At 40.5% G+C, this 144,179-nt stretch overlaps 1 protein-coding gene, 1 non-coding gene and 1 pseudogene across 2 annotated transcripts; 2 read left to right on the forward strand and 1 right to left on the reverse strand.

Annotated features, from left to right (window-relative positions):
• The first annotated feature begins 19,201 nt into the window (after positions 1 to 19,201).
• PIK3R1 (phosphoinositide-3-kinase regulatory subunit 1) lies at positions 19,202 to 98,225 on the forward strand. Its single transcript, XM_049768837.1, is given in 17 exon segments — positions 19,202 to 19,906; positions 71,398 to 71,417; positions 71,419 to 71,461; positions 71,464 to 71,490; positions 71,890 to 71,964; positions 76,352 to 76,483; positions 77,498 to 77,699; positions 77,908 to 77,987; positions 89,378 to 89,483; positions 90,152 to 90,250; positions 90,363 to 90,543; positions 90,930 to 91,055; positions 91,642 to 91,784; positions 91,988 to 92,164; positions 92,262 to 92,330; positions 92,952 to 93,122; positions 93,979 to 98,225. Coding segments are annotated over 17 exon segments (2,175 nt in total). The 5' UTR covers positions 19,202 to 19,572; the 3' UTR covers positions 94,169 to 98,225.
• LOC126002558 (small nucleolar RNA SNORA51) lies at positions 40,375 to 40,507 on the reverse strand. Its single transcript, XR_007493245.1, has one exon. It is a non-coding gene; the product is annotated as a small nucleolar RNA SNORA51 (small nucleolar RNA).
• A 6,692-nt stretch (positions 98,226 to 104,917) lies between the features above and the next one.
• On the forward strand, positions 104,918 to 105,603 carry LOC126001533 (ferritin heavy chain-like; annotated as a pseudogene).
• Positions 105,604 to 144,179: the final 38,576 nt, after the last annotated feature.

Below are 144,179 nucleotides of genomic sequence, written 5' to 3' on the forward strand. Positions count from 1 at the left end.
TACTAGAGATGGGAACTCATAGTTGTTTACAATACAGGGGTATCTCCTACCTTGAAAATATGTCATGTGGAATCACTTAGACCTCAGATGATTAGATGCCATTCATCCAGCCTTGAACCCTGGATCCCAGACATAGAATCGGCACAGCTCTTCACAACAGCTACAGGAAACAAACTCCATCCGGAACAGCCTTAATACTGCGGGGTCAACAACAAGGACCAGCTCTAACATGATATCCTGACAAAGAGGAAAATGTGAACAACTTGACCTTAGAGCAGATTAGCCTACCTTACCAGCTAACGACAAGACAAAACCAGAAGACTCGGCACCCTTTGGTAGGTCCAAAAGCCAAGATCGTGACTTACAGATGACTGGCTACTAGAACCACGACCAGACAGTATACATCTTGGGACCAATAAAAAAGCCCTAGTTTAGGGTTTGAACTATGACTTGCACAATAAGCATGACCCCCAGTCCCAAAGGTCTGACAGAGACAACTGCAACAGAATGGGCCTTCTGGAAGCACAAAGAAAGACGCTAACCTAGGTGCCATCCTAGGTTCAGTGCAAAGACCAAGGTCACCAACCACAGAAGATGGACTAAAACGACACTGAGGTAACAGAACCTCTAGAACCACAAAGACTGACCTCACCATAAGTTCTACCTCAGGATCTGTGCAGATACTGAGACCTCTAAACACAGAGCTCTGAGTGTATCACCCTGGACAGAACAGAAGTCTTCCACACGCCAAAAAACACCACCAGGAGAATAAATGATCCTGAGCAAAGTCTGGAGCTGATCCCATGACAGTATACTCCAAGGACGGAGAAACCCCATATTTCTTAGGCCATGTGAATTCCTTTTCGAATGACCCCAATATTTACTGTGCCAGGGCAGGAGGGGAAAAAACAAAAATACAAAAAGCACAAAAACTTAGTATTTTATATATATGTATATATATGTGTGTGTGTGTATATATATATACATATATATCTTTTACCTTCATTTATTATTGTTATTATTATTTTTATTTACCTATCTATTTTGGTCGATTTCTCTGTTTGGGTGTGATTATTGAAATCGTCGTCCCCAATTATACTTATTTTTTTCTATTCTTTTCTTTTCCCTCGTTATGTGCTATGCCATGTTTCTTATTTCAAGACCATGGCGTGTTTTTGGTTTGTTTGTTTTTGTTCTGTTTTTTGTTTGTTTGTTTGTCTGTCTGTTTTGCTTTGTTTTTCGGCTGTTTTTTTGTGGTGCTTATCGATATAGCTGGAGTCCTCACTGGATAATTGACACTTTTTTTGGTACTGGTGGAGTGTTTCACCTTCTTTCTCTCCTTCATCTCCCAAATCGATGATGAGAGCCTCTAGAAGGATTCCACCCATTTTGGGAGTATTAGACTCTTACCCCAGTTTATTTATCTTCTCCTTCTCAGGCAAAACCACGCAACTTGAACTAGCTAGTCCTGCCTACAGTTAGAGGGGGAGATAAGGGAGGCATCAAGACCAAACAGGTGCAAGACTACTAAGTAGTGGGTTGGATACAGAGGGGACCACATATTCTAGCCGCCCTGGGGATGAGGGAAGAGGAAATGGGAGGTAGGACAACAACGGAGGGGTAGGGAGGACAATTTGGGGATGGGAATCCCCCCTGATTTTATGTAAATATGTACCTAAAATGTTATTGTCAACAATATGTAAGACACTATGATCAAAATAAAAATTATATTAAAAAAAAATCTTTGTGTAGGGGTTGGAGTGATAGTGTAACAGGTAGGGCATTTGCCTTGCATTTGCCAAACCCTGTTTGATCCCAGGAATCTCATTAGGTTCCTTTTTCTACCCAGGAAAAGCAGAGGCAGGAATTATCCCTGATCATTTGCTGGGTGTGACCCAAAAACTGGGGAAAAAAAAATTTCTTGTGTAACTTTTTTTGTTTGTTTTGTTTTGTTTTGTTTTGTTTTAGGTCACACCCGGCAGCGCTCAGGGGTTACTCCTGGGCTCCACGCTCAGAAATCACTCCTGGCAGGTTCAGGGGACCATATGGGATGCCCGGGATTCAAACCAATGACCTTCTGCATGAAAGGCAAATGCCTTACCTTCATGCTATCTCTCGGCCCCCTTGTGTAACTTTTGCCTCTTTTTAATCTTAACTCTGAATTGCTGCAATTGACTTGAAGCCTTATTGATAACATAAGCAGTGATTCACATATATTTTGTTTTGTGTATTATATACTGACCCTTGAGTCATCTTGAAAATGTTAATATATCCTAAGAAAGAGAAACAAGAAAATCTACATCTACATAGACATCAGCAATTCAAATCGTTCTCAAGAGCCAATTGTATTTACAAACATTTTGTCCTGAGATAGGACTTATTTTTATAGCATTGTCTTCTGAGAGCAAAGCTTTTAAAATTGTGACAAAATCCAATGTCTTGACTTATTTTTCCCCCCTTTTAATAGCCCATTCCTTCTTGTGTCATTTTATTTAATAATTCTTTTCCAAATCAATATTTTCTAACTTTTATAGTTTTGGCCTGTGACTCTTAAGTCTGTGGTTCGTTGCCAGTCAAATTTATTCCATGGTGGGGTGGTCACAGCGAGCTGCCTTTTTCCTTGCAGACTTCCCATTGCTTCATTTCTGTGGGTGTTTAGCAGCACTTGTAGCTGTGTGGCACGTGTAGCTCAGACCCGCAGCAGGTTTATTATTACTCTGACTTGTTCAGATACCCTGTGGCTTTGTCTGCACAGCACTGGCATTTTCTTGCTTGAATGGTCACAAATGTCCAAACTTAGAGTTGGAGTTTCTATTAAGCCTCCAGATTTTTCTTCCCTCATGAGGGTCTATTCTATACCCGAGAGTCTATTAGCTGTTGGAGTTAGTAAAAACTCAAAAATAGGACTGCATTCAAGAAAATAACTACACAAAAATTTGTTTCTGTTTCATATTTTATCAATTCAACTGCTATTAATGTATTGTAACTTGTTAAAAGTCCAGCTCCTAATTTTTATTTTATTGTTTTTGGCCTTTTTTTTTTCTTCCTTTGGAGAGGGGCATCACACCTGCCAACATTGAGATCTATTTTCAGTTCTGTGCTGTGGACAACTCTTGGTGGTGTTGAGAGACAATGTGGTGCCGGAGATCAAACAGGGGTCAGCTTCACGTTGGCAGGCTCCTTAACTCCGGTACTGTCTGCCCCATCTTATTATAGATGAATTTGAGAGCAGATATTGAGTAAAATTTAACCCAAACTATCAATAAGCTGACTCATTTCCTTGTATCTCCTTCTGGTTGATTTATTTAGTCTTATTCCCAAATTATGAGAAGTGAAGAACTAACAAAAGACAAGGATTTCAGAACACAGATTTTGACCAGAGATCTTTGAGCAGAGGGGATTATGTTCTGACTTGTTCTTTGGGCTTCAGTCAAGAAATAATACTTCAAGATAGTTAACAGCTTGTACAAGTTCCAAAACAAAATGAGAATTATAGTACTGTTGGCCTTCTAAGTTCTGATTCTTCTAGGAAGAATTCCAGCTAATAAATATATTGTTTCTCTTAATAAGAGTTTAATTTTGTTAACTTACAAAGGTGGAAGACTTTAAGCTAAGTAATACAACAATTTATCCCCCCCACCATAATCTTGTAAAAAAAAATCCCATTATCAAAGTAGGAAAGATATAAAATAAAAGTGTTAGGCAGCATTCCAGTGTTTTGCCCTGGGGTTGCTAACTCTGGTCACTGCCAAAATCTCCATCCTTGAACTTGAGCACTGTTTTGCAGAGAAGATTTAAATTGCACTCTCCTTTTAGAGCAGCAGTTCTCATCGGCAGTTTAACAACCATTTCTCTACTTGGGTGTCTCCTCACCCACTGCTAAGTTCACCCAATTTTATGATGTACAGAATCATAAAACCATAGGCCAGGTTTTAAAAAATGTTGAATTAATCAGCAGCATTTAATGATTGGGAAATTGCCCGTAGAAGTCTGGATTTCCAGCTACTCTAAAATTGGAAGGTCTGGCAAATCTGGGTTTATATTCCTGTGTGGCAATAATCAGCTAAACTCTAGTAGTACCAGCTGCTCTGTTTCAGATTGGCCATTTGTCCAGTCTCTCTTTCCATCTGACTTTCCTGAGGGTCCTCTCCTATCTGAGACCTCCAGAGCATTTAAATGTTCTTAAAAGAATACATTGGAATTATGTAACTTTATTTTTAATTACTATATTTCGCTGCTGGGGCAGCTGGTACACATGGTGTACAGTGCTAGGGATGGATCCAGGGCCACCTGCATGCAAGGCATGTACCTTTACCCTATACTCTGAAACACGTAACTTTAAAGGCTTCTAATGCTTATACTCCCTCTCAACAGGTTGTAATCCACTCTGTCTGGGACTTAGACCAGGCATTGTGATTTTTGGGGCCATATTCAGTGTGCTTAGGGGTTACTCCTGGCTCTGCAATCAGGAATCATTCCTGGTGGGCTTAGGGAACCATATGGGATTCTGGGGATTTAACCTGGGTCAACTGTGTGGAAGGTAAACCTCTTAACTGCTCTGCCCTCACCATTGTGATTTTTTATAAACTTTCCAGGAAATTACAAGGAGCAAAACTTGAGGACCCTAAGACAGCATCTTCTACTTTAACTTGCATAAGACATCTGGAGATCTTGTTAAGTGACCAACTGTGATACAGCAGGCCTGGGAAGTGGGCTAGAATCTGCACATCTAACAAGCTTTAAGGAATTGTTTCAGGGAACTTTTTTGGAGAAGGCTGTAACAAATTTGTATTTGTTTGGTTGCTTTTTAAAACCCTGATCTAGGTATCCAATCTAGTGCTAACATGTTCTGTTATTTAGGTTATTGAAATAGCAGGAGTGATGTAGAAAATAAGTTTCCTGGAACCCAATTTTTTTCAGATTTCCAGAGTCACTGAAAGCCTTTCAATGTATTGGGAGGATCCTTATTTCCTTAGGTCTGGCTTTCAAACCATATTTACTATGATCAAGTGTACATGATACTGTTTCCCTTTAAAAATGGTTTATCCGCTCCCATTTTGAGCAATTTGGTGGTGACAGTATTTGTCAGTCAACAATTTGACCTTAATTTAAGCATTTCTGTATAATAGTTATCAACTCTACCCTAGAGCAAGGGTTCTTAAACCCTCACATGCATGAGACCATTTGTGTTGCTTATTTAAACAGATTGCTGGACTTCAGCTCCAATCTGCCTGATTCAGTGGGGACAGAGATTTGGCATCTCCAACATGATTATCTGCTTATTCCAGGAGATAATGGTATGGCTGATCCATGGACATAGAGGTTCCTCTCAGCCTCTCCACATGGTTTCTATAAGCATTCCATTTTGAGAAACCAGCTAAGATTTTATTTAAAAGGTTATTTAGACATTTGGATTGTGTTTGTTGATTTTCTGTCTTCTTACTTATATAAATTAATGGGGTGACCCCAAATAGTGGTATGGAGGAAAAGATTCAATTAAATGCAGAGTAAACAAATTGTAATGATTTCAGTATGGAAAAAAAAAAAGAATATGTGTCCTTCTATGGGACATTCTTGGACTTATGCTAGGTTTTAATTAGGATGGAAAAATGAAAGAAAATGTAATCTATATCACTAATAAATGGCTGAGGACTAGAAAAGAATCTTAATGGATTTCATGTTAGTTTTAGGTCTGGGGAGAATAGAACTTCATTGTAGCAGTACAGAAGTCTCTTTCCAGTTACTCATCAGTACAAAAACAAAAACAAAAAACAACCCAGTGCTCATTTTCATTTCCATTTTCTTCTAATCCTGACCCCCTACCCCCACAAAGAAATACTCTAAACATCACAGCAATTATGTCACAGCTTATTAGGTGGGTCACAGGGTGAATGAAACACCTTCCACTTAGAAAGCTCAGACCTTAAAGGCCTATCTTGCTAGCTGCACCTGCTAGGTGAGAAGTGTGTAGTTTGCTAACCTGTACAACTTTCCCTCTACAATGAGTCACCTTCAAAACAGTAATATTTTTGTAAGGACAATCAGTTCATTTCAGCGTGTTATTTCTCTACTTCCAATACTCAAAGGAAAAATAGCACCAAAATCAAAAGTCTGACCAAAGCCTTAAGTGTTTTTATTTGTCCTTTCAAATAATATTCTTGCAAAGAAATATGGAAACTGCAGTAAAAGAGGATTTCAGATCAGCAGGCGGGGCCGGGTGCATGTAGAAAGAGACGGAGAGGTTTTTTTCTTTTATTTTTTTAAAAGCCCTTTCCGTCTCAAATTTAATGGGCAAAAAGTGGTATGCAAGATGCCTGTATTAACAACTAACATGACAATGTTAATGAGTGAGAGAAGTAGAATGCCTGTCTCAAATACAGGCAGGGGTGGAGGAGAAGGAAGATTGGGGGGGGGGCATTGGTGGTGAGAATGTTACACTGGTGAAGAGGGGGGGTTCTGTTTATGACTGAAACCCAAGTACAAGCATGGTTGTAATCATGGTCCTTAAATAAAGATTTTTATTAAAAAAAATAAAAACTAAAAAAAATAAAATGGAAGAAAAAAGATAAAAGGAAAAGTTTCAGTAGCAAGTGTGTGAAAATTATTATCTCCAATAAATTCATTAATACAATAGGAAAAAAAAAGATGCCTGTATCCCAATTTGCCCCTGAACGTAAGGTTTTTGGGGGTCACCGTCGGATTTTCCTCAAGCTAATTTAAGTAAACGATTAGAAAGTTGAAAAAAAAAATCTGCTTTATCGACAAATCGAAAGCAGGATCGATCCTTCCAGGGAGCTAGATCCTACCTAGCTCGGGCAACCGGGGGCCAAGCCGAGCAGTCAGTGACTAGGACCGTCCTCTGCTCGCCGCCCGGGGATCCGCAGGCGCGCGCGGAACTCCCGCTTCCCTCCGGGCCGCCCCGCCCTGCCCTGTCCTGCTCGCTCTGAGCGGCCGCCGCGGTGCCGGCGCGGGCCGGGCTTCCACTTCACCGCTCCTTCACCCCTGGGCGCCGCCGTGCCGAGTGGCGTGGTTTTCCAAACCGCCCACTCGGAGAGGCCGCGAATGGCAGGACCTCCCCGCTCGGGAGAGCCCTGGAAGCCGAGTCCTGGGTGGGGAAGCTGCGAAGGAAGGGGTTGCTTTCAGGACAATCCCCGGGAGACGTTCCAAGTCCGAACGAGTCCTGCACCTTCTTCCCCTAGCGCCGCCGCCTCAAGTCCTGCAGCTGCCCAGCGGCAAGTCAGCTCTGCCTAGAACCGGCAGTAGCCAGGCCGGCCCCCCACCCCAGACCTCTCGAGAGCTGAGCACCCCGCTTCCCGCTGGCTAAGGGGGTGAGGGGCGGAAGGCTCGAGAGCCCCGCGGCAGGAAGACACAGCCAGTCCGCTGGCCCCGAGCTCCGCCTCCTGGCCGTCGGGCTCAGGCGGCCGGCGCCGTGAGTGACAGCGGCGGGAGGGCGGAGCACCGGCGGAAAGGGGGCGGGGTCGGCGTGCTGATTGGTGCACAACCGGGGGGCGGGGAGCTTGGGGGCGGAGCCAGCCGGGGGAGGGAAGGAGGGAGGAGCTGGAGCTGGAGCCGCGGCCGCTCGGAGAGGAGGAGTCGCCCGCTCGCCGGCAGCTGGAGCGGAGTTGGAGGGAAGGAAGCCGGGCTGGCTGCGAGGGTTGGTTGCTGCGCTGGGGATCGGCCGGCAACGCTGCAGCCCCGGAGCTAGCGGAGGAAGGAAGAAAGGAAGGAGGGAAGAAGGGAAGGAAGGAAGCCGCTTCGGCTGGCGGGGGAGGTAGGCTGAGGTGAGTGGGAGAGCTCCCGAGGGGGTGCGGGGAGCGGGGCGTGCGCGCCCGGCTGCTGCGGCTCTCTCTCTCGCTCTCTCTTCCTGTCACCCGCTTGCTGCTGCTCCCGCAGCTCCTCGGAGGCGGCTCCCACGGGCCCCGCTCGCCGGGATCGCGCGCTGTCGGGGTCAAACCCACGCGCCCCGCGGCTGCCCTCGTGGCCGACTCTCGCAGGAGCAAGTTTGCCTGGCCCGGGCGGGCGTTCGAGTCCCGGCGTGGCCCCCACGACGATCTCGGGCTCCTTCAGCCGCAGGTCCGGGGGGGAATGGACCCGGGTCACGCGTGGGGGGGCTCTCACTTCTCAGGATCGCTTTGCACCGGGTTGCAATTTCCTTTTCCTTTTTTCTCGTCTTCCAGGGCCTTGACTTGAGCAGGCTCCAATCAGGCTGCCTGCCTTAGGTAGGCTTTAGCGGGAAGCGGTTCTGCGCCCCCCGCCCACTTCATCGAGGCTCCCCGCGCCCCGCCAGCTGCACAGCCCTAAGTCGGGGTCGATGCTCGGGCACTTACTTCTTCCCCCGGGCGGGCGGGCGGGCTCGCTGGCGGTGGGATCCCCAGCCCCCGCCCTTGCAAGTTTTGCCTTCCCTCCTCTTCCGGGGTGGGGGGAAGTGTGCCTCGGGTTCCCCCCCTGCTCCCCAAGGCTCTCCATAGGCGTCTAGTGCTGGTTTGCAACCCCCCACCCGGCAGGTTGTTGCAAGCTGATTTTTTTTTTAAATTGGATTTGGAACCGCCGGAAATCCAGGGTTTTTTTTTTTTTTTTTTTTTTTTTTGCGGGGGGTTGTTATGTGTATTTTGTATTTTGTTTGTAACGCGGGACAAGAGATTGGCCCGGCAACATGGAGCCGGCTTCGGGATGCAAGAAAGCTTTGCAAAAAAAAAAAATCGAGCTTTAATTTGGGGGGCGGGAGGTGATCTGGAAACCGCCGCAGCTTTCACACTCACTTCCCAAGGCTTGCCCCACCGATGAGAAGACAAAAGAGGCCCCCCCCCAAAAAAAAAGCCGAGGCCGAGCGACCCAGATCAGAAATGGACTTTGAATATCAGCCAGGATTGGAACCTGAAATGCAACGCAAGGCTGTGTGAGCTGAATGGCTGTTGCATGTTTGAATGCACAATGTGTGTGAACTGGATTTGGGCATGTTCTTTTTTTTTTTTTTCTTCTTTTTTTCTCGGGGCGCTGTTACTATGGAAAGATCTCACCTCCGCCGCTAATTCCAGGTGGAGTAGCGGCGCTGTTGGAATCTGAGGTTAACTCTATTTAAAAAAAAAAAAAAAGAATTTAGAAGCGGGAGGGGTGTATGTGTGTGTGTGTGTTGGTGTGTAGTGTTGGGGGTCTCTTCCTCTTTGTCACTCGGTGCTAAGTACGAATGGGTAATACAGTTCCGGGTTTTGAATTGCAGCATGAGATTGTCAATGCTGTGAGTTCAGGTTCAAATTTTAGTTTCTAGGCAGAACGTTCTCCTAATAATGCATTGATCCTGTTTTGTGTGTGTGTGTGCATTGATCCTGTTGTGTGTGTGTGTGTGTGTGTGTGTGTAAAATTATACTTTTCATAATCTCCATATGGCTTTTTGACAACTTTCCTGAAGGTGAACTCTACTGGCTATGGTAAACTGAGTAATACAGCTTTTCAGAGAGTAAATCATTGGGAATGTGGTGAGTTCTGTGTAGGGAGAAGGCTCCAAACATCCTTTGCGGTGGGAAAGGGGAGGGAGGAAAACACCCTACTAACTCATGTTTTGGTATGTTACCCTATTCTCAACAGTAAAAGGGGCTGATCAGCAGTTTCCTAGGGATGTAAGTCATTACAGAAAATTTTTTGAAATTTTTTTTTTCCCTCTAGTCCTTAGTGTGTTCTTGGCTCAGAATGACAAACTGGTCAGGCCAGTTGAGATATCTGTGGCCTTGTAGGGTGATATGTCATTTGCAGGTAGCCACAAGAGTGTCATATGCTCTTTTGTATAGAATATAGAGCTTTATGACTGGGAGAAAGTTTTGTATCTGGTGGTGGCTTTCAGAGTGTCTATTCGTCTATGCTTGCTTTTTAACTTTCATCTAGAGTTGGTCCTTGTTCCTGTCAGGTGCATAACAGAACCCTGCATTAGACACACAATCAGCAAGCAGTATTAACCTGCTTTTTTAAAATGATAATTGTTTGTCATTTTACATCCAGATTGCCAGTGGGACTAGGGGTTTATTACTCTTTCCTCTGAATAGTTTTGTAGACTTCGGCTATATATTTAATATTCTAGCATAAAATGGCCTTTAAGCAGTAAGTTATAGGTAATAGTTATTTTGCTTATTGACAGTGGTGACTGGTAATCTCTGTGCATTTATCTTCGGGAAGTGTCAGGTGTACTTAACATGATCTTTGAAGAAAGACTTCATTCATATCTTAAGTGTAAATGTATTCCACACACAATTTTTGCATTGTGTTTTCATAGCTTTAATACATTACTTCACCCTGAAATGGTGTCCACATGTTCTTGGAAACGATTGGAGTTTTATTGTGCTTATAATTTGTGATTTGTAAAATGTGATGGTTGAATGTGATAGTTAGATTTTATGGTCAGAATATAGAAAAGACTGAGATTATGTTTGGCTCTAAGTTCTCACGATTAAGATATGCTCAGTGCAGAAGAAATTAGGAAATATTTTCTCAGTATTTGCACATTTTAGAAGAACTGCTCTTGGAGGTATTTGTTTCTAAAATCAACAGAACTTGATTTGGCAATTTGAAATTGGCAGAAGGGCTTATTAATTCAGTTTTTATCTTAGAGTATGCAATATATTTTTCAAAGTTCTAAATAAAATGCTTAGATTGTGATTCATTTAAAATATTCATGTATTTATCATATTTTCCCCTGCCTTGATCAAAACCCAGTGTGATTACTTGTCTTGATTCTGCCAATGCATTTTTGGAATTATTGTCTTAAATGGTATACTTAAAAGCCATTTCATGTGCATTATGCCAAATGAACTGAAAAATAGACTCTAATTGCACCAAAACTTGTCTGCTTGGCCTGGTGAGGGTTTTTTTTTTTTTTTTTTTTTTTTGATTTCTCATTTTATTTTGTTTTGTTCTGGGGCCACTTCCAGTGGTGTAGCGCTTAAGGTTTACTACTGGCTATGCTCAGGGATCACTGGCTCACTTTTGGTAGATCTAAGGGGACTATATATATATATAGAATGTCTGGGATGAGCCCAGGGTCAACCTATGCAAGACAAGTGCCTGTCCCACTGCTATACCATTTCTGCACCCCTCACCTTTGGTTAGAAAGAGTGCTAGTTAGCTTATATTTTATAAACAATAACAAGAAGCCAACAATTTATATCTTTCTGTGGAGAGATTTGCCTGTCCAGCTTTGTTTTCTTAAAGTAAATGAAATATATACCTACAGACACCTGTAACCACAATAGAATGATTTTTAAGCTAGGGATCACTTGGAGTGTTGAACTCACTGGAATCTTGCCTAAGAGTGAGATAAGTAAGGTCTCAGAGAGGTGCCTGCAAGCTTGGCTTCTGTCTATTTCTGCCTACTTTGTGGACCTACAAGGTCCTCAGATCCTCTGGCCCTTGGGCATGGCTCTAGGAATTGGGACTGTGACTTGAGGGCACATCTCTCTTTGTCTCCGGTGGATTGTATTAAGGGCTGTCATCTCTTGGGGGGCAGTTGAACTAGGGACCACCAAGCTCATTTGCAGTTTTGTCCCCTCTCACACACTTCCTAACTTCTGCCCTTCTCTGTGACCAGCTCTCTCCCTCTGCTGGGAGAGAACTTGATGGATCAAGTCTCCAGGCAGCCTTTATCTGTCTATCAATTTACCTTTAAAAGGAATGGAGACAGCAGAGCATTTTATTCTGGTTAGCTTCAGGATTCTGGAGAACTGTTTGTAGATTTAGAGGCGGTGTGAAAGAAAATCTCCAGCACTTTATCTTTTCTGTTTTATTTTATTTTAATTTGTTCCTGTTTTAAATCTTACTGTATTAAAAGACATGAAGTAGTAATTCAAAACTAACAGTAATCATAGTTCAGAGCCAGATCAACAACAAGAAGTCAGTGCTGTTGTTTACTAACTAGCTTTGTAACTGAGCAGATTATTTGCCTTTTTTTTTTAACCTGTAAAATGGAGATAATAATTGTATCTGGAGTAGGGAGAGATTTGGTGAGTCCATATATGCCAAGTTTCAAACTGCGTCTACTCCTAAGTAAACTTAGTAAATACCAAGTCAGTGTTAATTGTACTAAACTGTAAATATCAGGCATGGAGTTTAGGGTTTTGTATATGATTAATTCTACTTAATCCTCATCATAATTCTAGGAAGTGTAGGTTTTTATTTTTTAAATATCTATTTTGCAGATGACGTAGTAGTGCCTCAGAGATGTTTCAGTTTGATGCCCAAGGTTTCTTTCTTAGCTGGACACTGATGGGGCCAGTAAAGCACAGTGTCATTAAGATTTGGATTTTGTTTGGGGGCCACACCTGGCAGTGCTCAGGGCTTATTCTGGCTCTGTACTCTAGGATCACTCCTGCAGGACTTAAGGGATGTTATGGGATGCTTTACAAGCTTTTGCAAGGCAAGCTCCTTATCCACTATATTCGTCTTTCCATTTCTTTTCCACAAGAAAGGCATTTGTGATCATATGCTTCCATCTTCCCTCTCTCCAGACCTCTACCCAGTGATTAAGCAATGAAGCCACTGGAAGAGTTAGTTCCTGGGCCTTGTAGGGGTGCTGGTCTGTGTTTCTAAGCTTCCTCTACAGTTTAGATGCTCCAGAGTGAGGGTCTTTCTCCCAGGATGACCATCAGAAGGGCTCGTAGGCTGTCTTCCTGAAGAACCCCAGCTTTCTCTGTTGGGAACCTGGAGTGTTTGAAAATGCATTGTCTGTGACTCTGGGCACTGTGTGAGCCTCTCCTTTTGTTTTAATTCAAACAAAGCTCACCTTAGCATAAAATGAACCCTGAGGCCATTGTATGAAAATGAGAAGCAGTTATTGTGTTGCTGAGGAGGAGAATTTAGCTGATTTTTAACAGTAATTTTAATTCGTTTTTATGAATTGCATGACCCCAGATTTGAAAGTGGAAAGGTTTTTAAAATAATATGTTGAAAGACTTACAGAAATTCAGATTGGGTCTTACCCCAGGTTTAGTGTACCGAGGATAGAATGGACAGGAATGAAGTCAACACAGGACCCCCAAGCCCTGCTCTCATCTGAACTAAAGACCCATTTTTTTTCTCATTTTATTGTGGGATAAAATCACATTAGCTGATACATTATGGTTATTCTAGAAATTCATAGAATTTTAAGTTCCCCTTTATTCCTTTCTTGGCAGCAGGTTTATTGCATCTTTATGAAAGTGGAATGATCACTTGTCAAGATACTTTGCCCAGTTACTTGCCAAGATACATACTGGTGCTTTGGGGATTAATTTCCAACTTTAGGGGGTTGTACATTAAGTCAAAGATTGTTTTTTTTTTTCTTTTTGGGTTCACACTCAGCACCGCTCAGGGGTTACTCCTGGCTCTAGGCTCAGAAGTCGCTCCTGGCAGGCTTGGGGACCTTATGGGATGCTGGGATTCGAACCACCATTCTTTTGCATGCAAGGCAAATGCCCTACCTCCATACTATCTCTGGTACCCCCCCTTTTAATTTTTGTGTCACACCTGGCGGCGCTTGGGGGTTGGTTACTCCTGACTCTGCGATTAGAAATCGCTCCTGGCAGGTTCGGGGGACCATATGGGATGTTCAGAATTGAACCAGGGTCCATCCAGGGTTGGCCTCTTGCAAAGCAAACACCCTACCGCTGTGCTATTGCTCCGGCCCTGGATTGTTGCTTTTTGAGCATCAGAAATGACTCCCCCACTCTTCACTCCACCCTGGTTCTGGTGATAGAATTCAGACTGAAGCTTGGCTCCCCCGGGAACAGATTTAAAGAAGAGAAAAAGAATTTCTGTCTTAATGAACAGAGAAAATAGGTGTGACTCCCTGTCCTTGCAAGTCCTCTTAAAAACAGTGAGTGCCAAGGTGGGCTGCTTCTCCCTAGGGATGGGAATGCAAGGGGAAGAGGAGTTATGTAGTAGCTTTAGCTGCAACTGGGGCACTTGTTGGCTTATAGAAGCAGATTTTCAGAGGGGCACTGAGTAGATTCTTTCCTGAAAAGGGCCAAATAAACTTTAGTTGTTTCAGAAAGACTGAAAGGGGTACATGGAGATAAGAGCACTGTTTTACCTCTGGCAGATCCAGATTGACCCTTTGAACACAATGCTGCCAGGTATGCCCTTCTCTAACACTCTCCCCCCTCAAAAAAAGGTAGAAAGGCTGGAGCCAAATAGGACGTTTTGAACTGTTGCCTGTGATAATAAGAACTTAGTATGTTATTTGTTGATAGAATTCCTTAATATCTTTCGTTACAGTTACTGGTGTGTAGAATAGCTTGGATCCTATATCAAAGATCTGCCTTGGCTCTTTGAAAATACTGAATTTTGAATGGTGAATATTCTTCGCCTATAAAAACCTTTATGGTGTAATTATGCTGGAACTGGATAGACATCATTCAAGGGGCAGTTGTATATAGCCAGGCGGTTTGGGGATATATTTTTGTGAATGTGGATACCAGTAGCCTCCTGATCCACATAGTTAGGGCACCAGATTGATCTGGGTAGTTAAAGGCTCTGGCTGGTTGCTGTGGAGTCCCTTGTCCCAGGAGTAGCAGGCCAGAGAATGGGAACTGTCAGTTTCCACCCCAGGACTATAGTTCCCTTTCACAGAGCCCCCTAGGTGGAGCTGTTGGAAGCGGTGCCATGAGGCCTTAGATACTGATGCAGGGAGGACTCCAGGTGGTAGAAGCTGTAGCTCCCAGAGCAGAAATGGGCTGGATTCCAGAAGAAATGGGCAGCTTTCCAGCAGGGATATGCCCAGGGTTCTTTTATGCGCTAGTTGATGGACTTCTTTGGCAAGGGTGTCTTTTCATGAAATCTCTCTGGAAGGGAATCGACCATGTCCTGTGGTGTCCTATGGGATCTTGACTATGTTCGAATCTCTTCTTTCTCAGCAGGAGCACGTGAAAGAGTTGGATGCTCTAGGGAAGGCTGCGGGCACAGAGTGTGAACCTGAGACATTCCAGGCAAGCCAGAGCAGTCAGGGTGCAAGCAGAGTGGCCATGTCCTTGAGCTGCAGATCTGCCAGACTGCATTCAGGGAGGACAGAGAGTTGATTTTGGGCAGAAGGCCTTGTGGTGTTAAAAGTGGAACTCTTGAGAGTAGGGATATAGCTTCAGGGCCGAATGCAAAGTTCTTCCCTGTAGAGCTCCTAAATTTGATCTCTGATATCACAGGCATAATTCCCAAGCCTATATAGCCCTGATGACCCTCTCTTCTACCCTCAAAACACTGACTCCTCAGACCTGCACTGTCAGGAGTAGCCTCCAGGATCTGAGAATACCTCCTAGGTTGCTGAGTGTGTTTCTGTGGCCCCAGATTCTTTTTTTTTTTTTTTTTTTTTTTGGCCCCAGATTCTAACCTCCTGTAGCTCACTCAGTTCCTTCTGTGTAAAGTGAAAGCTTGAGTGGAACCTCTTGAATTGACCATACTCAAAATGGCATCTTGAGTTTCCATTCTTAAACTGTGGATTGTGACCCCTGAGGGTCGCATAACTGAATCTGAAGGGTTGTAAAATGACAGCAATAATAACAAAAAAACTAGTACACATTTCTGAACACCCAGTCATCAAATCAGCCACTTACTAAGCTTGGTGCTTATTATACTTCCCTGGGAGGCAGGTGTTGGAATTGCTGAAAAAGCTCTGTCTTTGTGGACAGAATGTGTGAAAACTCAAATCTGGTGGTCTCTTCAAGATGCTGCTTGAATGGGTTAAAGCACATAGATGACAGTGCATGTTAGGTGATGAGGACAGCCATGACTATCATTAAAATGGGCCTGGCGGTAGGAGAAATGTGTGGATTTGTGTGGCGTAGGGTACTCCGCCCTTTCTAACCCAAGTCCTTTTAGTACATTCATCATGTGACGCAGTTGGCACCCAAATAAATGACTAGTCCCACTCTTCCTCTTCTGCTGCCACATTGGTTGTCAGCAACTAATGACCCTGAGTCACAGCTGACCATGAATTGTTCCAAGTTGGTCTTCCTGGCTCTGATCGAGTCTCAGAAGATTGGAATGGTGTGTGCAAATTAAAATCCTAGATATGAAGAGCTGAAATACTGTGTGTATGTGGGACGGGTGGGGTGTGTGTGGGTGGTGTGTCCCAAGTAGTGCTCAGGGGGCCCAGGGCCCCTCCTGAAGATTCTCAGCCAGCTGGGCCATAGTGGGTGGATTAAGATTTCAACAGTGTGTCTGCTGATGCTTAGGATCACATGGTTTAAAAGGGCCGAACTGCAAAGCTTATGCTTAACCCCTGTACTGTCTCCTCAGAGCTGTGGATTATTTTTTATCAGACCAGAGTCCAGATTTCCTGCTTATTTCTTGTCTCAAAACTAAGGTTTGTCCTGTAAGTGACAAGCATGAGAGAATTAGTAGACACTAAAAGATAATGCCTTCTTCACTTTTTTGGGGGTGGTGGTTGTGGGAGGTACTAGTTTTTTTTTTTTTTGGTTTTTGGGCCACACCCAGCAGTGCTCAGAGATTACTCCTGGCTCTGCACCCAGAAATCACTCCTGGCTCAGGGATTTTATGGGATGCCAGGGATTGAACCCATGTCTTTCCTGGGTCAGCTACATGCAAGGCAAACACCTTACTACTGTGCTACCACATCAACCCCTGAGATACTACTCCTAAAGGCACCTCAAGGTTTGGTTCTTTATCTTGTTGCACAGATTGAGCTTTAGCCATAGCACAGTATTCAGTGTTTCTTTCTTTTTTTTTTTTTTTTTTTTTTTTGGTTTTGGTGTCACACCCGGCAGTGCTCAGGGGTTGCTCCTGGCTCTGCTCTCAGAAATTGCCCCTGGCAGGCTTGGTGGACCACGTGGAATGCCAGGATTCAAACCGCTGTGTCCTGTGTGTTGGTCACATGCAAGGCAAATGCCTTACCGCTGTGCCATCGCTCTGGTTCCACGATATTCAGTTTTGTGTAAACTTGCTCAGCTAGACATGGATTCATTTCTTATTACAGAGTTTCCTGGTAAGGAATATGTGTCTGTACCTGGATATACTTTGAACAGGGTCTTGGTAAGAGAGATCATTATCTATTCCAATCTGCTAGGGATCCAGCCAAACTGGGCCACTGTATTGTTGAAATAGAAGAAGGCAGTAGGCAGCAGCTGGTATAAAAATCTCTCAGCCTTACTGGTTGAAGATATCTTCTAAAAAGACATGCATTGCCAGGAAAAGCTAACAAAAATTTCAAGGCAGATTTAGAGGAATTAAATTATTCCTAGGCATTTTGCCTGGTTCCCAGCCATTTAGGGGTATGTAAATTTCCATGTTCTTTAGAGTTCTGTGTCTCATTTATACAGATTACATTAGTGCTAAAAATGAGATTGGCTAGTTTTACATTTTTTGTGTGAATTTATGCAGCGAATATTTAATTTGATTTTGTATCAAAAGAAGAGGCTGTCTTCAAACATCATATAGTTTATTTTTTCTCTTATGCTCTGCTGGTTGCTTTAATCTTCTTCTCTGATGACTGAAATACAAAGTGGAATACAATCCCAAATTAATATTCTTGCTGCATGAAGATTTCTAGTGTTTGTTTTTGCTGCTTGTAACTTTCCTGAGAGTGATATTGTATTGCAGCTAAGAGCTTTTAACCATGTAACACTGAACACTTTACGCTTCTGAATGCCAGCTTAACAGTCTGTGAGTAGAATTTATTCCCTCTGATGTCTACATTGAAGAATACCTTCACTGAACCTCTAGAGGTTTCTGCTCTTTGCAAATAGTAAAATGCTATCATTGGTATAATACCCAGAAATTGTGTGTGTGGCTCTTTTTATTTTATTTTGTTTTTTGTTCAGCTAAGTCGAAAGCTTTAGGCTGCATCAGGTTGAGACATGAATGGAGCACACAGTGTATGGGAGACATTTCTCCCAGCCACCCGCTCTGATTTACCAATATGTGGTTTTAGCTGAGAGTCATTGACTCAATTTTTGGCCTACCCAACCACCTTAATTCTCTTCCTGCCTCTAAACTGGGTTCACTTGCCATAACTGTCTTATTTCCCTTTCTGTTCTTTAATGCCTTAAGTTTTTGTTATAGAGGATCTAGACCAGAATCTACTTTTTTTTACAGAGTGTGATGATTCCCAGATGATCAGAGCCCTAAGATCTAGCCTGACCCCTGTCACCTCTTGAATCACAGCCCTGGTTCTCAGGCATCCACATTAGCATCTGCCATTGGGTGGTGCCCAGTTGTGCTTTCAGCCCCTCAGGCCTTCTGGTCCTGGGAGGTCATTTTTATTAATGCAAGATCAGGCACCCTTTGCTCCTTTCTCTGTCTTTTCTGACTAAGACGTAAGTAATGGTTGATGCTTTTAGCAGTGTCTCTTTTCTTTGGGGGGTGGAAGGGTGATGGGAGACACCTAGCCATATTCAGGGCTTTTTCCCACTTCTGTACTAAGGGATCACTTCTAGTGGTGCTCAGGAGTCTATATGGGGTGGCCAGGAATTGAATCCAGATGGACTATGTACCAGGTCAATACTTTCTATGCTGTACTCTCTCTCAGGTCAAGTCCTTCCCTTTCTATACCTTCTACCCTGCCCTAATTTACAGCCTCATGGCTGCTTGCCCAGATGCCTTTCAAGGCTTTCTTTACCTTTTCCATTCCTGTGCCAACCCCACCTACACATACCTTGAGGTGCATCTGTCGTCTGCCCTGGCTCACCTCCCTATAAGCCTTCTCAGAGGCTCTTTGAGTCTGGCCTAGCTGCGAGGGGATAGAATCCCTAGATCACTTTCCATTGCTGATTTAATACTCCTCCCCCTTTGACTTCAGATACATTGGACTGTCCGTTCTAGCTCTTCCCAGAATGAGACCTTGGCTTCGTGACATTGTCAGGCCGCACCCATCATTTGTCTCCAGTTTCCACAGCTTATGTGCTCTCACTGATGTTCAAACCTTGGAGAGCTTTGCCTCTCCCTCTCTTACATCACTCACCTGGCATTCCGCCTCCTTCTGTACCTTCTTATCTCTGAGACTTTGCCACATGCCAACACTCCTCCCACCCCTGCAGAGTGTTCTTAGAAGGCAGGGACTGTCCTACTCATCTTTTGTTAGTGTCTATCCTGGCACTGCAAGCAATAGCATGCTGGCCTGGATACATCAAGTGGATTAAGGACTTGCTGAATGAAAGTCAAAATCCACAACTACTCAGGTGGCAAACCAAGATGGATCATTTATAAACCATGTTTCTTCCCTCCTCTAGGTGAAGGCCATTTGTGGTGTGCCACAGTGACTCCAGCTGACAGATGGACACTGTGACAGGAGTGTCAGAAAGAATTGGGCCTCGCCTTGAATGCCAGTGGGGAATCTGCATGCTGACAGGTCGCTGAGGAGGTCGCAGGGAGGAGACAGGACTTGCTGAGAAAGCGGAGTCTGGACTTCGGCCACACCATTGATGGAGGACAGATGGACAGCCGGCTGGCCAGTCACCTCTCCTCCTAAGCCTTTGGAGAGTGGTCCTTTGTCCCCTGCTGGACACATACCCAGGATTCTAATACACTTTCTGAGCTCACTTTGCATTGAAACGTGAAGTCAGCAGCCCACTGCTGGACACATCTGCATGTGACAGGTCTGCAGCCATGAGCGCTGAGGGCTACCAGTACCGGGCGCTCTATGAGTACAAAAAGGAGCGGGAGGAAGACATTGACTTGCACTTGGGAGACATCCTGACTGTGAATAAAGGGTCCTTACTGGCTCTTGGATTCAGTGAAGGACAGGAAAGCCGGCCCGAAGATATCGGCTGGTTAAATGGCTATAATGAAACCACAGGAGAGCGAGGGGACTTCCCAGGAACTTATGTAGAATATATTGGGAGGAAAAGAATCTCACCACCAACACCAAAGCCCCGGCCACCTCGACCCCTTCCTGTTGCTCCAGGTTCTTCGAAAACTGAAGCAGACAGTGAGCAGCAAGGTCAGTATTGAGTGTTTGCTTGATGGCATGTTCTCTCGTACTCTGTCTCTCTTTTTCTGTCTTCGTCGCTCTTTTCTGTCTTTCTTTCTCTCTCTTACTCTCTCTTTCTCTGTCTCCCTCAGTTTGGGCTTGGGTTCTGGTGCTTAGGCAGAAGTTGTTTTGGTGACAAATTTATAAGTGATTAATTCTGCATGGCTAGAAGTTGTGGGATGGATTATTAATAATGATAAAAAGTAAGGAGATGGTCTCTGAAAACCTATTCAGTGAGTGTTTTTAAACTCGTACTATTATAGATATTATATATATGCTATAGATATTATAGATATACTAAAATTAAAGTCTGGTGTACCTATTGTTTTGTAATAAGTCTAATGTAAGAATATTTAGGTAGGGATGTGTGTTGGAGGACACATACTTCATGGTGTTCAAGTGCTTCTGACCTTGTGCTCAGGACTGAACCTTGGCAGTGCTTGGGGGACATAGCAGTGCTGGGGAATGAGCTGGGGTCAGCTGCATTAACTGCAAGCAAGCACTTTTACCCTTCTGCTATGTGACTGGTGAAGTGAGCAGAGAGAAACCATGGTTTTTATGCTATTACTCTTCAAGAGTGATATGTAGAGAAGTGGCAGCCTGTAGTACAGAGAGATAGGGCGCTGTTTCTCTTGGATAAAGATATTGTTATGTTAATGTTCATGGGAAGCTCATCCTCCACAGAGAAGAAGAAATCATTGGGCATTTTCCTTCACTGGAAGCCACTTTGATTCAGAACTCATGTCCCTCGGAGCAGGTCTCCACTCCTGCCTTGTGTTATGTTGTTCACTTACGATTTTATTTTGATGGTGCTTCACTCAAGAGATTGGCCTTTGTTACTACCCGCCTTATCAAATGATCATTTCCTCACTTGAAAAATCTCAAACCTTTTGTGCCTTGGATAGCCTTTATTTCTCAGAGATTAAGACAAAATGTTTGGAACAGGTGGGGCCATGTGGAGTCAGGCTGTGTTGGAGAAACCCACTGCCGTGGATGGCTGGGAAGAATCTGATAGTTATGTCCCTTTGTGCTGACTTTATTCTGGCACAGTGAATGACAGATGAGAATAGAGCAGAGTGAGAGAATGAACACCACCTTTTAACATTGAGTGACTGTTGGACTGGGAATATTTGGTGAAATTCAAAGAAATTTCTAACAGTGCCATAAGGGAGGTGCTGTACTTTCCTTGACCCACCTCAAAAGGAATTTTTCATACTTTATGTGTAAATTTTTTAAAATAATAACTGTCCCCAGCACTACTGAGTGTAGCAAAATATACGTGTGTTTATATGTGTGTGCATGAGTGCTAAGAAATCAGAATTTTAAAAAAATTTATAAACAGTCTGGTGCAGACTAATTCTAAAGGGAAAATTACTTAAATTGTCCCAGAATATAAAATGTTACACATAAACATATCTGAGTTAAATCAGAGATTATTTCAGTTAGAAAAAAAGGGGCATCTGCTCAAAATTAGTCACAAAAGATTTTATAAAAAATAATTTTTAGGAGGTTGGAGAGAGTGGAGTGCTAAAGTACCATATTTTTGTAGCATTACACACACACACACACTCAGTGCAAGGGAGGAGAGCATCTAAAATTTATGTGCATCTTACGGTTATGCCTGCCTGGCTTGATCTCCAGCATCACATGTAGTGATGAGGGATCAAGCATTTCTAGGGTAATCATTTAGCATGAAGTCAGGAGTATGCCCTGAGCACTGCTGGGTGTGGTTCGTAATTTTCTGGCCGTACTTGGCAGTGCTCAAGGACTATTCTGGACTCAGTGTTCAGTGCTTATTACTCCTGGCAGTGTTACCAAATGCTCAGATTAACATGCAGTGCGGGGCATTAAACCCACGCCTTCTATAGGCAAAGCACTGAGCTATTTTTCTGACCCTCCCCAACTGAGATTTTAACCTATTTTTCAGTAAACCAAGTTTTTGAGCAGAATTCATGAAAAAGCCCCATGATAATAATGCCCACTAAAGTATTAGAGTGTTTGAATATAAATGAGAAATTATGAATAACTGAAAGGTTGAAAAGGCAGTCTGGGTAGGTCATGTGGAGTGTAGTTCTGAACATTTCGATTTTCTAGAAATGTCGTATTCTTCTAAAAATGTGATTTGTGTAAAATAAGAATTAACTTGCTCTTATTAGTTGCATGTCAGATTGATGTAGAAAGTAGCAGTGAGCACATTTTGTATTTTGGAACCTAAGGGACTCTACTTCTTTTGCTTGATCACATATTCATTAGAGAAGAGTTGGCAGTGATGGCTTGTTTGGAGGCAAGAAAGTGTCGTTCTTTCTTTGGGGCTCAATGCATGGGGCCTGCACTGTGCTGTTATTCTGGCCCAGCTGCTCTAAGGCTACCAGGGCTAAATCCAGCTTTGCTCTGGGAACCATGTGGTAGCAAGGCTTGAACTTGGGAAACCACCACCACCCCCATGAAAGGCCACGGATACTCAGGACCCCAGACTGAGTATTTTGTGTGACAAAGTGGGTGAAAGACTAGAGAAAGGGTGTTTTCTCTCTAATCTGGGTAGCACATTGTCCCTCCAGCTCTGCCCCAGACATCTACTTGGTTGACCCATCCTTGCCTCCTTGCTCAAAGTCTCTTTTCTTTTTGCAGGCTGGCTCTCTTTGTCTTGTTTCATGTGGCAACCTGCCCCTACTTTTATAAATCTAATAGAGGACTTCTTAAACATTTTCTATCTGAAACCCTGTCCCCTGAGAATTTTTTACATCACCTAGAATACATAGGAATAGAAAAATAGATGATAATCAGTCAGAAAATTATTTTAAAAGAACTTCATAAATGTTTCCATGACCCTTATCTTTAGTTACAATAAAGATACCAGACCCACAGTTTGGGAACTGGAGCTTGATCTGCCATCCACTTCACTCACACACTGGTGGTTGTTTGTTTCTGCAATTGAGTATAGAGGGCAGAGGCCTTTGTTGCCCTCCATGATGCAATAAGCTAAAATAGTGGTCCAGGACTCGCTGTTGAAGCTCATCCTCTTGCTATTTCATGCTTCCTGTGATTATTTTTTTTTAAATTTTCAGTGGGTTTGGTGGGTTTTGTGCTGCAGGCACATGGGGCTTTTCAAAATCCTAACTTGTTCATCTGCATTCATCATATCGAAGGACACCTGCAGTCATGGCTTAGACCATTGCTAGGATATCTCCAAAATTCCTTTCTTCCACCCCAGTGCTTAGGGTGGACAAATCTGTTGGTGGGAAAGTGCATTACATTTACATTTTGTCAGACATGTAGGCGAAGTGAGTGGGACATGTTAAGGTTAGCTAGTGGCATCCAAGTTTTTATGCCTTGCCCACTCTCCCCCTTACCTCTTGTGTAGAGCTCAAATTTCCCCGTGAATGTGAATTTTATATTTTAATTTCTAACACTTAGTAATACTCCATTTTACCCTTTGTTGGTGGGGTAGGCACAGAGGGGAGCAACGCTTTAATGTTTTGTACAAGTGAAATATGTGATGACCGCACAAAATGGGTGCTAGTTGTACGCTCTTTTAGAAGCTTGACTGGGGGATAGTTAACAGCAGGGCAGTTGCCTTGCACACAGGCGATGCAGGTTTGATCCCTGGCACCCCATATGATCCTGTGAGCTGAGCCAGCAGTAATTTCTGAGTAAAAAGTCAAGAATAAGCCCTGAGCACCCTCTGTGTGTGGTCCCAAAACCAAAAATAAAAATAAATTAGAAGCCTACTGCTGGAAGGCAGTGATCTTGCTCAATCTGCACAAGGCCATTCAAGTGCTGGCCTGTTTCTGTACATACATCCCCGTTTGACTATTGTTACATATTTCCTCTTGGGTGCAAGAAAACAAAGTTGATTAGACGTAAGGATTTTGGGGTAGGGAAATGAAAATGTATTTTTTCCTTCTTAAGTAAGCTGTCCAGGGGCCCAGACATTGTTTTGAGGTCCTTTAAAGTCCTGCCAATGCAGAATATTTCAATGAGTAAGACTGTTGGCATACTAGTTTGTAACTTGAGCTTATCTCTGAATCTGAATTCATAACCCACCTCTGTCTCCCCTCCACACACACCTCCTTATAGTTTTTATAATGGAAACCAGTTTTTCAAGAGAGCACCTAAGGCTTGCATTTGGTGGCTTTTGTTTTATTTTTATTTTGGGGTTGAGGGACTGAGCATACTCACATGGGTGTTTGGGGCTTAATCCTGGTTCTATGCTCAGGGGTGCTCAGTGGACCATCTGTGGTACAGGAACCAAACCAGGGTCATAGGTAAAGAGGCAGCAGTCAAGACAATCACTCCTGCACTGCCTCTCCAGCCCATTGTTTTTTATTTTGAATGTTAATCAGGATTTTTCTAAACAGAATAAGAAAAGGCCTGCAGTCTGTTTGCATTCATGATAGTTCTATTCATGCTATTTTTACATCTCTTACACTCAGCATTTGAGTGTCCCTCCAAAGCTCTCACATCCCATCTAGAAAACAAGGTTGTAATAAATCATGTCAATGGACTAAACACACCTTTACTGAGTCATAAGGGATCACTGGTAACCACAGGTGTGTACTTCTGAAAGTTACTTGCTTTGAGCTACAAATTCTTGCCTTTGTTGAATTTTATTTCAGAATGTGTCTTGTCTGAAGAACTTTCTTCACCTTTCTCCCACTTAAGTGGGATTTTGCCGTGGAAGTTGGAGGCTCATCTTAGAGCCCTTCTGGACCTTCTGATCCCTGGGGAAAACTGTTTTAAGTATTTGTCCTCTGTACTCCGTTTAGCTTGGATAGTAGATTTGTTTTTAGATGATGACTCTATTTATTTTGTTGAAACATAGCTTTGGGTTTTTTTTTTTTTCTTTCTGGGACATAACATGGCAATACAGTGGCCAGTTTACTCCTGGCTCTACACTCAGGAATCCCTCCTCATGAGTTGTGGGTCTATATACAATACCAGGGATTAAACTCAGGCCAGTCATGTGCAAGGCAGATGCCCTATCTGTTGTATATTCTTTGGACTGAAATATATTTCTGGGAGATGTCTTTGATATATTAGAAAGAATGTGGAAGTACTTTTTCCTAATGTATTTGGCAGTATATAATAATAATAGTTTTCTCTTTCATGAGTACCAGTGCTTCTGTCTTTACTAAACTCGTAATTTCAAGGAAACCTTTTCTGTTAATTTGATATTATTATGAAGGTGGGTATTGGAACACACCTAGTGATGCTCAGAACTTCCTCCTTACTGTGAAAGCCCAGGGATCGATCACTCTGGTGGTGTTTGGGGGACCATGTGAGGTGCTATGAATTGAACTCAGGTTTGCCATGTAAGAGTCAAACACCTTACTGGCTGTACTATCTCTCCTGACTCTTTCAATTAAATTTGACTTTATTTTGTTTCTCCTAAAAATTTAAAACAGAAGGGAAAGCAGCCTTCCTTAATAATCTGTTTGTCCAAGGTTATTTAAAAGAAAATGGACCTTAAGAGAAAGAATGGCAGGACCTTTGCTGCTCTCTAACAGGAAGTCTGTCATGATCAGCTCCAATCATGTGAATAATTGATCTAAAGTGGGGTAAATAGGGAGCACCCCTGAGGACTGCCAAAGAGATGTTTCTCTCTCCACCTTCCAGTGTCCTATGGTCACAAGGAGTCCATTTCATCCCCTGCAACTGTGGTGACTTAAGTTAGAGATTACAGATAAGACTACTTGAAGAAGGGTCTGGAGAGACAGTACTTAAGGGTAAGTGCTATCCTTGCACTTTCTTGATGTGCAAGGTGATGATTGGGCTTGACCTTCAATACCCCATACATCGCTCAAAGAGAGCACAAATGACCTCTGTGCTTAAGTGATCCCTGAGCACCGAGCCAGAAAGTCCTACCACTATGATGCCCAGAAATTAAAACAAAAGACTGTATTTGAGGAAAATATTTCTGCTCATTGCCTAGCCTTGTTACTTAGGAATCATTGGCTAGCTAGCAGTGGGATACAAATTTTTTTTTATTCCAGTGAGACATACATTCAAATACTCTCACAAAAGTGTCTTGCTTGAGACATTCTATTTTATTATTGTTCTTTGATGAGTGAAGGGTTCACTGTGCATATCTGTACAGTCTAAATAAAGCCCTCACACCTGATTCAAACAAATTATGTAAGAGGGTGAGCCCATTTTGTTTATAGCAACCAAGCTAATGTTGATGTTCTAATCAATTTTATCATAAAAGTATAAATGCTAGATGCTGAGTTTTTGTTTCTCTTTTTTAGCTTTGTTGCAAAAGATTCTTTGATAACTTTGATGTCAGTCCTTTCTGGTTTCTTAGTGAATGCATCTTTGACTCAGATAGGCAAGATATGATTAATAAGCACTTCTCCAGTAAGTCTGCATTTGTCAAAGTAAACATTTGAAATTTTGAAATTCAGAAATGAATGATGCCATTTCTCTATTCAGTGGCACCAAAAAGTGGAGAACTTTGTACTTCTGGCAAATACAAATACCAAGTATATGATGCCATTTATGTACATATCCATGTTTTTTTAGTAAAAGAAAACAGATGTTAACTATACAGCTGGCAGTTGCGAGCATGCGTGTCATTGTTGCTGACAGATTTCCCTGAGGAAGGATATAAAACTGCTGGTGTGAAGGCTGAAAAGGGAAAAGTAAGTAGGTGCGATAGTTAGAAGTGAGAAGCCGTTCATTATACGGTGAATTATGTCTTAATGTTTTGAGTTCTTGATTAAGCTGATTGTATTCCATATCTAGACAGATCTGAGGATTTCAATTAAAACTAATACAAGTAGAAGAGGTCAAAGTGAACTAGATAATGGCTTTTTTTTTTTAATGTTTTAAAACTTGGGTACACTTTCCTTAAATTGTCAAGCATAACAAATTACTGTCAGAATTCTTGATAAATGTGATTCCTTCTTGCTAATTTGTGAAAAGAACTGTGATATTTTGTTTTAATATGCTAATTTCATGTACCGTGCATTGTTAAAATGTTCTGATAAATATGATTTGAAAAATTAAAAAAAAAGTAAGCATATTTTTATTATTTATTTATTTATTTATTTATTTATTTATTTATTTATTGTGGATGCAGAACTTTGTTCCACTGGCTTCTTGCTCCTATAATCTGAGAATCAATTTAGAGCTACCTTCTCTGTGCTATATCTGTTTTCAGTTGGTAACATGTATTTTTCAGTGCCATACATTTCTGTTCTCATGGTTTGATACAGATTGAAGTTCTGACTGAATTGATTGCTGGTGTATTGTCAGAAACTACTTGTAAATTGATGTCTAAATCTGATGCCCAGGATAGTAAAGATGTAGGTAGGCATCAGATAAATAAAAATTTCTGTGATATGACTTGAGTCAGAAATTCCTTTCTTTGGTTCCTTCACATTGTATGATCCTTCTAATCCCAGTATTCCTTAACTGAAAAATAAGAAGCAGATAATTTCTGCTTTGCCTAGCTAAACTTTTGATTTAACCTCTTTTTGGGGGGGGGGCTTATACCTGGCAGCGCTCAGGGGCTACTCCTGGCTCTATGCTCAGAAATCACCGTTGGCAGGCTGGGGGAACCATATGGGATGCTGGGATTCGAACCACCAACCTTCTGCATGCAAGGCAAATGCCCTGCCTCCATGCTGCCTCTCTGGCCCCTGATTTAACCTCTTGTTGACACAGTCGGACAGTGTTTCTCAGTTGCTACTCCTAAAAATTGATAGGGAATTGTACACTACTATTGATACCGGGTTTTTGTAAATCTGCCAACTTTGTGATGTTAAAATATTGACACCAGTGAGAATTTATTTTCTTTACCTTTTGGTGGGGACTTGGCACTTACTGTCATTTAAATTGGTTTGAGATGCTTTCATTCTAACAAACTGCACTTCATGAGTGAACTAAAAGATCAGTGGAATAGCAATGGAATATAGAGACACTTTGCGTCCGTGTGGCAGAGTAAAATTTGTTGACATGTGCGCAGACTTCCTGGAAATTTGTCTAGTGAGTTTTTTGATTAAAATTTCCAAGCTACTTAGAGAGTGATGGTTATGATATTTACCTATTCAGATGATAAGGGTCTGTTTATTCAGACCTCTTCAAATTTGTATGAAGTATAACTATATGTACCTAAGAGATACATGACTCATAGGCATGAGTCAAGGCTGCGCTGAAAAGCCAGCAGGGCTGTGTGTGAATATCATTTTCTAAACTTATCTTCAGGAACAAAAATGCCACAGAGCCTTCAAATTGAAACATGTTACCCTTACTACAGCAAGATAAAAGCCCCATTCATTCCAGCTAGAAAATGCAAAATTTTAAGAATTATATAGAATTGTTAATAATATCATCTATTGTGCATGGCCAGTTCTCTATGTAATTTAGAGGGTGGAGGTATTTTGGGACATACCAGTGGTTCTAAGGGGCTCTTCCTGGCTCTGTGTTCAAGACGTGACCCCCTTCCCACGGAGGTATAGGGGGACGGGTCAGCAGCATGCAAGGCATGCTCTTTGCTGCTCAAGTTTTTATAATATAAATGTTAACATTTTTAAGAAGGCTGCTTCTTTATTGGTAACTTGTGTTTTTGAGATATTTGAGTATGTGTGTCATTTTAGTACCAAAGCATTTTACATTGGTAACTTGATCAGACTTATGATTATTCAGATAGCAGAAACTTAATTTTCCTTTGTGAAGGCACTTAAAGATTAGAGCCAGATGACTGTATTGCTAACTAATGTTGTATATCTACTGATCAAGGGAATTTGGATAAGGATATATTAAAGTATATATGAAAATGACCCATGCTTCCCTTTATGTCCATGCTTCCGTTTCTGTCCCTTTTTTGTTGAGAATGCCTTTCTGAGAATGGTTTTCCCAAAATGTGCAGCCTTCTGTCTACCAAGCCTTCCTTGCTAGACCCTCTATAACATTCCTCATTTTATCCTCATGGCCGCCATTGTTACAGCCTTTTCTCTGCTTAAGAAATTAAAACTTCAATGATTCTGTAAATACTTAAAAAGGAAGAGGCCTCACAGACCCTTCCCATGTTCAGGAACCTCCTGCAGATACGAAGTTGACCTTGTTCCACAGTTTTTTGGAGGAGGGCATCGATAACTGATAACGGAAGAAACATTCTGCCCTTGCGGTGGTCTTTATGCATGTTATCTGTTAAGTTTCTTTGACTGAAGGGGCTGAACATTTGAGATGGTTTAGAGCTTAGGAATGTGGACTTGGTATGTGGGGTCCCCAGTTTCATCCCAGACACTATATAATCCCAGTGAATAAGTCTGAGCACTGCTGGACATGTACCCTTTACTCCTCTGCTCCCCAAACACCCATTTTTCTCATTGGGTGATTCATTGGAATCATCATACAACAAATAGTCTTTGTTTTACTAAATATTCTTAGTTAATTTACAAAGATACTGATAAGACCATGGAAACTTAGTAAAGCTGATTGTGGAGCTCATACTTGATCTGATACTTAAAGTTAGGCACCGTGGATTAAATTTTTTTCCGCTGTGTTACTTTTGAAGTCATATGTCTTTTATTTCAAACGTTTCTATCAGATTTTTACATTTTAGACTCATAATTATATCATCTTTTGAAATGGTAAAGTGATTTAAATAGAGCACAGACTGGTTCTTACCTGCCTAAAAACCAAAAAGTCAAGTATTTTTAGCATAAGAATGATGTGTTTTGGCAAGTGGGTAGTGGTTGCTTATAATCCCTCAGTACAAGTAATCTTGAGTTTCCATAAATGAATCTCAGGTCTTGTGCCTGAGTTCTGTCAAAGTTAGCAGGAAGTGCCATTATAAGAGTGACTACATGACGAAGTTCCTTTGCATGTCAAACTTTATTCCTCAAGAAAGTTGGCCACTGCCAAGTTTGTAACATAACCATTGTATCTTGTTACCTGAGTTTCAAGGACAGGAAGGGTAATGGAGGCAAGTGAAGACACCATTAATTTCGTTTCTATCAGTTTAAATGAATTCAAGAGATGTATCACTGAAGGAAGCACTCAAAGTAGCAGAATCTCTTAGGTGCTTTATTTTCCTGCTCCTCCTTTTGGTTGTTGAAAAATAAACATTTAATTTTTTCTTGATTTCTCCCCCCCCCCCCTCAATGATTTGGAGACTTTTAAGAATATTTAAGAACATTTAAGAATAAGACTTTTGGGGCCAGAGCATTGGCTCAGGGAGTAAGCGTCTGCCTTGCATGTGTTAGCCTAGGATGGACCATGGTTTGATCCTTCAGCATCCCATATGGTTCCCCAAACCAGGAATGATTTCTGAGAGCATAGCCAGGAATAACCCCTGAGCATCACCAGGGTGCCCCCCCCCCCCCGCCCCAGAAAAAGAATAAGACTTCTTTATGACTCTGGATTTTCTTTCTTGGCATCACCTATGAGCACCCCCCCCCCAAAAAAAAAAGAATAAGGTTTCTATATGACTGGATTTTCTTTCTTGGCATCACCTACTCCCAGAACACAAAAATAGTAATCCAAAAGGACATTTGCACACCTTTTTCATCACTGCATTATTTCCAGTAACTGACATCTGGAAATAACCCAAGTGCACAACAGCAGATAGATGAATGCTTAAAGAAGTTGAAGTGTATATTTATAATAGATTACCCACTCAGCTATGAGAAAAGATAAAATCTTGCTAGTTTGCTTCAACTTGTATGGAATTGGAGGAAGTCATGCTAAGAGAAGTGAGTCAAAAAGAAAGACAAAGGCCAGATGATCTCATGTTGTTAGGAATATAAAGAGACAAAGTAAGGGTTAAACAGTCTCTAATGGAAGTAATACTGAATAGTCAATAGAACTAAACAGGGGGCCAGTTCACTGTTCCTCAGACCATTGGAGGGTCTGACTATAGTAAAAACAAAACTTATAACGAATTCTTATGCACACTGCATATATCTTACTTTGCAATGAAGAAACAAAACAGATACAAATACAATATGTGGCCCGCGGGCCGTAGTTTGAGGACCACTGTCCTAGAGTGTTGAGGGGAGATAGGAGAGAGAGGAATCCTTGGGGTAATGATAGAGGGATCCTAAGAATGGTGGTGGGCATTTTGTGGTAGCACTGCATGTATAAAACAATATAGGTACTGTTGTGAACATATGTATACACATATACAAATGTGCATAAATACATATAAGGATACCCCCCACCCTATTTTTAAGTCACTGGTGGAAGGTCTTGAGCATTTTGGTAGTGGGAAAGATGCAGTGACTATACATCAAAAACCATAAGCAATAACAAGATTGGAATCATGCTACCTCAGCTCCAATAAGAACAAATTTAAAATAAATTTTCATGATTTTTAAAGAGCCAGTGTTTGGTAATCCTGGCATAACCTCATTTAGGGGGCAAAAGGATCCCAAGCTGTGCTCAGGGATCCTGGGTCAGTTCTAGTGATCCCAGTTTGGTACTGTTAGGGGTTACTGCTCCAGGGAATATTGCAAGATGAATGGGAGTTGGAGCCCCCAGCATGAATCTGAGCCGTTAGTTTCATCTCCCTGTCCTGTTTACATAGACTTTTTTTTTTTCATAGACTTTTAAGACTTCTCACTTGAGTTCTTAGGAAGGTAGAGAAGAGCTTTCACTCTAAATGATAATAAAACTGGGACTAGCAAGAGCAGCACGCATTGTAAATTCAGCTACACTGGGTTTAAGATAAAATAAGAATAGGTTGGACCACCCAAAATAATGCAGGCAGAATCTTGTCCTTTTTAGTTCTTTGCCAATAGTTAACAGAGTCCTGGCAGTTGCCTCAAAAATGGCCTCCCTTTCCTGTTTCTTCCCTCCCAGATGGTGGAAGTATTAAAACTAATATCAAAGCGGTGTCCCTGTTAGCACAGACATTAGTCCAGGCTGCCTTTTAAAGCCAGCAGGATCATCCCTCAAGCTTGTACTGTTAACATCCTGAGAATCATACTTTGCAAAAGTCAATTGGGTGGATCGGGAGATGACTGAAGTGGTAAAGCACATGCCTAGCATGCCCTGAGGTGTAGCTCTGACATTGATCCCCCTGTTCTTCACCATGTTGACCCTGGAGGCTCCCAACACTGTATTACCTAAGCATCACTGAGAGTGGCTTTGGGCTCCCTAGCTCCCCTGAGTGTGATTCCTGCTTAAACAAAAGTAGTGAGGTGTAGAGGTTGAAAGGTTTGGATTTACTCAGGGCTCAAGTATTGTCTGTCATTAGCTTGTGCTTCAGAAAAGACAGACAATTTCTTCTCTTGGAAGAATTATGATGGAAATCTACATTAGAATTGCCCTGGGAACTTGTCTCACTTGCGAACCAGCATTGTCTTAAACGAGCACTCCCATGACTCTGGGCTTAGAGCAAATACTGGGTCTGATGTTGAACAGTGATCATGAAACAGGGAATGGAGTGAAACAAATGGGAAACAAAGGAGCCATACATATTGAAGGTTTAGAGGAGCTTCAGACCTGACCATGGTTTCTTACTACTTTAAGATGACTATGTTCATTTCTGGCATCCCATATCCCTTGAGCACAGCTGGGTCTAACCCAACACCCAACTTCCTCCTAAAAAAAAAAAAAAACCAAAACTACCCTGCTGTAATGGAAGAGGCAGAATACACATCATAGTGAGATAAAAACCCAACAGAATGGAGCAATATTATAATGTGAATGATTATAATAAAGTAGTCAGCGGTGTTCATTGAAATCCATGTGACAGGCAGTAAAGAGTAGAACTCACTGAACTGAAAATAAGTGTCGTGAAGGTAGAAACTGGCTAAAGATCTTCCAGAATTGAGGCAGATAAAAACAGAGGTGATTATAGATACATGTCAGAAAATCTTAACAGGATATTTACGTTGATATACAGGAAATCATATCCAGTGAAAAAGACCAGTATGATCAAATGCTCAAATAGATTTGTTGCATGTGTGTAGGTTGGAAGTGTTCTCCATATTCATATGACATCAGTCAGAGGTCACTTCTAGATATGTTCTAGGTATGATTTTTAATGGAATGTTCAACATTTCCACCAAATATTTATAGGAAAGTTAAACCATTTAGTTGGAATATCTGGATAACTCACACAAAACAAAATTTAGACTTTTCCAGCGTAAGTGTACTTGCTCAGAAATAAAGAATTCAGGGACCAGAACAATAGCATTTTGGGTAGAGCGTTTGCCTTATACCTGACCCAGGTTCTATCCCCAGCATCCCATGAGCACTTCCAGGTGTGGCCACCCGCACACCCCTCAAAAAGAAAAGAAAAGTAGAATTCTCTCACTAGATTTTTTTTGAGGAGAAAAGGTTTGTGACTCAAGAACTTGCAGTGTTTCTTCCTTTTAATTCCTGTGAAGAGACCAGTGAGAGTGTGTCTGATAAGAGTGTGTATGATAACAAAAGACTCAGGAAGATCTACTGACTTGTGTCATTTTTTTTTTTAAACATTTTGTTTTGGAGCCACATTCAGCAGTGTTTGGGGGATACTTCGTGGCTCTCTTGAAATGGGGGCATGTTACCCTTGGCAGTGCTGGGAATGGAACCATGTGGTGCTGGGAATCTGATCTGTTCTAGCCACATGCAGGCAATTGACTTAACCCCCTGTCCTACTTCTTGGCCTTTCTCTTTTAAATTATTTTTTGGAGGTGAGGCATAACTCAGCTATGCTCAGGAGTTTACTCTTGGTTCTACACTCAGGAATTTCTCCTGATGGTGCTTAGAGGACCAGTCATATGAGATGCTGGCGATTAAGTCCTGATCAGCTGTGTGCAAGGACAGTGTCCTACATAGTGTACCGTCATGCTGGTCCCCCTTTTGTTCACAAGTTTCCTAATTATGAAGGAATATGTTAAAGCCTAGTTCAGGTAGCTTAAAGAATAATTTATTAGAAAACTAAGGTACATGTTAGACAAGGTGTTAAAATACCAATGATGTTGGGGAAAACTTGCTCACATTGAAGAAATGTATGTGTAAACAGGAAATGGACCCCTATCCCCAGTCCCCAATCACATAGATTGTAGCAGATGTTTGTTTACTTTTACTGCCAGCAAACAAACCAGAAAACAACAGGCTGCAAGGAAACAATTCATTTATAGGGGTATTTTCTTTTCTCAGCATGCTGGAACGAGCTAATCCTTTTAGTTATTACTTCTCAGGTATATGTGTATACTACTGACATATTTATGTGTAACAATATTTAAATATATTGTTCCGTATATTCTCAAGCATCTGAGGGTAGGGTAGAATGGCAGTATAAAAAAGTCTTTGTAGGGTTGATTTTGTAAATAAATGCATCTTAGTCATAGAATTTGCTCTTTCACTAAAATCAGCCAGAGAAGCTTTTAAGTTTTTTTTTTTTTTTAAGTTGTTGCTTTACCAGCCATCCTTGTTTGTAGTGACATGTACAGTTATATTATAACTGTCATTTGTGGTCTGATCTTCCCCTGAAGGGAAACTTGAGAAACCTACTGGCTTTACCATTGAGAGGAAGTTTAAACATATTGGAGTATAAGATCCACAGTTGTTTAGGTTGAAACTCTGTTTCTTGTCAGGCCACATCGCTCTAGTGTTTCAGTGACTCAAATCTGCTAACTTTGTCCCACTTTTAGGACCAGTTTCATAAGAGACCAGAATGTTTACTTTGGTTTTCTTGGCCCGTTTCCGGAGTCCATGCGGCAGGCTCAGAGACCTCTCCCTATCTCGTGGCAGTGTGGTCAGATAAGTGAGTTGTTGGCAGTTAACTCTTGTTACTCCCTCTTGGTAAAGTCCAGTCTACTTGTGACACCCCCCTGTAAAATATTGGAGTCAGGAATATTCTTTCACACAAAGAATGAAAATAATTTTCTTTTGGAAGTACAGGAGAATTAAAAGAGAAGGAACTGCTTCAAGGTCTTTTCTAAAAGGGTCTTTTCCAAAATATATGCACTGTTTTTCTCTCCTCTCAAAGAACACCCTCCAGCTAATGCATTTTAAAAAATACATTGGTAATATAAAGGCCAGGAGATAGTATATTGATTAGGGCACATGCCTATTGTGCGACTGGCGTGGTTTGTTTTCCAGCACCTCATGCTCCCCAGAACATCAGCTGGGCACAGTGTTAGAGGCCCACATAGACCTTAGCACCATAAATCTTGAGCAGCATTGCATTGTTCTTTCATTGAACCACGGTTCAGTTGGCCAAGAATTGCCTCTGTCGCTCCTTCTTTGCAAATAAAATTGTATTATATATATAATCTTAATTTTATATATATATTATTATATATATCCCAGACTCTTGGCTGAATATTCATTTGATAAGGAAACCCTTCTTGACATTGTCAGATTTTATATTTAGTTTGCATTTTGAAATGTTTAAAATTTTATATCTTAACAAGTATATTTGTAATCTTCAGTTTATGCTCGCTTACATTTAACGAATGATTTCCTAAGAGGTGAGGCTAGAGTAAAGTTTGGTAGATTTTTTTTTTACAAATTAGCAATTTCCAGAAGCCCTTTATTTGTGAAAGTTAAAGAAAATATTGTTGCTTGCCTTATCCCAGGAATTCATCTCACAGAATTTGGTTATTAATATTTTGGGCAAAGGCAGTTTAGGTTCTGATCACTTAAAATTTTTGTATTTTTTGTATTTTTGGGTCTCCTAAGTGTAGCTCAAAATTACAGGGGGCCTCGCTGATAAGGCCAGCAGTTGAATACAAGACCTGAGGATGAGTACTTCTTGGGCCTGTGATGCTAGGGATACCTGGATTACCATAGCTACCCTAAAGGCACCTCCTTATGGACTGTATGATGCTGGGGATAAAAATAGGGTTGATTGTATGCTAGGCAGGTCCCTCTTCCCTCACACCCTATATACTATTTGTCTCCAAATTATAGACTCATTTTTTTTTTTTTGCCACACCTGTTGGTGCTCAGGGTTTACTGCTAGCTCTGCACTATAGGATGGTCATTTATTTATTTATTTATTTATTTTTGTTTTTTGGGTCACACCCAGCAGTGCTAAGGGGTGTCTCCTGGTTCTGCACTCAGGAGTCGCTCCTGGCAGGCATGGGGATCATATGGGATGCCGGGATTCAAACTGTTTGAATCAGCTGCTTGCAAGGCAAATGCCCTACTGCTGTGCTATCTCTTCGGCCCCCAAGGGATGGTCATTTCTGGCAGACTGGGGCCTTATGGGATGCTGAGGATCAAATTCCAGGTTGGCCATGTGCAAATCAAGTGCCTTAACTGTTTTACTATCATTCTAAACATGTAAAGTTAAAAAAAGATTATTTTATTAAAGCTGGGTTGTTCAGTAGACATGCAAGGCCTAGGATCACACTCCATCTTGAACTCTAGGCATGTGCTCTAATTGAGCAATCACTTTGGCGCCTGATACTGTTAACTTCTTAAAGCTTTTTTTTTAATAATAGAATATGAAATAGCTTAAGTGCAAGTAATGACTGCATTTCTTTCAGGCAGAAATACTGTACTTTCAGAATATTGTAAGTGTTTGAAGCTAGCAAGGAGAGTGTTTCATTGAATTCATTGTGTAGTCAGGTACAAGTTTGATTTCAAATGAAAAAAGCTCTGAGAACAGTGGAAAATAGAGCATGGATCAGGCATCTGGAATTTCCCCGGTGGCTTCAGATTGTGATGTGTTTTTGTTTTTGTGTTTTTCTTTGACCACACCTGCCATTTGGGGGTCCATATATGGTGCTGGAGATCATTTATAGGTAGACATTGTGTAAGACAGCACCTTACCTGCTGTACTATTACTCTGTCCCTCATATTGGTATGAGAGTTCATATTGCAGCTATGATATATGGACTCCCCCCAGAAAAGCCTAAAGTATTGGGGTGATTCTGCATTTTTGGATAGTCTTTGACATGTTGATGATGGCACTGCAGTCTGTTAAGTCACATTCCACTATAAGCACCTGTGGTACACATGTTAATACAGTTTCCAGTGAGTCAAGATTAGTTGGGGGTAGGGTGAGGTTCCTTCAGACAGAGGTCTTCATTGGATATATCTAGGCCTGGCCTTGGCGATAGTGCCAACTGCTGTGATATTGCTTAACCTTAAGACAGATGATTCTATTGTGCCTCCTGTAGCTGAAATTGGGGAAATTTGCTGTGGTGAAATAGGAGATGTGTTGGGTAGACTTGGCTGTCCAAGGATTTCTCCATTGCATGACTTCCTTCATGAACTTGCCTCTTTGCAAATAGCCCAATGTTTCTGGATAAGCTGCAGTCATCTGCAGGGAAAAGTTGGGGTTTAGTCAAATTTGCCAGAGAAAACTGGATCTAAGCGGGAATAAAATTTGCTGACCCCTGTCTCGAGGCTAACATTTTCATTTATGCTTTACGTGACTCATTTTAAATTACAGTGCTCTACAGATATAGAAAGGAACCTTCCTCTTCCCACCCTCCCCCAGACACCACATAATGGAAAAAGCAAGAATTTTCTGCATAAGCAAGGCTTTTTTCCCCTCTCCAAACAAAAAGCCAGTCTCTGAGGGGACTTTTTTTTTCCTGCCAGAATTCCCACTGGTCTGCTGTCACAATTTTTTTTTTTTTTTTAACAAAAGGCCACGATGAAAGAGGAAGGACCATATGGAGACCTTTGTTTCTGTTATGTGGAGCTCAGTTTGTATTTCTGTCCTTGATATCAGAGTGGCTCTATTTGGACCGCTCTTATAGGGTATAGCCCCCTCTAGTTATTAAAATATAATTCTGATTAAGAAAAGATTCATTCTGCTGCCATGACTGTGACGCAGAAAACTTTGAAGGGGTGAAGGGGGGGGGGTCTCCTAATGTTCTGTTTCCTATTTAAAAAAAAAGTGTCCTTTCTTAGGAACTTTGGCTAGATGAGATTTTCCTCAGAGTTTATCCCTAGGAAGAACCATTGGAGGTCATCACGTAGAACTTGTTTGAAGAGAAACTGGTGAAATAAGAGGAGGTGGGGTTAGGAAGCCAAAACATCTCTTTAGTCACAGCTGTTGCTGAATAAGCCATTTTGTGCCAGAGCCAGCCTGGGCGACCAAAGATGTGGGCAGAAAGGCAGCGGTGGCAGTTTCCAGAAAAGGAGACTATAGGGCCCTAGTGGAATACTTTCTGTGTTGTTGCTACAGACACAGACACACATGCCCTCCCGAATATTCACAAGAGAAAATACATGTAAATCAATTGTGGTCAACATCTCCCATTTCCACTTGCCTTTTTATTGTAGGGGAAGCAGGGTTCCAGGGATTGTTCTCGGGGATCACTCTTGGTGGGGCTTGGGGACCACATGGGGTGCTGGGGATCAAGCCCAGGTGGAGCATTTGCAAGGCATGCTGTACTATTTCTCGGGCCTCACAACCTGCATTTTTCTTGATGGTGCAGTTGAAGTTGGCTGATCCAAAAATGTAGCTCCTTTGAAGATTAAATCCCAGCACAGGCCTTTGAGAAGAAGCAAGTGCTCAGCTAATTTTTTGGGTTCAGGGGCAGATACAAGTTGAACAATCATATGGAACAGAGTGACTGGAGATTGTTTTATGTAGTAATTAAACAGTTCCTTAGGCTTCACGGACAATTGGGTAACTCCAGTTTCCTCTTTTTTCTCTTATTTACTTCCTGCTCCTCCAGAATCTAACATTAGGCATTCTGATCTCTCACAATGAGAAGATTAAGCAGCTGTAGTTTAAATTAAAGCATTAATTGGGAGTGTTTTGTGGCTGAATTAATTATAACTGTAGTAAGATTACATTCTTGTGGATTAGACAGAGGCATACAAACTGCAATATGGCCTACTCTGGGCAAGCTAGCATTGTGTTAGCTGCTGATCCTCAGTGATCTTTTATTCAGACATGAAACTTTATAAATTGAAGTAATAGGATTTGACTTTCCTTTCTAGTTAGAAAAGGGAAAAGCAGAAGAATCTGAGCCTGAAGCACATTTATGAGAATGTATTTGCATGGGTACAGGACTATGGGATAGGAATTCTGTTACATTCACACAAACTTAGCATGCATTGAAATTTGCTTGCCTAAATGCCATCAAGAATTATTTTTGGTTTTAATTTTTTATTAGGACATTAAGCTCATTCAGTGTTCCTACTAACTGTTATTTTATATTGAACAATAAGTTAAATTTCTGTGGAATGGAGGCAAATTTTTGTGTGTGGCCGTACTCATAATTGAAGTTCATACTGAACATTATAATGCTACTCTTTGTTGAAGACTTGATGGGTCAGATTCACTGTTATTTTTCTGGGGGAGGGGGGGATCATACCCAGCAGCGCTCAGGAGTTACTCCTGGCTCTATGCTCAGAAATCGCTCCTTGCAGGCTCAGGGGACCATATGGGATGCCAGGATTCAAACCACCGACCTTCTGCATGCAAGGCAAACACCTTACCTTCATGCTGTCTCTCTGGCCCCATCAGATTCTTTTTGTTATTCTTAAGTTTTTCCTTCATTGACTAATACATGCCAATATGTTTTAGAAAAATGCACATTTTCAAACTGTTCAGATCTAATGTATAAGTGGGACTAGAGGTAAGACATAATAGCTTTAACTGAACATCATATAAAAATTCTGTGTCATATTACATAGTATGCATGTCCCATAGGTTTATAGACAGTTCTAAGAAATCCAAAGTGGGGTAAAATTTTTTTTATCAACTTGTTTGTATTCCTGTGGCACAAGGACTTATTTTTTTTTTTTTTTGCCCCAACCTGGAATTATTTTTCTTATTGAAGGACAAAACAAGGGTTGAAATGACAGCTAATTGCCAGATTGAATCAGACATAGATGTGACTCTGCTTTGGGTAGAGTTTCTGCCATGAGCTGCCCTCGGTGAATGGAAGAAGTACATTTCAGCATGTGAGGAGAACATATAACTCTTTTGTTTTCTAGTCAAAAGAGCCACCTGGTTAGAGAGAAATAATTACCCCCATACAGTGGCAAATCCTTAGGATAGTACATAATTGCAGTGTAAATGAATTATTTTGAAGTGGTTGAATCTTTTAGAAGCTTAGAAATCCTAATAATCAAGCTTTTTTTTTCTTTTAAAAAATCTGATTTCTTTTGGTGGTGGTAATGGGGAGGAGGAGAGGGTAGGCCACACCTGTAGATGAACAGGGCTTTCTTCTGGCTCTGGGATTATTTCTGGTAAGCTCCAGGGACCACATGGAATGCCATGGGTTGAACCTGGGTCAACCACATGCAAGGCAAACTCCCTTCCTACTGTACTATCACTCCAGCCCCTGAACTGGTTTAGTTTTGACTAAAGTTTGGGTCCTTGTGGGCAGGTTTTAGGGGAATGAGTTTAAAGAGCATATTGTAAGTGCTCGTAAGCAATCATTGCACTTTTTGTTTAATGTACCTTTTTATTTGTTCTTGTTTATGTGGAACATTGAAGAAAAGGCTGGACATCTCTGGGCTTTGAACAATGGCCCTCCAACTGTCAATCCTAATGTCTGTGACTTTTTTTTTTTGGTCCCCTAATTCACAATACAGACCAGGCAAAGGGCCTATGTTGAGGTGTATATGGGGTGCATTTACTGTACCTCCTCTTTCTATACAGTCAGTGTAAAGAACACAGCCTGTGGTAAGAATTGGGAGGCCTTATATTTTCTTTTCTTTTTTGATTTTTTAAATACATATATACATAATCCTTCACCAGTGCAACATTCCCATGACCAATATATCCCAAGTGTCCTTCCTCCCCATCCCACACCGGCCTGTACTGTAGACAGGTTTTCTACTTCCCTTATTGAGTCACATTTTGTTATGATAGTTCTCAAGTGTAATTATTTCTGTGACTGCACTAAACGATCCCTGTGGTGAGCTTCATGTTGGGAGCTGGACCCTCCAGTCCTCCTCTATTTTGTCTCTGAGAATCTGTGACTAATCTACAATGTGACCCAATGATGGTGACATAGTTAACATTGGTTTTCTGATCTGTAAAATAGAATTAGGAACCCTTCACCATGCTAAAGATTTCAGAGCTCAGAAATCAAAATATTACAAATTAAATATTTGGTGAAAATAATACTTATTGATACCATTCAAAAAGTAAACACTACACACCTGTGCTTTAAACACTACACACTTGGGCATGTGCATGAGAGCACGCATACACGTTAGACATTGTTTCTTAGATGTAAATGATGTGTTTAGACCTAAAGGAAATGAAAGGAATTGAAATTGTTTAGCTACAGGAAGTAAGACCCAGGGCCGATTCAAACAGTTGAAAATTACATAAAGCACTGTTTTATGGGCAGGACTAATGAACTCATTTTAGCGTCTTTGAGGCTATCAAAGAAGAAATTAGGTTAAACTTATAGCAGAAATAAGTCAGGCTGCAGCTGGCCACATTCTTTCTGAGACACATTCTCTTCAGTGGGAATCAAAGGACCAGTGAATTTACTAAACAGTCCTGTATGTGTTGCTACAAACACAAAGAGCATTGGAATTGTGCTTTGTTCTTTGTACGGAGGAGTTTGCATTTGCATGTATAAGTCCCATCTCCTAGAAGATTATACTCCCTTCGACTCCTGTCTTCTTTTGTGCTGTATGTCTTCATAAGCGGAATCATTTGCTGGAGAACCAGCCCAGAGTCTGGAAGGTACCATATGGCTCTCTTCTGTAGTCACTCTGCTTCTTTGCAGGTGGTAACACTGACAAAAACCATGCTGGGTGGCAGAAAAAGTCTTAATTTTGCTTTGTCTCTGTGGTGTGTGCTTCTTTTCTAGGAGACTTCTGGGTCCTTCTTTTTCCCCCTACAAAGCCAAAATTACAGTTGCTTAATAAATTACCATGCTTTTGCTCTTTTGATTACTAATCATTTATCAAAGAGCTCTTTTCATAAAAGGAAAAAAAAATTCTGAGACCTGACAAGAGGAAAGATAAAATAGTTTTTTCTAAATGGAATCTTTTATCTCATTTTAGCAATGAAGATTGCCACCTATTGGCTTAAAAAACAAAAACAAAACTAAAGCTAAATGATGTTGGCCAGTTTTCAGATAGTATGATTGAAATAGAATTATCATAATCCTTACCATCATCATTATTGTTACTATTACTATCTTAGATTTAGAACCATTTTATTTTTTTTGGCAGTGCTCAGGCTTACTCCTGACTCTTTTCTCAGGGATCACTCTTAGTAGTGTACAGGGAACCACATATAGTGCTGGGGATCAAACCATGATTGGCCATGTACAAGCAAGTGCCTTCTTAACTCCTATACTGTCTCTCTGATCCCCAAACAATTATTTTGGTTATTATCTTGACTGAGGTATGTGAAATGGATGATGAGGAGCCTTAATGCTCCTTAGGAATTGAGTATAGCCCTCTTTATGGAAAGGGCAGGTGGTGGTTGTTCTGGTCCTTGAACAAGCCTATTTCTGAAACTGTCTGGATTCTCTTTAAGTGAAATATTATGTAGACGAATGCATTGGACACATGCCAGAGGCTTGGTTTTTGAATTCATTTTTCTAGCTCTGTTGTTAGATGGGGCTTTCCTTCTGTCCAGGCTCTGAAACCCAGCACTTCCTGTTCAATGAAACAGGACAGGCTCTGCAGCAGAGAGCCTTTTTGTGCCTCGGTGCTGGGATCTGTGGTTTCTAGCTCTTGAACAAACTACTGAGAACACTGCTCTGAGTTACACCATTGTTCCAGACTCTTGAGTCTCCTCCAGGTACAACTGATAAGGTTTCAAGTGGTCACAAATTGGAGAAAAAGTCTTTTAATGAGCTTTTCCCACTTTGTTTGTTTCCTTGTTGTTTTGTTTTCTCCTGCTCTCCCTTCATGGTTCTTCCTTCATGGGTTTCTGTGAAGGAGTTGAGGGAATCACACACTCTTCCTTACAGTCCTTGCATGCTTGGTTGTGGTTCTGGTTGAGGCCACACACTGTGTCTGGGCTTCTAAACAGAACTCCAGGGACTACACTTAGTTGGGATTTTGTCAGGAGTAGAACTCTTGGTTTCAAAGTCTGCCAGATAAGTGCTCTACCCAGCTATTCCAAATTCGTGTGGCCCTCTATTTTGGGCTAAATAGATAAATTGAGCTATTAAGGGCATTTATATTTCAGTATAATATACCAGAACATTTTAATTTTTATCTTCTTAAGTTTACTTTCCTCTTATGTTTCCAACATCTAAACACTTTCACATCTTGAAAAAGTAAAACTTTAATTTCAGAATCTGGTGTTGGGTCTGTATGGGGAGATACAGTAACAAGAACAAATAAAAGTCGCCTTCGTTCCCATATTGTGCCCTTTTTGCCCAAGTCTGTTCAGAATTGGAATTTTGGGGTTTTGCTCTTGTTTTGTTGTTGTTTTTAATATTAAGTATTACTCAGTCATTCACTACACATGTCAACATTATATATAGCCAGTAAAAATATTTGGCATAACTTAACTGTTTTCTCCTCCAGTTAGTCTCTATGGCAAATTAAAAAGAGGTGGCACAAGGGAAATTGGGGGCCATATGTTATTTGCTTGGATTTTTATATAGTACACCTATATATCTGTGGAAAATAACACAAACTGTTATAAAGTAACATATTGATGCATTTAAATGAGTAGAACACAATTCAAGCAACAACCAAACAGAAGTGTGGTTGAAGTGAGGCCATAATAAATCAAGGAATGTTGTCTGATGGAAATAAATCTATATTTTCTAAAGCCTGCTCCTCTGGGTGTCATCAGGAGCAAAGCCCGGTATTGCTGTCTAAATTGGAACCCTGGGATGGGAGAGAAGGGAGCTTGGTGCACATTGTCTGGCCCTTCAGGACGAGTGCTTTATGTAGGAGAGTTGAAATGCATTGTTATAATCTGTCTGTGTAATTTCCTTCTGTAAAGACCTGCCCATTTACCAGTAATGATACCTTCTTTCTCTTCTATTTTTGTCCCTTCCTTTAGGAAAAGGAATATATGCTTACTCATTATTTAAAATTCTAAGTCTTTTTCCTGTTCTAGCTGGTTTTGTTTCTCTAATTAAAAATTAGAATTCACTTTACGTGAAATTTTCATCCTTTTATCCTTTCTGCTTTTTCTGACTAGCAAACTTTTATCCTCTTTTAAATGCTTCTCTTCTAGCTGCCAAATCTGTGGAGTGGTTTCTTTGCAAGGTCTCTTTGTGGAATCTTTTTTTTTGCAAGAGCAGGTGTACTGACTTTAAAATGTTGCCCAGACAAACGATCTACCCTGGCACTGAATGCATCTGTTGCAAAATCCAGCACTTAAAACACACATGATTAAAGTTGCTTAAACTTAGCATTGAATTGGAACAGTTGGACTGGGTTGCTAAGAACTTCGTTTTTCCAGATTACATTGGTTAGTCCAGCAAACTGTTCTAGAAGCCATGTTACCCAGTAGCTTCTGTTACTTTTCTCCATTGCGATTTAACTTCTCTTCTCATAAAGCAACAGTTTAATAGGTGTTTATAGGCATTACTTACCAAGCAATTTGGGTACTCTGTAAATGAAAACTATGTGGGGAAGAAAAGTTAGCACAGATGTATTCTCAGTACTGCCAACCATCGACCATTCCACAGAGAGATTACTAGGTCAATAAATGAATATATGTTTGAATACCCTTCATAGGCCAGTTGTTCTTCCAGAAATTAGGAAATGATTTCTGGGCACCCTTATTGGCAGTCACTGAGTGCTTGCTCTGCATTATGGACAAAGCTTGGTGCATGAGACCATACCTGTATGAGGCAACTTCCTTTCCTGCAGCAAGCTTAAAACTTGACACAGGCATCTGTGGCTTTGTGCGCCGTAAGCCTGGGGAAGAATGGAGTTGGCACTAGTTCCTTGCCAGCCTTCCTACCTGCTTGGCTGGCTCGGGTGTAAGTGCCTACAGCTGCTGTGTCCCTCCTCAGATTGTTGGAATGAGAGGAACTGGCAGGGACTTTAACCAGGGCCTGGGAATCTTGCTCGAAAGGGAGGACACTGGACATCCATGAGTTGTTCTAACACCACCCATCTCCTCAGTCCCCAGCCCTACACTGAATTGAACCCCCAAATCTCTCACTGTCCTTGTTGCCACCATTATTTTGGTAAAGGATGGGACTGTTCTCAAAAAAGTTAGAGAATAAATAGTGTTGTAATTAAGCCAGCCAACTTGCAGCCATCACCAGCGTTGTACAGCTAACATAGTAACAGTTGATTCTGGTGGTATGGTGTGGGGACCTAAACCACACATACAGATTTTTTTTTGGTTATGCCATACCTGGTGGTGCTCGGGGATCAATCTTGGTGGGTGCTCCAGGGGACCATATGGAGTCCAGGGATTGAATTTGAATGGGCCACCTGTGAGACAAGCAGCCTACCTTCTATATTATTGCTCTGGCCCCCTCACCAATTAGAGTATTCCCGGGATAGAAGTGAGTATAGAGTTCTGTACAACCAGCTTTGAAACACAAAATCCATATGTAAGTGGAAGACTTCTGGACTGAAGTTCCTAGTATAGTAAGCATATTAGTGTGTCTCTAGCCTTGTGGTGCCCAGGATCTGTTTTTTTGGGGGTTGGTGCCAAGGATCTGTATCTTTGGGGTTACAGGAGTGGGGCTATCAGGCAGTGCTAGGACTCAAAGAATATAAGGCCTGGAGATGTGGTGCTGTTTAGACTCAGTACCGGGGACTATGTGGTGCCAGGGAATCACCAACGGGGTGGTTGCCCTAAACTCTACTGGTATCCCTCCACCCTCCCCAGGATTTTTAAATTGACTTTCTCATGATTCATGAGGTTAGTTACCAGTTTCCTCAACACCTGCTCTCCAGGGCAACTGCACTAAGGAAAAACAAATTCCTGCCCTGAAAGGTCTTTTTATTTCTTTATTTTTTATTGGGGTGTGTGTGTGGAGGACCAGATTTAGGGCCCGCACCCTGTCATGCACAGGACTGGCAGCTGGTGGTGCTTAAGAATTGACCAGAAGTAGTTCAAGGAATTGAATCAGGGCCGGTTGCATGCAAGGCCAGCTCCTTACTTCATGTGTTGTTTTTTTAGTCCCTAAAAGGCCTGTTTGGATCTGTGTGTATGTGTGTGTGTTCATGTTCGTGTTCGGATCAGGTGTGTTGTGTGTGTATGTGTGTGTATGAATAATGATCACATAATGACGTAATGATCGTACTCTTGTGTGTTGAAGACTTACCTTCAAAATGGATCAGCATATAGAGGACTATTCTTCTTGCTCTCTGATTAGGATCCATTTAAACTACACTTGGATTTTATTGGGGCGGGGAGATATGAAGATAGAGATTCTTTTAATGAAAGCAAGAGAGTGATTTTGTTGCTTCACATTGCCTTGGCCATTAAGGAAATTACAATTCCTGGATACTAAAATGGATTTTAAAGTCATTTATTAGGAACGTGTGGTGGAACTGCTCTGATGAGGTTGCTTTCTCGATCCTTCCCCAAGGAGTCTTGCAGTGCACAAGATACTGCCCAGCCGCTTGGCTGAGCATATGAAAGGAGCGGGCAGTGTTCCTAAGTCAGTTTTTCAAATGTGCCCTGTTACAGTTAAACAGAAAAAAAGTCACAATTTTTTGTAATGACTCTGCTTTATGAGTCCTAACGGTCTTTGAAATTTCTCCTTGTTTGACAGAACTCGGCAGGGCTGGACAAGCTGTTGGCCAACACAGGAAATGCATCTGCATTTGCTTCAGTTAGTCTCCTGTTAGGGATTGGAGTACACGGAAAGGGGGATTCCTATGGCTTTGAATTAACCAGTCGCAGAGTTATATGTTGCTTGGTTTGGGATCATGCAGTGGTGTTCAGGGCTTATTCCTGACTCAGGGATCATATAATGTATTAGGGAATTGAACCAGGTTTGGTTTCATGTAAACAAATTCTCTATCCTCTGTACTTTCTGGTACTCAGCCTCTGCTTTCTGCTGATGGACCCAGCTTTAAGAAAATGAACAGCCTTAGTGAGTCCAGCAGGGAACTGTAGTTCCTTTCTTACATGTGATATGCTTCACCATTGGACCTTTAGATTTGGCAAGGCTTCGATAGGGTTGTTCGGTCTATGGGGGAGAGCTGGTCCAGTGGACTAGGAAAGAAGTAACTAGGAGTGTCTCTTAGTACAGGGCAGGAGGTCTCATGGACTCCTGAGAGTTGAGAGTTGAGGGTTGGCAAGACCTTGGCTCAGCAGAAGAAATGGAGTTCTGGATTGAGTCATGAGTTTGGGCTCTGAGCACCCTGCCTCTGTGAAGCAGGAATGAGACAGACACCATCTCAGGGTGTTGAAAAGATTACCAAATATTGGAGTACTTTTTTCTTTTTCCTTTTGGGTCACACCCAGTGGTGCTCAGGAATTACTAATGGCTCTGCTCAAGGATCACTTCTGGTAGGGGTTAAGGGATGCCAGGGATTGAACTCGGTTATGCTGCATGCAAGGTAAGTACCTATCCATGGCTATACTATCGCTCCAGCCTTGGAGCCAATTCTTAGTTTTCTATTGAAGTGCTGAGGTGCCTCTCAGAAAGTTCATAGAGATGAAGAATCTCCTCACAACTTGCTCTGCTCCCCCTGCCCAGCTGTGGCCTGAGATTTGGCCCACACCCCTCCTGGCACACTGTACCAATCCCAGATCAGCAGAATTACAGGCCCAATTTCAGCCCATTGCAGGAGTTTGTATTTGATGATGGGCAAGTACCTACATGTGTCTTTTATTACCCCGTTGCCTTAGGAGATAGTGTTTAAGTTGGCACATAGACTTATCGAAAGCAAAGCCTGTCGCTTGTGAGATTACAGATTTCACTAAAGAAAAAAAAAAAGAATCAAATGCCAGGGGAGAGGGAGGGGAGCATGTAGCATTTTCAAGTATGGTGAAGCCATCAAGTTAACAAGAAAAAATTGAATAAAATGTGGTTTTCAATTTGTTGTACTGGGGCTCAGGATGATAATGTTTCAGTGGTAAACTGCAGGAATGTGTGCGTGCGTGTGTACTGAGTCTCAGAATCCTAGAAGTTATTTAGAAGTTTTAATTTGTTTCAGTCCCTAGTTTCATACCCAGAGTGCACCCCCTCTCCCCCCAAGGGATTTGCTGATGACTGGAACAAATATTTACAATCTTAGATCAGAGGTCCCCAAGCTTTCTAAATGTGGGAGGCCCTTGGCCTTTACTTCCCTAGGCAGGGCTGTGGAGGATGGTGCAGAGACCCTCTTTATCAACCCCAGCCCCCAAAATCTGGCTACTTACCTGTGTAACCCTGCGCTGCCATCCAGTGGCCATTGCATGTACAGTACAATGTAGGAGGAGCAACTCCTTGAGCCTTCTCTCTACAGCTGCTGGGTTCCCCTGATAACATCTGACATGACAGTTCATGGGAAATATTAACTACGTGTCTGGCTTAAGGAGCTCAAGGCAAATGTGAGTTCCTTAAGCCATCCATAGAGTCTTTTCTTTCCAGGAGTACTAAATGCTGGGTCTTGTCCTGTTGTTCTTCCCCTTGCACATCTCCAAGTAAGTCAGAGTACACATATATTTTCCATTAATGGTTTGATAACCTCGATTAAAGAATGAATGACCGATGTTATTTATGCTGATCTCGTTTAAATGGAGAGGGGCCTTCACATACAGCTTTGGGTTCCTGCTTTTGAACTGAGACTTCCCGGTTTTCCAGTCTATTTCTTGACACTTATTCTACATTTCAGACAAGGATTTACTGGTCCCCCAGGAGTCAAGCTGGACTTGGGGAAGGCACCAACTAGCAAATGGAATTTCTCTGTCTGAAAGCTTCCAGCCCTCTTAAGCTGGACCTGGAGAACTAGAAAACAAATATTCTTGGGAAGAATCTAGGTTTTGTTAGGACTTGGCTGGCAATTTTTAGGAAAGGAAAGCACATTTCCTATGGCCTCAGGAGCACATTCAATGTGAAATATGACTGTTTTTAGAAGAGCTAAACTTAAATTTATCGCTGGGTCATTTATTTGACTTGAAAATAAATGGATGATTTTATTTTAAAAAGCGTTCAGCATTCTATTTTAATGTGGTTTCGTGTGTTAGGCAAGATCCTCCCGTATCAGCGATTAACTGAAAACAGCTGGGCCCACTGAGGTGTTTGCAAATATCTACCATGAACAGAGGGATTGGCGAAATACGGTCTCAGTTAGTTCCAGCTGCACACATTGCCTTATTAGAGGCTTTTATGGTAAATGAGATGCATGCCTCCTACATACTTTAGGGTTACTCATAGTCTCTCAGCACTTGATTTAAGCAGGTGGAAAAGTTTATTGAGTCAAAAGAATGACTGAAAACAAATGAACTATAAACCCGCTCTGTCCATTCCAGGAAAGAGCTATTAAATGTCTTCTTTTTTGTTTTTTCCCATGGATCCCATTCTTTGTGTGTGTGCTTTCTTTTTTTTTTTTAACTATCCCCAAATCTCCAGAACGTTAGAAATGATTGCCATTTGGTTATAAATGTGGTGAGTAAACACAGGCTTCACACAAGTGGTATATTAATCAGCAGCCTGCTCCATGTGGGAGCACATTTCCAATGCTGCTTTGGTGATCTTCTTTCTGGGGTCCTATCAATTCAACAAGACAGCTCAGCTCAGAGATTGGGGTTCCTGGACCTAATTCAGGATCTTGGCTTATAAATGTAAAAGGTTTCAGAGGTTTCTGTCTTCTATGTTCCATTCTCTTCTCTTTAGCTTTGTCTCCTCTTCAATCAGATCAAATATTACAATTTACTGAGAAGCTCAAGTGGGATATAAACTGGGATTAGGACCATGGGGATTATCCAATTTGCGGGGGGTGGTTGTGGGGGGTATATCCCAAAGAGGGATGACTTTGTATTTGGGAGTTATTAAGACTTTTCAGAAAACAGAAGTCATCAGAAGCATTTTTTTCTTAGCTCTTTTCCCAAACACTGACTTAGTAAAGGATTCGAGTAAATGATCTAGTGTCAGGAACTTGGTGGCGTTGTTCCTATCACATTGGCCTAAATTTCTTGAAGTCATCCTTACCTTGGTGTTGCTGAAGTTCAGTGCTGAGTGTTTGAGTTTGTTGGGGCCATCTGGAGTTTTAATTCTTGAACAATTTTAAATTTAAGGACAAAATTTTTTGAAAACCGGGGCCCTTTGAAGTCTTAAGCTCCACTTTTTTACCCCCATAATCATAGTTCTTTTAGGCTCTTAAACTTCATATAAGACAGGGAAGTGGATTAACTAAGCTTTTATTTATTTATTTAGTTTTCCTCAGTGAGGTAAAATGAGGCAGTATCCTAAATTAAATTTGGATTTCCTGCGAGTTCCAGAATCTTACTCCTAAATTTTCCGCTGGGTAACCTCCAAGGCCTTCTTTTTCTTTGCCCTTGTCCCTAGTTTGACACGAGTCAGGCCATGATTGTGTACAAGGAATGGACATGAGGCTGCATTTCCGGGCAGAGAAATCGTTAAGGGGAAGTAAATTGGAATTGCCTGGTATGCTCATCACTGGGTTGCTCCAAGAAGCTTTTCAGAGCTTGACTTCTGAGCTTTCCAAAAGGGTAATGGCGTTGAAGCACCACAGGCATCTTCATTTTCTAAAATCACCAAGGGGAATTGTCCCAGCCGCTGATTTGTAAGAGTACTGATTTTTCTTTTCAGTCCTCTGAAAATTTCTGTTAAGATAAAGGGTTTTCCAAGCCGCAGATGTGGAAGGAATGACCCAGTATGACTGATAAAGGGGAGAGTTAGTGTTGCCCTGGAACAAATAGTGAATTCACGGCCCTTCAGTGGTCCTGGGAGGTATTCGTCCTCCACCGAACCGAAGCGAATAGCATCTTTATCTGAGCTTTTCTCTTGATTCAGCCTCATCGTCCACACCAGCAGTAGTTGAACAAGTGTCACTTGTTAGCTGCTTCTTCCTGACCCTGAGACCGAGCATTCATGTTTCAGGTCGTTGGAGGAAATGGATTTGTACTTTTCCGAAGCTAAAGGGAGTTGAGAGAAATACATCAGCTTGCTTTCATTCTAAGCTGTGTCTTCCCTTGCCTGCTGAGCTTGGCTCCTTTCAGGTTTTTTTCAGGCCTCCATCCTAACTTGTTCCCTCTGCTCAATGTTCTATTCGGGTGGAGGGCAGATATGAAACATGCAAGGATACCTCTCCCAGATTTTCATCGGTGGGTGCTCAATGCTCAATGCTCTGTCACAGAGTGGGTTGGGGAGATGTACTTCACAAGATATGTGTGCTGGCTTGTACTTATTGATCCTTTGCCAAATTTAAAAAGTGGAGATTCTTGCAGACTCTAATGTGCAGCACATTGCACACTAAAATACTGATACCATTTTTAAATGGTATCATTTGGTGATATGGACTTTGAAGGCATGGTGACCCAGTGCTTTTATGGCTGTAGTTTAATTTTTTCCCCTCTGAAGCATACCTGGTTGCAAGTAATGGGGCACAGAAGTCATAGGGATCAGTTACTGGCATCTTTAAAGCCAAGTATCTGTTCATTCAGAATAACTTTTATTTTCCTAAATGATAATTGCCCCCCCACCCAGTTTTTCTTAATGGAAACAGCTTGAATTTAAGTCTTTTCTACCTTAAGCTCACCTTCCCCCACTCACTTTTCTCTTGAACTTGTCCTTTGTTTTCCTTTTTGAGGTATAAGAGCCTTTTATAGTCTTTTAAGTGCTACAGCAATGAAAGGTGTTACTTATAGTTATTCTTCTTAATCTTGTGATCTTATGCCATGCAGTGGTGAGTGAGCAAGCACATTAGGGTATCTTTTTAGGAACATCTTTCTCAGCTTGGCAAGATTTATCTATGAAGATGGTGCCTGAGTTTCTACCATTGGAAGAATCTGGCTTGAGAGCCTTTTGAGAATTATGAGATCAGTCAGACTCATCTGATGTGACAACGCAGAAAAGTTCAAATGTTATGCCCATTTTTGTGGATGGGATTGCATTTCTCCAACCCTTTTCTATGAGATGGGATTTAGTAGGACAGAGAAACAAAGAAGTGGAGTCCTTCGAAGCATGGAGCAACTTCTTGGAACTGGAGAAAAGAATTTGGGGCCATAGTGATAGCACAGTGGTAAGGTAAGCCTTGCACAAGGCTTGCCCAAGACGGACCCAGGTTCAATCCTTGGCATCCCATATGGTATCCTGAGCCTGCCAGGAGCGATTTCTTGAGCGCAGATCTAGGAGCGCTGCTGGGTGTGATCCAAAGCCGAAAGAAAGAAGGGAGGGAGGGAGAGGGAAAGGAAAGGATTAAAGGAGAATGGGAAATGGAAGAAGGAAGAGGTAGTACTGTAGTGTAAGGTGCTTGCCTTCATTGCACCTGGTCCAACCCTAAATAGGTTCCTGTGGCCACAATTAGACACATGAGCACTGCACTGCCAGGAGTAAATCTGAAAACCTTATGGATGCAACTCAAAATGGGAGGAAGGAAAGTAAAGAAGGGGGAGGTATGGTGAGAAAGAGAAGGTAGAGGAGGAAAAGGAAAGGCCCAGATGCTCAAGAAAAGTTATTCACATTTGTTTTCAGCCCAGCCCTGTGAAAGTCGGGGCTTCCCCCTGCCCTTTGCAACTTGGCAACACGTGGAGGTCAGTGGTGCATTAGTGCGTGTCCAGAACAAAGCGCCTCCTCCCTACCAGGCCATGCTCCTGAGAGGCAGCTGTGCTCTGTGAGCGACCTTGGATCCCTCGGTGACTTAATGTTTCCAGGGATGGCACACCTGCTCCATCCACAGTCAGAGGTAAGAGCAGCACAGCCCATTTGGGCCGGCCTGACCACCATCTCTTGGTCTCCCTTCCCTTCAGCATTTGGATTACAGATGCAGCCAGAGGGTTTTATGACTTAGGAAGTGAGGAAAGTGAGAACAGATGGGCAGTAGAAGCTGCCTCTGTAGTAGGAGGGGCCATGAAATTCCCTGTCCCCACCAGTTTTATCTCCTGTCCTGCAGAGAGCCCTGGAGGAGTGAGTGACTGTTGTTATCTACCATTGTCTGCAGTAAGGAAAGATCCCCAGAAGGGTTTCACTCAGGGCAGGACTGTCAGGATGGAGCAAGGGGCAAGCTACACCTTGATGGAGAATGTTCTGCTCTTGCTCTTACTTGCATCTTGCAGAACACTCCTTTGATAAACATTTGGTAGGCAGATTTTCCAGTGCGCCCCCCCCCCCACACACACACTTTGAGGTATCCTCTGTGTATAACATTTGTTACTTGGGTTTGGACACCTGATTTTTTTGTTTTGTTTTGTCTCTTTAGAACTACAAGGCATCATTTTAATGTCCATCAATTTTTTTGTGTGCATGAACTCATTTTCTAATATGGAGTGAAGAAGGAGAGGTCTGTTCCGGGTGTTAAAATAAATCGTAGTGATACATTATTATAACTATATTCAATATTGGAAGCAGAAATCTATGACATAATTGCTTCGTTATTTTCAGATGTCAGGTTCAATTTGTCTAATGCATAGAGTGCTTGAGAGGACTTTTTAGAAGTTATAATCCAGGCCTTAGAGTTTATGCTTAAGCTATATGACAGATCTGGAAAGGCTCAACTTGGAGAAGTTCAACCAGCATTCATTTAAAAACAGCTGGAGAAATAGCTCAGTGATCAATGGTTGCCTTGCAAGCAGGAAGCTTGGTTTTAAATAGTGGCACCACCAAGAGGAACCCCTGAGCGTTCCCTGGTGTGAGCCCAAACCAAACAAACCTTCATGTGAAACTGGACAGAGAGTACAAGGCTTAAGGCGCTGGCCTTGAATGCAGCCAACCAGGAAAGTTCAGTCACTTTAAGCGTTGCCAGGAATGGATAGTGAGACCTCAGATGAAGCTGCTTTACCAATCATGGCATTACTGTAGAACCAAACTGGGGGTCCTGAGTATTCTGATTCCCCTTTTGAGTACTGATGGACACTAGGGTCCGTCCTTGCTTCCCTAGTGCTCCCACCTCTGACTGTGGACAGAGCAGGTGTGCCATCCCTGGAACCCTAGCAGGTTGCCTATGACCAATAAGAGCCAGGGCTGCAGGTGTGCTTGCTGCACCTGTACAGCCACACTCAGTGTATCTAGGTGGCTTGAAACTCTTCTTGCTCATCACATTTGCAGAATCAAAGGAAAGAGAGCTCTGATTTTCTAATTTTACTTTGGGGATGTATAAGAATTTTTTTCCTTTTAAGTTTTTATGTCAAAACTAGCACATTCTTTACAATAGGGCTGCATCAATCTTTTTTCATTTCCAAACCCTTTGAATCTGAGACATTTACTCCTGGCTCTGTGCTTAGGGATCACTCTGATAGGGCTCAGTGGACCCTATTTGGTGCTGGAGATCAAACCCAGGTCAGGTGTGTGCCTTATCTGCTCTACTCTCTCCAGTCCTAAAACAGGGTTTTTTGTTTTGTTTTGTTTTGTTCTTTAAGCCATACCCAGCATTCTTCAGGGGTTATTCCTGGCTCTGCACTCAGAAGTCACTCCTGGCAGTCTCCTGGGATCATACAGGATTCTGGGAATCCAACCTGGGTCAATTTCATGCAAGACAAATGCCCTACCCACTGTGCTATTGCTCCGGCAGATATCTCTACAACAGGTTTTTGGAAGAATTTTTTTTTTGCATCTGAGACTTGAAATTGTGGGTTCATAACTTTTAATTTAAGAAGCCAGGTTCTAGGAAAGCAGCTATAGGCACTGAGAATAATAAAGGATCACTTGTTTCTTATTTGTGTAGCTCATACAAGGGCCATCTGCCCCATGCCCCAGAATGTGTCAGGGTCTGATTGTGATGTGCCATAGATGTAAGAAGAAGAAATGAAGAATGAACACTAGTTAGTGTTGCAAATCAGCCCCTGATGAGGTTGACTGATGGAGGGATAGAGGATGAGGCCTTTCTCCTCCAGCTCGGACCATGCATCTGTCACCCTGTTCAGCCGGCAAGTTCTGAGGTGAATGTGGCGGGAAGAAAGCCAACAGGCAGTCAGGCTTCCAAAGAAAACAGCTCTTTATTCCGTGAAGAGGCCGAAGCCAAAAGGCCTAAGAATAGGCCCCAGGAAGAAAGCCCCTCACCTTCCACAGACCCTTGCTTTTATGCCCCAGAATCAGGTACCACCCAATGGTGGGATCAGATACCACCCAATGGTGGGAGCAGAATGCCAGGTCACACCCTAGGGTAGGGCACATCACCATTCAGGGTAGGGATCAGGGTAGGGATCAGGGTAGGGTCAGTAACATAATAATCCCATAAAACTGTTTACATACACAACAGTTAGTCGGTGATTTTCAAATAGGTTGCATGTTGCCGTGGCCATGTTTAGGATGTATTGAGTTAAAGATCTCATTTCATCGTTTTTTTTAATACTCATAATGTGACTTTTAGCAAGTTTTGAATCGCATCTGGGATTTTCATGTATTTGAATCTCGTCATTACTGAAGTAATACACTAAAAGCCATGTTTGCTCTGAATTTCTCATCACTGCTGCTCAGAGATCACTTTTTCTCTTCCTTTGAGTTTCTCCACAGACATTTAGTGTCTCAGCTTCAAAAAATGGTTAGCAGGTAGAAGGATGAGGGTAAAAGGTGGAGACTGCAGTGATTCTCAAGGGAAGAGGATTGATGTGCCTAGGAGTAGGAGCTTCCACTTCACATAGAATTGGAAAAGCATAGTATGGAGGGAAATAGACCACTATCAGGGTGGCTATTCCTTACTTGCATTTCATGTATGCTCTGACTGCTATAGGGGGCCACAGGAGGGCATTTGGACCCCATCTGGCAGTGATCAGTCAGGAGTCCAAGTATTGCCAGGCGTGAGACACAGGGCCTCATACAGCCTAGGAAGGGCACCACCACGTGAGCTATCACCCCAGCCCTGCACAGTGGGTATTCTTGAGGGTTTTACTTACAGTTCTGTTATTTAATCAGAAGACACTTTGTTTTTCAACCTCGTGTCTGGCTGTTGGTGATAACAATTAACAGAATAATGCACTAGGCATCACCCAGCAAAGATGTAGTCTTAAAGGATCCCATGTGCCGCTAAGAAATTCAGTGACATGTCATTAAATATCTAGGATTACTTAACCCTGTCCTGTTAAACCCTGTATCTAATCAGTATAGCTGTGTATACCCAGACATATTGCTTAACCTGAGCCTCAGTTTTGCCCTCTGTAAAATGGATACGGGTGGGGTTTCTTGATTATGAGAATATCCGGTAACACACTTCACATATCTGATGCACTTTAAATGCCTCATCGATTTTAGCCATCATTGTTAGTAATTTGGTATTGAGAACCTCAGATTTTAAAGATAATAAGCCATTAGTGCATGATTTCCATCGTGCGTGATGTGATTTGACTTTCCCTATGAAAACATTTTTACATTTTTGAGAAAGCTGTTTTCCAAATGACTGCCGAGTTTCTATAATGGATAAAGGGACAATCATCTAGGTTTTGAGGAATAAAGACGTTTCCTCTATCATGGCCTCAGAGTGAGCCCTTGAACGTTTTATTATCAGTAGAAGCATGAGTTAATTTTGTCTGGACTTTCCTATCTTTTAAAACCTCATGTGCATGGAAATCTGAAAATGCTCTAAGAAATGGCACACACAAGCCACTTACATGAGAAACTCAAACAGTAGAAGAAATTACATATGGGAGATGGGTTCAGAAGAACTTGGGCTATGACAGATGTTCTCCCAAGTACTGACTGCTTGACATGGCTCTTTTGAGTTTCTCCCACACACTAGGACACTGGTGTGTGCTGTGCTCATACAACACAGACTATGGTAGCCTGAGGAAATAATTGATTTAGTGTTCTTAAAATCCTGGTCCACTGCACTCTCCAAGCAAATGAAAGCAGAGATTAATAGATGGGAATATATTAAGCTGAGAAGCTTCTGCACCTCAAAGGAAATAGCGCCCAGGATACAAGAGCCACCCACTGAGTGGGAGAAACTATTCACCCAATACCCATCAGATCAGGGGCTAATCTCCAAAATATACAAGGCACTGACAGAAATTTACAAGAAAAAAACATCTAATCCCATCAAAAAATGGGGAGAAGAAATGGACAGACACTTTGACAAAGAAGAAATACAAATGGCCAAAAGACACATGAAAATGCTCCACATCACTAATCATCAGGGAGATGCAAATCAAAATAAGTATGAGGTACCACCTCACACCACAGAGAATGGCACACATCACAAAGAATGAGAATAAACAGTGTTGGCGGAGATGTGGAGAGAAAGGAACTCTTATCCACTGCTGGTGGGAATGCCGTCTAGTTCAACCTTTATGGAAAGCAATATGGAGATTCCTCCAAAAACTGGAAATCGAGCTCCCATACGACCCAGCTATACCACTCCTAGGAATATACCCTAGGAACACAAAAATACAATACAAAAACCCCTTCCTTACACCTATATTCATTGCAACACTATTTACCATAGCAAGACTCTGGAAACAACCCAGATGCCCTTCAACAGACGAATGGCTAAAGAAACTGTGGTACATATACACAATGGAATATTAGGCAGCTGTCAGGAGAGATGAAGTCATGAAATTTTCCTATACATGGATGTACACGGAATCTATTATGCTGAGTGAAATAAGTCAGAGAGAGAGAGAGAGAGAGAGAGAGAGAGAGAAACGCAGAATGGTCTCACTCATCTATGGGTTTTAAGAAAAATGAAAGACATTCTTGCAATAATAATTTTGAGACAAAAGAGAAAAGGAACTGTAAGTTCCACCTCACCTCAAGAAGCTCACCACAAAGAGTGATGAGTTTAGTTAGAGAAATAACTACATTTTGAACTGTCCTAATAATGAGAATGTATGAGGGAAATAGAAAGCCTGTCTAGAATACAGGCGAGGGTCGGGTGGGGAGGAGGGAGATTTGGGACACTGGTGATGGGAATGTTGCACTGGTGATGGGGGGTGTTCTTTACACGACTGAAACCCAAACACAATCATGTATGTAATCAAGGTGTTTAAATAAAATATAAAAAAATTAAAAAATCCAGGTCCACGAGTTTGGAGAGATTGCAAACCATTGTTCTAATGTGTTCCGTGGTTCAGTTTCAAATAAATCCAGGTCCACTGAGTAGAAAGGTCAAAGAACCTGCCCCGAGTGGTAACACAGCAGTCAGGACAGCCCATGTGCGTGCACGCACTTCCCTTCCAACCCCATCTGCCCCACAGTCCTGCTGCTCTCACTTCCCAGGAGCTGCCCCACTTCCTAGTCACATGAGAATGAGAGAAATGTTTAGTCCTTTTGAGTTCACTGTTCTTTTTGGAGAAGTGAAAATTTTCTGTCTCTTGAAAACTCTAGTTCAAAAAACCTTTTCCCCCTAGAAGCTATAATTTGAGGGAGTAGCCATCAAAATTTAATTCAGGGTTATAGATTATTCATTTCTTTAAATTAATTTATTTTATTCATTTCTTTAAGTTAATTTATTTAATTTTAATGTAGCTTCATAACCTTCCCCCCTACATACACATTATATTGAAGAATTTACTTGGCGTCAACTCCAGCTACCCCCAAGTACCTGCTATCAGCATTTGCCAGATTCACAATAGCCTGGGTTTAAAGGATGATCATCAGTTTTTATTTATTTATTTAATTTAATTTTATTTTATTTTGTCTATGCCTGGCTGTATTCGGGGTTTACTCCTGAATCCCTGCACTCAGGAATCAACTGACCATAAGTGATGCCAGAATCAAACCTTATGCAAAGCCCTAATCATTCTATTCACTGTCGGATTCCATGGCCCAACTAACCAGTTTCTACAGTAACCCTTGATGAAATTAATTAGGTAATTTATGTTTGTATGTCTCCAAATGTTGCTCAGGGGGTTGGGGAAATTATTAGCAAGGCACACCAGTGATTCAAAGTGAAATGCTAGAGCTCGAACCAGGGTTGGCCACGTGCAAGGTAGGAGCTTAATCCCTCCACTCTCTCCAGTCCCCTTCAGTAATTTTATAATACTGGTCACACAATCTCCTGATTTTTATCTTCAAGCCATGGGATTTTAAGAATTAGACATTATTCCAAAATATCTTAGATAAAAGTTAACTACTCTAACCAGTGTGTGGAAATGAAGGTGCAATAATGGTAAATGTTTTCCCCAGAGTTCCCCAACCTACTGTTGATAAAAAGAAGACTTGGAAATTATTTTCTTGCTGGCTATATTTTTTTCTGCTACACATTATCAGGTATACTTACAATTATACATAGGAGAGGCATTAATACTACTTTTTAATTAATTTTTAATGGAGGCTGCTTTTTGCAAAATTCAGCCTGTGGGAGGGGACATAAATCGTGCCTGGACATTTTAGAGGACACATGTAGGCTGGACATTAAACTTAGAGCCCCACACAAGCAAGACATCTTTTTTGGCCATTAGTGCCATGTTCTCTCCCTAGTAGTATTTAAAACAAAACAAAACAACCCAAAGTCACAATTAGGATGCATTTGTGTTAAATGAAATTGCCCCGGAAAGTATTTTACTGACTAACACGAATCCATCTTCAGATAAGCTCAAGCAAAACAGTAACCGATAGGGGGAAACCTAATACAGCTTTTGGATTAATTCATTTCTATTCCTTTTTATAAAAAAATGGTCCAAGTTCTTATTGAAGCCAGCAAAGAAAACCCCTACATCTGTTGGTTTATTTATAGGCACAATTTCTAAGAAGTAGATTCTATAGCAGATGAAAAAGCAGTTGACAGCTCGTAATTCATAAAGTTACTGAGACCTAATCTGATAGAACAAAATGTACAAAACTCCCTTGCCTAGTTCAGGCCCTATCATTTCCCTTTCAACTGAAGACAGAAGTGGTGCAATAAAAAAGTGGAGCATAGGTGGCCATGGTTTGTTAAGAAAGGCTCTGGAGATGAGAATGTAGAAAGGAATAATGTACCCTGCTTGTAAGTCCTGTTTGCTTTCACCACTGGGCTCTGCTCTGTCCTCAGTCACTGGGTACTTTTTCATTAGCAACAACACAGGTATTTCCATGCCAACAAGCCAACAGTTACCTGAGCATTACTACTGTCAGATAGGAGGTTTTAGCAGTCTGTCGTTCATATATTGTCACCAGAATTGTATGTTTGTTTTTATTGAGAATCTCAAGTATTGGTTGCAAATACGGATGTACTCGTTTTGAATTGAGCTTGATAATATTTTTATGTTTTCCACTCAACCTGTTCTCGTTGTTTAGTTGACATGACTGCCTTGCCCTACTGACTCTGAAGCATTTATAGAAATAAGCCATGCCTCAAATGCCATTTATATCTATAGGAACTTTATCTATGTATTTTTAGCCTTTTTTCCTGAGAGTATTTTAAGCCACCTGATCAGTCTTTTTTAGTTCATTGATAAACGTTGCTTCTATTTAATCCCAAATGCTTCTCTGTGTATCAGAATCCAAACAAAACCCATTAAACAAGGAGGCACAAATTGCCCTCTGCATACATAAGGCTCTGTAACAGAGTACTTGTTCAGTACTTTGCGATTTTCTGGAACTTTGATGATCTGATCTAACTTCTGCCCAAGCTGAAAACATCTAAAATCATCCTTGTAAAGAAAGTCATAACGAGTAAAATTGTGGTGAGGTGATTATGGAATGTTGTGATCTGTGAATGGATCTCACTCAAGGACACGGAGACCTATTGCTGCCTTGAACTCTCTCTACATTTACTAAAATTACCTTATTAACATTTCATTTAGGGATCTTTCAAAATTAAGTGGAAACAATAGTACAGACCACCTGCCTTGCATGCAGCTAAGGTCCCCCAAGTCTGCCAAGAGCAATCCCTGATATCAGAGCCCGGAATAAGCCCTGAGCACCACTGGGTATGACCTCAAAACAAAACAAAAGCCCAAACAGATTAAATTATTATTATTATTTATATAGATTAAATAGAGGATATACAGAAAAGAGTGACTGGAACAATAGCACAATGATAGGGCACTTGCCTTGCCCACGACCCACTCAGGTTTGATCCTTGGCATCCCATATATTCCTCTGACCACTGCCAGGAGTATTTCATGAGTGTAGATTCAGAAATAAACCCTGAGCACAGCTGTGTATGACTCCCCACAAAGAAAACCGAAATAAAATAAGAATATATAGAGAACAGACTTAATTTAATTTTATGTATACGTATTTGTAACTTAATTTCTGGGTTCTTTTGTGTTGAATGATTAATCAGAAGAGGTCATTTATACCTTGCTGAAAGCAGTAAGTTAGCTAACTATATTTAGCTGAATAAGACCCATTACATCCTTAGGGAAGAATGTGCTTAGTTTAGCTGTATGAGAAAATATTTAATAAATGCTGCCTCGAAAATGTTTAGCCTGGCTGAGTGGACTGGCAAAGATTCAAACCTGATAATGCTGGGGTGATGGTGAGAAGCTGGGTCACCAGTCCACACTCAGTTGAACAAACCACCTCTTGTCAGCCAGGACTATCACCTGCTGCCAGCTACTTTTTCATCGTGTCCTGCAGAGGTTCCAGCCTCTTGTCATGGCTCAGTCAGCTTCAGGGTGGCATCTAAGGCTGGGAGGGACTTGGCAGGGATGAGTTAGTTGGAATCCTGCCTTCTCTTGCTGCCGACAGGACATTAGGTGACTGGCCTTGCTTTTCTTAGCCTTGGTTTCCAATGTGAGTTGGGGACAGTAACTTTCTGTGGCCATGGAGGGGAATTGAGGAAACGCTCATGAGCACTTTCTGATCCTAAGAGTTTGGTATGTGGGAGCAACAATGAATAATAGCTGTAGTGAATTTAGTGGTAGAAATAGCTGCAGCAGGCAGAAATAGGGTAATAGCAATACACTCGGAGTTTGTGGGGCGAATGGCAGCAGCAGCAGCATCAGTAGCAGTGGTGAGTAATCATATGAGCATCCTCAGCAACAGTAGCAGCAGCAATAGGAGGAATAATAATACTCCTCTCTCAGGTCAACCTACTTTTCCTATTCCTCTTCCTTTCCAAGTTTAGGAGTTTTGTGGTCTTTGGTAGTGGGAGAAGACTTGGTTTAAATATCAGGAAAAGAATGGGCAGAGTCTTTGCCAGAGCTGTGGACCTCTGACCTGCATCTCTTCCTTCCTACATAAGCACAGCATCCCATCCCCATGCCCACCCCCAGCCTACCCTCCATTTCGAATACCTAGTCTGTGAACTATCAGGTAGGATATACAATCTAATAATAGTTGATGGCTGGGCCCTCCCGACCCATCAGCATCATGATTATATGATTATGATTATATGATAATTCATCATCTCTTCACAAAGGAGCTTCTGGGATCAATCAAGTGGGAGCCAGGCCTGAGTAGCCCAGCCATTCAGATAAGGTGGGTTCCTATATCCCTCCCTTTCCCTCTCACCTTGAGAAAGTGCTGCCTGTGGGGACAGTATGACATGTGCAGGAAATTGCTGACAGTCTCTCCCCTTGCTTTGTTTCTAAATGTGAGTCTTTTTTGATCCCTTTGGATGTCGAACGGTGCTCTGCATGGCTTGCGCTGCCTTGACAGAATGCTGTGTACTGTGTGGCTTAAACTGCAGAAATGGGCTTCCCACAGTTCAGGTGTTGCAAGTCTGCATTCCATGTATTGGCCTAGTTGGGGTTCCTCAAAGGAACCACATTGGGAATTTAGATACTGCGTGCAGCATGGGGAGATGTTTGTGGGTGGAACACAATGAGTTCCTAGCAACTGATTTTTGCAACTTCCTTGGAAGTGCATAAAAAGAAGATGGACTGATGGATCTGATATACAATAAAATGTAGTGAAGTGTTACTTATAGCACCGAGAATGAGGACATTTGTCCACACTGTACAGTTCTTTCAACTTTTCAGTATGTATGTGTAAAATGTCAGAGAAAAACCCCAGTTCTCATTGAGGATTTTAGAGTAGATTTAATGGTTTTTGATTTTCATTAGAGTTTTCTTCAATCTGCCTATTCTGCTTAGCCTGGCCCTACTGGGCTATTTTCTGTTTTGTCTCCTCACTCAGCTTCCTGTGAATTAAGTTCCAACCTGAATCAAAATGCCACTGTCTAGTAGTATCTTTTCATCTGTTCCCTTGCCTCAACTCTCTCCTAGTTGGGGACAATTTCCATTTTTGTTGTCTTCTCACCAGTGGAAGGAAGGCCCTGCTGTTGAATTTTATTATTTTTTTTAATTGGGGAGTCGTGCTTGGGGACACCCACACCTGTGCTCAGGGCTTACTTCTGGCTCTCTGCTCAGGGCCCACTTCTTGTGGGGCTCAGGGGATCTTGTATAGTGCCAGTGATCAAATCGGGGTCTGCAGCTTGCAAGGCAAGCCCTTTGCTCTCTGTTCTCTCCAGCTCCTGCTGTATTATTTTAAAGCAGTCCTAACTGTATATTTTACTTTGAGTTTCTGGTCAGGTGTATATGGGGAGGACTTTCTACACAGGTCTCTGCGATGGAGGGCATAGCCCAACTTACCAGCACCTTCATTGCCTCACTATTAATGGATTCCCAATTGCTTCTCTTTTTGGTGTTCTGCACTTCAAAGTATTATACGGTGAAGGGGAAAGAAAAGACTAGTTTATTAGGAAAATATGCAGAAAAACTTTTTGTTTTTTTGTATTTGTGTTTGGGTGACACCCGACAGCGCTCAGGGGTTACTCCTGGCACTACACTCAGAAATTGCTCTTGGCAGGCTCGGGGGACCATGTGGGATGCCGGGATTCGAACCTCCATCCTTCTGCATGTAAGACAAATTCCCTACCTTCATGCTATCTCTGTGGCCCCAAATACGCAGAAATTTTTAATAGCCAGGTGTCTTTATTTGAGCACAATAAAGGAACATTGTGTGTGAGTGTGTGTGTTGCCAGGGATTAGAAAATATTACAGCTACCTATCCACATGGGATCAACATCAAATATCTGTGTCACCCAACACCTTAATGCCCTTTCCGTTAGGAAGCTTTGGCAGGAAAATTGGTCTCTGGTGTAGAGAAACAGGTCCAACTTAAGTTTAGGGATACTACTTAGAATTTTTGTGACTTTGGCCAAATGACTTCATGTTTCTCCATCTCCATTTTCCTTGCCTTTTAAGTCAGTGTGTTAACCAGGACAGTACGTACTACCTCTGAACTTTATGAGGAAGAAATGCAAGTGCCCGTAAAAGAGTCCGTGGAGGTGTAACTGGTGCTCTGTCCTATCTTATCATTCTGTCATTCCTTCAACAAAGGCTCGAACACCCCTGTTCCTATGTGTCCTTTCCCCACCCCCTTCTTTGCTGCTCTTTGGGGCCACTTTGTCTCACTTTATGTGGTCACATCTTCCTAATAGGCCAACAGACCAAAAGACCAACTTCCCTTATAAATCATTAGCTTCTGAAATCCTGTGGATTCAACGATAAATTATTTTGCTGGTAGGTGGGGGGGTGGTCCTTTCTTCCCTCATTTTAATTTGCTCTCCATTGTAAACTGTCTTCTTGCTTTGGGTTTTTTGGTGGTTATTTCAGAGGACTAGGAGTAGTCACTCACTGCATTGTTTCAGGAGTACCTCTGATTTAGTGCTTGTGGAAGGAACCTTGTCATGCCTCAACCCATTAGCTATCTCTCTCTGGCCTTTCTAAGTTTGTATTCTTTTAAGTTCAACTTCAATTGAGGTGATCTGAGTCACATTCAGGTTATCCAATTGTTCTGTTAAATTTTAGTTCTCTATTAACTGGAAACTTGAGTTACCCAAGGGCCATCCCAAAGCAAAGTTGTTATAGCTGTTATGCCTGCTAATGTTTAGTTTAGTAAGATGCTACTTGTGTACTTTTTTCTTTTTAACCTATACTAGTCTTCAGTTTAGGATGAAAATTAAGTAGGCATAGACTCACCTTTGATTTGCATTTTAAACTATTGAGCTTGAAGAGGAAAGTAAGAAAGACAAAATTAAAGTACCTAAGACTAACTCAATTTTCAACATTTGAAGACTTAAAAATTTGTGTTTAAACTCTGAATTCTCCTAGACTGCTTTTATATGAAAATAATGGCATTGCGGCTGGTTTCATTTTCTCATTCATTTTTCAAAGAAAAAAATTTTTTTCAAAATAATATCTTTAAGCACCATGATTATAAACATGATTATAGTTGGATTTAAGTCATAAAAAGGGCTGGTTTTATTTTCATTTTGTATTCTTTGCTTCCATTTTTAATTGTCCAGGTTTTGTTTTGTTTTCACCTTTCTCAAAAAAAACAAGCCTTGTTTTATTGATAGTTTTATTTTTTTATTGTCAAAAAACAAAAGTGTTGATAATTCAAATATATTTATACCTATGGGAAAGTGGAGTGTATTGAAAATAATACATTTTATATGTGCCCGCCTAAATAATAATTAGTCTGTAATAATAATGAAAGGCAGAATGCAAATACTCTACCATCTCCATGCTTCCAATTTCCATTTTTTTAAAGGAGCAGTAAGAGTTGTTTTGATTATAATTGCTATGTGCTGTAAATTTATAATTGGGTATTTTTTCAAAATCTATTGATAACTACATGAATAGTTTCTCAATTTACAATAGCTACTTTCTATATACTTTCTGATGTGCTTTCTATATACCAGACACAGTCTATACCATGTTTTATTCATTTAACCCTTATTACACAAAATTATTTTCATTTTTTTCTATACAAATAAACTAATGTCCAAGTTAGTTAAGCCCAAGGTCACACACAGTAAGTGAAACACCAGGATTAAAACTCAGGTTTCTTTGTGCTTTAAGCCAGTTTATTTGTTTCTACTGCAGACTAAATAGGTGATTCCAAAATGAAGGAATCTAGGGTTTTTCTTGGTTTTAGGATTTTTAGCTGCAGTGTATCTTTTTGTTTTTTTTGGGGCTATACCCGTAGTACTCAGGCAAATCCTGGCACTGCTCAAGAGTGACTCTTGACCTTGGTAAAGGATCCATTTGTAGTATTCGGGATTTAAACTGGAACCAGTTGCATGCAAGGCCAATAATTTTATCTCTCCAGATTTAGCTGCGATATCTTAAATCTCGTTTGTTATAACTTTGTTCATACATCTCAAGACAAATATTTAAACCAGGCCATGTCCTCTATAGGAATAAAGTTTGAACATGCTTATAAGATTTATTTAAGTAAAGTCTTGAAATTTGTTAGGATATTTAATTGCCTACCAATTTGTTCAATTTTTTCCTTTGAAATAGTGTGAGAAATCACATTAGACAGAAGTTTGGAATTCAGCCTCAATGAATAGACAAACATCTTGATTTAATAGTGATCTACACTTCACAAGGATGCTGTCTTTTCTGTGTACTTTTAGTTGCTTTTTGAAAGGTAGTTTTTCATGTACTTCCAAGCTGCTTCCCATCCGAAATGAAATACTTGGCTTGAGCAATCCCTAGAGTCCCAGACCTTTCAGCTGAAAACTTTCCATTTGTCCCTGCCAGGACTAACTCCTAATTTTTTTTTTTTTTTAAATGGAGAATGCCTCCAAAACTTGCAGCTGTGTGTAGGTTTCATCTTGCACTGGGTAGTAGAGTTTGGCCATTTAATGTAAGGAATGCCACTGTCTCCCCACACGCCCCCATGTCTAGGGACTGTTTTGGGCCTGCCCCCCTGTGTTAGTAGCCTGGGAAAGATGTATGGTTAGAAAAAGGGCTTTCCAGTTTCATGTGATTGACTTGTCTTCAGGGAAACAAAAGCATGGGGGATAAAACTCTAGTGGGCAATGCATCTTTATATATATATTATTTAAACACTTGATTACATACATGATTGTGTTTGGGTTTCAGTCACGTAAAAGATCACTACCCATCACCAGTGCAACATCCCCATCACCAATGTCCCAAATCTCCCTCCTCCCCACCCAACCCCTTGATATCTGCTTAGAGAGTCTTCCAAAACTGGTACATTCTTATTGTCAGGTGTGGGAAAATAGACACCTTTCTTTAGAAACTGCATAGTTCAGAAGCATTGCTTTAAAAGCCTTTTCATGGTTTCTTTCTTTTTTCTTTTATTTATCACTGTTCTTTCTTACCCCTTTTTCTTCTTAATACTGATTCCTCTTGATGAAAATTGATCCTACTATGTGAATAATTGTTGTTAGTTTATGGAAGAGGAATCCACAAATTCACCCCCATTCCCAAGAGTAAAGTAGATCTAAAACCCAAAAAGCATTCTTATTCAGGTATTGAAATTTATTCAGAAGATAAAATCTTTTTTTTTTTTTTTTTTTTTGGTTTTTGGGCCACACCCGGCATTGCTCAGGGGTTACTCCTGGCTGTCCTGCTCAGAAATAGCTCCTGGCAGGCACGGGGGGACCATATTGGACACCGGGGTTTCGAATCCAACCACCTTTGGTCCTGGATCGGCTGCTGTGCAAGGCAAACGCCCACTGTGCTATCCTCTCCGGGCCCAGAAGATAAATCTTAAGCTGATTTTATATGTATGCTTTCTGAGTGACCTGCTCTGTAAACTTGTGTTTTGCTTGGTACTCACCACACATCGACTGTGTATTTTGTATTTATTTTTCACTGCCTTGATGTTTTGTTGATTAAGTTGTGTGATGTGATGTGGTGCCTTCCTAGACTTAAAAAAACCACATCCTGCCAAATCTGTTCACTCCTAGTATGTCAATTCTTGCACATTTCATAAAATATCTAATAGAAAAGTAAGTTGACCTTTGTATATTCAGTAAAATGAAGGGGTTTGTTGATGGGGTTGAGTTGAAACAATGTTCATTTTGCTGCTGAATGTAAAAACATTCAGGCATTTTAATTGGTAATTGATCCTGTTGTTCCAAATAGAAGTTGTGAACTTTTTAAAGCCTTCTTGGTTGGGCCTGCCCACATTCCCTAGTTTACATATCTCCAAAGGGAAAGAGATTGAATCACGGAGAATTGTACTAGGAAATAGGAAATCCTTGAATTGTTATTTTTAAAAACATCGTCTCTTACACAGTTTACTTTTTAAAGCTCCCATTGCAAAACTTTGATCAGTTGTGATGATTCATACATTTGGATAGAAAGCAGTTTTTCTAACATTAAACAGTGGGAAATTCAGTAGGTATATTTTCAAAAGGAGTTACCCGTTTTTTCTACTGTAATTTTATAGTGTTTTTCTTCTTAAACTACTCTTTTCTTTTTTGTCTTTCTCTCCTTCCCCCCTTTGCTCCCTTTTTCCCTTAAATCTAGGCCCACACACATGCAAGGTAAGTGCTTTTTCCTCTGAACTATATTTCCAATCCCCTCAATATTGAGTTCAAGTACTTTGAGGAACTTCTAGTGTTGTTAAAGATACCCTGATACCGTCACAGTGCTTTTAAGAAAATTTTGTGCGACATGTTTAGTGGTGAGTGAAACAAATGGTATTTTGTAGCTCTGTATACTGAAGACAAAACACCAATTTTGGCTAGAGAAATATTGACATCTGCAGGAAGGTTATTGGTTATCATAAGGTTATTGCTTATCTTTAATTTGAATTAAAAAACAAAGACTGAAAGAACTTCATTTATATATAGTGTTTGCCAATTCAGTAATGGTTGCATGTTTCAATCACAGTTAGATGAAAGCTTTAATTATCACTTAATTTAACTTTCATATTTGCCTGCAGAATGATTGTGTTGATAAGATTCTGGAAGGAGATAAAGCTTTGTTAACTCATTTCATTTTCAGTTGCCAACTTTAAGGATTTTTAAATTGAATACGCCCATGACATATTTGAGGGAAGAAGAGGAAGGTTTTGTGAGTGTGTGTAAACCTGTGGAAGTTAGACTAGTGTTAAATCTCTAGCATCTTTAACTTTTAGTCTTTTTTTTTAAATTCTAAGACTTCTACGTTTGAGGAAAACTAGTGAGGCATTACAGTGGGTCCTAATTGATATTTATTTTACTGTTTTTTCCTTACAGTATTATTTTACAATATTATTGCCTGCCAAGTAAGTTACACAGCTAGGCAGCTCTATACCTATTAGTCTGTCTTTGTTTACCTTTATTATTATGTGCTGATAGGATGCTCCTTCATTTTTTTATTTTTATTTTTTTAGTAGAAGGCACTTAGGGGTTGATACTTACCTCCTCTGATAAACTTCTAAGCAAAGGGAAATTGTTTATACTTTTCTTCAGAAGAAGGAACTGGTATGCTTGCTCTTTTATTTTACAGTGGTTTTTTTTTTTTTTTTTACAAAAATTTACAATGTTTTCTTTAAAAAGACTATATTAAAGTTTCAAGATAGTTATCTTTAAAGTGGTTTTCATAGTATATACACTCCCATTTAAGCTTTTAGATATATGGGGGGGTGCATTGCCAGATATTTAATGGTCTCCCACATGGATCTGGTTATCATAATAGTAAATGCTAAAAAGTACTGATGCCCCAAGATTATTAGCTCCATTTCTGGATATTCTTACTCTGAGAGTGTGGGGTGGTGCTAGTTCTCTAGTTGTTAGGCTCAGGAAAATGTGGAGAGGTAAACAGCTGCCTACAAAAAGCAGAGGCTTATCTTTAGGAAGTCCAAAAGTGAGTGAGTGCTGAGAGATGCTGAGATGGAGTGATGAGCTTTGCATATCCACGTTGCAGAAGATGATAACCCCTAAGTCAATATCCTAATCCTCTGGGATAGCTAAAGATAATGAGGACTTTGTAGCACAGAGCAAACTTAATCATTTCTGCTTTTGCATGATATTTGCCCTTACTCAAGTTGCAGAACTTAAAACTATTTCAATTTAAATCAATTAAAAAAAATAAAACTACACTTTCTTAGTTTGAATAAGTTACATTTCAAATGTACCAGGGCCATATATGACTAATAGATTAACACAACCAATAGAACAACTGCCCATAGTCACAGAAAGTTCTGTTAGACACTAGTGTCAGATTTTATTCTGTAATTTAGCTCTTTGATCCTGCATAGTTGCAGTGGGTAATAGAGATAGGAGCACAATTACATTTTCTGTTTCAGGGCATATTCCAACCTAAAATGCTCTTAAAACAGAATTTCAGGACTAAAAAAAATACATAAATCAGACTGCATTCTAAAAAATAGGAGGGTTTTTGGTATCATGAATCTGTTAGTATAACGTTGGTATCCAAAGATAAACTTAATTAGACTTAATTAGAAACTTGCTTAATATCAGATGAATTGAAATATAGAATCATGCTACTTAAAATCTCATTTAACTATTTTAACATTCAATCTCAGATTTGAGGCACTTCCTCTGTAAGTGATGGCCCTGGAAAACTTTTTATTGATAGTTAATGCAGCAGATCATATATTTCTCTAGACTTGTCATTTTACTATATTTGTAGTTTGAGAAACTTATGGTGAATCTTCTTAGCTCCCCTTCTGGTATGAGGAAAAAAAAACTTCAAAAATGGTTTCATGTATTTTTAGAGGGTAAAATAACAAGATAATGTGATAAATAATTTTGAAGGCTACTATTTATGGAGTCCAATTTGATTTTTTTAAATATTTAAATTAGTAAAATAGTAGCCAAAGTTACAGGTAATCAGTTTATGATTTCCTTCAGGTTTATTTTGGATAGAGAATTGGTGTTGGGCCACACTCCATGGAAGTTGGAATTTGGTTCCAGAAGTGCTCAGGATACCTTGAGCACCATGGATCCAACTGAGGTCAGCTGCATGCAGTGCTAGGACTTTAACCCCTGTACTGTCTCTCCAGCCTAAATCCTGTTTCATAATCTCTTAGCTGACCAATCTGCAAGTGAATAAAGGTTTCGGTCATAGGTACACAGGAACTTAGCACGTATGCTTTAAGTGACTATGTTTGGGAATTTTGGTTCAGATAAGTCTGCTGACATTTGGGGGCCTGAGGGCATGAGTGTAAAAAGAGGCCCAAGAACCTGTGCCCCATTTTCCATTTATAATTTTAGTGTCAGGGCTTAAGCCTGGGTTTGTTGGTTGTGTGTGAACACCTTAGCTGTCTTTCTAGTCCCAACCTATGCCATTTTAAAGTGACAAGTCATAATCAAAAACTGTTCAATGCAGCCCACTCTAGCTTCCTCTGTAAAGAATTTGCCTCCTAGAATGCTGGAAAGCCAGAGTTGAGGATAGTTGTGGGAAGGGAGAGTCCTCAAAGTTCTGTCCTAGAGTTTGGTGAGTTGAACCTCAGTCCATCCCTGGCTTTGTTTTACACAACCAAAGCTTGGGCATCCATCCCCAGCCCGTGCCTAGGGCTTCCCATCCCACCCCCACCCTACAGTAGCAGTTATGAGGTACTACAGGACCGTAAATTCTGAGTTATAGTTCAGTGTTTGGAGTATGTCCTAGGGAAGAAGCTGGTATGTTTTTTTCCCATTGCTTCCTCCAAACTTATCACACTGAAAAGAGGCACAAGTTTTATAGCATAGAGCCAATGTAATCATCCATTTGCCTGTTGACCCTTTGTTCAGGCTCTAGAAGAGGGTCAGGACCCACGGCAAGGGGCCTCGCTTATTCTAGCCTGAGTTAGTGACAGGCACCAACAAATATCCTGTATTGTATTTAGGGCTTCTTATTTTGTATGTGTTTTATATTTAATTTTTTTTCTTATTTGTCTAAATCATTGGATCACCCCAAGTTCATGTGATTTTATTTGCAGCTTTGACACTTCCAGATCTGGACTGAGCAGTTTGCCCCTCCTGACATTGCCCCTCCACTTCTCATCAGCTAGTAGAAGCCATCGAAAAGAAAGGTAATATGACCTGTGGGAGGACTTGATTCAAATTGTTACATGCTCATTGCATAGAGGTTGGGATTTATTAATCTGTGTCTAGGGTGGTCATTAAATCCTTTTTGTGCTACACATGCTGTACACACAGGCCCCTTGAAGCTGTATCCTCTTGTCTGTGACATGGACTACTAGATCAGTGTGTAATTACTGTATGGACATGATCCCACTCTTTCTCATTGTAATATAATTAACTTGCTTAGTGGGCAGTTAAGTTTGCCAAATTTATTTGATGAGCCTGATAAGATTAATAGTAGGAATTAACATCCAAGAATATTAAATATACATCTAGAATAAATACTGGATACAAGTTGGAATGTCTTTCTAGCAACATGCTCAAAATGAATTTGTTCTGTGTCCTAGGTCTGGAATCTTCAACTCTCTACAGGACCCAGAGTTCTAGCAACCCAGCGGAGCTACGACAGCTTCTTGATTGTGGTGAGTGTCACGGAGGTAGAATTGCACATTGAAAGATGGCCATTACTCACTGCATCATGCAGGGACACCAGGAAACCTTCCTCTGCAAAGTTTAGAGTTTGAAGGAACTAGAAATCGTTGTACCTTTCCATCTGCCCTATTAGGATATCAAACAAGCCTGTGCAGACCTTTGATGTTGGTCTCCTGACTGTGGGGTGTGCATGCAAGGCCTGCCTGCAGGCAAGTTGATATTGCTCACTGCCAAGAACTTTAGGATCCTGCAGGAATTGCAGAGGAGAAAAACAACCTCCTGGGATTTCTTTATTTACCACCTTCCTGTGGCAACTGCAACTGGCAACATCTAATACATCTGGACCAGTTTTAAAAATATTCACAAGGTTTTGTAATAGTTTATTGTAATAGTTTGTATCTTCACAAACCTTTTTCTTCCTTCTTTTTCTTGATTTCTTCCTTCCTCACTAGCAGGCTATTTCATATTCATATTATATTTAGTTAAATAACACCATTAAAGTAACAAATTATGGTAACGTAATATTACATAGTATGCTGGTAAGGTAATTTTCCTGTGGAGGAAGGAATAGAATAGACTCTGGTTTATAGCATTTCTGCTCATTTCAGTTGTGTAAATCTGCCTACCCTGGTCAGTTGAAGCTATTACAATACTGTTATTGAAATCAAATTGGGAAGAATTTAGTAAAACTACTCATGTTGAACTTCAGTATAGACCAGCTCCAGCACACCACTGGTTGTATGACATTGATAAACTCAGTCAAGGAGTGTCTTATTTGTCTTTGCAACCTGTTGCCAGGTCAAAACCCAAAAACCCAAAACAAAAAGCCAAATTGTCCTGTATGAATAAATGTCCTCATCCTTGTAGTAGCTCATTTTCTATATTAAACCTAAAGAATCTCTTAAGTTCCTCTCAGTACTTTTTTTTTTTTTTAAAGAAAAATAATTCCGCCTCCTTCATGTTATTTTCACTGAATCAAGATGTTTATTTATTTTTGGTTTTGGGGCCACATCTGGTGGTGCTCAAGGATTACTCCTAATTCTACACTCAGGAATTACTCCTAGAGGTATTTAGGTAGTAGGGATTGAACCTGTTTAAGCCACGTGCAAGACAAGCACCCTCCTATTGTACAAGTGGCACAGCCCCTGAATTGGGATGTTTAAACACAAGAGTAAAACTTGGAAGAGAGAATTTTGTAGATCTTTTACAAGGCATGCACATTTGATACTCAGGTAATAACAAATTGAAGTGTGAGCAGCTTCAAATTGGAAGAGCTTATGAACATTTCTAGAAAAGATATTCTGGGGATAAAAAAATTTGATTATCAATAAATAGTTTCACTTGAAAAGCCACCACCCCAAATGTTTGAAGCTTAAAAAGAAATGTATTTGACTTTTTTTTATTTGACTTTCCACTTTTCCTTTGTACCTGGAAATTTGTCTTACTCACATATCAAAGGATATCTCATTGGAAGATGGGCAGACACCTCAATGTGAAAAGTCTTATTTTCTCTTGTAACAGCTTTACCTGGGTGGTAAAGAACCACTTACTTTGTCCTACCCAGTTGAATTAAAGATACATGTTTTGGTCTCAGAGTGTTGGTCAAATTGAACAGTGTAAGAAGTCACAGGAAATGCTTAGATATCAGACGGATGAAACAGGTGGTGAAGTCTTTAAATGTGACCAAATACAAAATAGTGCAGTTTAGGTTGGAAAAAAAAAAGTCTTCAAACCACCTGTGAGATGGAATAAATAAACCCAAATTCATGTCAGTAAAAATTTGACAGACAGCCTTTCTTCCCCATTTGAGATCAAAACAAACAGGTTTCATTTGCAGCCCCGTGCTTTCATTGTTGCATGCAGTGTTGGGCTCAGCTTTATCTACTATTTATCTACCTATTTAGAAAGATAGGCTATCCACACTTTTCCCAACACAGTCCACAAAACATTACATAATATGCTGGAAGAAGCATAGAAATAAGACACAAACTTTTTTAAAAAAGCATGACTTTTAACTAGTTTTGTGACTTACTTGTGCTTATAAAGGACAAAAGTCAACAGTCCACTTATCGACAGCTACTGAATTATTTTTATTTCATCTACTCACTGACCTTATGAAATAAGTAATCAGTTACTGCAAAGTGGCAGGGCTGTAACTTGCATCCAAATTGTCCTGAATTCAAAGTTCTTATTTCCCATCCTCCTGTATTGGGATATTTTTTCCTATTACTTTCCTATAGATTTCCTTTGTTGTTTTTTTCTGTATTTTGCCATGGCATTTCCTTGAAATTACCATTTCCCCTTACCATGAATTTGAACTTCATGTGTCCACATAAACATAGATCTATTTCTTTCAGTGGGTTCTGTATTCACCAACCTTGGACTCAGAATCCACAATTCTGACAGACATTAAGCCACATCTGAATTTCTAGCTGCTGAGAGGAGAGGGTCATTTAATCTCAATTTGCTAATGAGTTGTTCACACATCAAGTATATTTTTGTTGTTTGACTTGCCTTTTATCTTGATATGTTTTGGTTTCTCTTAAGTTGTTAGGCATTTCATCCTCATCCCAACTAACATGTTGGTCCAGGTCACAACACTGTCAGATATATAGTAGCATCCATACCTCTACCCACTGGATACCAGTAGTATCTTCCCCAGATGACAATCAGATGAACTCCTCTCCAGCTACTACCAGTGTCTCCTGAGGAATGAGGCTGAAGCAACAAAATGAGGCCCCTACTCAGAATTATGAACCAGCCAGCAGGGAGGGGACTCCATTCATTGGAAGGAGGACTTGTCTGGGACCTGTCATGAGCAGACTCAGTGAAAAGTGGGGAGAGAGTGTCAATTCCTTCAACCCAGATCAAAAGATTAGGTAGCTCTTGGACAGCAGTTGTGCTTTTCTTTTCTTTCCTTTTAAGCTATACAGTTGTGTATAGCTCTTGGAAGAAGACATGTGGGTAATTTTAATGCAAAGAAAACCTTCAAAAGCCAGAAACTCCTGGGAACATTGTAAAATAAATAGAATATACTATGTGACCAACATGAGAGGACTTTGACATCAGGGAGCTTATACAGAGCCCCGTGTGAAGTTACTTTATTCAAAACCTGTCCAAGAACTTTGGAATGCACCTCAGGTATATAGAAAGGGCTTTGGTGAGATGACATTACTCTGTGAATGATTTCTAGCTCATTTCACAAAAATTTGCAGAGCGAGAGTCACTGTGGGATGCAGGAAAAGCATTGAGGTAAGAGCAGTGTAGGATTGCCTGGTAGGAAGTTACATGTTCACCCAGTCACACTGAATGAGGAGAGCTGAAGGATGTGGCCTCATACAGATGGTGGCAGAAGCCCTGCCTGAGGGAAGGATTTGTGGAATTATCTGTGTCTTCATGTTCACTATTTCACTTAAAACTCATCATAATGTTTTAAGATATTCCTTAAGGGCTATGGGTTTTCTGGAAGATGACAGGTAACATTTCTGGCATACAGGGGGACCAGTCAGATTGTGGGTGGCCATGAAATGTGCCTGTAGTGACACACAAGAGTTTGGTCCGGCATTTGCACAAGTAGTTGTGTTACTGTTTGATGTCCAACCCGTATGCAAAGATAGATCAAAGAGCTATATTCCACACACTGAAAAAAGAGGTGGCAGGTCTCCAGTTGATCTCTATAAGACATCTAAGCTATTTATGCTTTGCTGCTTCACTTTATTTTGACTTTTGACTGACCCCAGTAGTGCTCAGGGCCCCCCACCTTAGGGCCTCCTCCTGACACCATGCTGGTGGTGGTGGTGGTGGTGGTGGTGGTGGTGGTAGTGGTGGTAATGGGAATGTGCTCCCATAGGTGTTTGGGGAAATGTGGTACCAGGAACGAATGAAATGAAATCTGGTTCTCCTGTATCATGTATTATAGCTTCTGCTGGATATATGCCTCCATTGTCACAACCCCTCTTAGAGAGAGACCCCAGTCAAACTGGGTTAGAAATCACCCTAACAGCCTCACTCTGATTTACCTCCTCCACAAATATTGTCACTTCTTGGACTTCTGGAGTTAAGGCTTCAGCATAGATTGTGGCTAAACATGAGAATTGGAGACTTCTCAGGGGCATTGGTTTTGTTGTTCTTATCCCAGAGACTAAGTACATATTTCTAGCCTCACAGACAGTATCTTCATGCTAAGGAATTACTGGATGGGGGACAGAGCCTCTGAAAGAAAAACCACATTCCACTCTAAATACCAGAAACAACCCTGGTGAGACACACTGTGTAGAATTCCTGGGTTTGTCATAGACTTGTTCTCATATCAGTGCCTTTCCAGGAAATATAAAGGAGGCTTGAACTTTTTTTTCTCCATTGTGTTTTCTCTCCTAGATGCTGCCTCTGTGGACTTGGAAATGATTGATGTGCAAGTTTTGGCAGAGGCTCTCAAGCGCTATCTTCTGGACTTACCAAATCCTGTCATTCCAGTAGCCGTTTACAATGAACTGATTTCTTTAGTCCAAGGTTCGTTTTCTCTTCTCAAAAACTTCACAGAACCAACATACTGAGATCTGCTTGTACTTGTAAACACTATATTAAAGCTTCTTACAGAGAGATTTAAAAAATAATATTAGTAGGTATCCTCCTTCCCTGCCACCCGCAAATTCCCTCTCTTACCAAGATCTCCAATACAAGTTTCAGATTCTCATTGGCTTCGGAAGACTCTCAACATGTTGAAATAGCTAATTGTTAACCTTTTATCAGTAAGAACCAAACTGATGACATAAGTGAAGATCACTATGTTCCAGGTGCTATCTTCAATTTCAGGAGACCAGAGTAGGACCCATTCCAGGGAATGTTCTTTTGTTGGTTTATTTTGGCCACACCCAGCAGTGCTCATGGAATACTCCTAGCTCTGCACTCAGGGATCACTCCTGGCAGACTTGGGGCACCATATGTGGTGCTGGGCCTCAAGCCCTGTAGGCTGCTTGCAAGATATGTGCTCTATTATACCCTATTAACTTCATTCCCTGCAGGGGACTTCCTTATCCTAGACTCATTCCTAAGGGATGTTCTTATCATCCTGCTGGAGTGCTATTACAAACTGTTGAGGAAAGAGGGCTCTCTGTGAGTGTGAAGAGCTCAGTTAAAGAGCTTGGGGACAGGAAATTGTGGTTCCTAACCTTCAAAGTTAAAACCTGTGGTACTTATCTGATGCTCTTCTGAATTAGCCAATCACACTTGATGCTGCTCAATAGAGAGCAGATTTCTGCTAGTACACCCTGAACTTCTGTGGGTTTTTTTTTTTTTTTTTTTATTTTTTTTTTTTTACATAAACAGAGTCTTGCATTTCCATTTGACCTAGGTTCTACTGTCTCACAGTGCCTTTTTTTAATTAGAAGAACTAACGCGCACTATCTACCACTCTGACGCTTTTGTCTTAAATAACTCCTTTTTTTCTGGAGCTAAAATATTTTCTGGGGTTAATTTTTGGTATCTAAGAAACAGCTATAAATCATTTTTTTTTTTAACTTATAGAAGTACAAAGCTCGGAAGAGTACACCCAGCTGTTGAAGAAGCTCATACGGTCACCGAACATACCTCATCAGTATTGGCTTACACTTCAGTATTTGCTAAAACATTTCTTCAAGCTCTTCCAAATCTCTAGCAAAAATCTCTTGAATGCACGAGTACTCTCTGAACTTTTCAGCCCCCTGCTCTTCAGATTTCCTACAGCCAGGTAAGTATAAGAAAAGAGACATGTATTTTGGATGATGAGGATAGTACTAAATTGATAGATTTTTAAACTTACTGTAGATCCTAGCTAGCAGATGTGTGAATGTATCTTTTCCCTAGACACATTCACTTGAATGTTTGTAAGTGAAATTGAGTTTACTGTTTAAATGGTGACTAGTTAAATTGATTCTTTTTTATTTTCTTTTCTGTAGTTCTGAGAATACTGAACCCCTCATAAAAGTTATAGAAATTTTAATCTCAACTGAATGGACTGAACGACAGCCTGCACCAGGTAAGCCCTTTTAGATGTTTAAAATTCTTACTGGTCAATTTTTGGACTCTGAGAGATGGGGGTTTTCATCCTTCGCTGAAGTTAATGGTTTTCTGGTAGAATTAAGATCTGTCGTCTCGTTTCCTTGTGCCTTAAAGGAAAAAGTAAAAGAGCTGAGTGACCATGCATGTGGTAAATAATATTCTGATTTCAACATTTCTGGATTTTATACGGCCTTGGTTTTACGATGAGACCCATTCGAGGAGTTCTCTGTGCTCCTCAGCTTTCATGCTTCTGGTTGCTGGATTAATTCTGGAGTTTATTTTCATTGTTGACAATTTTTGTTTTTCTTTCTAATACTTGTAAAGTAGGGGATTTATAATTACTATATAATTTAAAGTATTTTGGAATGTGGCTTTTGGAAGCAGGTATGCCGCGAAACGTCTGTCCAAATAAACATTTTCAATAATGCAAGCAGTATGAAACCAGGGTGTTCGCGGCGGCAAGTCAGAGCAAGCCAGACACTTCTTTGAAAGCAGGCTGGCTTTCAATTAGCCATTTAACAAAGCAGGAAATGTAGACCATGTTAACTGTGGAGTTCATTTCAATGGGTGTATTTTTCCCCCGTTAGGAAAAGTCAAAACAACAGCCTTACTTTGTTACTCCCCTGTTCAAAGTTGTAGGTCCCTGAGATTGACTGGTCCTTTCGTGACTAGGATCCTATAAATGAAGTAAAGTTTTAGGACAGGTAGAAGGTGTTGCTAGACTTAAAGCAACCACTGTGAATTTATTACTTGGTCTAGGTAGCCTGTACAAATACATTTATCTCTGTATAAGCAGACATGTGGATGCTATTTATCTTGTGTTGGATAATGGAGAATTAAGTTGTACCTTAGTGGGTATGGCTGTTACTTAGACTTAATTGTTTACTTTTGGAATGGGCAGACTTAGAGAGAAGCAAGGGCCAGGTAAATCCCAGCTATAATCACTGATCAAACTTGGACTATCCTCTGGCTGCAAGTAACAGGAAGGGCTTCTGTGACTGGCCACAGTCTATATAGTTCCAAAGGTGAGAGAAACAGCAAAAAGTTTCAAAGGTGGGTGTGGGACATCTAAGAAGTGTGTCGACAGGGAGGGCCTGAGACATTAGTTCATAGAATGACAAAAAGGTTTCTGTACCTGTCACAACTTGGGTCATTTGTGACTGGATTTGAGGGCTCTGAATGAAAGCAGAGAAGGCTACCTTTGGATTCTAGGAAAGTAGGAGGAATGGCAGCATGGAGAGGTAATGAGAGGACAGAAGCACCTGGGCAATGTGACCTGGGGCCATTGAGTGACAGCCACACTAATCAATCCCATGAGTGGTGAAGCATGAAGAGGAGCAAGAACAAAGTAAGACTCCTCATTCAGATTTTCACTCTGGGTCTAGTCTGCTCACTGGTTACTCCTGCAGAGAGGGGGACATGGAGAGTGAACCTCAAGCAGGGTTCATCTGATATCCACAATTTTATCACATGGAACTCTTAAGAATTTCTACTCTATCTGATAATAGTCTGTTTGGTGGTGAGGTTTGATCACACTGTCTTTCTTTGGTTACATGCCTGCTCAATTTCAGGCCATTTCCCCCAAAGAAAAAATTTTCTCTACAGTTAACTTTAATAATGCAAATGTGTACTGTAGCTTGTACATTGTACATTGGGGTGCAAGACCTCACTGACCTACCTTTTTTAGTAAGAAATTGGCATGGCTGTTTGCTGGACCATCCAAAGTTCAGGCAGCCTCTTCAAAAACTGGAAATGTGGATTATGTTAAACCTTCATTTGAGCCATTCTTCCCTTTGTGGAGTCTTGCTTAATGTTTCTGAAACTTAGAAAGTCTTAGGGGATGAAGTGGGGATTCCAGTGTTAGTTGTGGGAGTGTATATGCAGCCCATCCCACCCCTGTCCCCAGAAAGTGCATCCTCATCCTCCACATCTTTATGTTTGGAAATAGCTCCAGCAAGGATGGCTGGCAAGGCATCCTAGTTAGGGGAAGGATCCCTTCAGCCTGGCTGGAATGTCCCATCTCATTGATTGCTTCATTTTGCTCCAGAGCATGCTGCTCCCCAGAAGGCCTTCAAGAAAGAACACTGGTGCATTTTCTGGGCATTGGTTATTAATCATTCATTTGCACTAATGCTGCTCTTGGGAGTAGAAATGAGTGCACAACTGATAATCAAGTTGGTGTGACTGTGATTGAGAGCAGGTGGGTATGAGAACATGTAGTTGGTGAATTCTGAGGGTACCTGAGTAGGCTGCAAGCTCAGAGATAACAAAGGACTTGAAATCTGTCTTGAGGAAGAATAGGTACAATTTGAATGATATTTTGATTCAAGGAATTTTAGAGATTTATTCAAAATGAACTTCATTGTATGTAATTCTTGAAGTGTGTGTATGTGGGCCAGGGATAAATCTCCAAGGCCTGGGGACATGCTGTGCTCTGGCAGGCTGGTAGTTTAGTGCCAGAGCCTTAGGATTTGGTGCTCTGGGTCTCTAGAGCCGGAGACAACCTGGAACATATCTAGTAGTAGTATGGGGTGGGGTGGGAGGGTGGATGCTTGGTGTGCTGGAGCAATAGTGCCTTGCACTTGACCAACCTGAGTTCTATCTAATACCCATATGGACCCCCATAAGCCCTGAACACCATAGGGTGCTATGTTTACCCAGTTTATAAAAACATTTCTTGACGGGTCCAGAGTGATAGTATAGCCTTGCACAGAATATGGCATCATATGTGACTCCCCAAAACAAACAAAGCATAAAAAATATAGTCCTTGGAATGACAGTTTAAAAAAAAAATCATGCTTGGGTTGAGAGCACTGTTGGAGCTAAATTCCCTTGGACACAAAGAAACTGGGCCTTGAGGAGCCTGGGATCCCCAAAACCCTCTCTTCTAACTAGTGCGTAACAGTGCGAACAGTCCTGCATACCACCTACTATTCTGGCTGCATCTCCCCAATGTCTGGAATCCGAAACTTTCATGAGCCATTAGGGCTGCTTTAAGCAATTAGACCAAAAAAGTCCCCTGACATTTCCAACAAGGAATAAACCTGCCATGTGTGAATTTTGGCTCGCTGATGGTGAAGAGCCACAGTGATGTGTTTTTTTTTTTTTCTTTAGTGTTTTGGAGGTGAGGCTCCCCCACCCACACACCTGATCTCATCCTGCCCCAGAGGGGGGGTAACAGTTGGAAGGTGCCTAGAGCTAGATTTTAGTCCTGGCTCTTGTTACTTGCATTTGTCATTCAAGAGCTCTGTCTTTTGGTACTGTTTTCCAGTGTAATAGTGTAATTGTGTAATAGAAATGATGTCCCCTTTCATGCATTTTTAGAGGACTAGAGGAGACCACGGGAGCTACACTCCTGTCCCTAGAAGAGCATTCTGCTGCCTGCTCTGCACTGCTTTTGAAGGCTTTGCCAGAGCTGCCCACTTCCACTTCCGGCAGTTTCAGCTCCTCCTTCCTGCAGATTATTAGCTACACACATGCATTGCTGGGAAGTGCAGGGAGGCTTTTCTCTGTGTGGGGTGTCTTCTGGAGGAGGGAAGGGACCTGGAGTTCACTGACTACAAGCAGGTGCACCTTGGGACTCGGAGCCTGAGCAGCACCACCCACTTCCTCTCAGTCCTCCTGCCTCAAGTTCAGGTTCTGAGCCTTCTTCAGGGCTTGTATAGCCCTCCCAACCCTACCTCAAGTTCCTTGCCTTTCACAAGAGCTGGCACCCTTCTGGTTGGTTTCATCTCTTTTCTGTTTCTCTAGGATAAAGATGTGTTTCTTTGTCATCTCTATCATTTCTTGTTTGTGGTTTGGGGCAACACCCTGCACGGCACAGGGCTCACTTATGGTGGTGCTGAATCCACAAATCCTGAGGCTGGTGACCTGCAGGGCCAGCTTATTACCAGCTTCTTTCTCTCCAGCCCTGTTTTTGTTTTATTTATTCTGCTTCCCAAGAACTTATTTGAAGGATGAAGCAAACTTGGGAGGAGTTTTTCCCTCTGGAGAAGAAAAGTGTGGAAGGTTAAGCCCAGAATTAAACACTCAGAACTTTGTACCAATGTTGTCGCTATCTTTGTGTACCTAGCAGTCTTTAAAAAATTTCCTGTCAACCATCATCAGGTTTTCTAGAATCATTAGGATTGTTACGAAGGGTTATATTTACCCTACAATTCTTCTGTGTCTGAAGTCTGAAGTAGCCTTCTATAGGGCAGCTAAGGTAAAAACATACCCATTTAGCATAGGATGCCTTTCAGTGAAACCCATTATATGGGTATTTACATATTTTAAATTTCATGGATATATTCAGAAATATTAATATAATTGAAGTCTAATATTACACCCTCAAGCACAAACTGGAAAAAAAATGGCTCTTTTCCCCTGCCCTTTGACACCTGTCAGAGTTCATTTTTAACCACCAGTGCATTGCAAAACATTTATCCTGAAGAGCCTGATTCATAAATCTTGTTTTAAATGATCTGGGCTTGGTTTCCAACCAAATACGAAGGTAGATGAAAATGACTTTCATTGAGTTTTGCTTTGCTCTTATTTATATTTTTTATTGGATTTAAAATGTGGTCTGACATTTGAGGATTGTATCAAAGGAGAAACAAAACCTTGAAAAAAATAAACGATATGTAGATGGTAGGAACAAACAAAAAACAGAGGCCAGATTTGGTTGTCTTGGAAATTATGATTGTCTTCTGAAAGAGGTACTTCAGGGTTGAGGTTCTAGTGGGGTACTTTCCAGTTTTTCTTTTGTTTTCACTGGGCAGCTTCTGGGACCAGGGACCAGGAGGGGTGTCCCAGGATGAGGTTGTAGGAGTAGCTGTAGATTTTGCAAGGCTAGAGGCACAGCTTTGCAGGTAAATTTGTCAAATGTGTGGGTTTTGCATGTGCGTCGTTGTGGGCTGCTGAGTTCAGCTGAGCTTTTCCTCTGTGCAGGTCATTTAGAGTGTGAGATGTGGAGTCAAGAACTGGTATCATCCCGCAAGGTTCTTTGGGCCCAAACTATCTTAACTTTATGAAAGGAGGCATTCATGTAACCTTTCTGTGAAGACATTGGTTCATGTGTTTTCTGCTTAAAAAAATCTTGTATCCATAGGATATTTTTTTGTTATTTTTGTTTATAAATGTTCAAAAAGCATTTAGGCTTTTGGGGGACCTAAGAGCTAATTCAGGGGTTAAAACTTGTGTTAATTATAGCTGACCCCAGTATAATTCTGGGTATCCCTTGGTCCCCGCAGTATGGCCAAGTATGGCCTAAACTCACCACATCCCCTGAAAAGGAACGAGAGAGACATGATGCCAGGTGAAAGCTTTTTTGTGGAGTATTTGCCATTTGATGGAGATCTACATATATTAGTGTTTAGTCTGTAATGCTCAGTTATACGTATTGTAATGGTTAAGGAGCCTTTTCAGATTGGATTGCCCCTTCTGAGAAGTATGATAGAGATTTTGACTCTAAATTAATTTTCACAAAAGTCTGATGAAAGGGAGCATGTGAGACCCAGTTTTTTTTTATACTACAGAACGAAACATTAATTTTCAATTACATGTTACTGTAAGTTTTCTAGTGACTGCATTTTGGGTGGCACTTGGATAATACAAGTTAGCAACCACGTGGAAAGATAGCTACTGAGTTGTTCAGGGTCCTGTGCATTTGATTATTTATTAGTAATTGGGGAAGTCACGAGGGTTAAGTGATGATTGGACAATTCTGTTTATTAATTGTGCGAAATACAGGACTGAATGCGAGATGAATGCAATGGAGCCTTTCTCTCCAGCAGAAGTCATGCTGCACTTTTGCCAGCAGAGGGCTCCCTTTTTAAACAAATAAAGAGCCTGAAGGTCTTGCAGCTAGCTCACTTTTCAAAGATTAAAACTGAATGGGAAAAGTCTCAGGTCTGACTTGCAGTCATATAGTGAAACATTTATGATAGATGATTGTATATATTGTAAGGGATTTGGTTGAGGCGAGTTTTTAAATCTGTTCTTAAGATTTTCTTCCTGTCATAAAGAGCATATTGCATCCTGGTAATTTTTTTTCCCCCCTAAAACAGAAAATAGGACTAGAGAAGGAGCACTGTAGTCTTAGAAGGTTTTGACATGAAACATGTGAATACAGACAGGTATGATTACAGAGACTGGTGTTTCAAAGGCTTCTGGCTTGAGAAAGGCTATTTTTAAAAGTAGGGCAAGTTATGCAGCCCAGTACACCAGGCTATTCTCTGAGCTAACCATATGTCCCTGTGAGCAACTGCCAGGAGCTGGAAATGTACTCAGGGGTTTTTTTTTTTTTTTCTTTCTTTCATTGGAAAAGTAGATTTTTTTTTTCTTTCGCTGGAAAAGTAGATTTTTCTATCAATTGCACCAAAAGAGAATTGTAACATCACTTTTGTAGTGAGATTAGCAGTACTAGCTCAGACTTTGTGAGCAGTCCTTGCCTGTGCTTTTCTTGGTCAACGCCAGTGTTTAGCAGCCTCTTGCAGTGAGAAAATGGACATGACATACAGTCTGAGGCTATTGTTGGCAGAACCCAATTTCTTAAAAGAGAATGTTGAAAAGGTAGCTTTAAAAAAAAAAAGCCTAAAAAAATAGGGAGTAGAAAAGTCATTTTTTCTTGTAGGTATAACCTTTTCTCTTTTCCTTTGCATGCGGCTTGGAAGAAATCCTCTGATTTCCTTTCCTTGTTAAGCTTCACTGTATTTGACCAAGGGAAATGGGCAGGGAGGGGCAGGTCTTGAAGGGAGAGGAAAAAGAAGTTAAGGGTCCTATGCTGCCACCTTGCCACCCTCTGGGTCAGACTGGTATACATAGTTCATGAGGGAATTTCGCTAGGGTGATGGGTCATGGCTTTGGTTTTAAAGTTCGTAATTCTGTGACTTGACATAGCGGCAAGGTTTTTGGAATGACACGGAAAATTTCTTAGGTTAAATGTCAGTTCTTAGAGTAGTAGCCAGTTGCCCCCAGCCCAGTTTCTGACTCCAGAAATCCTCCAGAAAGAGCTGACCCTGTCTCCACTCCTCTCTCCTCCTGGCCCGCAGCAGTGGTCTAAAAACACTGCATGCAGGCTTCTCTCATAGCCTTAGGGAGCTGAATGGCAGCATATATGTGAGTTGAATTTGACATCCTAAAAATAGCTGCACACTGGGGCATCTGCCTCCCCCTTTGAGCGGAAGGTGGTCCTGGAGGCTCGCCCCCCCCTGCACGTTGACTTGGGGCTCCTCTCGCGTGCACCTTTGCAGAGTCGCTCCCCCCTTGGGCTTGCCCAGTACACCTGTGTGTGGGAGGAGGTGGACACAGGCATGGCATGGTTGTGCCGGGCTCCCGGGGAGGCTCAGGCCTTGACAAGCGAGGCTTTGATTCTATTTTTGCTGAACTAGCTCCGCCACTTCCTGTGTGGGGCTGCGCATAGTGCCTCGTTTCACGGCGGCCACTTGAGCCCGGCTGAGCCCGAGTGCGTGCCTCCGCCGCAGCAGCCCCGGTTCAGAGAGACTATTTTCGGGCTCCTCCTCACAATGGCCTTCTCATTTCCTCGGCGAAAATGAAGCCAGTCGGGCTGGCATCGGCCACTTGTTAGTCGATGACAACTTTGACTCGGACCGGGGCTGCCCTCCCCTCCCCACCCCTCACCCCAAATCCCCTAGCTCAGCAAATATTTGAACCTGCCCAAGTTAATCATGAAGCTGCGATCTTTATCTAAGGGAGCTGTGCAAGCGCCCGAGCTCTTTCCCTTTCCTTCCCGGCGGCGGGACCCACCTCCAGTGGGCTTCTCTCTGGAGAGCCGGCAGTGAGCCCGGCCGGCTGGGCTGGGGCGGTCCGAACCCCGGAGGGCGGGCAGGGATCCTGCCTTGCAGTCTGTCCTTGTGCACGGGAGCGTCGGGGGAGAGACGCGGGGGCTGGGCCCCGAGCTGCAAGAAGAGAGCCTCTTGGATTTTTTTTTTTTTCCTTCACTGTCGGATACCAGCAATTCAAAGGGAAACCGCTGAAATGCATAACCTGCAAAGTAAGTTGCTTTTTTATTTGTGCATGTCTCAGAACCCTTCCCCGCTTCTTTTTGTGCTTATGTGTAAGAGGGGTGTGTGCGTGTATATAAGTGTAAATGGAAGTGTAAGTGAGAGCTTGGGGATGGTAGTTGAGGGAGAGACACTCCCTCATTCCTAGTTCCTCAAGGGGGCACAGTGTGAGGGAAAGAGGGGGTTTAGGTTGGAAATGGGGAGGGAGCTAATTACAAAGTGCTTGGCTGGTAGTTGGTGCCCAGCCAGGCCCCTGGAGATGGAAAATCACCTGTGTGCCGGCCCTTTTTTTCCTGCAGCACTTTGCTTGCAGAATGGGAGGGGGGCCTCCTAGGGGAGGGGCCGTTTCAGTATTTTTACTAAGCTAAGAAATATTTTCTAAATCATATCCCTCACCACTACTTTTTTTTTTTTTTTTACAATATTTTAAATTCGAGTTTAGGCTTACTTAGGCAAATAGGAAAGTGGGAATGAAGGGTATATAGGAACAGAGCCCAGAACATGCTGAACAGAAGTCATGCCTCTGCACCACTATTTCGGATTGTTGGTGATTCCATATGTGATAGAAAGTTTGGTGAATTTTTAGGGTTTCTGTCCCTTTAAGTGGTCACAAATGGGTGATGTACTCATGTGCATGGACCACAGATGGACACCGGCCACCTTGACACACACACACACACACACACACACACACACACACACACACACACACGGCTTACTTTCACATGCCTGTTACAAATGGGAAGAGGCACTGATTCCCTGTAAATGTAGGTTAGCATCCAGGGAGGAGGCAGTTATAAGCACAATAAATAGCTTTAAAGAACTAAAATCAGTAATAAGATTTATAGGGACATTGATTTCATTACATTAACTACAGTTAAAAAGGAGCAATATTCACCCCCAGAGTCAGGCATTGGAGATGGTCTGGGGAGGGGGGGGGGAAGCCCCCAAAGTGATGACATCACCCTCACTGTATTAAAGCTCAGTACATCCAAATGGGTTCCTCGATGAAATACTTGGCCATAGAACGCTTGCTTTGTTCTGCATTCTGAGGTATATATGGCCTCTTTATTTGTAAGATGAAACTTACCTTGACTAGTTTCATTAAGACAGTAAAAGTGAAATTTCCTTAAAGACATTGGCAGTTTTGTTGGTTTCTGCCAGTGCCTCTCTTCCTTCCCGTGAAGAATTTTCACCCTTAACTCCAGAAAACCTGGCTTAAACATTATGTATTTAATAGAAGAGATTTTTGTTCTTCTATATATATTTTTTTTAATTCTGCTTTCCAGTATGGAACATTAGTGACAACATTTAAGTTCTAAGTTTTCAGTGAATTATGTGAGGCTGAAATTACATGCTCGTACCCAGAGTTCCCAATCATTTGTGCTTTTAAAATATATGGTGGTATTAAAGGACTGTAAATATACTTAAAGTATATACCATTTGCACGCCTTTGTATGATTGTTAAGCTGAGGAATGACCGGCTATCTCTCAACCCAGATGCACTGGGGGAGAAAAAAAAGCTCCGTGCTGCAGCATATCAGCTCTTGTCAACCTGCCAACAGCGGAGCGTACCATGCTGCAGAGTAATAAAAAAGGGAATTAGAAAACTCACTGCTGGAGAACAGTCCCAATTAAATCCCTTTCTGAAATGGTGAGCATATAGACATTGCGGTTCTGTTACATCTAAGTTCTCCGGGAGGCTGGGACTGTGTTAAGGCGAGTGGAGATGAGAAATGATGAAGCAGGAGTGGTCTGGTGACATTTTTCTGACTTGATTGGCTGGGGTGTGTGATGTAATAGGTTACAGTGCAGCCCCTTATAGGTTTTAAAATGAATTCCAAGACACCATTACAAAGAAAGCCGGACTCTTTTCTTATAACTGAGCTCAGCCAAGGAAACTCTCGCACAAATGTACAACACTGTTTGGAATATGGAAGACCTGGATTTAGAATATGCTAAGACAGATATAAATTGTGGCACAGACTTGATGTTTTATATAGAAATGGATCCACCAGGTAAATCTGCGGTATACTCTTAGAAAGCTAATTTTGTGGCTTTTTAATTATTTTGACAACTGCCGTAACAGAGCCTTTGCAGAAATCTCGTTTTATTAATTTGCTCTAATTGAATAAAATTGGTTGGAACATAGCTTGAACATTAAATGGTGCGACTGCTTGTGGGAACCCGCAGATAAGGCTGATTGTGGAAACTGCTTGTTCTTACTTGAATGGATAAGAACTGAATTCCAGTTTTTCGCTGGTATCTTTTGTTAATGGATCTCTTTCTACTTTGCTTATATTGTTGCATATTGTTCCTTTAAGTTAAAGAAGGTCCTTTGTGCTGTTTTTTCTCTGCTGACTGTGGGATAAGAACAATGTGGCTGGGACTTTGCAGTGATAACACTTGGTACTTTAGAAAGCATGGGAAATATAACAGTGATTGCAACTCCATTCTAGGTGATTCTGAACTATTGAAATCAGATGCTGAGACAGTGTCTGCTGTCTCATGTGGAGATTCTGTAAAGGGGAAATGAGCTTGACTTTCCACAATTTAGTCTTTACAGAATATTCTTGAACCTCCTGAATTTTTTGCAAAAGTAAAAATAGAGAAAGTGTTTCAGAGCTCGGGACTTTAAATGGGGCTAAAAATCGGAGACTGACTTTGCTTTCTCAATTACTTTATTCCAGTATTAGCCCTCTTTCCAACTAGGACATTGAGGAATACTGCAGTTTTAACAGTATTTTACCTTTTGTCATATAAAAAAAACTTCTGGCAGAAGAGTGTTGATTTAAATGTCTTGTCATATTTTATCCTATAGACAGACTACTAACATGAATGTTAAGGAGATAGAGGTCACAGATGAGTTTCTTAAAGTGGCTTCAGAGAAGCCCCGCTTCTCTTCTGACAGCAGATTTGCTGTGGAAGAGCTGTTTGATTATCACAGCAGCATTTGTGGAGGACAGACCTGAGTTTGTCTTTTCTGATTAAGTAAGAAATTTGTGCCAACCTTAATGCTGCTCCTCTCCTATGGTGAAGGTTTCTTTCTGAAGATGAAATTTGACCAGATTAGAACCTTTAATAGAACTAAAATCTAAAAGTAGAACATACCTTAACTCTGAATTTACCTTGAAATTCATTGGCTTTGGCCACCCCAGTTTGTTAGCCTCAAAGCTGGTTTTTTTTCTTTCAGTTTCTTTTTCTTCTGAGCCATGCTCTAAAAGATATCTCTCCTTTTTTTTTTTTATCATTCATGTCTCAGAAAATGAGATAAATGTTACTTATCTACAATTTAGATCTCACTTACAACGTTCAGTTCTACTTGAGATTGCAAACAACTTTTCCTTTTCTACTTAATCCTCAGCACTGCCTCCCAAACCACCCAAGCCTGCTCCTGTAGCCAACAACAACGGTATGAATAACAATATGTCCTTACAAGATGCTGAATGGTACTGGGGAGACATCTCGAGGTAAGGCTATACAGAAACTTCTAGAGATAGTGAGTTTCAGAAAAGCACTAGCTTGCTAAATTCCATTTTTAGGATATCATCCAACATAAGCATGAAGCATAGTTGGTTCTCTGCCATATAACCAGAGAAGTCACTGGGCCCGGGAGAACTGTGGGTGCTGGATGCCACAGGAAATTAAATACTTGAGAAGCTTCATTATTGACAGAGATGTCAGGCAAGCACCAGGAAGAGCTGGCACTCTTGAGAGCCTGAGTGGAAAGTCACTCTCCATTAGACTCCATATGTCAGTGCTGTTATCAGAATAAGAGACACAGTTTTTAAATCTTTCTCTTCAAGGGCAAAAAGAAGTTGGGAAACCTTTTGGGGAGCCCGACTTCTGTTAAGACGTATCAGAGTGAATGGAGAGGAAGATGCAGAACACAGCTGTACCTCAGCTAGCCCAGTAGTGAAAATGATGGGTCTGTCTGTTCTCATAGCGACCTCCTCTGTTTATAAGGAGATGATATGAATAACTTTCCTAGGCAGAGAATACATTTAGCCTCATAGATGCAGTAAATAAATTGTAAAAACAGGGGTTAGGAGGAGGTAGAAGCACCCCCACTCAATTTTGCTGCAACCCTGCAACAGCTCTATAAATTACAGCCACCTCCTGCTCTTTTTTGCTCCAGGGAAGAAGTGAATGAGAAACTTCGAGATACAGCTGACGGGACCTTTTTGGTACGAGACGCATCTACTAAAATGCATGGCGATTATACGCTCACACTAAGGTGAGTAGAAATACAGATGAAATTGGGGTGTTGTAGTTGACATTAAAGCATTTTTGTTTAAAAAAAAAAAAAAAACAACACCTAACTGGCATTATAATGATTGTCTTTACAGAAAAGGAGGAAATAATAAATTAATCAAAATATTTCACCGAGATGGGAAATATGGCTTCTCTGACCCGTTAACCTTCAACTCTGTGGTCGAGCTTATAAACCACTACCGGAATGAATCTCTAGCACAGTATAATCCCAAATTGGATGTGAAATTACTCTATCCAGTATCCAAATACCAACAGGTAATCAAAACTGATATGCTCATCTTCTTCAGACAAGATACTTAAAATGATTAGAAACATTATTTGAAATGAACTGCATGTTAGGTAGCTTGAAAATCTTGTGATCAAATAAATAAATAAATAGTGGTCACGAAATAAATATCTTAAGATTCATTTTCTCACATCAGATTTTGGTGGGAGGGTTGGGCCACACCCAGTGACGCTCAGGGATTACTCCTGGCTATGCCCTCAGAGGACCCCGGGGTTCAAACCCAAGCCCACCCTGGGCAGCTGCATGCAAGGCCAAACATCCTACCACTGTCTCACATCATATTTTGTCATATAAGTTATTTGATTAGGGACTTTACCACTGAATTTATTTTTCTCTTGCTCTCTAATCTCTCTAGGATCAAGTTGTCAAAGAGGATAATATTGAGGCTGTAGGAAAGAAATTACATGAATATAACACTCAATTTCAAGAAAAAAGTCGGGAATATGATAGATTATATGAGGATTATACCCGTACTTCCCAGGTGAGTTTTCTTTGAAGATGAGATGAACATTTTAGAACTCTTAGTACCGATTGTCTGCTGCATTGAGCTTCACCAAACATTTGAGAATGGGTGGGGAAGGATTACTGTTCAACTAGTAATTATTTATGGTATTCCTGGAAATGTATCTTTACATGTTCAAATAATAAATAAAACCTATGTAGTAAGTGGTTACTGTTCCACTTGACTTTCTTCCTGATGGAAATTCTGAAAGGAAGAGGTAACTCTTCTCAGCCCTGCTTTGAAAAGTAGTGGCTTTCTGTGCTGTATTGTTTTCCCAAAGACTTAAACACCAGGTTATCTTGTATTGGGGGCTGCCAGAAGCAACATGAATGCCCTAATGGAATGGCCAAAAATAATGAAAGCTATTGGAATGATCTTCCCTAGATTGGGACAATTTTCCAAACACAATATGTGCTTCTTAACACGGTGACACTCTAATTCATAAAGGCCATTGCTAGAGTATTATATGCTAGATAGCAATATAGATCAACTGTCCTGGTACTCTTATCTTGCAGTAAGAAGTGATCCATGTGTTTTACATCTTATTATTACAATTGTGTTGCAGGAAATCCAAATGAAAAGAACAGCTATTGAAGCATTTAATGAAACTATAAAAATATTTGAAGAACAGTGCCAAACCCAGGAGCGGTACAGCAAAGAATCCATAGAAAAGTTTAAACGTGAAGGCAATGAGAAAGAAATACAAAGGTGGGTGACCCATGAATACTACCCTTGTCCGTGTTTGAGAGAACGTAAGGCCTCTCCACTATCTCAAGGTGCACTTCCTTGTTGTGCTTTGAACAATGAAAGGGGGAGAAAGAAGAAAATGCTGGGAATCCATGAACATACTTTAACTGGGGAGAGCACCTTTGTGGTGCACCTGATTACATAAGCATTTCCCTTTCCCATAGGATTATGCATAATTATGAAAAGTTGAAGTCTCGTATCAGTGAAATTGTTGACAGTAGAAGACGATTAGAGGAAGACTTGAAGAAGCAGGCAGCTGAGTATCGGGAGATTGACAAGCGCATGAACAGCATTAAGCCAGACCTCATTCAGCTGAGAAAGACCAGAGACCAATATCTGATGTAAGTAGTGGAGGTGGGGCTGTGTAGTGACTGATAAGGGAGGGTCATAGAAATTAAGAGATGAGTTATTCATGCACTTGTTTTAAAACTTTTCCAGGTGGTTGACTCAGAAAGGTGTCCGACAGAAGAAGTTGAATGAGTGGCTGGGCAATGAAAACACTGAAGAGTAAGTAGCTACTAAAGATGGCAAAGAGTAAAGATTTCTTTCCTTCTTATGTAAAAATCATTTCAGGAAAATGCATGACTAGCTTTGCTTTCAGAACAAGGAAGGAATGTGGAATGTCTTATATAAACTCAGCTTTGGTATCCAGAATTTTTAAAAGCAAAGTTGAGTGAAGGAGGACACCCATTAATTTTTCCCCCCATAGTGCTGTAAAATGACACCATATCCCTGAACTTTTTTTTTTTAATTTTTTTATTTTTAGGTTTAAAAATCCCTATTCTTTGGGGGAAAGAAAGAAAAATTATGGGTAGTATATTTTTGAAGTGTATGTTTTGTTTGAATGATTTGAAAATTGGCAATCCTCCTAGTCGATTTCCTGATCTAAACTGGACAAACAGGATTTAGAATAACCTTCCTTGGCCCAGTTAACTGGGCCTGCTACTAACTTTGAAACAAGAATAGCCCAACTTAGAACTGCTGACTACCAGGGAGATTGCATTTGAGACTTATGAAGCCTAACAGGCTGTCTACAGCCAGACAACCTGTGGTGCCTACTGGCTTCCTTGGGAGGAAGACTGAACATGATAAGGATCATTACAGAAACCTTCTCTCCTCTCTTTCTAGCCAATATTCGCTGGTGGAGGATGATGAGGACTTGCCCCACCATGACGAGAAGACATGGAATGTTGGAAGCAGCAACCGAAACAAAGCTGAAAACCTCTTGCGAGGGAAGCGGGATGGCACGTTCCTGGTCCGGGAAAGCAGCAAGCAGGGCTGTTATGCCTGCTCCGTGGTGTACGTATCTTCGGCAAACTCTTCCTCCTACACATATTCTGAGGAGTTTCCCTGTTTCCTCATAGCACAATAAAAATTTCTTTATGATTTAGACAAAATAAAAAAATGTCCTCATAGCAGATACTCCTGCCCATCACTTAACTATTTTATGTCTAGTACAAATCTGCTATTTGTCTTCCCCCTCCCAACCTCCCATTGTTATAATAGAAATAACAGGGCACAGCTTGTATTTGGCCTCCCAAGGCTAATAGTGTTGGGAATCTAAGGTCAGCCACACACTACCCACAAGGCAAAGAGCATGCCAGGAGGAGAGAGAGATCCTGGTGGTCCTTGTACTTACTGGAGATATGGACGACTCGGGAGCAGCCATATTTCATTATACATGAGTTTGCCTTCTGTAGTTTGGAATTGCTGAAATAATTTCAGAGAAGGACAGTGTTCAGTTCCAAGGGGACATTATAGACTATGTTCTATTTTCCACTGAAGCAGAGGAAGTACAAAGATGGGGGTTTATGCAGCCATTATAGAGACAGCCTGATGGAAGAATCCTATCAGCCTTAATGTTGCCAGTAGTACCACCTGCTTGCCACATTCCCTCATGCTACCAAGCACATCCCACCCATGACACCACTTCATTTCTAGCCACCCTGTGGCTTGGACAATACTTTATAAAGACAAACTATAATCTAGCTCATTGAAGCTGAATGACCTGCCCATGCCCTGGAGTGACAGAGCCATGGATGCCTAAGTGGAGGGTCCTTTTTTGTGAAGGTGATTTTTGTGGAAAACTTCATGGGCTCTTGTGTGTGATGTCTGCGCAAGCTCAAAAAGCATTTCTCTCCTCTCTCCTCACTAGGGTGGACGGCGAAGTTAAGCATTGTGTCATCAACAAGACGGCGACAGGCTACGGCTTTGCGGAGCCTTATAACCTGTACGGTTCCTTGAAAGAACTGGTGCTACATTACCAACACACCTCCCTGGTGCAGCACAACGACTCCCTAAACGTCACACTAGCCTACCCGGTATATGCACAGCAGAGGCGATGAAGCGCTGGCCCTCAGATCTTTCTCCTGAAGTTCAACCACCCTGAAACCTCTGGAAAACACAGGGCTCCTTCTCCAGCCTGACCTGTGAATTGAGCTGAGGAAATCCAAGCCGTCTGCCTTCAGATGAGACTCGCGCTTTCTCCGACCCAAAGCCGTCAGGGAAGATCTGCGGCCAAGCGAGCGCTGGGCCAGGGCCGGCTGACCATAGTTTCTGACCTGGAGTGCTATCCTCCTTCCTTACTCTTCTTTTTTGTTTTGTTTTGTTTTGTTTCGTTTTTACTTTTTTGAGGGAGGGAAGGGTTAATTTAAAGCCACAACCACACCAAGAGAAAAAGAAATGCAAAAATCTCTGTGTGCAGGGACAAAGAGGCCTTTAACCATGGTGCTTGTTAAATGCTTTCTGAAGCTTTTACCAGCTCAGAGTTGGGAGCCTGGAGGGCAAGACAGGCTGAAGAGCTCTGGCCTGGGGTCGAGAGGTCCAGCCTGGTTTAACCTGGGGGGAGGGGGTGGGGTTTGCACGATGGACCCAGACACATCGCACTGTGGATTATTTTCTAACCAAGAATGACATGTAGCAAAAAGGCACATCTGCTCGTGAGGAGGGACACTTGGAGAGAGAGCGTCAGTGCTTGGATGTTCAGAGGGAAGACGGAGTAGCAAAGTGCCAGAAAGTGTTTTGTTTAAACTTTTCAAAAACAACCATCCACCAACAGAAAAATAGAGCTCGGAAAACAGGACTTAAATGACATTCAGTATATAAAATATGTACATAATATTGGATGACTAACTATCAATAGATGGATTTGTATCAATACCAAATAGCTTCTGTTTTGTTTTGTTTTTTGCTGAAGGCTAAAATTCACAGTGCTATGCAATTCCTAATTTTCATTAAGTTGTTATTTCAGTTTTAAATGTACCTTCAGAATAAGCTTTCCCTCACCCCAATTTTTGTTGCTTGAAAATAATGGTTGTCCGAATTTTTGTAATATTTGTTTTGTTATTTTTTTAAAAGAAGAAATGTACAGGATGCCAGTTTTTTTTTTTAAAAAAGTGGCTTCAGAATTAAAACTATGAAATATTTTACAGTTTTTTTTCTTGTACAGAGTACTTGGCTGTTAGCCCAAGGTTAAAAAGTTCATAACAGATTTTTTTTTTGGACTTAAATGTTTTGTTGGGCAGTGCCTAATAAGCTTCAAAGCTGCTTTATTCAATAAAAGAGAAAGATATATGGATATGACAAAGGATCACTGAGTTCAACAATGTTGTTTCAAGTCTCTTAAATACGGTACCTGGCAATGTTTGTTTCATAAAGAATTGTGAACTTCTTGAATCTACGGAGGGGGGGGTATGTAGCAGTGGGAGGGGGGCATACGGGAGCAGGGTGGGAATGTGGTATGCACTTTCTCTTTCTCGCAATTACAGAGAAGTAACTGCAAAGTGAAGTTGCTTATTTTTTAGTCTTTTTCCACTTTGATCTGCTAGTTATTATTAAGGATAATTACAAGCTTCCTGTAACTAACACAGTGTAGCTGGTCAGTAGTTATTTCAGTAGGAGAAAGTTTAACTGCAGGGGCCTGGTCACTTATGTTTAGAACAGAATGAAAGGTATATAGTTCAACGTTTATAAAGATGTCTTTTTAGAGCACTAGACTACCATTGCAACCGATATTTTTTTCATTTTAAAAATAGGAGGTTTGAAGAAGTTGGGTATTCTTTTTCTAGCTTTCCCTTCAGCCTAATTAGAGCTAATGAGATTGATCTGAAAGTAAATAGACACCACCTCATTGAAGTCATGGTCATAAAGTTCTCTTCTCATCCAGACTAACTGTATGTGGTATACTTCACTATGGGAAAAGATAGGGGTTCTTCAAGGGGTCTAGTTGAGGGCAGAATGAGGGGTCCATCTCTCTGGTTTACATATGCAAAGCCTTGTGTTCGTTGGAAACTGCATGGGGAGAATTGAAAAGCAATTGCAATCATAAACTCTGCCCTAGTAGATTAAAATAGCATAGAATAATTGCAGTTTTTCCTTTTTTCATTTTAGATTCCCTCACAGCTTTATGTCTTTTCACTTCAACTGGGGTGGGCTTGTTTGTTTTTAAATGTTGTTGTTTAAGACATTTTTTGGGGAAAATAATTTGCCTAGCAGCTGACTTAATCAACTGTAGAATGTATTTTTTTTTTCCTTTATATGAAGCTACTCATACTCAAGAGCAATAGTCTTACAGCCAGACTGTCAGGTCCTCAGACTTGACTGGACTGATCTGACCATCTCCCACTCATCTCCAGACAGTGATAATTTCTCTGCTTTTAGTCAAGATCTGATTTACAACTCTTAACAGTAATGTTTGTAAACTAGGGTTTGTTTGTCCCCCCAACTTTTTGTTAACACATCCATTATGTTTATTGAATATGAATAATTTACATTTACTTTCAAAACCTAAGATCCGAGATGGACTGTTTCATTAAAAGTTACAGTTTCATTACTGTTTCTGCTTTTGACACTCTTTGCAAGATGACAGTGTTTGGGGCACTTGCCTTATTTTTGCATCTCACAAGCGTAAATGCACTATTTTTCTCCGAATTGCAAAGGCAGAATGATCATACTTTGTAACAGTGAATCACACCATATCTACAATATTACACCTCTGCTTTTTTGCCTTTTTGACTCTGTAGTATGCCCACCACCTTTGCCATTGTGGATGTTTGACTGGCTAAGACTTGAGTTCACTCCGATGGTCTTCTACCAATAGCATTATCTGAGTGGCTCAGAAGTATGAATGGATACAGCAGAGGCATTCCTAATACATGGCTTTTATCCAGGCACTGACTTTTCCTACCCAGTGTCCTATCCTAAAGATAAAAGCCAGAATCTAAGCTATAAGGGGCTCTCTCTCCTAGGGCTTAGTTGTGGGAGCTTGATACTAGATACAAGAGAAGTCATAACCACATGGAAAGGTAAAAGGCATGCATTTACAACATCCGACAACTCCGTGGCCCTTGATATATGTATATATGTATATGTGCATGGACTGTTTCCAATACTCTTCAGCCAAAATGATCCACAGTAGTTGAATTCAAATACATAACAAGCAAATGTCTAGTACAGTTCTTGTGTGTGTTTGGAATGTTTTTTTCCTTGGATGTTGCTTTGTTCTGTTTTACAAAGGTGAAAATTGTTTGCAAGTGAAGTGAGAAGTTCATCATTCTTTGGCAATTTTCTGTTTCTAAAAGTTAACTCTATTGGGGAGCTGGTCTGGATGATGTGCTTAACTTGGAAATCCTTATGTGTCAGTGTGTCAAGTCAAATGAGTTTCTGTGAGCTGTCCCGTGCAGAATTTGTCATTTAGCTGGTTATGAATTAGTAACATGTTTAGGATGTTCTACTGGGGTTCCTTACTAAGAGAAAAGTGCTGCTGGTTTTAACAGCTGTGCTTTTGCTATGCATGATATCCAAGTCTGTTGGAAACGGACCCTGCAGTGTGAGTTTAGATTCATTTTAGAAAGGGGCAGTTTTTTCTTTCTTTGTCTTAAGTACAATGCCTCACTTGGGACACAGTTTCAAAAATGCCAATTTCTTGTTTTTTGAAAATCCCAGTTACATAATTAATAGTACAGAGGGAACAGAATTGGTTCCATTGGAAACACTATCCAACTCAACAATAAACTTGTCACCATGAGATAGCATTAGCTGCCCAGGATGCTGCTATTCAAAATAAATAAATAAATAACTTGTGCGTGCTGCACGTGTGTGCGCACACACAGACACAGCAAAACAAAAATATTTCCTTTAATGTGTGTTTTTTAAAGCTATGATCTGTTCAATGTTTTTACAAATCTGTTTCTATGACCTTGTTGAAATAAAGTTGGTCTTTTGACGAGAGGGAGGACGTCATGGTCAGTTGTAATTTTGCCTTTACAAGGCATCTGGGGGGTGGGGGGTGTGCCTCCTTGACATTTTGTTGAAGATTCGATGGAGCTATGTGTTGTTGTTTTCAGTTGCTTTATGCATTGTATTAGGTCTTCAAACAGAATAAAGATTGTTTTGAAACTTAAATTTATAGTTTGAAATTTCAGTGATAGCACAAGAAATCATTTTTAAGCCAGTTCTTTTGCTGCTTCATGGCTGTTGTTTTGGTAACCTCTTACTTGTCCCTTTCATTCTGGGAGCACATTATCTCCTTTTTGTAAAGTCTGGGTTATGTAAAGTGTTCACATGAATGAGAGGTCCACATTTTTCTAATTGTCGCTATACCCTATATGAAAAACGAGTGCCTGCAGGTAACTCCAAAGGCCTATTCCTGTGATAAGAAATCATAAAAATATTCATTGCCTTGCAGTTCTTCACCTTGTCCACCATCTACTGCCAAACCAAGCTTGATTGGTGATAGTAACAGTATATCTTATGGTCAGTGCTTTGAGTCCTCCCAGTGCAGGGACAGTGTGAGGCTCCATAGCAAAGACAGGTCTGACAGGATTGGAGATAGGAGAACTGAGCTATATTCCATTCAGATTTCAAATGGTAGCCCCTAGTCAATATAGACCAAACATTCTTAGTTAGAAATTACTTTGTCGTCTGGCTTTATTGCTAAAGGAACCTACAGCTACTCAGGATGCATGTATATGGCCCTGCCTTTGCAGGTAGACACAGTGAGAGTCCTAAGTAAAGACAGCATCTGGCTTCTAGGTATTGAGTCTCCCCTACCTACATCTTCAAGGTATCTACACCCCCTGCCTGCATACAGATGGGTTCTCTAGGAGTCTTCAACAGCCCCCTGAAGCTCTTCTGTTAGTAAAAGTCTCTGGCTTCTGACCTCTGGCTACACTGCCTCCTCCATCATTCTAGCCCAAGTAGTATCCTCAGGGATCTTTCCACTGTTGCTAAACTTCCTGTAGCTTACCACATCTGTTTGGTGTTTGAGTCCCAGTTAACCATATGAACTAGAGTGATTTTTTTTCCTGACTGGTTTCTGAAACATGAAGAACTTTCTACCACAAGTTTCATCTCCGTCTGTTTGACTCCGTACCCAGCTAAGATGATCCAGAAGACAATATCCATGCCCTACAGAAAAAAAGTATAGGTCTGTCTTTGTCAGGATTGCACAGCACTCCTATACATAGGATGAAGGTGTAAAACAACGGGAAGACTCTTAAGAGTACCTTGGGTAGACAGACTCAAGCCAGTGTTCAACTTTGCACTCTTAACACCCTTCTCCTGGAAAGCACTAGCTTTTTAGGAAAAGTTCACAAGACACACTTTGCCAGAAACCTATCTTGCCTTGGTGGGCAGTGTATAGGTAGCTAATGCAGAAAAAGACATATACTTTAGGCTTGGCAATGTGGACTCCAAACCAACAACATTAGCATTTGCATTGCACCATTTGGGAACCTGTTAGAAATGTCCATGTCAGCAAATGGTTTCCAGGTTATCTTAATCAGTAAATGGTTTCCAAGTTATTTTAATGCATAATAAAACTTAGACTTAGATCTCACTAAACTATTAAAATAATATTCTAGATATTTAGTTACTGGTTGGTTTAAAAATACCATCCCTGAGTGAACTAGAATATTTTTTATTTTAGGGATGTAATTAAATGCTCATAGTATAGACTACAGTGAAAAGACTAGCTTAATTGGCTCATTTTGACTTAAAGAAGGCTCATTGTGTCTTTTATAAGTTTAGATAAACTTAGTTTGTGTAAGTCACTTTTTTTTTGTGAAATAAAGTTGAGACTCAACATTTGAGGTCAATGTGAAAGATGAAATCCCCCATTCTCCATTTACAACTTGATCCCAGTCATAATCATGAGTCAACTTAAGGATGCAGACCACTGCAAGATGACCGAGTCTTTTGCATTGTGAGTGGCAGTGTCTAAATGAAAGCTTGTGGTTCACTTTCACTGATAAAACAACACTTCCGGTGAATCAAATGAGAGGCAGTTCTTGATAATGTGTGTTTGAAGAAATACATGATCTAATACATGACAGTGATACATGATCGAATGCAGCCATTAAAAGACTAAAAGCAATTGATTGACATAAGTCCGTAAGTCAGAGAACCTGGTACACCCAAGTCTTGGATCACTGAAGGCAGATAAATATAGTATACCATATCAGCCTTTAGGATGACTTTTCTGATTTTATCCCTTAAAAAGTTTAAGATCAGATTCCTATAAAGAGCCAAATATAAGAACTAAACCCATAAAATTCCTAAAAAAAAAAAAAATACTTGACTTTGGTCTTTGGATTGCTTTTTTTTTTTTTTCATTGAGGGGTGGGGTATGACATACTAAGCACAAGTAACAAAATTTAAACTAAGAGGACTATGTCAAATTCAAAGCTTCTCACAGCTTACGATATCATCATCAAAACGAAATTGTTGAAATGAGAAGAGCATTTACAAACTACATTAAGTATGTGGGAGGAGGTAAAATTCAAGATATGAACCCAACTTCAGAAAAGTCCCCCAAAAATTTGTTTTAAGTGGACAAAGAATTAATAGACACTTTTCCGAAGAAGAGATGAATGGCAAGCAGGTACACTAAGTGGTACTCAATATCACTAATCAACAGAGAAATCTTATTGTTCCAAGGTGTCAATTCACTGAAGGCATGTGAATGACAATTATTCAATAGATTACAAATGCAGCAAAGTTGGAGAGAATGAACCCAAGTTCATTGTTCATGGAAAGTAAATTGGTGTAATCACTATGGAAAACTGGAGGTGTGGGTCAGACAGTTAGTACAGTAGGTAGGGTGTGTCTTGCACACTGCCAATCCATATTTAAGCTGGAAATGGTAGTGAAAATTTTATAAAATACAAAAAAACTCAGTTGTAATCAAAAATATATTTAAAAGTTTCAGAAAGCTAGATCCTAAAAAAAATGACATTTAAAAGACAAAAGCAGTAATATTAAAAGTTCTTAATAGGAAAAACACATGGGTGAAAAATTAGATGTCAAAATATAAAAATTGGGGAATTAAAAGTAGTTTCAGCTGTAGTACAAAGCTAAGTTGCTGTCAACTTAAAATAGGATGTCATATACATAGGATGGTATATCTAATGACAACCACAATGCAAAAATCTAGTAAAAAACAAGGAAATCGTGAAGTTATTCTAAGTAAAGCAAACTACATGGTAAGAGAACAAGATGAGAAAGGAACACCAAAAAATAAAAACCAAACCAAATTAAAAAAAAAACAAAACAGTCTAAAAGCAATTAAAAAATGGTGATAATTAGCTATTTAGAATTATGTAAATATAATTGAATTAAATTCTCCAAAGTATGGCATGTCAGAATGGGTTTAAAAAGAAAAAGCAAGGCTTATCTAGATAGTTTCTGCCAGATACTCATAAAATTTACTGTAAAAAGTATTTTATATGAAAGGAAATGAAAATGAAGTACTTAGATGTACTTCTTCAAAAAATAGATTTGAAGCAAGGACTTTGGTATATGTAAATATATATAATAAAGCATCATCTATTGATAAAGATTAATCCAACACGAGGGTGTAGTAATAAATATACACCCAATATCGTGGGCCCCTGATATGTGGAGAAATTATTAACAGACTTAAAGGGAGAAATTGACAGCAATACACTAATAGGAGAATTTAATGCCCCACTTACATCTATAGACAGATCATCTAGTCAGAAAATCAATGAGGAAACATTGATCTTAAACAACACATTAGACCAGATGGACTTCAGTACATAAGGAACATTTCATCCCAAAGCAGCATAATACACATTCTCCAGAACAGACCACATGTTAAGTTATAAGAAGACTCAAAGAAGAAATGGCATCCAGCATCTATTCCGACACAAAGACATAAAACTAGAAGTCAAATATGGAAGACTGGGGAAAACTAAATATGTGGAAATTAAATTAATGATTGCACTACTGGTCATTGGAGAATTCAAAGATGAAATTAGAAAATACCTGAGAAATAAAAAAAATGTATCAGATGCAGGAAAAGTGTTCTGAAGAGGGTTGTTTATAGCAATATAGGTGACCTTAAGAAACATAAACGCGGCTGGAAAGATGGCGCAGGGGTGGGGTGTTTGCCTTGCATGCAGAAGAATGGTGGTTCGAATTCTGGCATCCATATGGCCCCCCGGAGCCTGTCAGGAGTGATTTCTGAGTGCAGAGCCAGGAGTAACCCCTGAGGGCTGCTGGGTGTGACCCAAAAACAAAACAAGAAACATACACAAACTCAAAACAGTTTGATACTACCCTAAAAAAGAGCTAGGAAAAGAGCAAAAAATGAAGAATAAAGAAGGGCGAGAATGATGTCAGCAAAAAAAAAAAAAAAAAAAAAAAAGAAAGAAATAAAAAAGACATTGGAAAAGGTGAATTAAACTAAGAATTTTTAAATAGCTTACTTGACATTCCCAAAAAAGTCTAAAATATTTTTTAAATGGAGGACGAGAAATTACAACTGATAAAATAGAACGGATCTATGAGATTATCATTAAATATATGGCAGTGAGGTTAGTGAGATAACAAAGGGGTTAAGAGAGAATAGTTTGTTCCTCAGCATCACATATACTCCTCTACCAGGAGTGACCCATGAGAATAGAGCCACAAATACCCCTGAACTCTACTAGATATGGCTAAAAAAATCACTTGTGCACATGCAAACACATGAATTATGAAAAAATGAATTATATATCAATAATTGGAAGACCTATAGAAATGCAAAAAATTCCTCAAACCATAAAAGACTGAATCAAGAAAAAAGAAATAGACCATAGATCAATGCCTAGGAAAGCGATTGAATCTGTCTGTAATTAAAAAGTTTCCTCCAAACAAAAGGCTAATATCAGACAGATATACTCTAGAAGTGGAGCAAGCTTTCAAAGAATTCACAGCTTTACTTCTTAAACTTAAAAAATGAAGAGAAGTAAATTTTTTTCAAATATATTTTGTATGGGGCTGGTGAGGTGGCGCTAGAGGTAAGGTGTCTGCCTTGCCAGCGCTAGCCATGGAACAGACCGCAGTTCTATCCCCCAGTGTCCCAAATGGTTCCCCCAAGCCAGGGGCAATTTTTGGGTGCTTAGCCAGGAGTAACCCCTGAGCATCACATGGGTGTGGCTCAAGAAAACAAAAACAAAAACAAAAAATAAAATAATATATTTTGTAAAATCAGTGCTTTATACCAAAATCAGACAAGGACAACCATAAGAATAAGATTATAGAGATAGAGTAATTATCTGATGAGAGAGAATACCAGCTCAATTCAACATTAAGTTAAAATGATCGTTACGAACCAGTACACTCAAATAACTAAAACACTTGCCAATAACCCATAATCCATTATCCCCACCAATACAATGAAGTGTGGGTACATGGGCTCATCTGTAATTCCTAGTTTGGGCCGTCATAGGGAACTGTGCTCCTGAGCTCCAAGGAATGGTACCTCTTTCTTACAAGGCCAGAAAAAAAGTAGTACAGTAGACTAACAAAATTAGACCATGAAACATCCTAATTGAAAGCAAGACAGAAATCTCTAAAGAAGATTGCAAAGAAGCAAATAAAAGCATGGAGATGGAGAATTTAAAGTAATGATTACAAACAGGCTCATTCAATTACAAATTGAATCTATGGATGAGAATATTTATGAAAGATGAAAACAAGTTGTAGATCTAAGTCTGCAGTGAAAACTACAAAAGATCAGAAAAATTTCCAGCAATAGATTAATTAAAGCTGAGAAACAGATTAGTGATTTGGAAGATAAGGCACTAGTTAGTACTTTCCCAGACAAAAGTTAAAAAAGAAAAAAAAGAAATTTGAAAAGCAAAGACAAGATATATACATGATGACCTATCAGTAACCATATTGTAGATCACAAGAAAAAAAGTGTGTGTCTTAGAGGTAGACTGGGTGACAGGAGGGAAACTGGTAACATTTATGAAGGGAAGTGGACACTGTTGAAGAAACTATTGTTGGATAATTGTACACCTAAAGCTCAGGCATGAATAACTTTGTAATCCATGGTGGTTAAATTTAAAATCGTTTTTTTGTTTGTTCATTTGTTTTTGGGCCTTACCCGGTGACGCCCAGGGGTTACTCCTGGCAATGCGCTCAGAAATTGCTCCTCGATTGGGAGACCAGATGGGATGCTGGGGGATCAAACCGCGATCAGTCCTGGCTCAGCTTCAGACAAGGAAAACACCCTACTGCTGCGCCACCGCGCTGGCCCTGCAATTTAAAATCATTCTTATTTTATTTAATTTTGGTTTTTAGGGTCACACCCGGCAGCAGTCACGGGTTACTTACTCCTGGCTCTACTCTCAGAAATCGTTCCTGGCAGGCTTGGGAGGCCATCTGAGATGTCTGGATTCGAACCACTGTCCTTCTGCATACAAGGCAAATGCCCTGCCTCTATACTATCTCTCCGGCCCCTATAATTATTTTTAAATTAAAAAAAAAATTACAAACTCGGTGGAGGAGAGAGAGGCGCCCTGGTTTCCTGCTGCAACAGTGCTTGGACGGAAGCCGGCGCTCACTCCCGCTTTGCCCCGGCCGAACCCCATCAACACCAACACCGCAGCAGCAGCAGCAGCCGCGCCTCCTCTTCTTCTCCTCCTCCTCCTCCTCCTCCTCCTCCTCCTCCTCCTCCTCCTCCTCCTCCTCCTCCTCCTCCTCCTCCTCCTCCTCCTCCTCCTCCTCCTCCTCCTCCTCCTCCTCCTCCTCCTCCTCCTCCTCCTCCTCCTCCTCCTCCTCCGCGCCTTCTCGCTGCCGCCATGACAACCGCGTCCCCCTGGCAGGTGCGCCTGACTACCACCAGGACTCGGAGGCCGCTGTCAACCACCAGATCAACCTGGAGCTCTATGCCTCCTGCGTCTACCTGTCGATATCTTACTATGTGGCTCTGATTGCCAAATATTTTCTTCACGGATCCCATGAGGAGAGGGAACATGCTGAGAAACTGATGAAGCTGCAGAACCAGCGAGGTGGCCGGATTTTCCTGCAGGATATCAAGAAACCAGACCGCGATGACTGGGAGAACGGGCTGAATGCAATGGAATGCGCTTTGCACTTGGAGAAAAGCGTCAACCAGTCACTACTGGACCTCCACAAACTGGCCACGGACAAAAATGACGCACACTTGTGTGATTTCTTGGAGACTCACTCCCTGGACGAGCTGGTGAAGTCCATCAAAGAATTGGGTGACTACGGAACCAACTTGCGCAAGATGGGGCCCCTGAGTCGGGCATGACAGAGTGTCTGTTTGACAAGCACACGCTGGGGCACAGCGAGAGCTAAGCCTTGCACTGGCTTCCTGGAGCCACAGTGACCTGGTTCCCTGGGGCACCGCTTGCATGTTGGGGGTGACCTTTACCTTTTCTAGAAAATCCAAAACAACTACTTCAGTCTTTGATTTGTATCAGACCTTCAAATAAAGTAATTTGGTACCCCCCCAAAAAAATTTAAAAAAATTAAAAACAAACCAGAAGAGGCTTGAGCAATACTACAGCTGTTAGGTAGGGTGTTTGTCTTGCACAGTCAACCTGGGTTCAAATCCTGGCTCCCCTGGTCCTCTAAGCCCTGCCATGAGTGATCTATAAGCACAGAGTCAGAAGTTAGCCTGAGCACTTCAGGCTGTGATCCCCCCAAAAGGAAATCATTCTCAATGGATTGGAGAGTTTGTTTGTTTGTTTTGCATGCCAGACTCAATTCTGGGTTCAATTCCCAGCACCATATTTTGCAAATAGGGGCCGGAGAGATAGCATGGAGGTAGTGTGTTTGTCTTGCATGCAGAAGGACGGTGGTTCGAATCCAGGCATCCCATATTGACCCCTGAACCTGCCAGGAGCGATTTCTGACCTTGGAGTCAGGAGTAACTCCTGAGCGCTGCCGGGTGTGACCCAAAAACCAGAAAAAAAAAAAAAAGAATTTTACAAATAAACAAGAATTGGGTATTGAAAGGAGATGAAGTGTTATGCATGATAACTCTTCAGTAGCAATATTAAAAACTACAGTGTCTAAAAGGGAAAAAGAGAAAAAGAAGAAAAATGTCTGCCATAAAGGGCAAGGAGAGGGAAACTGGCGACATTGGTGGTGGGAAATGTGAAGAGGTGGGTTTTGGACAGTGTATGACTGAAACTCAATCATGAACAACTTTGTAATTATCTCATGTTGATTCAATTACAATTTTTATTTAAAAAAAAAAAGAATTTCCCAGATAAAAGTTAAAGGAGTTTATTCCTATTTTACTTATTTGAAAATAAAAAAGTGAAAGGGATTTATTTAAATGGAAAAGAATGATGAAAATAAGAAAAATACTAAGGGTATCTGAGACATTGCACAGAGGTTAAAGCATTCATCTTGCAAAATGCCATCCTTAATTCAATCCCTAGCACCAATATTACCACAGCTGATCCCTGAAGTTATGCCTGAGCCTGGAGCCAGAATAATTCCTGAATGTGGCACAAAAAATAAAACAAAAACAAAATAACAAAAGAAAACTTCTATTTAGAAATTATAAAGCAAATTAATAGATAACTCCTAAATCTAGAATACTAAAAGTGAAAAGCAGTAAAATTAAAATGATTTAATAACATGTATATCATAAAGATGCAAAGTGAAATAGTAAAGTACAAAACATAGCAAGAACATAAGTGTAAATTTTTGAATATTTTCAAGTACAGTTATCAACCCAAAACAGAGCATCATATGCATAGAAAATCATAGCTGAGTCTCTTGACAATCATAAAGAAAAACTTACAAGTAATCTAAACATAGCACTAAAGAAAGTCATCAAACCTCAGGGTGAGAGAAAATAAAGAACAGAAACTACAAAACAACTAAAAATTACTATGTAACAAGAAATAGAAACATTTTAAAAATAAGTAGATATATTAATCATCACCATAAAGGAAAATGAACTAAATTTTCAAAGAAGTTTAAAATAAAAATAAAATTTCCAATAAAAACTTGTGGAGCGGCCAAAGCAATAGCACAGTGGGCAGGGCATTTTCTAACTCAGTATCAATCTCCAGCATCCCATACCGTCTCTGAGCCTGCCAGGAGTAATTTTTGAAGGCAGAGCCAGGAGTAACCCATTAAGCACCAATGGGCATGGTCCCAAAACAAGAGACCAACAGTAACAGAACAAACAAACAAACAAACAAAAAAACCCTGTAGAGGGTGTATATAAAAAACTGCATGTAAAAAATGCAACATATAAATAGTATTTAAATGCATATGTATATAAATACTATATATGTATAAAACATAGCTCAATGGATAGGGGAAAAAAGAATCTACTAGATACTGTATAAAAGAGACTAATTTCAGGACTCAGTATACACTTAAGCTGAAATTAAGGATAGAAAATTATTCCATGTAAATGGGGTTAAAATTGGAAGCTGGTACCGCTTTATTTCTACCAGGCAAAAACTCATAGTAAGGACTGACATAAAAGTAAAAGTGGTCAAATCATAAGGAACAAACCCTGGGCTGGAGACACAGCTCAACAGACTGTATGTGCTTTGTATGCAGCAGGCCCACTTGCAGTCTCCAGCACCACCTGTTCCTCTGACCACCACAGGCACTCCTAGTACACTCCCTTGTACTCCAGTCCAGTTCTAGGAGTAGCCTCTGAGCAATGCCAACAAAGCAAAGCAAAACAAAAATATTTACACCCAACAAGGTCAGTAAAATACATGAAACAAATATTTAAAGACCTAAAGAGAGAAGTTGACAGCAGTACAATGACAGCAGGAAATTTTAATCCCCCACTCACTTTAACGCTCTCAAAAAAAACATCACTTTTTTCACTTTCAGAAAAAACATCAACAATGAAACATTGGTTTTAAATGACACGTTGCATCAGTTAGGCATAATAGATTTACTCAAAATTTTCTCTCCCATAGCAACAAATGATACTTTATTTTTAAGAGCACAGACAACATTCTTCAAGAACACATGTTGGAACACAAAATAAATCTCAACAAATTTTTAAGATTGATCAAGCATCTTTTCTTAATACAATTGTATGAGGTTAGAAACCAACCCCAAGAGTAGTTAGAAAAACCACAAATATGTGGAGATTAACAACATGCTGAAGAACAACTATTCAGTCAACAAAGAAATAAAAGGCTAAAAAAAAAAAATTGAAGACAAAAGAAAAAACTTTCACATACAAAATTCTCTCAGACATAACAAAATTAATAAGAAAACAATATATTAGAGACAATAATACAAACTCGTCTTAAGAAACAAGAAAAAGCTCAAATAATAGACAAATATTCCATGAAAGGGTCTAAAACAGGACTTTGTAAACTTTTTCCTTTTGCAATTCTTTTTACATTCTGGAAATTTTTACATGGTCCTGGCTATATAGGTATATAAAACAGTATAAAATTATTGATTAACAATACATCATAAATAAATGGTATGTAAAACTCACATTTAGTTGTGGGTTTACAGCGCACAACTTAAGAAACTTGGAGTTAGTAGTTGGAAACTAGTCTTTTGATGCCAGCATGGCATCAAAGTTATAAAGGTGTACCCCTAAAATATACTGTGCTCTACTTTAAAATGTTTTGTTAAAAAATAGAAAGACAGAGTCTGGTGTAATGTGTTTGTCTTGCACATAGAGTGGGTTCGATCTTCAAGATCCCAGATGGTCTCCCAAGCAAGCCTGGAAAAAAATCCTGAGTGCAGAGCCAGGAGTAACCCCTAATCATTTCTGGATATGGCCCCAAAACTAACTAAATAAAAATGTAAAAATATAAAATCACAATAAATCAAATTTTTAGTGACCAGAGATGGATGGCAGGGGAAGGTTGTTGTTTAATGGGATTGGGAGACAAAAACATCCAATAATAAGACAGTTGAGTACTTGAAGTGTAATGTAAAAGCCAATGACTATAGTTGAAACTGGTATATTATATGCCATAAAATCTAAGTCCTAAACGTTCTCATCATGAGGAAAACATTTAGGTTTTTTTGGCATGTATATGAAGTAGAGGTTAAATTTAAACGTATGTAGTGTTGTATGCCAAGTATATCTCAATAAAATTAGAAAAAATAGAAAAATTGTTTCACTAAAGTATATAGATAAAATTTATTGTTCCTGATTCAAAGTCAGATAATTTTCTCCAAAGATAGCACTGTGTTGCCTCAGGCTTGGTTCTGATGTCATAAATCAGTTCAATCAGAGATGCTTTTAGGGGGAAAAAAAAGGATAAATGAGTAACTGCCAACATGCTTATCTACATTTTTGCCTGCCAGAAGAAAATTTAGAAATTCACTGCTCTTTGTAGCACTCAATCACAAGTCTGAAGCATGACCTCAGGCTTTAACTTGCTGTTAAATTAAAAATTCTAAAGCGATATCTGTTGTTAAATAAAACATTCTAAAGCTTGACATGTGTAAAATTTAGGCCTTGAAGAGGGTACACAGGATAGACAACCTCTGTCTCTGCTCAGAGTAAAGGCATTACAGAGGTAATCTCGTAGAAGAAGACCCATTTGAATGATTCTTTTACCAGAAAAATAGACTTCTGGGGCCAGAGAGACAATAAGGGGTTATGGTGCAGTCTTTGCAAATGGTTGGCCCAGCTTTGCAAAACAAAGTTCCTCAACAATCACAAATTTAGCTAAAGTAATCCTTGGCTCCTTGGACTCATGAGGAAACACCTTCATGCTGAACTAGTCACTAATGGGGTTGGCTGAGAATTATCAGGGCCTCCTGAGCACTATTTGGAGACAATCCCCCTGCAAGGGTAATAAATGTTTTAAAATGTAGATATGCACATTCTTATGTCTACTGAAATTACTTTGGAGTTCTCATTTCAGAGCTAATGATTTAAAGAAAATAGAAGTGCTGTTTATTAGTTTACCTTTTTAAAAAAATAAATGGTAATATTGGGTTACATCATTATATCAGTTTTATGAGCATCTTTTCACACCTCTCAAAAGTTATCACATGTTGCCAATGTGTCAAAATAACCTCCAACATTATTTGTTCAGCCTCTCCCCCTTTACTGGAAATCCCAGCACTGCCTTCAAAATCCAAGGTTGTGGATGGCTTTTGTCTGCTCTGAAGGCAACTGCTTAACCAGTTATGAATCACCAGTTAAGCAGTGATCAATGAAGAGTAAGTCTCAGGAGGCCAGAGAGGGAGGAATCAGGAGAGCTTCAAAGAGGAGAGGACACCTTGAAATGGTAGGGAGTTTGCTTTGCACGAGGCTGGCCCAGGACAGAACTCAGTTCTATCCCCGGTATTCTATATGGTCCCCCAAGCCAGGAGTAACCCCTGAACATCACCAGTTTAGAAAAACAGGCCCATCTACTCTTGATTTCTTGTGTTTAAATCAGTGGGGCTGCCTTCACAAGAATTCTGGTCATGGTAATTGATAAACAACAGAAAATAAAAAATGTGTTTTAGTCTTCTATGCTCTAACTAATTGGATATGATCACTCTAGACAAGAACTGGAAACTGGAAGGAAGTAATGGGATATGCATGATGCACCTTCAGTAACAACATTGCAATCCACTGTGCCTAAAGGAAATGAGAGAAAGGCTGCCTGCTATGTAGGTGGACTGGTGGTGGGGGAAATTGGTGGCCATAAAGGAATACTAGTAAAGGGATGGGTTTTGGGACATTGTATGACTACAACTCAACTATTAACAAAGTTTGATTCTGTATTTCATAGTGATTTAATAAAAGAAAAAAGTCTTAAAAATATGTTTCTTACCATTCTGAAGGCTGAGACATCCATCGTCCAGGTGCTGACAGGATAAATTTTATCCTAGATCTTCTCTTAGCTTGTAGAACACTGAAAGATTGCTGTGTATTCATTTGAACATGTGTGCCTATCTGTGTGTATGTACATATCTGGAGGTGGGTGTGGGTATGTGTAAGACCATGGCATGTCGGTGTCTCTTCTTAAAAGGCACTGGTGTGGGGCTGGAGCTATAGCACAGTGGTAGGGAGTTTGCTTTGCTCACGGCTGGCCCAGGACAGACGTTGGTTCCATCCCTGGTGTTCCATGTGATTCCCCCAAGCCAGGAGTAACTCCTGAGCATCACCAGGTGTGACCTAAAAGTCAAAAAAAAAAAAGGCACTGGTGAGTGCTTAGTCTTAATCACCACCCACTGGCCCCACCTCCAAATACCATCACATTAAGGGTGCAGCTGTAGCACATGAACTTTGGGGAGCACATCATATTTAGGTCTAGAGAGATAGAACAAGGTTAAGGTGTTTGCTTTGTATATGGCTGATCCTGGTTTGATCGCTGCACCATATATATTTCCCAAATAATACAGGGAGTGATTCCTAAGCACAGAACCAGGAATATACTTCCTTTAAGCATTGCTGGGTATGACTCCAAAACAAAAGGTAGGGGGGCATTGGTGTGGGAATGTTGCACTGTTGAAGGTATGTTCTGTTTATGACTGAAACCCAACTACAATCATGCTTCTAATCATGGAGCTTAAATAAAGATTTTTATTAAAAATAAATAAATAAAATATAGATCAAAGCTGGAATAATAGCAAGGAGGTAGAGCATTTGCCTTGCATGCAGAAGGACAATGGTTTGAATCCCGGCATCCCATATGGTCCCCCGAGCCTGCCAGGAGCGATTTCTGAGCATGGAGTCAGGATTAAACCCTGAGCGCTGCCGGGTGTGACCCCCAAAATAAAGCCAAAACAAATGTATATGAATGTATATATATATATATATTCGTTTTGGCTTTATATATATATATAAATTTTATATATTATAAATATATATAAATTATAAATATTTATGTCTATAAATCAGAAGTTAAATTAAAAATTCAAATCGAGTCTCCTTACTTGAGAATCAGCATTTTTTAAAATGAAACCATTGTGATTTACAAAGTCCTTCAAAATTGGGTATCAGACATAAAATGAATCAGGCCCAATCCCACCACCAGTGTCAACTTCCCTCCACCAATGTAGCCTAAATGCATCCCATATCACCTCCCCAAACCTCAGCCTGCCAGTAAAGGAAATTTACAATAATTAAAAGAAAACAAAGCTTCCTATCAGTCAGGCAAAATAAAGGGGTGGGAGAACTACAAGACATAGTCTTAATTCTCCAATAAGAGGAACTAATTAGTTCATTATAAGATAAACATTTCTTTTGAAAGGGTTTCTATGACTTGAGAGGAATCTATCAAAGCGGTTTTTGTAAATAATAGTGCCTCTTACATGATGTTCATGGTATAAAAATTTGTTTCAGAACTATTTCCCCAGATGGTGCTTTTGTATTCAACCTGTACCTAAAGTTGAATAATGTTCCATAAAGGATATTCCAAGTCTTAGCTCTTAAACCCTTTTACCTCCCCACTCAGGTGCAGTTTGTGCATTTCCTAGTATTCTTTGGAGTGCATGTGTTTTACTGTGCCTATTACAGATGCAAATTCTTTACAAAGACCAACAAATCTTGGATCAGAACTTATATACTAAACTCTTCCAGGCCAGAAGCCCAGTGGTGAATCTCTCTTGCCATTTAATGTTAGCTTTGACATGAGGATAATTAAAGTTAACGCAACATAAAAGTAAATGCAACTTTCCAAAAAGTCCTTGTGCTATCTCTCATAGTGCCAAATTTTAAAGCTATTCTTATCCAGAGATTGGCCATGTCTGGTCTGGAGTCCCAACTTCCCGTGACACTATATTCTGTTCATAATTCACCTACTAGTTTTAGTTAATTTGCTACTCTTTAAAAAATATCATGTCTTAAAGACAGATTTTAATGGCACCTATAAATCTTGGGAAGTCCCACTTTTACAGTCTTTTTCTGACATGACAAATTGCTATTAAGACATGAGAAATTTCTGCAAAAATGTGTGAGCAAGGATGGCATGGAAAATCTGACTAGCCTATGATTAAAGACATTCAAAAGATAGGTGTTGGGGGGATTAAGCAGTGATAAATTATCAACAAAATTCCACATCTTGTACTTCTGTTCCCCACTCTCAACCATCTCCTCTAAGTATCTGAATGAGGCTTAAGGTAAGGGTGTGATCAGTGGATAAGATGGAAATCTCCATCCCGTCAACCATCAGTACTTCTGCACAGAGGGAGCTCCATATATATATATATATATACCATAAAGAGAAAACAAATCAAAAATACTAAGAACACCCATAATATAATCCAATAAAACAATGAGCAAGTGGTGCATATTTAATCATAATTTTAAAATTTTATAATTTCATGTTTAATGATACCTGTGACTATAATTCATTTGATATATTTTTATCATTTCCTCTAAGTAATAGTTGTATATAATAATGAGCTCAATATCTGAAGATAATAGCAAGTTGACTATTGAATTGGCTCAAACCACAACTGGCAGTCAAAGAGACTGAATATAAATAGAAGATAACTGTTGTTTTAATATAAATTAAAGAGTCCAAGTATTGGTGTGGGGATGGTGAAACCTTTCTGGGCTTGACCCAGCTCTTGTAGCCCCTACAGTCTGGCAGATCTGAAGGTTGCAAGAGGAGGACGGAGAGATTCACAAAGCAGTCAGATGAAGTTCCAGGAGTCAGCCAGCTTTATTTCACTTGTCCTAACCTAATATATACATTTTCTCTCATGGCTTCTATGGTAAGCCTTTTCCTAGCAGCTACTTCTCTACACCTTCTGGCTCTCTTGAGCTCTGTCTCCCTTTCAGCTGCTTTTCCAGGCTTACTTACTTGCTGACTAACTCCCTTTGCTGATGCTCAACTGCTGATGCTGAATCTCTGTTGAATCTCGCTGTTGATTCTTGCTTCTCTCTCGAACTCTCCTTCTTATCTCCTTTCTCCCCCTAGTCAGCTTCCTCTACCCGCCCATTCCAGGTTAGGGCAGTTTTGGTCATTCAGGTGGGATAAATTAGAAGTTGGGGGAGGGGATACCCACAGAAAGAAACCTCCTTGGAAAAGGACTGATAGCAGGCAGAGGAAAGGATTCCCTGCAAGCCAGACGACCTTAGAAGACTAACATAGAAGTGAGGGTCCAGATGTAGTATCCAAGACCAGCTGAAGACCAACAAAGGAGAAGGTGTTTTTTCAGAATTTCTAGCATCTTAACTTTGGTTCAGGTTAAATCTCTTGACCCTATTTTCATTGGTCACTATATTGCTGGTTAAATTGTGTTTTATCTGTATAGATTTTACTGTTTTGTTTAAGTTCCATGCAAACAGAAAATTTTGTATCTAACTTTAGTGCTTTAATATTTGTTTGCACAGTTCTGGGGAAATGCATGTTAGAGTTTTGAAAGTTCTCAACTATACTAGTGAATGTTTCCCAATTGCTATGTTATATTGTGTATCTTACATAGCTTATTTTCAGACTGTATTATCTATAGAAATATTGTGATTTTGTTTAAAGAAACGTATGAAAAGAAACTAGGATGTTCTACTTATCAGTAATGCTTCTGTAATACAAAACAGGTGGAAAATGAGGATATCCCCTCCCCAACTTCTTATTTATCCCACCTGAATGATCAGAACTGCCCACACCTGGAATGGGCGGGTAGAGGAAGTTGACTAGGGGGAGAGAGGAGATAAGAGAGTTTGAGAGAGAAGCAAGGATAGGCAGAAGCAAGAATCAACAGCGAGATTCAACAGAGAGATTCAGCATCAGCAGTTGAGCATCAGCAAAGAAGCATCAGCAGTAGCATCAGCAAAGGGAGTTAGTAAGGCAGCCTAGAAAAAGCAGCTGAAAGGGAGACAGGCTGAGAGAGCCAGAAGGAGTCGAGAAGTAGCTGCTAGGAAAAGATTTAGCATAGAAGCCATGTGAAGAAATATACATGGCCGTTAGGACCGTGGAATTAAAGCTGGCCGACTCCTGGAACTTCATCTGACTGTTTTGTGAATCTCTCTGCCCTCCTCCTGCAACCTTCATACTTGCCAGGCCATAGGGACTGCAGGAGCTGGGTCGAGCTCAGAAAGGCCTGACCATTCCCACACTAGAACTATTTAACTTAAATTAAAACAACAGATAACTTTGAAAGTTATGATGTATGTACACAATGGAATACAAATATAAAATTTGTTGTGACATGACTAGATCTAAGGGATTCATGCTGAGTGAGTGAATCAGTCAGAAGGATAGGTTTAGTACAATCTCTCTCATATATGGGATTTAAAGATATACAGCAAAGTACCAACAGAGAACCAAAGGGGAACCAAAGGGGAAGAACTGATCCACACAACTGAGTTGAGAGGATGGTAGGGGTTGAAAGGGAGGAGCAGGGGCCGGGCGGTGGCGCTAAAGGTAAGGTGCCTGCCTTACCTGCGCTAGCCTAGGACGGACAGCGGTTCGATCCCCCGGCGTCCCATATGGTCCCCCAAGCCAGGAGCGACTTCTGAGCGCATAGCCAGGAGTAACCCCTGAGCATCACCGGGTGTGGCCCAAAAACCAAAAAAAAAAAAAAAAAAAAAAAAAAAAGAAAGGGAGGAGCATCAGGGGGTTTTGGGTGAGGAAGATGGATACACTGGTGTGGTGTTGGAATTATGTACACAGGAAACTATACTTAATAATATTGTAAGTCACTGCACCTCAATTTAAAAATGGAAGAGCATTTTGCGAGTTCCATTGGATGTTGACATTCACTGACTGATGGAAGTATAATTGCTATAAAAGACAGAAGTAGCCCCATATCAAATCAGGTTTGAAGAGCAGACAATTATATGGCTATCAAAACAACATGGCTAATATTACACATGGCACATCATTTTGATTTGGATGCTATATCTTTTTTTTTTTTTTTTTTTTTTTTGGTTTTTGGGCCACACCCGGCACTGCTCAGGGGTTACTCCTGGCTGTCTGCTCAGAAATAGCTCCTGGCAGGCACGGGGGACCATATGGGACACCGGGATTCGAACCAACCACCTTTGGTCCTGGAGCGGCTGCTTGCAAGGCAAACGCAGCTGTACTATCTCTCCGGGCCCTGGATGCTATATCTTATTACAACACTGAACAAATTATTCTCTGATCTGGAGGAAAAATAAAAAACAATTATTATATCTACCTAACTTCTAATTTGATCTTTTGTTAACAGCTCAATATAATGACACACTATGTTAGTAATTGTCAAGCAACTAAGAAGCAGATCTAATAAACTAATGTATCTGCAAAAAAGCATCATAGTAATTCTGCTAATATACTATTTATTTGATTTTAAAGATAACATTAAATGAAAAAAGAAAAAATTTTAGATTAAAAAAACTTTCCATATTAAGATATAAGTAACAATAACACTGTGTAAATATGATGATGCAAAGTGACCATAATGATACCCTCTTACTCTTTACATTTGCCTTTTTCCATTTTTAGTCTGTGATAGTTATACATATTCTGAAATTAACATTTTAGATAGTAAAGTATCATTAAAATTTTATCACAAAAATGTATCACAAAAGTTATATATTCGTATCCTGTTATTGGTATAAAAGATAAAATATTTATAATATATTTTATCAAATAATTAAAACAATATAATCCCATTATGCTAAACATATGTGTTACATCTGTATCTTATTTAGTAAGTATAGTTTTCTGTAAAAAAATTAAAAGAGGGCAATTTGATTACTTTCAATTAGTGAAATTGCATGGGTGATCTATTTTCCTCATTAAGTCTCAAGTCCCCATATGGAATCCCAGTAGTTTAAGAAGCTAGGAATCCTGAGATTATGACAACCTTAAAACCTTTACTGAGTCTAAATCTCATTTAAAGCTTTTATCTTGACCACATAATTCTTTTCTACTGGGTAAAATTGTGGAGTTATTTTTGTTTTGTTATGTTTAGTAGCTCAACATCCATTTGAAGGACTTAAAAATAGCAAAAATGCTATATGTTATTTATATACACTAGGAAAACCTGCTACAAAGAAAATATTTGACATGAATTCTCACTAACATTTAATATACTTTTGATAATGATATTCCCATGTTAGAGCATTTGATTCTTTTTTTTCTTTAGCTTTATTGTTCTTTTTTATTTTTATTTTGACCAAAGTGGATTATAAATCTTTTACAGTAATTTTTTAGGTACATAGTGATATTAAATCAGGGGCACTCTCACCACCAATGTTGTCCTCCCTCCACCTCTGTTCCCAACATGCATCCCACATCCCCTTCCTTTACCACCCGGGTTGCTAGTATAAGTAGTTCCCTCTGTGTCTAGCATGTCTGATCATTTTTTTGTTTCTACTTAATGTTCATACGACTGTCTGGTCTTGGTACCCTAGCCCTTGACCTATGATCTATGCAACAACCAAGATCTCTAACTCCAGAGGTCTGAATGAGACAACTGCAATCGAGCAGATCTGGAAATATAAGGAAAGATTCTATTCTATGCTTCATTCTAGAATTGGGGTGAAAACCAACTATAGAAGACTGATTAAAACAACAATGATGGAACAGAACTCCTAGAACCGTAAAGACTCCATCCTAGGCTCTATCCTTGGACCTGTACAAATACCAAGATCTTTAGCTACAGAGACAGGATTTTATCATTCATGATGGAGCGGAAAGTTTCCAGACACCATCAAACAACCAAGGGGAGAGTAAAAGAACATGTATGGAGCCTGTAGTTATTCCCATGGCAGTATATTTCAAGGGTGGAGAAACCCTGTATCTCTTAGGCCAAGGGAACTCCCTTTCTAATTTCCCCAATATTTACTATGCCTGTGTGTGTGTGTGTGTGTGTGTGTGTGTGTGTGTGTGTGAGTGTGTGTGTGTGTGTGAGAGAGAGAGAGAGAGAGAGAAATTAATGTTCTTTTGTTTTGTTTTGCTATTGTTGTTATTTGTTGTTTGTTTTTTTTTAATTGGCTTTTGGGTCACACCCGGCAGCACTCAGGGGTTCCTCCTGGCAGGCTCAGGGACACCTGAGATATGGGACACCTGAGATATGGGACACCGGGATTCGAACCACCATCCTTCTGTATGAAAGGCAACGCCTTACCTCCATGCTGTCCCTCTGGTCCCATGTTGCTTGTTTTTTTTCCCCTGGGTTTTTGTGTGTGTTTGTGTATGTGTGTGTGTGTGTGTGCCTTTTTTTTTAAATTTCAGGACCATGGTTATTGCTGTGGTACTTTTCAAGTTTTTTGTTTGATTTTTTAAAAAAAAATAGTATTGTTGTTAGGTTTCTCCCTTTTTTCCTTTCTTCTCTTAATATTGATATTTATTGATATATTGATAATATTGATATTTATAGCCTCTAGAAGGACTTCTCCCATTTTTTGCTTGTTTGATTTTTGCCCCATTTTATTAATTTTTTTCTTCAAACAGAACTACATAATTTGAAAAAGAGCATTTGATTCTAAAGCATTAAGCAGGTTCTCTAAGTCTCTAATCATAAAAGTGAAAATAATTATACTCTTTGAATGATTATATAGAGACTTTGTATGGTCCTGAGAATATAGATTAGTTATAACAGGGTTCTGCAAAGTGATAAAGATCAAGCATCTAGTTTCTAGCTGGGACCCATGGCCTGCCAAATTAGGGACACTAAGGTCTGTTAATGTCAGAGTGCTTGCTTAGATACTTGAGGCTGCACTGCCTTCAATCACACAAAATGTTCCTGGCCATGTGTCACATCTTATGGAACAAGGACCCCACAGCACCTTTGTTTTTAGAGATACAGGGTTAGAGCAAAAGCAGAAATTCTTGGTGCATCCACTCTAAAATGTCATTCTTCATCCCTGTGCTACTTCCCTTCTTCCTAAGCACTTGTTTTTGACCTGATTTCCCTGACTTTCTTTCCCTTACACCATTCAGCTCTCTAACACTCAGTAACATCATCTCTCTGACACCTTACTTGGCCTTAAATTCTATTTCCAAGATCAAGTAGGAAAAATATGCTCATAAGAGAAAAGTCGCCTAAATAAGCTTCAATGAACACTACTACTCATTTGGAGAAAGGCAGTTTCTGCAATGGGCTGGGAAGTACTATGCCTCAAGTTTCTTTCACACTTTGCTCTGCATATGGGGCTTTTGAAAATAATGTTTGCTGCTTTGTGATCACAATTGCCCTGGGAAGCCAGAATCACATTTGGATTTAAGGAGGCTGGTAGGGTAAGAATGGGAGGGAGTGTATGGAAAGAGGTAGGAGCTTTCTTCTCAGCATGTCCCATTTATAAGGCAAAGTTTATATCTGACACATGAGAAAGATCAGTCTGTGTCTGTCTCTCTACCGCTGAGTAACTTCACTCAACATGATACTCTCCAGATTCATCCATATATTAGCAAATTTTATGAATTTATTTTCTTTACAGTTGAATATATTAGTCCATTATATATATATGTATTTATATATATATGTGTGTACCATGGTTTCTTTATCCCAACATCTGTTCTTAGGTGATCAGGTTGTTTCCAGATTTTGATTATTGTGAATACTGCTGCAATGAACAAAGAAGTACAGATGTCTTTCTTGGATAGTTTCTAATGAGTCCAGGAAAGCAAGTACCTCGCTTCTGTATCTATTGGGGGAAGTATGTTAGGAGAAGGCACTGGAATGGCTGCTGTGTCACATACTGTTCTCCATTTGGGCCTGACAGGCTTTTGTTACACCCAAATAGACCAGAAGTTTCTTGAGAGGAGAATCTTTATTAATCATCTCTGTGGTGCCCCCCTCCCCAGTCTTGCTATCAACTTGCTAAAATCTGTTGGGGTTTTACAAACACGTTTAAGACCATATGTACTGAATATAAAATACATACTTAGACATATATGGTATACTCCTGTTTTTATTTTTTATTTTTATAAAATCTTAACTGAAACATACAAAGCAAAAGAAAATATTTGAGAAATACTATCAAGATTTGTTTTTCCTTTGGGGGAAAATGTCCAGAGCAGGGGATCACAGAGTCTAACATTTGCATTGACCACTTTTTCTAACCAGTTCTTTGACCCAACCAGTGTCTAAGAAGAAATTGCATAGAAAAATAAAGTTTACATTTACTTTCTGCTGGCAAGACAAATTAAAGATCTATAGGGGAAGGCTTGGAAATTTAAAATTATTTGATGAAATCTATACTCTTACTGATTCTGTTTTTATAAACAGTGAGAAATGAGCAAGACACTCAGGGATTAGTATTCCCACTGCTATTCCAAGCATTTTACCTGATCCTTACTGTGGCCCTTCAAGCATCCATGACACTATCATGCCTTCTTTCTTCTACAATCTATACTACATCTCTGCTGAAGTTCCTTCAAATGGCCCTAAGAACAAAATGGAGTTTGGAGGCATATACCTTGTTTTTGTACCATAATACATACTTCCCCCACCCCCAAAGATGGGGGAAAATGTGTATCTTATAGAGCGAATGCCACCTGGAGCTGAAGCCTGAGTGCAGTGGAGGAGAGCATATACTAACCACTTTACATGTGCAGTGTTATGCTGCCTTTATTGCACATACATACCACATAGTACTAGCAATCAGGCTAACACACTTTCCGTCATATATAGAGCTTTCGTTTAAGACTATTTGATTGCTGCAGTTACTTTTATTTTTTTTATATTAACAAAAAGGTATTTTTAAAAAAGTTTTATTTTTAATTTTCAGATGTAAACAAAAAAAATTAGGTAAATGTGTTTAACCAGTTGTGGACTGGCATATTGTCAATATACTTCAGCCTCGAAGGCTGGTTGTTCCCAGTCAGTGTCTCCTGATAGTGCCTCATGATACATTTGTTAAATATTTTAGTACCCCATTTGCTTTAAAATATTTTTCTTGTCTAAAAAATATGTATGTTTTTACATACATACATACATACATACATACCTCTATGGTTAGGTACGTCTTATAGAGTGAAAAATATGGTATTTAGAGAGCAGAAAGAATTTCTGGGCTGAGAAAGAGCCTTAGTTTTAGCCAATGTCATGTTTAAATTAGTAGTAGTTCCAAATTAGGGATATGGCTCAAGCAAATGTCTTGCATTTGTTAGATGCTGGGTTTGACTTGCAGTATAGAATGGCTCATGAGCTTCTCTGGGTAAAGGCTCTAGGCTTCCACTACCACCAACAAAGTAGTTTCAACATATTAACATATAGCAATACTTGGGCTAAAATAAAAGTTCAGTGTCTTTCATGCAGCCAACCTAGGCTTGATTCCCATAACCCCATGTGGTTCAACAAGCACTGCCAGGATTGATTCCTAAGTGTAAAATTAGGAGTAAACCTTAAGTGCTGCCAGGTGTGGCCCCACTTCCCACCCCCCCAAAACAAATCATATAGCAATATTCACAGAACAATAAACTGAATCATACCTGCAGTAATCAATGTATAAATGGTTTCCAAAATGACCTCATGAATGTCGACTCTGGGTATTTAAATTCCCTTTCACATTGAATAAGATTGACCTATCGAACTAAGATGTCCTGCTCTGTAGGCAGCCTGATAGGAGAAGAACACATAAGCAGTCCTCATGGTAAAAAATTAATACTGCCTGCCTTATGAATACACCATTTAGAATACAACAACATATCAAAGCTTCAGATGCTACAACCCTGGGAACCTCTTGACTTCAGTCTCATGAAATTACTCAAACATTGTATACTCTCCCCAATACCTAATCTATGTAACTGATGAGACAATGTTACTTAGAGCCAGTAATTTTGAGACACCAGGACACATCTTCTTTAATCCATTTTCCCACTTAATACAAAGTAGGAAGAACAGTTTAAGACCCTTCACAGATGAACATGCACAGGCTCAAGAGATGAAGCAACAAGTCCAGGAGCACATTGTTGATATATTTTGGGTCTTTACTAAGGACCCAGTGATCCCATTTCTACTTTGCAATATGTTCTACCCTGGCTATTCGCTATACCAGTGAGGCAAAATAAAAGTGAGTTTCCTGGTTTTAATTCCTGGTTTCAGATTTATAGATAACAGGCATAGGTAACCTGACTAGATTAGAGTCGAGATGATGCCAGTTTAGTTCTCAAACCTTTTACTGGGATCAAAGATAGGTTCACCTAATTTCTATATGCTGTTCACAAGCTGCCTGAGACAGGTAGGACAATGTACATATTCACAGAAAAGAAATGTATTTTCCTCTTATTTATGCTCTAGTCTTTTTTTGTTGTTTCTCTGCAAGGAAGGCCTTGAAGTAATGAGGAAAAGAGGAGGAATCTAGACATTTAGTTTTAGTCATAGTTATAGTATGGCTAATGCTTTCACATGTATGAGGAGCTTCCAAGATCCTTAGGAGTTAAATTTTGGGAAGAGGAGAAGCTCTCATATTTTTATGACTTTTTCTTCCATCTTGTTTCCATCATAGCTTACTTACAATATCACCTTCAATTCCAGAAAATTCTTGGCAATAGATTGACCACTTGATCCCTGTTTTAGGCAGGTACTATAAATCTCTGATTGATCACTTTATAAATAACAAAATTTGGTTTGGGGTATAGAAAATGTTACCAGACATGAACTATGGAAAGGCTGAAGGCACATAGAAATCAGGGTTTAAAAAATATCCTCTACTCCATTTTTCCTACCCTTTGTGAATGTTTTGATGTTATTATAATAACTGGGGATTTACTCAAGGGTCTGGCATGAGATCCCTATGGCTCAAACATCAGATTGTGGTGCTATCACACACAGCTGTGATGTCCATACCCTTAGTGCTAGAATGCATGAGACACACTAGTTATGGTTGTAAAGCTTGCTCAGGGGTCACGTTAGTGTCACCAGGTCACATTTCTTGGCTGCTCCCACATGTTCCTAGTGGAAGTGCTCAGTAGAGGTCACAATCTTTTCTGTAGAACATAAGTTGGATGCAGTGTGGCCAGAATGTGTTTGTGATGCTGTGGATTGTGGATGACTTTGCTACAAAGATCATACTTAGCCCATGTGGGACACTGGCCAGTTGAAATTATGGCCAGATGTTTTTAAGGGAGGTATTTGATGTCCTTGTGCTAGTCCCCCAGGCATGAGATCAGAGCTTTAAGCCATTTTTGACTAAATAAAAATAAAAATAGGATTCTCATTGAACACATGAATATTAGTAAGCAATTTTAGTCAAAATTTTCTTTAGTGAAGTTGAGTTTTGCTCTGATAGCAGGAATGACCAACCAAAGCCTTTTGGATTACACGAGGTCAAATCCTTCATCATGTCCCTGTTCTACAAGGAGGCTTGGTTCATGTTTACAGACAGAAGAAAAACAAATGTTTTGCGTCAAACAGGATTCTACTTTTTTAAAACATTACTTTTATATCATTATAGTCTTTCAGAGTTGGATAATTCTTAGATTATAGCTCTGCTAGTCTACTCTGCTGGTTAAGACACCAAAATCCAAAGGATATAGAAAAGTACCCTGCGTTGTTGACAGTCAGAACCTGGATTCTTACCTTGGGTTATTTTCTGGTCCAGCACATATCTCCTTGCCTGCCTAACAAACTAGTTAATCATTTTCTTTCTTTCTACATGCTTATATGTGAGCCTCAAATTTTGGGTATTGACCATGTTAGAGGTTTGAAGATAATTTTCCCATGAATCTTCCTTCTTCAGAAATTTAGATAGAGCAGTCTAAAACTTAGCATGGTTACCATATATTCTAGATATAAAATAAAATGGGTTTCAGGGGAGGTGCATTTGCAGAGGTATATTGAATGAGTGGTGGAAAGAAGTCACCCTCCCTTGCATAGCTGGGAAACTGTGCAAGGGATCCAGTCTATCTATATTTACGTTTCTCACTGTTAGGTTGACCACAGTAGGTGGGAAGATCAGATTAATTGTCCATCCATCCAGAAGATATTAGAGTGAATGGTTATCTTGTGTGGGATTTGTTTGTTTGGTTCTTGTGTCAAACTTGACAGTGGTCAGGAATTACACAATACATACTCCTGGCTCTGTGCTCAGGGGTTATTCCTAGAGGTACTCAGGAAAATATATGTAATGCTGGGGATCAAATCATGGTTAACTGCATGTAAGCAAGGTGACCTTCTCCATTGTTTCATTTATTGGCCCTTGGTCCTTAAAATCATATCTTAGCTTATATATATTTCAAATATGGAAATGGTTCCTGCCTAGATAAGGATCTCAAGAGCCAAATACATGTTTGTTTGTTTTTTTTTTTGGTTCATTGGCCATGCTCATATACTAGATGACAAATTCTTGGTCATTTTAAATTATCACTTTACCGAACATTTTTATTTGTCCTCTAGCAAGAGAGCATCGTCTGTCACAGTGAACTATAAACTGAGAGGGTGGCAGTGGATGGGAGTTGGAAGAGCAGGTCTCTCTGTTAGTTCCCCCCCCCCCCCGACCGACACTAAATTTAAACTTCTGGAACGTGAAGCTTTTTTTTTGTTCATGTAGCATTTATATTTAATTTTTGATTAGTATGCCTGACCTCTCAGTATTGTCAACTATAAAATGAAAACTGTGATAGTATATGTTTCACAGGGTAGTTGGATTCAATGAGGGGGAAATCCACATAAGGACTTTAGGTCTTGGGGACCTGGAGAAGTAAGAGAATAAGGTGAATGCTCACCAGTTTCATTCCTGGCTTTGTCCCTCAAGCACCACCAAGAATAGGCTCTACTACTCTAAACATCTACTCCCCAAAATGTTGAATTTTGAAAAAGGAAATTCTAAGGCCAGGGAGATGGTTCAATGGGCTGAGCATATGCTTTCCGTGCAGGAGGCCTTCATTCTTTTCCTGACACTGCAGGGTCCCTTGAACACTGCCAAGCAGAAACCCCTGAGCACAAAGTTAGAAGAGGTCCTTGAAAACCACTTGATTTGTCCCCCAACCTCACCCTTCAAATAAAGCAAAACAAAAAGTGAGGCTTAGTGTGTGAGTGCAGACAAACTACAGTGAAAGCTAGCCACTTTCAGGAGCAATTGGAGAAAATGTTCAGCCAACCTGATTCACCATGGATAAAAATGAAAAGCCCTAAGCTTTCTATCTCTCAGACTTGAGGTATTGAGAAAAGGGTGTCCTGCATGTTGGCAGGGGTTAACTGAAAATTAGGCCTCTATAGTGGGGATTGAAGGGAGAGGCTAGGGATGGGAGACAGAACATAAACAAGTGAATGAGAGGGAGTAATACTGTAAATGGAGAAGTGGGCCAGCAGGTTTGTGTTCCTGTAGGTATAAGTAGCCTCTTCCTTTTTCTCCTTTTCCTTCTCTTCTTCCTCCACTTCTTTCTCCTTTTCCTCTTTCATGAAATTCAGAGAGGTTTCAGAGACCCGGGAGAGCATTTTGAGGAACAAGAAGAGACTGAAGATGATGAGATTTGGTAGTGAGATTTGGTTGCCCCCCTTCCCCAAGTGCACAAACTAGGCACACTCTGGACTTCCATACTAGGTTCCACCTTCTCTGACACTTGTCTCTGTCTTTATCATTCACCATATTCTCTCACCCACCATCTTCGACTTCCACTTGGCCACTGCATGGTCTCCTATGTTCTGTGGCTCCTGCCTAGAAGCAAGCAGGACCCTATCTTCCTCATAAGTGAGACACATAAGAGGCTTTTCCAAGTGACTGTTTGCAACTGTCTGTGTAGTATTTTCTCCAATCAAGCAGCCTAAATGGATGGTTTTATCTGATAGGAGTCCCCAGGGCCTTTGTGGGTAGTGAGCAGGTCTTAGCACCAATTGTCTAAGTAAATCTGGGCAGGTCCTTTAGCCTTTGATGCCACATCCATAAAATGAACCTCACCTCTGCTGTTAACCCAGGGTAGGAGTACAGAATAGATTCAGGGATTGTTAAAAGAAATTGCTTCAGGATAACAGGGATCAGCTATTAGCTGATTTGGATTTGGATCTGGATTTTATCAGGGTCTATATTGAACTTAGGAGGGTTCCATAAGCAGAGAGAGGGGGGTGGGAGAAGAGAGTCAGAAAAAGGGAAACAGAAGGGAAGAGAAAAGAAGAGAGGGAGAATAAGAGGAAGAAAGTGGTAGAGAGAAGGGGGGAAGGAGAGAGGGAGAGCAAAGTGGAAGAGGAGGAAAACTTGTGAAAAGCAAAAGATAACAATTCTGCATTTGAGTGCACCTCATTTTGGTTCTTTGTCAGCAGAAGAAACAAGACTTTTTTTTTTTTTTTTTTGGGCCACACCCGGCGGTGCTCAGGGGTTACTCCTGGCTGTCTGCTCAGAAATAGCTCCTGGCAGGCACAGGGGACCATATGGGACATCGGGATTCGAACCAACCACCTTTGGTCCTGGATCGGGTTGCTTACAAGGCAAATGCCGCTGTGCTATCTCTCCGGGCCCAGAAACAAGACTTTTTTATTCCCAGGAAAATCTTCCTAATGAGAGACTGTATAACTGGAACAGGCATCAGAGCTGATCCAGCTAACTTTTACTCACTCTAGAAAACTTCCCTGTTTGAAAAGTTTGGTATATGGAAGTTCAATTAATTGTTTGATAGACCAATAAGTTCATTAATATAATGTAACTGATACTATAGTAAGTATAGTGTGATCCTATATATGTGTATAAGGGGAGGGTATACTTCATCTTTGAAATAGTTTGTGCTATTCTGCCAGTGTTTCAATTAGTTAGATAAGTAAAATATTTGTCGTGCTTCCATTTCATTTGATAGCTTTACCTTTAAAATGAAAACCTTTTACAAGGGACCTGAGCATCACTGAGTTAGTGTGATAGACTGAACAAAGGCATATATGACCTTTTCTGAACATGTGACTTACCTTGGTAAGAGGCGCTTTATGAATGTGACTATACCAGGAGCTAGAGAGAAAAAGTTGGCCTGTATTGTTGGGAGAAAGTGGGGCAAAGCTTTTATGAGAATCTTTTTCAGGGAGGATAGGAAGACTGTGTAGAAGCTAGAGAAAGCCAAGGAAAATAAAATTCTCCCTCAGAGCTTCAGGCCAGCTCATAGCTCTCAGGTTCAAACCTGAGACCTCAGACTCTAAGAGTAAATATGTGCTTCAGTTGGTCACAAAATCACAGGAAACTTGTGCAACAGTGACCAGGGATTGCTCCTTTGGTGGCTCAGATCGGGTTCTGGCAGGTGACTCTGACACATGATAAGGCCTCCAGACATGCCTCTGTCCTGGTTTTCTACAGTTGAAAGGACAAGCATTTGCTGTTACTCTGACTGCTAGAATGCTAGAGAAGGGGGTGGGTGGGGCCTTAAAGATCATCCAGCAAACCCTTAGCTCTTGTGATCCTTAAAGCTTCATGCTGGCTTCCCTAGCTGAGTCCACATCACTCCAACATTAAGTGTTTGTCTTTTGCACTCATCATCTCTTCTTTCCCTTCTCACTCAGGTTTACTCAAAATGGCCAGAGTGATAGCACAGTGGTAAGGCATTTGCCTTGCATGCAGACGACTGGGGATGGACCCGGGTTCAATCCTCAGCATTCTATATGGTCCCCCAAGCCTACCAGGATCGATTTCTGAGCACAGAGCCAAGAGTAACTCCTGAGTGCCACTGGGTGTGGTACCAAAATCAAAACCAAAACAAAACAAAAAAAAAATAAAAACAAACAACAACAAACCAAAATGATGCCTTTGAGGTTACACTCCCATTTTTTGGAGGCTCTCAGAAGCATTCTCTGGCCATATCTTAATCCTTTAGACATCTCACACTTGTCACTTTTCAGTGACATCTCAAGAAACCACTGCACAAGAAATTGTGCAGGCCAGTGAGGGAAGGGAATGCTTGATCTCAATGGTCCTCCCATGGAGTGGGCCAACTCCAGGCAGAGAGAGTGTATAGAGTGAGATAACATGTTTCACTACAGGATCATCACTACTATGGCATAGGCTCTCCCAAATCTCATTTTCTCAGTCCAAAATTGGGTTTAGAGCTATGAAAAAAGTCATATAATGGTAACATCCCACTATTTTTGCACAGACATTTGACATAAAATCTGTAACAATTTTGTGGTGAAATACAGCGATGACTTTGTGCTGCAAGGGAGTGAACCATTAATCTCTGAACTTGGTCTCTGGTTCTCCCAAATCCAAGGATTTCTTGTGCTTGTCTAAACTCTCTTTGAAATTTAATATTTTTCTTTTCTTCACTTACTAGCCCAAAGAAGGAGGTACCTTCTGCTCAATTTCATCAGTTGTTGGAATGAAAGCATGACAAGAAACACTGTCCTTGACCTGGGCTTTCACAACTTTAGGCATGGGTGGGAAGAGGCCGCTGAGCCAAAACATTAAATAGTAGCTGAACATGAAAGAATTTTACTCATTAGTTCAAGGTTAGGTACACAGGTTTTTTAAATGACCAATCAGGGTGTGTGTGCTGGGGGGCACACAGAGTCCCAAGAAGAGAGAATCCAGTTTCAGGGCTTTGGGCAAAGTTTGGCCAAGGTGTTTCATGGGCACTGGCTAATCCCTTAAAGGAAAGGAGCAAGGAAGCAACCTTCAGGCCACTCACTTTCGGTTCATTGGGTCTCCAGGAAGTCAGCCTTTAGGGGGCATTGGCCTGTACAGCTTCAGGCAGAGCCGAGTCAGCACATGCAATTTGCTCCTAAGAGCATAGCAGACAGGCCACTCTAGGAGAAACAAAATCAAGTTCCAGCTGTATCAGCGATTATGGTTGATTTTCAGCCAACTGTACCTAGAGTGAGCTGCAAAAGGTACCAATTAGCTGTTTTGATTGAACTGCAGTCAGGAAAGCAACCTGAGCTGCAGTCTGTCTCCTATCTTGTCATCTTCTCCAGCTAGACAGGTGAAGATTCAGGACTCCTGAAGTCCGCAGTTCCATTAAGTATGTTTCTCTTCAATGAAAGAGCAGAAATATGCCAGTATGTGCATGAATTCAGGAGGAAACTCAAAACTGTTCTCTTTACTCTCTCCAAAGAATCAGCCTGCAAGGGGGCTTATTTGAATCTTCACTCATGAAGACTTGAGAAGGAGACTAATGACATAAATATGAATGAAACAATCTTGTTATATAGATAATCAAGCTATATTATTTCATTTATGTTTCCCTCTCTTTGTCACATACATACATTCTTTTCCCTCCTTCTCAGTTCACAGGAATTACAATCTACTTAACTCCATTTCATAACACGTTGATTAAGAAAGCAGCTTCCAGGTCAGTACAGGTAGAAAGCATCCCCACCCCCTCTAAACTTTCTTGTCTGGGACTTTGTTCTACCTCCATTTAAATATTACTTTTTGTGGGGCCGGGCGGTGGCGCTAGAGGTAAGGTGCCTGCCTTGCCTGCGCTAGCCTTGGATGGACCGCGGTTCGATCCCCCGGTGTCCCATATGGTCCCCCTCGCCAGGAGCGATTTCTGAGCGCATAGCCAGGAGTAACCCCTGAGCGTCACTGGGTGTGGCCCAAAAACCAAAAAAAAAAAAATTACTTTTTGTAATTAGTAATATATGAACATGCATAAAATGACTATGGGTGGCTTTTTAAATTTTTCCAAATGTACCAGACATCACAGTAGGTGTTTTACCAGGATTATCTCATTTATTTCCGACATCCCACCCTGCCCCCTACTATGAGTCATGCCATCCCCACTAGACTCACCTTGAAGCTCTCACACTATTATCTTTGTGCTTTTCCCAAGACTGCAGCACTGCTAAGCATTGGAATTAGAGTCTGAACACCCGCCGAATGTTTTCTCCAGAATCAACATACCTCATGTAACATGAGTATACTGCTTCAAGAAAATGGATAATAAATTATGAAAATGCAGTGTTCTTACCAAAAAAAGTAACAGGAGCCAAGAGATAATACAGGACCTAAGGCGCTTACCTTCACACACTGACCTTAGTTTGATCCCCAGCACCACGTATAATCTGAGTACCACTAGGAGAGAGCCACAAACAGCTGGGTGTAGCTTAAAACCAAAAGAAAACAAACAAAAAGGCAACTGTTTTCTACCAAATTCTTTACTATTTCTTGCCTCAGAGATACTTACTTTTAACTCTGTTTTGTTTTGCTTGGGGGGAGGTCACACTTGGTGATGCTTAGGGCTTACTCTTGGCTCTGCACTCAGGAATCTCTCCTGATGGAGCTCAGGACCATATGGAATGATAGAGATCAAAACTGGATCAGCCAAGGCAAGGCAAATGCCCTATCCACTTGTACTATCTCTATAGTCCTCTACTTTGAACTCATGTTCTTTGAACATTTATTATGGTAGTTCTCAATAATATTTGTACATATTTTTGTTTATAATTTTGGCAGATTTTTGATTTTTGGGCCACACCTGTTGGCACTCAGGGCTTACTCCTGGCAAGTTCACGGGACCAAATGGGATGCTGGGGATTGCATCCAGCCAGCTGTGTGCAAGGCACCTTACCCTCTGTGCTATTGCTCCAGCCCCTGACATATTTTTTTTTCCTCACCACCACCCCGACATACTTTATACTTCTTATGCAAGATAAGCATTTTAGCTTAGTCTTTCATATAATCATTAAAAAATTATTTATGAAACTATGCCCACAAATGCAGTTAACATGTTTGCACCTAGCAAACTCCACAGACACTCTGTTCTCAAAAGAGATATAAATCAAGCCATGTAAAATTATGAGTACACTAGCCACACATGTGAAAACTGACATTCTCAGGAGGAATTAAAAAGCCAAGTCTCTGGTATTTAAGCTGATATTACCAGGACTTTTTGGAGTAAGTGCAAACACCCTCCCCCATCCTTCTTGTAATTCTGGAAGCCCTGACAGCCAAAAACATTCCCCCCCAAAAGCCAGAGTATCAGCAATACTGCTTGAAATTCCTGGACCACATGGTTACTTACATTCATATCCTCATGACAACTCCATTTTAGTCTAATATTGTTATTCCATAAATTTAGATGCCAATGTATATTTGAAGCCACTTAATGTTAAGAAACAAATTCAGTAACATAATTGTTAACTAGCAATAAATGCCTACTAAACCTTCTGACAATGACTTAATAACTTTATTGGAGATACTAATTTTCACAAATTTGTTGCTATACTCTCTTTTTCTCTTTCCTCATTTTTTTTCATTTTTTCTTTTCTAATAATTTCTATCACACTTATCTGGAAACAAATGTATTATGATCAATTATGTCAACTGTGATGTGTACCCTTTAAATTAATTAAATAAAAATTATTTTTTAAGAGCAATACATGGTGATGTTTAAGGAGTTACTTTTGGCCTTGAACTTAGGAATTACTCCTGTAGTGGAATGGAAGCTATATGGGACACCAGGGAGCAAATCTTGGTGAATGGGATGCAAAGCAGGTGCCCTATCTGCTATACTATCACTTTAGCCCATAATCATTTTTGATTAAGTTCAAAGTCAGTGTTTCCAATTGACTTATATAACAAATAATAGATGCTATATAAGTTTTGTTTTTAATGTAGTTTAATAATACCTTATTTTATTTGCTTTTTTTCCTGTCAGTCAATGGCACAATATCCTCCTATTTCAGTGGACAACAGCTTCCAGTGCAATTCAACTACTTCAAAACTGTCATCTTCCTGAACTTTCTCCCAGAGCTCAGTTCTTCTGGCGCCATCCCTTACCCCACTCATTTAAGCTATACACAGAAGTGATGTGGGGGTGTGTGTGTCTTTACTATCTTCCAGTAAATTCCCTTCATACTCCATCCTGACTTCCAGTGTGAATCTCCTCTTCCTTAAAAATCTTCCTATTTCTGAGCTGATTCACTGCATTGAATATGCCTCCAGTAATTCCCAAAGAATCTAGGGGCTTCAGATGATTTTTTTCATCATTCTCTCCTTTTCAGTCTCCCAATTCTTGCCACACTTTACAGTACTCAAGGTCAGCAATTTCCATGCTTTCTAGAGTCCCATAGGTGAGATGGCTTCATTTAGCTCTTTCTTTGGAAGTCCTTAGTTTTAACCTTGCACTGTTTTGCCTTTTACATCTTTCGTTTGCTTTGTCATCTTATAACAAATTCTGATTTAATGTGGCTGCTGGTATTATGGAAGACAATATTGCTGCTTCATAATTCTTGTAGAGGATATATTTTGAGAGCAAAGTGGGTCTCTGTTATCCCAAGGTGGGCAGCTCCTGTCCCCTTGTGACTGACTGGTCAACAGAGCTGCTATCTGGTGAAGTTGGGTCCTGAAATGATCAATGTACTTTAGATAGAAAACATCTACAAGATCTGTTTATTATCAGTTTGGGACTCAGTTGATGACTTAGACATTGAAATGCTTTGCTCTAACCCTAGGTCTAACCTCCAGACCATGCTTTTGTTTACATGTGAGTTCACTGGATCCTGGTGGATGTTCTAAGTCCTTGGAGAAATCATAACCAAACATTTGGGTGCCTAGACACTTCCTTTTTCAAATGAAAAAAAAAATAGGACAAGAAATGTGTTAGGATTTCAGTAGAATTACAGTATATCTGATAGGAAAATGATATACCCTGCTCAGTGAGCCTAAAGAATAATATAGAAAGCATTATTAACACCTACCACAGTCCACTAAATCCTTAGATTTAATAATTGACTTTAGTAACAATAAGGAGAGATGTAACAATTACTTCAAATCGTCTTTTTATTTATCTAAATTTTGATAATTCTATTTGCCTTTGTGTTATAACAAACAATATGAAGTATTTTGTTTGTTCCTGCAAGGAGGCAAACTATGGTGGTGGGAAACTGGGACACAGATAAAGGGAAGGTCACACTTGAACATTTAATGCTTGAAGGCTCTATTATGAAAAACTTGGGTAAATTACAGTGTCATAATAAAAATAATTAAAAATATATAGGGCTTTTACTTCATTAAGGTCCAGAAGTTTTACCTTTTATCCAGGTAAGCGTGTCTCAAACTTCAATTGACCAGCACCTAGGGTAATCTTTGTTATATGCAAGTCAAGCAAGCTGGATTCTACTATAGCAAAGCTGCTAATCCTCCTATTTTCATTATTTAGTATGAAGTGGGTAGAAGTAGAGGAAGGTAGATCGTACCCCAGATCCACAGGACTTGGGGAACCATGGGATGTCAGGGATTGAACCTGAGTTGTCAACATGTGCCTTAACCCCTGTACTCTTGTGGGTCCATTGCACTACTTTCCTACTTCCTTCCTTCCTTCCTTCCTTCCTTCCTTCCTTCCTTCCTTCCTTCCTTCCTTCCTTCCTTCCTTCCTTCCTTCCTTCCTTCCTTCCTTCCTTCCTTCCTTCCTTCCTCCCTCCCTCCCTCCCTCCCTCCCTCCCTCCCTCCCTCCCTCCCTTCCTTCCTCCCTCCCTTCCTTCCTTCCTTCCTTCCTTGTTCTTTTCTTTTTTTTCTTTTTTTTTTTTTAGGGGGGTGGTCACACCCAGCGGTGCTCAGGGGTTACTCCTGGCTCTGGGCTCAGAAATTGCTCCTGGCTTCAGGGACCATATGAGATGCTGGGATTCCAGCCACCATCCATCCTGGATTGGCTGTGTGCAAGGCAAACGCCCAACCATTGTGCTATTTCCCCTCTCCCCCAACATTGCACTACTTTCTAATGGAGAATATAATTCAAGGCTCAGGCAAGTGTACTTTACTTGTGAAACAGTTACTAGTCAGTCTTGTTCTCTAACCATGATATAACTTGATTAGAGTCTTGGGCCTGAACCTTCTTAACTTTCCCAACACTCATGTGAGAAATTCTATAAAACAAAACTAAATTGTCACTGCTGGAGCCTCATTCATGATTATATTTTTGTGTTTCTTCAACTTTGTTATTATAGCTTTTTCACTGCCAGAGATCAAATCTAGAGCACATATTATACATGTGTTCAACCACTGAACTATATCCACAGGCCTTGAAGCATTATTCTTAGAGCTCTATCTTTCTATATATATATAATCAGAGATAGAGATTATAATTCTGATTTACACTAAAGAAATTGATGGTTAAAATTGAACATTTTACTTGATCACAGAGCTTTTAAATGGGTGAGTCAGAAGTAATGAAATTATCGTGGCCACCAGCCTTTTCAACAGAGATCAACACCCAGATCCAAGCAGACCTCAATACCTTATCAACTTCCCCTGCTCAGTTTTCTGACTTCCACTGCATTGCCACCCGGGTCTGGCTGAGACAGAGATTAATGCAGAGAGATGCTGGTATGAGTGACTGTTTGAGCACAAGAGTGCTCAAACCACACTTGTCAGCTTGCATCTGGGACAGTTACTGCCTGGCACTACCAACACTGAATCTCTTGAATTTAGGTGTTTCTGCGGTGGAAATGACTCACATGACCTAAACATAGATAATACATCTCAAAGAACTGCAATAAAGACCAACAAAATAACAAACGAGTCTAATTGTGCTGGGAAGAATGCATTGCAGGAGTACAATGGACTCTTTCCAAGTCTCCCTTTTCCTTATAATGTGAACAAAATACTAATGTCCCCATTCAGCAGATTGTGATTATTAAATGAGCTGAAGCTTGAGTAAACGGACACAAAGTAAGTGTTCAATAAAAGTTGACCCTCTTTATGAAATCTTTCTGCTCATGCTAGCCTGTGGTGGATGGAATTTTGCTTAAGAGCAAAAGATGATTTTAACATCATTTTAATTCTATTTTTCTAATCTTGTCTCTACTTGAACCAACAGGGTTGTGTTTTTCTTCTCTAAAAATAGAAATATCTTGGTTTAAAACAGATGACTCAATCAGCCTTCTCCTGTGACTGGAGGGAGCTCTCCTGACCTTCAGGGGGAACATGCACTTCAGCCACGTGACTCACCTAGACACTTACCACACCACCAGAGATCGTGTAAATATTTGACCTTCATCTGAAAAATTCTGTTCTGCAAACACCCCCATTCTCTCTCCCAGATCTTTGTTGTGAGATCTTTAGGGATTTATTTATTTTTGAAAACTGGTTTCTATTTCTTTTTAATATTTCTAACATAGTATTGTTTTATAAGGAATACATATTGCTATTCTGGGGATAATCTTGTCCAATACAGAAGAGAAAATACAAACTGAGGGTGTTTTACTGAAACCCTTCCTTTCTAGCAACCCAGACTTTGTCTTGCTTTGATCACTACCCTAGGTCAGTCAGTGTAGTAAGATATAGGCCTCTCATGTCTGATTGCACTGCTCCAAGAGCTTTATCAGCTGCCTTTCCCTACACCAGGCCCTTATCCTGAATCCCTGTTGTACTGCACAAATGTTCATGGAGTTGACACCGAATTCTCAAGGAGTCTTTTTTCCCAGCCAAGTACCCAGCCTCTATCTCAGTGGAACACAGACTGCAAGACAAGAGTTTATGTAAAACAATTTTATTGACTAAACCCAAGATATGCAACTAAACTCACCCTGAACCATCTCTAACACTCACTCTTCCTCCATTCTCCCTTTCAGGAACCTCAGTTCCAGCCCTTTCTATCATTTTTTCTCCTTTCCCCACAGTTTTCTTGTACCCTGAGCTTGCCATGATGGACTAACTACCTGCAGAATACCAATTCCCCTTTCCCTTTGAGATGAGTCCCTTGATCCAGTTCCTAGTGGACAATCCTCTCTTAATATGCTGGGTGCCCTCATTTTACTCTCGATAAAAATTTTGGCAATGGTATCTATCATCTGACATATTTTAGTGCTTAGCATTTGGATGTTTGCTCTGTGCCACTTACTTTCTGAAAGTCTCCTGTGGTTTAATCCTCATGACAAACCTAGGAGCCAGGTCCTCTTACTAGATGGCAGACATGAGACAGACAGGCGAAGTCTAAGTCATCTGAGGTTAGTAAGTGGTGGAGCAGGTAGAGCTGATGCCTATGTACTTAACCACTAGGCTCTGCCCTGCACAATAGTCACTCAATAAATATTTGCTCTCCATTACTTGTTGATTTTCCCACCCCTCCTCTGGCCCTGTCCTGTCCACACCACCTCCTCAAAGAAAGCTCAGCTTGGGGAAAAAGAATGATCAGGATAATTTCCTTGGGAGAAAAGTGTTCTCAAAATAGTTGAGATGGTGTTATTTTGATTCTGTATCTCAACACTGTGGTTTGTGACTCCACTCAGAGATTATTCTGTTGCCAGGACTCCCAGCTTTATAGCCTGTTGCAAAGTTGTTATTTTTGATATCTGAAAGTTGGGGGTGTTTCTATTTGAAACATTGCTTATTTACATTCCTTGGCCCAAAATAGTCTCAAGTGTCAGTATTATGTCTTTGTGTTTCTAATAGGATTTCATCAATAGTCACAAGTCCTCATGAGTTATTTCTGCCCTCTCCTATGTTCAGGAAGGCATATCATTATAACGAGTAAGGTCATGTTTATACAGGGGTGCCAGAATGATCTTTCTTCAACCTGAGAAAGAAGATAGTCTGTGTGCAGAAACACATACTTCCAAATGCATGGGGATAAGTGGCTTACTTTAGCACAACAATTCTCCCAGCACCTTCATTGTGCTGTCATAGATCAGCCCACTCCTTCTGGTTTATACTGTACTGTACCCCTTGACCCTTTTCTGAGATGCTGCCTGCAAGGCTTTTCCCAGGAAAATGCCTGCAAAACACAGGTCACATACTGCTGCTTGAGTGCCTTCATTTTCTCTTGACATTATTGAGACATATCCTAATTACAGTAAATAAAACCAAGGACAACCTACAGGAGGAAAGTCATAGAAATTCATCTTGAAGGTACGTGAAAAAAGGGAGGGAGCCTTGCTGCCTGTCATTCTCATAACAAATGCTCTTCACTTTCTCTGTATGCATGTAGTTTACAAAATAAGTCAAGTAAAAAGGTACAGTTTGATTTTTAATCATAGCAAAATGGATACCTTTGTATTCATGTATTCTTGAAAGTAGTCAAATTAGTGCTTGGGCACTCAACTCCCAGATTCTGCTTCTATTTGCACTTCTTATTGGAATTGCCAGGCAGAATAGATGTTATAATTTATCACATAAACTGGGAACTTTGAGAGTGACCACGGGCACTGTTAATGATGAAGGGACCAGGTGTAAGCTCAGTGTTGGGCAGCAGGATGACTGGTCTCTGTTGCATCATGCATAGGAAAATCAGTTTCTTTTTTGGCCACTCCTGGTGATGTTGGGGCCAATAGGTCAGAGGTGTTGGAGGAACATGTGGTGCCTATGAGGGATACAAGGTTTCACCTACATGAATCATGTGTTCTAGCACTTGAGTAGGGAACATCTTCGATCCCTACTTATTTTTTAACATATTTTTTTATTGCAAGACTTGACTTGTGAAGATTGGAGATCTATGGTTAGCTCTAAACTTTCCTCCTATGGTGATAGTTAAAAGCTGCTGGTTTTAGTGAGATTCCAAGATTATCTTGAGCTTCAGCACCATTTGTGCAAGTGCAGGCTCCAATGAGGAAGGCTCATCCTCTATTATACTCTATGCTCAGCTCTTGTATTTGGTCACCTCAGTCTGCATTGGGACCAGTCCTCAGGGTCATATTCTCCAGCAGGGAAGTGGCTTTTTGTTTCTTTGTTTTATGGGGGAAGAGCTATAGCTAGTGGTGCTTAGGGGCTATTACTGACTCTGTACTCAAGAATGACCCCTGGTGATGCTCAGGAGATCATGTGGTATTCCCCAGCTTGACTGGGTTGGAGGGGTGTCAGCCACTTGGAAAGCAAGTGCATTAGCTTCCATAATATATCTCTCACTCCAAGGAAGGGAAAGTGTTAATTCCCTTATCCCAGAGAACCAGAGAAACAGCACAGCAGAGAGGGCTCTTGCCTTGCACACAGCTAATCCTGATCCAGTCCCTGTTACTGTCTATGATTCCCTGAACACCATCAGGAGTGAACCCTGAGCACAGAGCCAGGAGTAATCCCTGAGTATTGCTAGTTGTGGCCAAAAATTTTTAAGAAAAACGTTCTGGAAATAGATAGTTATGGGTATACAACATTGCAAATGTACCAAATACCACGGGATGATACATAGAGTAATAGAAAATTCTGTCACATAGATTTTACCACAATAAAATATGATATTTAAAATTTATTCTAAATTTATTCTTTTTAAAAATTTACTTTATTTAAACACCATGGTTTACAAGTTTGTTCATAACAGTTTTTTTTCGCAGTTACAAAGTTGTTCATGATTGAGTTTCACTCATATGGAATACAACACACCTCACCAGTTCACATTTCTCACCACCAATATCCCAGTTTCCCTCCTGCTCTCCCCATCTTCCCTCCCCTACCTATCTCCGTGGCAGATATTTTTTCATTTTTCTCTCTATCTCCTTTTTCCTTTTAGACACTGTGGTTTGCAATATTAATACTGAAGAGGTATTATACAAATTATTTTATCACAAATATCAATTTCAAAATCAGTAACTTATAAAATTGATCAATTAAATTAGAACACTTAAAATATGCCTGGAGTTAAACTACATACCCAGGGGAGATAGTATAGTAGGTAAGTTATTTGACTTTCATGCAGTTTACCTGGGTTCTATCTCTTGTACCACACCCACATATGGGTTCCCCAAACTTTGCCAGGAGTGATCCCTGAGAACAGGTCTAGGAGTAAGCTGTGAACACTTCTAGGAATAACTATAAATCTATATATACATAGACACATATATATAGAGATGTGTACAGACTATATTGATACATCTAGGAAGAAGGGGGAGAAATTAAATCAGAGATGAGGATATAGGGAACCTCAACTTCATCAGTAACGTTTTATTTTTTTAAAAACCTATAAAGTCAGACAAATAGCACAGGAGTTTGGACACTTGCCTTATATGTGACTAACCCCAATTTGATCATTAGTACAACAGCTAATTCTCTGAATATTGCTGGGAGTGATCCCAGAACAGAGTAAGGAGTCAGCAGTAAGCCTTGAGCACTGTCATGTGTGGCTCAGTAGCACTCACAATCCCCAATCTAGGTCAGTCACGACAAGATTATTAACATTTACAAATTGTAAGCAGTGAGTGCGAATATAATTACAATAGTCTTTTAACTTTTTATTTTTTCTCAAATTAAAACAAAGGGGAAAATTCCACTGAAGGTCTCTTGAGGAAGTGGATAAGAAAAGAAATACAAATCACAGCCACATATTGTGAGTTTGTTTAGAAACTTGATGAAATCTCAACTCTCACCTTAAGTCCCAATCATCATGTCAACTACGCATCACTGTAATTTCTCTTTCTTTCTTGTTATTTTTTCAATGTGTCATTTCTTTCCCTTATTTTTCTTCCCACTGCACCAAGCAACCTGATCTACTCCAATTTGGTTTTTGGTCATACTGATGCATGGGATGAGGGTGGTCATTCATTGCCAGCATAATAAAGTGGGCCAGAAATTGGCTGATAAAAAAAATAAATCTTTCTGAGATTGAGCTAAGGAGGCTGCTCTATGGACCCATAAGAGATATTCGGGGAATATTCCCAGTGATAGATACTCCATCACTGTCTTATTCAGCACATATGTGAGGGTCTTCAGTGTTTCCTCTTTCCCTGGGAGGTATCAGTGATGCCAATTTCTGCTCCACACTTTGAATATGGAGACCTTTGAAAATGTTGGTGTCCATGAATAAGAACAAGATGGCTGGATATAACACAAAGGTACAGGTCTAGGTTGTGATGGTGGTAATAAAATGAAGTAACAGTATATACCAAGACTATAACTGTCAATCAACAAGTATTAGGGGCAGGGTTGGGAAGGAAGGGAGATGATAGCAGAAGTAACAAGAGGATAAAGTTAAAGGATCATGAACACTTTAATGGGTTAGATGGTATGCAGACTTTGTATAATAATATTAGACTTTTTTATTTGGGGCCACACCCAGGAGTGCTAAGGGGCTAGTCCTGGCTCTGTGATCAGAATTAATTCAAAGCAGAGCTTGGAGACCATATATAGTGCTGGGGATTCAAAGTGTAGTTAAGAAGGCAAATATATTAACCCCTGTATCGTAAGCCAGGAGTAACCCCTGAGTGTTGTCGGGGCTGACCCAAAACCAAAAAAACCAAAAACAACCCAAACAACAACAACAAAAAAATAGGGGTGGGAGAGGAAAGGGCTAGTTGGAGCCTTCAATTAGAGTTTAGAACTTTCCCCCTTGTCACACACAATCTGCCAGTTAGTGATCCCAGAAAATACTCATTGTGGTCTCCTAATCTCTGATTTTTATCACTTCCTTAAAACTTTCTATACTTGCAACTTAAACACAGTTTTAAGGTCTGTGTCAATGGGAGGCCAGTGTTATCAGTAGAACATTTTATAGCAATAAACTTAGGTTATCATAAGGTTAGATATTGTGTTCTGATGATATTTATGACTTTGCTTCTATAAAAAATTAGACAAATGAAAATATTTTCCTTCAGTCGCATTTTCAGAGCACTTTTCTAACAATTAAATCCAGCTGCAGGAAGGACTCTGCTATAGGATTCAGGGTGCACCTCCCAGTGGTTTAGAGTTGCCTCCAAGGTCTTTTGCAGCCCCTATTTTAGGCTGGACTTGGGTAAAAGTCATGTGCATTTGTGGAAATATGTGGGAGACCCAGTAGAGAGAATAGCAAAACAAAGTCGCCTGAGCTATAGGTAAAGTCAGAATTGGGCTCAGGGAAGAAATACTGATTGTAAAATTTTTTTGTTTTTTGTTTTTTGGGTCACACTCGGCAGTGCTCAGAAGTTACTCCTGGCTCTATGCTCAGAAATCGCCCCTGGCAGGCAGAGGGATGCGAGGATTTGACCACCATCCTTCCACATGAAAGGCATACACCTTACCTCCATGCTATCTCTCTGGCCCCGTAACATTTTTCTAAGTCAATGCTCATAGCGCCCATCACACACAGAAGTGATGTTATGCATATATGTCATTAGTATGATAATTATTAAAACTAAGAAATAAATTCTAAAGCAATATAAGGAACTATGACTCAGATATGTTTTCTAAGGTCTCAAGTACTGGTTGTCAAGATCTGCTGAGGGTATCTGCCCTTGACTTTGGCCTTGGCTGCTGGTATCTTGGAAGAGGCTTGTGATAAACTTTGAGTTGTCAAGGTGGCTGATTCTTCTGTCACTATCTTCATATGAAAAAAGACATATGAACCAAACCACATCTGGAAAGGGGGAAGTAATGTTCATCTGTTATATATCTTTCCTTACATTCTTAGTCAATTTGAAGTTAGTTAGAGTTATAAGGCTAGTTCTGGCCAGAAAAAGGGAAGAGAAAAAGATTTCGGTCTCTTCTAGACTTACAAAGTGAAAGACTCACACCTAAGTATCTTGTTAAATTATCTAGTCTTGGTTTTGCTGTGTCCTAAAGAAATCATTTTTGGGATGGGAGTGGGAAGCCCATACCTTGTGGTACTTAGGGCTTACTCTGGCACTGTGGTCAAGATTACTCCTGGAAAAGTTTGGGGGAATCAAACTTGGGTAGGCTGCTGCTCTCCGGTCAGTTTAAAGTCAATCTTAATACCAGATGCTAGAAAAGGGTGATGTTCCCACCATGCTGGATTCATGATGATCAATGACACCACCAGGCTTGTCATATGAACAAGAAATAAACTTGGGGTGTAATTTAGGATTTTGGTTAGGGATTGGTTACTACCATCCTCTTTGCCTTTTGCTAGAGAAGAACATGTTCACAGACAGAAGAAGGAACAAAAGTGATCTTCAAATGAGTAAAGGAATAACTCACTGATGATCAAAAATAAAATGAAAGGAAAGTCCTGCTGATCTCAACTTGTGGAGTGAACAATGCGGAAAACAGTGTTGCACTTCTCTCTAAAACTCTTTCTGGATTTGATCTATTGTCACATGCTTTCTGATCATGAGTTTGGGTCCCCTGAAGAGTGATCCAAGTTTTGAGGTTTCCTGCTAGTGAATATGATAACTTTGCTCAGACATATCCACGAACTCTTTTGTTTCTTATGTGAGCCAAGAAGGAGGAGGGAAGGCGAACACTGCTTGGAAGGAGGTTACACTCTGTGGCCATGAAACTATACCAAGATGACAAGTTCATTGAGGGGGTCAAACCAACAAAGCTGACCACTGCTCCATGTTTGAGCAACACTGCCAAGTTCTGACTAGCTGTCCAGGGCTAGCCTGAATCATATTTTGATGTGACCTGAACTGACCCCCTTTGCCAGTTCCGTTAACATAGTATTCCTCAAAAAGTTCCTTGCACAGATCAAATGGAACCTCCAAACTTAGAAACTGCCAGAGGCCAGAAGATAGCTCACTCAGAGTTTCTTTAACTTTGACCACATCTCTGACTCAGTGGATAAACCACAGTCCTGGACCAGGGATGCTGCTCAAGCAGTGGAGCATATGTCTCTCATGCATGAGGATTTGTGCAGTATTCTGGTCTACCTGGACCATGGTAGACGTAAGCAACACAACATCAGCACCACCAACAAAATGCCCTTCCAAAAGTACATCAAAGCCTCTTTGGAAAATGAGTTCTGATTCTAACTCAAGAATTCAGCAAGATCTCTAGGTGAGATGACCTTTCATTCTACAGAGGAAGTCAGGTTGAGAGTTTTAAACACTATTTAACTGATAAGTTTACTTAGAAGGGGACATGTATGCAGATGTCTGTATCAATGTTTATTGTGGACCTGAAAATTATAATTAGAATATTGAGAATCTTGTTATCATTTTATTTTGGTTGTTGATTTTGGTTTGAGCCACACTTGACTATATTTAAGAAATATTCCTGATGGTGTGCAGGAAACCACGTGTGGTTCTAGGGATTGAACCTGGGGCAGCCATGAGCAAGATAAGAGCTTAACCCCCTATACTATCTCTTCAGCCCAAAATTTGTGTGTGTGTGTGTGTGTGTGTGCGTGAATGTGTGTGCATGCAATTTTGTTTTTAACTTTTACTTTTTTTGTGTGTGTGTGGTTTTTGGGTCACACCCGGCAGTGCTCAGGGGTTCTTCCTGGCTCCAGGCTCAGAAATTGCTCCTGGCAGGCACGGGGGACCATATGGGGTGCCGGGATTTGAACCGATGACCTCCTGCATGAAAGGCAAATGTCTTACCTCCATGCTATCTCTCCGGCCCCTAACTTTTACTTTTTAAAGCAAAATGGCCTCCTGAGAAGTTTTCAGGTCATTTTCTTTTCATACAGGCCAAATTCAGAATGCATTTACACATATTGCAAGTGGATTTCTTTCTCTGGGTGCCTCTAACACTGCACTAGCATTGTGTTGAAATAGTACTTGATCTAGGAGATAAAGAGACCATCAGTGGATCTTAGCCAAATTTCCCCCAGAGTGAAATTGCCATCCAGGTGGGGTAATAGTGATTTGGTCAAAAGGTGGATTCCGGAGGACACAGAGCATGTGGTCTACTGAACGGGGAAAGGGCGTTGGATCACTGAAGCTGACTGAGATCACATGTCTGGGAAGGAGGCCACGAGAGGCTGACCACAAACATTTACCGTAGCCAGGTGGAAATCGCTCCTGAGGGTGAAGCCTGCTCTGAGTCCAAAACGTATTCATGTATGATCTCAGAATCTCCTAAACATCCCCCTGCCTTGTAGGAAAAGAGGGATGTGTGAGGGAGGCAGAACAAATGGCCCACTATGGGTGTCTACGACCTACTCTCCCAGGATTGTGACCATGCAACTTTGCATGCAGAAGGGGAAATTATTTGCAGATATATGTGGGTTTCTAATTAGTTGACTTTGAGATAAGAATATTTTTATGAGTCATCTGGATAAGCCAAAGTATTTGCCATTGAACAGAGATATAGAACAAGGATACCCAAAGAAATGGCAGCCTGTAAAAAAATTTGACAATCTAATGGCTTTTTAAGGATGCGGGACTGGTGAGCAGAGAATGTAGGAGCCTTGAGGAGTTTTCTGGGGACATCTCTATGGGTTTCTGGTCTCCAGAACTGTAAAATAATGTATATACATATGTTATAAGCTTCTAAATTTGTTTTTAATTCTTTATAGCAGTTACAGGGAATCCACTATAATATGACTCAAACTCCATACTCAATAATAGGATGGTGGTGGTATAACATATATTTGATTGAATCCTATGGGATCAGAATAGAAAGTGGAAAGTTCCTCAGCAGATCTCAGGAGAGAAAAGGACCACCAGGTTAAGGAAGTGCATGGTTATGATAGACCATGGTGAGAAAGTTGATCAAACACAGAAAAGTATCAGAGGGTATGAAGAAACAAATAT

Source organism: Suncus etruscus, chromosome 2, assembly GCF_024139225.1.
Source record: "Suncus etruscus isolate mSunEtr1 chromosome 2, mSunEtr1.pri.cur, whole genome shotgun sequence".
NCBI classification, from domain to species: Eukaryota; Metazoa; Chordata; class Mammalia; order Eulipotyphla; family Soricidae; genus Suncus; species Suncus etruscus.